We start from the raw sequence: 144,179 nt of genomic DNA on the forward strand, positions 1-144,179 counted from the left end.
GAAAATTTACACTAGTCATTTTCGTGTACTCTATATTTCAAGTTTTTATTTTTATTAAAGTTAACGAATTATAAGTTATGTTTATGTTGGATTTATCTAGATTAAAATTTAATTATTAATTAAATACATTTTAAACCAGTTTCAGGCTTAACACTTATACACTAAAACTTACTATTTACTACTTCTTTATGTTATGCTACTATTTTGGTACTTTTTAGATTTTAAATACTAAAACCTTCAATTATTCTTTTAGATTTTAATAAAATCAGGCTTTGCACTCTTCTACTAAAACCAACTATTTACTACTTTTTTTTACGTTATGTTACTATTTGGCTACTTTTTTTAGATCTCAGCGACTAAAAGCTACTATTTCTGTTTTTTAAGAATTTTCACTACTTTTTTCGCTAATGCTAGAAATCAAAAAACTATTCTCCAAAATTATAATCAAATAATTTAAAACGATTCAATTATTTTCCAAAAAATATTCAAGATTCATCAATATCTAGTATTTTCATAAAATTTCACAAAAGAATTCAATTACTTTAAGAAAATTCAATTATTTCCATAAACAATAAAATTTCCACGGTAATTTAATTAATTTAGAATAGCATTTTCAAAAAAATTTCGAATAAATCAATTATTTAACAAAATTTTTATACAATCACAATAATTCAATTACTTTCACTAATAATTACATTTTTCATGGAAATTCAATTTTTTTAAAAAATTTTATAAATACTAAGCAAGAATTCAATTATTTTCATAAATACTAAAACTCATCGAAGAATTTTAATTATTTGTAATACTATTTTAAATTAATTAATCAATAAATTCAATTATTTTCACAAATAAAGTTTTCCACAAGAATTCAATTATTTAAAATAAAATTTTTATAATACTTATTATATTTCGAAAAAATTAATAGTTTAAAACAATGTATATAAAATTCTTATAAAGAATTCAATTCTTTACAAAAATAACAAAATTTTTCACAAAAATTCAACTCTTTTTAAACATTTTAATTAAATCATGCGCAAGAATTCAATTACTTTAAAAAATAACAAAACTTTTTACAGACATTTTCATAAATAATAATATTTTTCTCAAGAATTCAATTTTTTTTTAAAATTGTAATAAAATTTTTTGCAACTACTAAATTATTTTCATAAATAATAAAATTCTTCTCAGGAATTCAATAATTAGGAAAATTTAAGTACAATTTTACAGAAATTGCTCAAAAAATGTAACTATTCTTGAAAATTTAATTTCAATTTCTAGAAGAAATAAATTATTTATTTCCAAACAGAATTCAATAATTTAAAAATTTTTTTCTAAAAATCTTCGTTAAAATTTAATTTTTTCACAAATAATAAAAATTTCTCAGGAATTTAATTATTTATATTAGTGTTTGCATAAAATTAGTCGAAAGAAATCAATTATTTGAAAATTTTTCTAAAATACTTTGTAAGATTTAAATTATTTTTCTAAATATTTAAATTGTTTCATGAATAATAAAATTCGTTGCAGGAATTCAATTTATTAGCAGGACAAGAAAGAAGTTAATATTTTTCATAAAAATTAGGAAAAAGTCAGGAAAATAAAATATTGAATTTGGTCGTCAAGTTTAATTTTTCGATATCTACTTTTTTACTACATGTGTTTTAAGTTTGAAAGCTACTTTTTGCTACTTTTTAAAAATTAATTATCGAGTGCGAAGTCTACAGTTTTCATTGAATATTTTGGATGAACGAAGACTTGAACAACAATTATTTGTGATAAAAATTAATTTATTTGTTTTAACTATAAGAAATAAAAACATAACCTAACATTTTTTGCATAGATATTGTTCGACTTTAGAGATTAATTTATTGATTTAAAATTACTTGATTATACAACAATAAAAACTTAAGGAACAAACTCTTCAAATCTTAATAAGTCCAATTTTTACTAATGTAATTATTAAATTTTTAATTGATCAAAAAATTAGTAAATTAATGTGTTCTGGCTAATTAAATTAATAGTCCGTGATTAATATTTAATTTGTATGTAGTTTAAAGTACCTACTAAGATTGAATAAGCGATAACGTTGTCTTTTACCTATATACTATTTCATATTTTAGGAAAAATGGTTTCTCTACAAAGCAGACTTTTCCTTGATAAGCAGAAGATAGTAACTGAAAGGAGAAATGGAGTACAGTGCTCCAAATTGATAAATCGTGGTTTAAAATCTCAAATAATGAGAGCGTGGAATAATTTGGAGGCAAGGAGATTGTCACTTGAAGATTTTTTGACCAACGCCTCATACATCGCCGTCGAAAGCAATGTCGAGTTTTTGGAGGCCGACTATCAGAATGATGACCTCATTGAACTTATTGTTCCAGATGAAGATGGTAATATAATAATAATATATAATAATATAATTGGTCAGGGAAAAGTCAAAGAGTTTTATTGAAAGTACTATAAAAAATTTAATTTTTATAATTTATAAGAAAATTTTGAATTTTAGTGTCTTTTTTGATTGACTTATAAGCCATTAATTAAATTTTAAAAGAGGTACTTTTACAATTGTGAAAAATACATAAATAAAATTAAAAAGGTTTCAATTTGAAATTTTTTTTTTGAAAAATTTTAGTAAATTAAATTCGCCTGAAATTCGTTAAATTTTTTAATATATATTTAATTAATTTTTAAAAATCAAGGATTTATAGGAGAATTTTAGTTTAAAACACTACAAAAAGTTAAATTTCGGCAAAATTTTACAAGAATTCAATTATTGACATTTCTTTAAAATTTCTTCGTAATAATTCCACAATTTTTTTAATAAATAAAATTTTTCACAGAGATTTTTTTTTCGTAAATAATAAAATTATGTTTAGAAATTCAACTATCTTTGTAAATAATAAAACTCATTGAAGAATTTCGATTATTCAATAAATTATTTATTTTTGTATTTAAATAATTGAATTCTCCTAGAATGTTTTAATGAAAAATTATTTAAAATTTAATTTGAGTTTAAATTTAAGATGATAATTGGTTTTTGAAAGCATTATAGCGAGTATTTTTAGAAATAATCGAATATTAAAAAGTTTACAAATTATTGACTTTGAAAATATGAATTTTTAATACTTTTAATTAACAATTCTGTCAAACTAATTTTTTAAGATATTTTAATTTTAATTATTTTGAAATTAGTAGACGTTTTTAATTTATATTTATATATTCATTATTTTAATACTTAAAATAATTGGTTTACAGGAGAATTCGAGTTATTTTCAAAAATTTTCATCAATTTTATGATTTTCAATATCTACTACTTTTATACAATATTCCAAAAGAATTTAATTATTTAAATAGATTAAAATAAAATTCTACAAAAAAATGTAAGCTGTTTCCTAAATAATAAAAATTTAACAGAATTTTATTTTTTTTACAAATTTTTTATAAATCTCTTCAAAATAATTGAAGGGCTCCATGAAATAAAGGGAGTAACGCGTTATTCAAAGGAGTCAGGTAGCAATGAGCTGCTCAAAGCTTGTCACTTCTACCCAACTGGTAATATCCCTTCCAATTATTTTGAAAAATAATAAAATTCTTTTTAGGAATTCAAATATTTTTATAAATAATGAATCTAATCACAAAATTTCAATTATTTTTTATACAATTTTAATTCAATTCCATCGATAAATGTAATTATTCTTCAACTTTTATTATAATTCGCCAAGAGAGTTGAATTAAAAGAAACTTAATATTATTCAATAAATTAATTATTTCTTATTTAAATAATTTTATTCTTATAGTTTTCTTATAAAAATTAATTTTAAAATTAATTGCAGTTAAAATTTTGGATAGTTACTTGAATATTAAAAGCATTTTAGCGTGGATTTTTAAAAATAATTAAATTTTGAAAAGGTTTAATTAAATTCTGAATTTGTTAGACTTTTAACTAACGATTCTGTAGAATTAATTTTTTTTTTTGAAAAAGTTTAAGATCATCCAGGAAAAAATAGAGGTTTCGTAGAATACACTATATTCAAAAAGAAAAGCATATTTCGGGTTGTAATTTTTTGGAAATAATAGAGAACGGGGCCCTGCAGGGGAACATGTCGGTATTTTGCATAATTATTATAAATAATTGTTAAAACATTCGGTTTTGAGTTCCTGGATTTAAAGAAGAATTTTATTTAAAAATTCTAGAAAATAATAAATGAATTGAAGTGATGAAAATAATTTTTGAGAAGTTATAGTTACAATATTTTTATAATATAAAATAATGATATTATCACTCGATCATCTTTAATTATTACAAAACATAAAGAAATTCCTTTATGTTTTGTAATATTCTTATAAGTTATTAAATTTCAAAAGCTTTGAATTTTAAAATTTAGAGTGAATCTAATTCTTTAAGGTGAGGGGAAATATCAAAATGTTGTCCGAAAATCATAGAAAAGTCAGGGAAAAACTGAATTAAATTTTTGTGGCAACCCTAATTCTTTTAATTAATTTTCTAATTATAAATTTTTTAAACTAAAGGTAATGATAATGCGAACATGCATGAAGATGCAGCAATTATTATTGACATCGCGGCAGATGACGAAATTGATGCTAATAATCGTATTGAAGAAGAAGAAGCAGGGGATAATAATAGAGGTAATTCAATTTTTTATTACATTATATTTACAATATAAATACTACTTAATGCTAAAAATAATATACGAATAGAAAAAAAAAGATTTTTCAAATTATAACGGATGATTTGAAATATCTTACATTCTTCTAATTTTTTAATTGTTTTAATACTTCAATTTCACTTTGATTAATTACACCCCATGAAATATTTTTTCCAAAATATACTTGTAGAATTTTTTTAACTATTAGTGGTCAAAAGTTTACTATAGAATACACTAACATACCTAAAGTATATTCGCCATTATACATTTTTTCACTATTGAAAAAACACAGAGATAAAGAGTTAACAAAAACAGCTAATGATTACCTAACTTAGCTAAGTCTAATTCCTGTTATATAAATATCAATTACTAACAGGTATTACAGCTAATATGCTTATCTGCGACATCTAAATATCAGCTACACTGAGAGAAATTTCTGCATAAAATAGTATGAACTATAGCCATACTTTTTTCACATCTATATGACATACGCCATTGGTGAAAACATCATACTCATTTCGTAGAGATAACGCTTTTTTGGTATGATTGCTGAGCGAGTTCAGTATGTTTTCATAACAAAAACTCACGACAGAAGGGTATGTGAAGCGCGTTGAGTATTTCAATACTATTTTTTGCAGAAATTTTTCTCAGTGTACCTGCAGCTAAAAATTATCTATGCATATAATAACAAATATGCTTTTCTAAGTGCTAAAATTTTCTCTTAGGGATCATACACAAACTACGTAAGACTTTAAGGGGGCAGAGGGGGGGGTCAAGTTAAATCTTACAAACAGCAGAAAAAATGGCGCTAATGTATAGAAAATGTCTTACGATGGGGGAGGGGGGGGGTCAAAATTTCTGATAATATGCCTTAAGTAGTTTGTGTACGGCCCCTTATACAACTGTATTAAAAATTAAAAATATTTTAAAAATTTCGACATTCTTTCAGAAATCATTGACAATGAGCCCAATCTTGTTAAAGAAGGGAATAATGGAGGTAATTTCTTTGATATAAATCTTTATATTTTAAAAAATTTCTAAATCTATTTTAAGAAATTCGATTTTTTTCCAGAAATAATTGCCAATCAACCCAATCTTCCTATTGAAGAGGAACGTAATAATGGAGGTAAATAAATTATTTTTAAAATTTAATATTTTTAATACAAAATTTTTTACTAATAATTTCTTTCAGAAATCATTGACAATGAGCCCAATCTTGTTGAAGAAGGGAATAATGGAGGTAATTTCTTTGATATAAATATTTATAACTTAAAAAAATTTTTAATCTATTTTAAAAAATTCGTTTTTTTCAGAAATCATTGCCAATCAACCCAATCTTCCTATTGAAGAGGAACGTAATAATGAAGGTAAATAAATTATTTTTGAAATGTAATATTTATAATAAAAAAATATTTACTAATATTTTTCAAAATTATATATTCTTCCAGAAATGATTGTCGTGAATGAAGCTCCCCAAAACAACATCATCAATGCAGGTAATTAAATAATCTTATAATAATATATTTTTATAATAAATATTGAGTAGAGTTGACTAGGGCATTTTACTGTTCATCTAAGGATTTCTTAGTTTGTAAATTTTGTTTGAAAGATATCGAAAAATAGTAGATACGTAACGAATATAATATTTATTGCTTCAATTAAATTAAATTATTTACTTTTAGGTGTTAATGTAACTAATAACAAATTTATTTTCTGTTTTCATGCAGATTAAAATTGCAGCAAATGCGTAATTTGCTACGAAAACATACCAAATTATGTTATTGTAAACTGTGGGCATATTTGTCTTTGCGAGGAGTGTGCCAACAACGATCATTTTACCAGTCCACCTAACAAAGAATGTCCGATTTGCCGGAGTGAAATATTAATGATAATCAGGACATACACTTTGTAAAAAAGACAGGTGAGTTTAAATAATTTTTCAATAACATCCAAAAATGACCCTAATTTAATGAATTTATGTATGTTAGTATATGTATCCTGGAAAATTGTTGCTTTCTAAAGTTATTGTGTTTATTCTTAAAATCTAATTTCACTTAAATATTTCAAAATTAAGTCAATTTTAAAAGAATTGTGTTTACAATTTTCATAAGTAGATGAACTTCAAAAGATTTTGATATAAAACTGTAAGATTTCCATTTTAAATTAATTGTAATAAAAAATATAAAAAAACTTAGATTTAAAAAAAAAATTTTAAACTTAAATTCTTCTAAAATTAGTTAAATTTTTTTAAATATATATATTTATGTAGTTTTATTAAAAATAATGGATTTATAAAAGAATTTTAGTTAAAAACACTGAAACAAATTGAATTTTGAAGCAATTACAAATTATTGCAAAGAGTTTAATTATTTTCAAAAACATTCCTCAATTCAGTGATTCTTAATATATACTACTTTAATAAAAACTCCTAAAAGAATTCAATTAGTAAAAAAAATGTTAATAAAATTCTACGCAAACATTTAATTATTTTCATAAATAATAAAAATTTCAAAGGAATTCAATTATTTACATATTATTTTCATATATTATTCAATTATTTTCATAAATAATAATAATTTTTACAGGGATTCAATTATTTTCATAAAAATCAAACTCAATGCTGAATTTCAATTATTTTTAATACAATTTAAATAAAATTGCTCGAAAAAAGTTATTCTTAAAAATTTTATTAAAATTTATCAAAGAAATTTAATTATTTTAATAACCTTTGCTAGAATATATTTATTAGAATTTAAGTATTTTTTTAAATAAATTTTTAATTAAATTTCTTTAAAAAATAAAATTATTTTCAATAATTTTAATGCAAATATTTGCGTAACAATTCAATTTTTTTGAAAAATAATTTTAATAAAATTCTTCACAGAAATCAAATTCAATTGTTTAATAATTGAAATTCTTCGCAAAAGAAATATTATTCTGCATAAAATTTAATAAAATTTTTGTCAAGGATTTAATCCTAATCTTTATAAATAATAAAATTCAAAAGTATAAAAATTTCTTTACCAGAATTCAATTACCTCCATAAATATTGAAATTATTCCCAAAAAATGTTAATAAAAATCTTGGCAAGAATGTAATTATTTTTAATAATTAATCAAATTCTTCACAAAAAACTTCAAATATTTTCAAAAATATTAAAAAAGTATTTCAACATGATTAAATTATTTTGAAGAATAATAAAAATTTTCTCAAAAATCTTAATTTAATTTCTCTAATAAATTCAATTATTTTCAATACAATTTCAATTAAATTTGTCTATAAAATTTGCAATAATTCAATTATTATTTTTTATTTTTCCCAAAATTCATATTTTATAATAAATAATCACATTCTTCAGAGAAGTTCAATTATTTTCAAAACTTTTAATAAAATTTTTCCTTAAAAATTTAATTAGTTTCGAAAATTTTAATTAAAATCTTTACATAATTTAACTACCTTTATTTTATATATTTTAAGAACTAAATTATTTATGTTTATATTTAAATAATTGAATATTGGTAGAATTTATAATAAAAATTTACTTAAAAATTAATTTCAGTTAAAATTTTAGATACTAATTGAAAAATAATTAATTTAAAAGCATTATCGCGTCAATTTTTAGAAATAATTAAATTTTAATAAGGTTTCAAATTAAAATTTTTGAAATTTTGAATTTTTCATACTTTTGATTAAGTATTCTATAGAATTAATTTTTCTCAATAAGTTTAATAGAATTTTTTTTTAATTATTTGAAGTTTTTAATTTCTAATATATTTAATTGAAGAATATCAGAATAATTGAAATTTCGTAAAATTAACTTGTAAACAAAAGAACTTGAAAATTCACAAAGAACTTTTTCAAAATTATTTTAAAGAAATTGAAGAATTTTAGTTGAAAATTCTAGAAATGAATAATCGTAATGAGGAAAATAATTTTTGATAAAGTTAGAGTAACAAAGTAGCAATTTTAATTATTATAATATATAAAATATGAAGAAAGCGATCTCTCCGAGTCGAAGACTCGGAAATATCGATATCTGCATGTTTTATAATAATATTCTTATATGTTATTGAATTTCAAATTTTTGAAGATCTTAATTTCTATAAAAAAAATAATGATTAAATATTTATTTAAAAATGAAGTTATTGATGTTTTCGAATAATTTTCGTTATAAACACCTGGGAAAATTCCTTTTTTTAACCTGGAAAAGTCAGGGAATTTGAAACAGCAAAAGCGTGGCAACCCGGATTCAATTTTAATTAAAAATATGGACTAAAATTGCAATTAAATTTAAAATATAACAATTTCAATTTTGGATTGCAATCAATATAACATTTTTATTAAATTGTAATTTACAGGTTCCTCGGATAATCAACAAATGTAATCAGAAAGCAGTAATAACGATGAGTGGAGTACAACAACATCTGCTTCTTTTAAATGCAGATGCTTCTAATCGGTCAAATAGACATGTGATGTTTCGATTCAACGTCTAAGAGACGAAAAAGAGCTTTAATAATGTTTTAAACAGTATTTTTACTATGAGACTGAATATTTTAGTAACTGTACATAAAATATATGCAGGCTGTTCAGGCTAATTTTGCGAATCGATAAGTAATATCGAATTATGTTCTTTGGGACGAGATGGGTTTCCCTCTTTTTCTCATGTGAGATAAGTATATTTGAAATTCTGTTCGAGTGTTACATTTTTTTGTTTTCCAAATACTGTTCTATGTTGTTGGTAATTTCAATTCTTGTATTCGGCACTACGATTTAAACTATGAGACTGATTTTTTTAGAAAAACAAATCTAAGCGGATTAATAACAGATATTTATATTTGATAATATTTGATAATAATATTTTATTTATTAAAACTATTGTTTAAACTACACATAAAATATATGCAGCCTGTTCAGGGTAATTTTGCGAATCGATAAGTAATATCGAATTATGTTCTTTGGGACGAGATGGGTTTCCCTCTTTTTTTCATGTGAGATAAGTATATTTGAAATTCTGTTCGAGTGTTACATTTTTTTGTTTTCCAAATACTGTTCTATGTTGTTGGTAATTTCAATTCTTGTATTCGGCACTACGATTTAAACTATGAGACTGATTTTTTTAGAAAAACAAATCTAAGCGGATTAATAACAGATATTTATATTTGATAATATTTGATAATAATATTTTATTTATTAAAACTATTGTTTAAACTACACATAAAATATATGCAGGCTGTTCAGGGTAATTTTGCGAATCGATAAGTAATATCGAATTATATCCCTTGGGACGAGATGGTTTTCTCTCTATTCTGTTCGAGTGAAACATTTTTTTTGTTTTTCAAATACTGTTCTGTTTTAAACATTTCCAATTCTTGTATTTAATTAATAAACAATGTTCGAGAATTAAAAAATAAAAAATTATTCGCAATGTTTTTTAATACCTTAATTGATTATTATCGTCAGTGCGCTGAAAAAACTGTTTTCGAAATTTTTGGAAAAATAGTATGCCAGTTTTATTTCACAATGGTTACAAAATTTTTTGAACTAATAATGTTGAATAATTTCGAAACTTTGTTTTAAAATTTAGAAAAATTTTAAAGCTAATAGCGATTTTTTTCTCTATAAGTAATAGTAAATGCACTTATTTAATTAATGCTGCTCCAATAAACAAATAAAAATTACAAGCTGGTGAAAAATAGAAATAAAACGAGTTAATCATATGTATATATTTATTAAGTCTTTCTTTTATTTTAAATTACTAATTTAAATAAATAAAATAATAGTGTAAAATACATTAATTTAATTTATTAATAAATAAGACTGGTAATTCTAATATACAATTAAATCATAATTATTTAACATAATTTTTTTTAATTATTCAAATATTCAACATACATATATAAAGATAAGTTAAGTTCTTCTCAAATAAAATTTTTCGAATCTTTCTATTTTTTAAGTAGTTATGTTGCAACCAAATACACATATTTGTTTTATAAATCTAATTTTTTATTTATTTACTTACTTATTTTAATAAAAAAAAACTTAATATTCCCGTTAATAATTCTTTTCAAACAAATATATATAATTAAAAAAATGTTCAAATTTATAAAGCGTAAATACTTACCGTTTTTAATTGCATAAAGCTGGATAATAAAACTCACGGTATGCACTGAAAAAAAAACTTGTTACATATTCTTATGTAACTGATTTAAACATTCAGTATCTAGTGACGCCATCTGGTAACGTAATTTGAATAAATGCCGTCGTATTTAGTAGATTCAGAAATACAGAGATGAGAAACTCTTATTAAAATTGTAACGTTGGTAGCATTAGGTCAAATGCGATTTCTATCATGTGGAAATTATGGAATTTGCCAATTCTGATTTTTGGTAATTCTATAAAACGACAATTCGAATAAAAGAACAATATGTCACATACAAATGAGGTAGAAATAGATTTATGTTAAACAATTAATATAACAATTTTAAATTAGGTGAAATAAAGTTTCGGCAAAACAAAAATTATGTTAAATAATCTTTCTGCTAAATAAACATTCGGCTGAATGCTACTTCGAGTTAAGTGAATTTCTGTTAAATAAACATTAGAGCAAATAGGATATAGTTTATATGACAATTCTGTAAAAAATAAATACTGGTAAATAATTATTCGAGACAATGGTAATTATAACGAATGACATTTCGATTAAATGAAATTTATAACTCATCACATTTAGATTAATTGATAATTAGGTTAAAAAACATTTCGATTAAAAAAAAAATGTTAATTAATTATTTTGAAAAATAGGAATTATGACAAATGATATATCGGAAAATCGGAAATTAGTCCAAACAATTAATTGGACAAATGAAAATTATGTCAAATGTTTTTTCGGACTAACGAAATCTCTGTTACTTAATATATCTGCAAAATAAAAATTAGAGTAAATGAATCATCGAGAAAATGAAAATTAGATTAAATAATAATTCTAATAATATAGCTTATGGCAAATGGTGATTCGGTCAAGTGAATTTCGGTTACTTGTTATTATGTCAAATGAGATTTGTGGAACATTGATGCGTCCCTTTAAATTCAACAATTTTACCCTCTGTGCCATCGGCTGTTTCATTGTTGGTTTATACACTTTCCGCGGACGCAGTCGCATGTGTATTGTAAAATACCAATTATCTTTTAACTATTAATATATATTGGGGTCGAACATTACTTTTTATTAATTGTCTATTAATATTGATTAAAGAAAAAATTTAAAAAATTAAATTTTTAGATTATAAGTTTTACATAGGGACAAAGTTCTAAGTTCAAACATTATCTATTAACTTGATGATTTTCTCCTTATGTAAATTGTAGAGTTTAAAAATTAAGTGTTAAAAATTTTTTTTCTACTCTATATTAATAGACAATTAATAAAAAGTTATGCTTTACCCCAATATATATAATTGATTAAAAGTTATTTAATATTTTATAACCTCGACGACTATTATCGTAGAATGGATTATCAATGCTATTTTAAATATTGAACTCATTCCGTGGAAACGCTCGCATTTATTATAAAAATTCATTAAAATTTGAAATAATAATAAAAGATAAATGAACTTTTATTCTTACAATGTATACAAGTTTTATAGATTTTATTGAAAGACATCTAATTTAAAAAAAATACAAAGAGTGCTCACAAGTCTGATAAGTTTGCACTTGTCCAATATGTGTAAAAAGAATTTTAAAAATTCAAATTTTCGAATAAGTAATAAAAGTTTATTCGTTTAATGAATAATATTATTATTATTATTATTATTATTATTATTATTTATTTATTTTTTTTTGTCTCCCTTTATCCTAGGTATTATATAGAAATCAATAAATAAATAAATAAATAAATAAATAAATTTACATGTATATAATAACACACTCCGCGGACACAGTTACATGTATTGTAAAATATCACTTATATATATATATATATATAAAAACTACTCCGTGGACACAGTCACACACATATATATATATATAAAATAACACATTCCGCGGACGCAGTCGCATGTGTATTATAAAATACCAATTTTATATATATATATATATATATATAACCCACTCCACGGACGCAGTCACATGAATTATAAAAAATCAAAAAATTAAAAAAAACACGGAGAGAGATTCTGTTTTAATATTTCGTATTATTATATTAGTATTTAGTAAAACCGATTGCAATTTGGGGAAATCATGTACATTTATGAATTAATATTACCATTTTTAAGAAAGTTTATAATCAAATTATTACCTTGTATTATTCTGAAGTAATAGAAATTGAAATAGTCAATAAGAAATTATATTATTATAAGTAAGAAAGTATGCAATAGTAAAAAGTATTACCAGATGATTATACTAAATACTATCAAAGAATTACATAAGTTGTTAATTTAGTAATGAATAGTATTATCGACTATAATAAAAATTATGACCAGCCTAGTAGCATGCTATAGCAGGCTATGGGCTGACGTCAGGCTGACGTAGAGCGGTTACGAAGTTGTCCGAGATTAGCCGAATATTTCAGTCGAGCAGTTCCGAAATTACCCGAGTCAAACCTCGTGGCAACATGTGCACGTTGTGTTTACCCCAAAACGTTTTAATTTGATGTGTCAAATTTACAGTGAAAAAGTTAATTTGCGTAAGTATTATATTTCAATAATGTTTAAAATTAAAAGTTTTTTCATAAACTTAACATGTTATAAAAATTAAAATCTTTAACATAGAAAATGAGTGTCTACGATTCTAATTTGCTGTGTTTAGAAGAGAATTCCGAGGACAAACTCTTTGCAGATATAAATATTGAAGGAATTTTTGGACCTTCGCCTCCAAAACAAATACGAAAAATTTTATCCCCAAACGTGAGTAATATTTCACATTATATTTTCACATTGTCAATATTAACTACAATTTTTCTTAAACATTATTCCAATATAAAATTATAATTTATTTTCAAATATGAAAATTTATACGAAATGAGTACAATACTTTGATGAAGCAAGTTTTTGACCTTGCTAGTATTTCATTGTGTGTTTTTACATTACAATCAAATCTGTTTTCAACTTAAAAGGACACGATAATTGAAGATCTGGATAGCGGAGAAATCAACGTTCATTCGTCTTCAAAACAAACGCTACAAATTTTATCGACATATGTGAGTAAACTAATTTTATTAATTTTAGTAATAACTGAAAACTTATAAATATAATTAGAATTCTAGGTTGTTGATAATACTTTCAAAAACTAAATTTTTGTTAAATCATTAAATTCAAATTACAAAAGTAAATATTTACAATATCAAATATTAAATATCGTGTATTAAAATACTTCACAAATTTACAATAATAATTTAATTTTCATTTCATTTTAAATATTATTTGAATCAAAATTTAAAATATACTCTGAATATAATCAAAATTAAATACCTTTTTAATATGTTTATGTCACGTTATACTAAAAACTTATATTATTACTTAATAATATTGATGGCTTTATCGAACACTCCGAGTCATTAAAAAAAATTTAAAAAATATTCTTTATATGTTTCAACGGCATCTATAAAGCCATTAATATTATTAAATACTTAATATTATTAAATATTTGATAAATTCAAATAAATATTATATTATTTCTTATTGTAAACATATTCCTAATTTTTAATTGATTTTACATATATCTCATAGGTAAATCCAAAGATAATTGATGTTCAACCCACAAACAATAATTTTAACATAAACGACGAAAAGGAAAACACTCCACTTAGCGAATTTGAGACGGTAAGTCTTTGCCTTGGCGGGCTGTTTTTATTTCCTTATTTGCATTAATTACAAATCTTTTATGTGTACATCTGTAAAATTAATATAAACATACAAAAATTAATGTTTCAGAAAGTTCTTGCTTTTCTTAAACAAGATCCTACAGCAAAATTAGTTTTTTCTCACTATAAGAGCCACAATGTACTAAACAAAGCTACAAGGAGTCTTTTAACTAGGTGTATCATAAGTAAACTGAAAAATGATGCTATAGAACCACTTGCAATTGGCGAGAAACTGGAAAAATTTCAGTAAGAAAAATAAATAACATTTCCATACATTTAAATTTTTAATTTAACAATTTGTATATTAAATTTTTTTTTCTCAATAGCATACCTCGCTCAGTTTTTATTTTACTAGCTAACTTAATTGAGAAAACTTTTCCTGGAGAAGAAGCTAGTACTTACTATAGTCCTTATAGGTCAGAAAATGGTATATCTTTTCAAACGTGTGGAACTCTGTGGGCTAATTACAATTATGTAATTGAAACCTTGAGAAAAAACAATATTTTGAAAGTCGCAAATACTAAAGGCAAAAACTGCAATTCTGAAAGGTCGCTTAGCTGTACTTCTCTCGGTAAGTTCTAAAAATTTGCTTTTCACTATTATTAAGTATCAATTTTAAATTTACATTTAATTAAATTTTGAAAATCTTTCAGATGAAGAAGCATTAAGCACAGCTTTAAATAATGTGGAGACATCATTAGATTCGCCTTCTCTTTCTCAAGATTGGGATACAACATACAACTACAGAAGTACTTTATTATTAAACGACAAAATTTCAATCTCCGAATATATAAACAAATTTCCTGCTTTGAAAACGCAAGTTGCTAAACAGTTGGTATGTATTAACATGTTAAATTTTTTATACAATAATTTTTAACAATCAGAAAAAACAATTAATACAAATTCATTTCCTAATTATTATTTGTTATCTGTTTCATGCTTGCAATTACTATACGTATTGCTTAAATGTGTATTTTAATTATAGTTTCAACAAGATTTTGAGAGAATTCATCCCGGACGTGTTGAATCTTTACGAATTAAGTGGACATGTATTAAAGACGTTTTAATTACACAGTTACAAGCTCTGGAAAAAAATGTGAATAGAAAGAACAAATTATTTGTTGATGATATACTTTTTATTAGAAATCTTCCTAAATTAGGAGCAGGTAACATATCAAACCGTGTTACGATTACTAAATAAAATTTATTACAATATATTTATTAAAATTATTTTTTTAGAAAAGCAAGATGTTGTGATTCTCCGTCTTCTGCAATTATTGATAAACGATGGGAATGTAGGACGAAAAAGAAAAATTGATACTTCAGAACCAGTTAAAAAATATAATTTTGAAGAGATACGCGATTCGTTTATATCTAGAGTAAAGGTAAAATGAATTATTTATGTAGTATAAATTATATACACAATTATTAGATTTCGTATTAAAATTGTAATTTTACATTATATTAAAAATAATTTTTCAGTACATGAACAGAAGAAATAAAAGTTGCTAAAACTTTTATTAAAAATTATTATTATTATTATTATTATTATTACGTTTTAACAATATTAAGTAGTTTTTAAAATAAAAATATGAATTGTAATTTCAGCAAATTAGTGATCTTGAATCAAGGATAGAGCAACTGAGAAATATTGTATCGAGCAGAAAAGAAACATTGCAACCTTTTATTATTGCTGTTGGAGAAGAATGGGACACTGTTACAACGTTTTACGTTGTTCTCGATAATCAGAAATACAAATTTAGTACTTGCATTGATGCTGTAGATTTGACATTCAAAATCTTTTACGCTTTAGATTGTTCGTATCCAAAGCCTTCATTTCGATTGTGGCAATTTATTCAATTAGGAGGTTATGACATACCTTTATCTCAAACAACAATCAAGTCAATCAAAGAATTATTGGGTCTTATAAAAAGGGCGACGGAAAATTGTAGATCAGACGAAAATTTTAATTATCAATCATGATTGTTTGCAATTTCTGTCAGGAAACATTTATTAACAATAATACGTTTATAAAACATGTTCGTTTAACACATGTTGAATTAAAGATGTTCACTTGTAGTGAATCTTACTGCAGTAAAACATTTACGAAATTCGATTCTTTCTTAAGACATAGAAATATTAAACATAATGAGGAAACAACAGAATTTCCTACTTCACATGATAATTTGGAAAGCATCAACTTAAATGAGGATTTAAACTTTACTCTGGAAGGAAGTGTTTTAAACACACAGTATTTTGAATACTCTTCGGATTCGAGTGACTCTGACTTAGATTGGACTTTAAAAGAGGATAATATGGTTTGGAATGATAATACTTCAAAATCTTCAACAAATATTCTGGATGAGATGTCCGATACTACAAAAGTCATAAATGATAAGGCTTTGAAATTTGTGGGAAAATTGTATCAGTTTCCAGATTTGCCTAGAAAAAGAGTTGATTCAATTTTAAGTGATGTCTCTGAGTTGTTTGAATCATCTTTAAACTCTTTTAAAAGCGAAATATTTAATCGTCTTCAAAATGTGAAATTATCGGAAAACAATGTTTCAGAAATCGATAACGTGATTGAACAATTTGCTAAACCTTTTCGAAATATAGATACAGAGAATAAAAGATTTTCCCAATTTAAACATTGCAATACATTTATTATGCCTGAAACTTACAAGATAGGAGAGAGAGTAGAATTTAAAACAAGACCTACTGGAATTACACGAGAAAACGTTAAAGTTACTGCTCAATTTATTCCTATAAGATATGTACTTAAAAAGTTTTTAGAATTACCAGACGTTTTTACAAAAACTATGGAACATGTTAATAGTTTAAATTGTAGTCATAAAATTATTTCAAATTTGATTCAAGGTTCCCATTGGAAATCTAAACTTGCAAGTCATGAATCTAAAAAAATAGTTTTCCCTCTAATAATGTATTATGATGACTACGAAAATAATAATCCATTAGGCAGCCATAAAGGTATCTCAAAATGCGGAGCTGTTTATTTAAGTATTGCTTGCTTACCTAAAGATTTTCAATCTAAAATAGAAAATATTTTCTTGTTTATACTTTTCAATACTTTGGATAGAACAGCTTTTAAAAACTCTATAATTTTTGAAAAAGTCATACAAGAAATAAAATTTTTACGCGAGGAAGGAATTGAATTAAATCTACCCACTGGTAAAGAAATCGTTTACTTTGACTTAGCTTTAATTATTGGCGATAATTTGGGGCTTAATTCAATATTTGGATTTGTTGAAAGCTTTCGTGCTTCTAAATTTTGCCGTTTTTGCTTGACAGATTTTAAAGATATAAATATAATTTTAAAAGAAAAAAATTGCATTCTCCGTAATAAAGAAAATTATAATTCTTTACCTATTAATTCAGCTAATGTATCTTCCACAGGTGTAAAGGAAACTTGTGTTTTTAACAAAATTCCAGAATTCCATGTAACAAACAATCCTGCGGTAGATATAATGCATGATGTTCTAGAAGGTATTTGTAGATACGATATCGCATTCATTCTACATTACTTCATTTATATTAAAAAATACTTTTCATTAGAACAACTTAATATTAAATTGCAGGCTTTTTATTATGGCCCTAACGGAAATATTAACAAACCTCCAGAAATTTTAGAACAACATTTAACAAAAAAACGAAAATGTATTATTCTATCTTCTGCAGAAATGTTTAATTTAACAAAAAATTTAAATCTAATAATCGGATCATATGTTACTGAGAACGATGAATATTGGCAGTTATTACTATTGTTACAAGAAATTTTACAAATATTATTCAGTCAAAAAATAACCTTTGAAACTCCAGATATTCTAGACTCTAAAGTTTCAGAATATTTAGAGTTACTGACTGTAAATTTGAAATATAACTTAAAACCGAAACATCATAATTTAATCCACTATTCATCCATCATGCGAAAAGTTGGTCCTCTCTGTTATATTTCCTGTATGCGCTTTGAGAGCAAGCATCAGGAGGCTAAAAAATATTCTCATGTTTCTATTTGCAGAGTTAACGTATGTAAGAGTATTGCTATCCGACATCAATTAAAATTAAATTACAGATTAATGTGTAATACTTTAAGTTATCCAACGTATGTAACTGGCAAGAAAAAAAAAGTACCGTTAAAATGTTTAAGAGATATATCGAGTTATGTTCAATTGTTACCAAATGGAATTCCTAATAGTTTGTTAACCACTAATAAGATAGAATACACTGGGAACACTATTAGACCAGACACAGTAATTGTAATGTTCTCGGAATTGGGTGAACAATTTTATTTTGTTCATTCAATAATTTTAATCGACAATGAAGATTTCCTAATTGTAGTAAAAAGTATAGTCCATTGTCTTTTAAATGAGCATTTGAGAGCATTAAAAATTTACGAAGATGAATTAGAACATTGGCAGGTATTTAAAAAAAATGATTTAAGAAATGCTGCATTTTCTTATGCCAATAAATTAAATGATGGGTTTTTTTATATAACGAAAAATTGGATATAATTTCAATATAAATCAGTTTCCAGAAACAAACAATTTTAAAAACAGTAATATGATAAACATTTCTGAATAAAATTTTGACCCAGCATACAAAAGTATGTATTTATAATGTAAAATAAATTAAGAACCTTTTTTAAACAAAATATTGAGAAAATATCACTTTCTCACAAGTTCAGAAAATTTCTCGAGTTTAGTATATAAGGAAGTTGAGAACTGTATCTCCCAATGTACAGCGTGCGTGCGTTATTGCGTTTATTTGGATTTAAGTTAAGTTTATATGTATGCGTTTATAGGTTTTAACATAGATCTCCGAAATTGTATATAGTTTGTGTTTGTATAGTATGATGTATAGTATGATGATTTAAAAGTGAATTTCAAAATATAATCTTTGAAAATTTAAACTTTTCATATTTTTAATTAAGAATTCTATAGAACTAATTTTTCTTAATTTGTTTAATAGAATTTTTTTGAATTATTTATCGTTTTTAGTTTCTAATATATTTAATTGAAGAATTTTCGAATAATCAAAATTTCTTAAAATTGAATTTTAAAGCAAATATGTATTTAAAAATTCTCAAAGAACTTTTTCATAAGTTATTAAAAATTGTTGATTTAGACAAAAGTTTTAGTTAAAAATTCTAAAAAATTATAATTGATTTCAAATGCTAGAAATAATTTTTAAGAAGTTACAGTAACAATATTCTTAACATAAAATAATAATACTTTTATAAGCGTTGTTTAATTTCAAAAAAGTTTGAATTTGACATTTTAAAAAATCTTAATTCCTGTGGAAAAATAATAATAATTAAATATTTAAAAAAGAAATGATTGTTTTTGAATAATTTTACAATTAAAGAAATTCGTAAAGAAATGTAACAGAACATTTTTTTAAGTAAAATGTTTTCCTTCATTTATAAAAATAAAAAAATTTGCAATTGACAAATAGAATTTGTAAGTATTTTTAAAAAAATTTAAATTTTATTAAAGCAATTGTAATTCAAATTGTTTTCTTATGAAAATTTATATTGGATACATCTCCTATTTCTTAATGATAATTTTTTAACAATTTTCTTATATTTTTTATAGATAAAAATACAAAAAATTTGCATAATTCAGATCATTCAAACAAAATTTGTTATAAAAATCGTACAAAAAACAACATTTATTTGTTAATCATAATTTTTTAAAATTTCCCAATTTAAAATATTATTTTATTATAAATCATGAAAAATACATCCGTATTTTCTAAACAAGAAAACAAAAAAAAACAAAAGTCAAACTTTAGATGTGGACAAAAAGAATTTATTTCACGGATAATAATGTAAATATAATAGGTTATGTTTACATGTCAAGTTCAAAAAAAAACTTTTAATAATTCTAATAAATAAGTGAAAAATGCACGAGGCAGATGCAAAAAAATAGACATGTATTTTTCTCTGCATATGAATTGATGATAATTTATATTCAATTTACTAATTTAAAGAAACTTATAATCAGATTGTGCAATTATTTTGTATCAAACAAAATAAATGCATTTGCAGGTTATTGTAGAAACACCTTTTTAACTAGCTGTGAACTGGATTTCAACAGAAAAGTGTGATTGCACCTTTAAACATACAAATATTCACGGCTTCCGGTTCATAGAAAAACTAATGTTACTAGATTTCTCACTAGAAAATACACATTTTATAAGAAATTATTTTTCTTAAATAAATAACAATTAACAATACAAGGTAAAATAAACGTATAATAATTTAAACATTCCTTTATGTATTTCAAACACTTTTTTTATATTATAAGCATTTATTCACCAAGAAAAAAAAGAAATGGCATGCACTGTTTGACTCACTCTCAAACATTACACACTTCAATTATTAATAATTAATTAGTTTCAACATTATTTATCATAAATGTTTTTTTTATTTACTCTAAACATGTTTATTTATTCACTGAAAATGTTTATTTCAACATTTTTCATCAATTTTATCCAATATTTTCATATTAAAAAAATGTGCACCCAATGTGCACTTTATAAGTGCACATTCAGTCAACACCCTCCGTCAGGGCTTACTCGAACCATCCATTTCAGACAATGAGACAACCGCAGCTCCATCTGCAATATGCACTTTTGCTCATGTTCTCTTCGATATTTTCGATATTCGACTCTCGTGCATCTCGTCCGCGAAGGAGTTTTGAGGTAATTTACGCGCCCAACCCTGCTGAATTCCAATGACATTAAACAATGCGACTGTGCTTCCATCTCTTTAGTACATGTGAGTACTTAAGGTACTATATTTCATCTGGCAATGTGACTTTAACGTTCTTTTACATTTTACATTGTCAATGCTCATTACATATTTTGATATATTCCATCCATGGAGATCCATGGATCCGCGTCAAACGTGGCCGCATTTTTCATAACAGTGATTCCTCTAGCCTCACTTACATCGATAGAAGAGCCTCTCGCGGAGGAGAAGACCATTATATTTAAAAACAAAATAAGACATGACATAACCTCTAATTTTGTTTATAAGAGTGATTGTTAGTTCAATGAAGCATGTAAAAAATAAATTGTGAGTGAAAATGCCTGCTACTGTCTGTGTAGTGAAAAATTGCAATTCTTCTCTCTTAATTATAGAGGGAATTTTAGTAACAATTAAGTTATGCATATAAACAATATTAATCGCAACAATTCTCACATATGCTTACTTATTTATCTCATTTCACTTCCAACCGAGCACTTTCAAAATTAATATTGAATAAATAATAATATATTATAATTATAAGATAATTATTAATGATAATTGTCAACTATTTCCAAACAACACTAACCTATAAAAATACCAACTGCACTGTACAATAACAATTAGCAGACGATTATTAGTGACATTTTTCCCCGTTGGGGGCGTTTCTATCGATGTAAGTGAGCCCAGAGGAAACACGGTATTGACCGATGTTTACTGTTTTATAAATGTGTTTAAAAGCTTAGTAAAATAATGAGTTCTAATGTTGGTAGAAAACCATTTGTCTCTAACGAAGATTTAAAGCGTGTAATTTTGGAACGACGAAATGAAATTTTTCTTAGCGAAAACAAATTAAAATCGAAGAAAGATAATGTCTGGCTTAAATTGTCGGAAGATGTACAAGGAAAATTAAGTGCAGCAACTTTTTATTCTAAACTTTGTAATCCACAGTTCAGAAATGAAATCTTTAATCAACAAAATCGAAAGAGGATTAGTTCACAACTTCAGGATTCCGCAGAAATTTCTAACCTCCAAAACGACACTACAGTTTCTGAAAGTAACGAGTTATTGGACATTGTTGTCTTCGCAAACAAAGCCGAGTATGAAAAATTGTTAATAAGCAAGGAGATGAATACTAAAAAGCGAATCAAATATTGCTATCGGTTGGAACCTGGAAGATGGCAAGATTGGATTAGCAATAAAATTTGGGATGTATCTAAAATTTTATGCGGCTTCAATTTTCATAATCATTATATAAGCGACGATGCTTCTATTGGTTCAATGAAAGGTAAATATAAGTTTAATATTCAAAATGTATACTTCAAGGAAGATCCGTCTTAAAAGTAAAAAAAATTCTTCTTTTAAGACATCAAATATGCATTGAAATATTAAGTTTTGTATTTTCTAAAAAATTCTAAAAAATTTCTAAAAAAAACTTTTCTAAAAAACCTGACATGATGCGCAATTTTGGGACACGAGGTCTTGTCAGGCAGACAAAACTATACATAAGAAACCACTGCGATATTAAAATTAAAAATAAATAATAAAAATCGAATTTTGCAGGCCTGTGTATTTAAAGTCGTTAACGGAAACAGTTGAAAAATGAATACTTTTGAACAAATCCACATTCAGACTAGATGTCTGAACGAACTATTTAATTCAAAAAGGAATATTATAAAATTCATATAAAATTCAACTGTGTACAAAATTTGAAAAAAAAATTTGTAAAAATCCCAGTTATGTTTATAAATAACAAAAAAATTCTTGTCTTGATATCAATTATTTTCAAAAAATTTTCTAATTTCAATGATTTTAATATCTATACTATTTTAATAAAATTTCCGAAAATAAATTCAATAATGAAAAAAAATTTTAATAAAATTGTATGCAAACATTTAATTATTTTCATAAATAATAAAAATTTCACAGGAATTCAATTCAAATCCTGTTCCAAAAATAAGATCAAAAAAATAGGAATTTTGCAAATATTTTTCTTCTTGTTCTAAAACAAAATAATAATTTTGTTAAAAAAATTGTGATTCATTAACAAAAATAATGCAAAATAAATTGCATTATTATTAACTTTTTTATAATTTTTCCTTTCAAATATTTTCAATTTAAAAACTATAATATATTGAAAACCATCGAAATGTTGCAAAGAATTTTATCAAAAAATGTAATGATAATAGAATTCCTTCAAAGAGTTTTATAATTTTGGAAAATAACTGAATTCTCCCAAAGAATTTTATTAAAATTTTTTAAAATTTCGCTAGAATTTAAAAAAATTTTAAGAAATAATTAAATTGTTACGAAGAATTTTATAGAAATATTTTAAAGTAATTAAATTTTTCCGAGAAATGCAATTATACACTGGAACTCCCAAGGGAGTCCATCGCGGAGTCTTATGTGACTCTTGGAGAGTGACCTTGACCTTTTGAAAATGTAAACATTAAGGGCCGTAGGGTCTATGAAAACAATATTTGTACGTCCATATGAAAAGGGCCCATTTATTCTATTTATATAAATGAATATAAATTTTTACAATTTTATATTATAAATTAAACAAATATTATCAATGTGAATAGAAATGTATAATGTTTATTTATAATTTATAATTTAAAATCGTTTGATTACAAAAATTAATCATTTTTAGATAAAAAAAAATTGATAGTTCAAAAGTATATTTTATTTCAGTTAAACAAAAATTATGTTTCAGATATTTAGTTTAATTGTATGATACTATTAGATAATATTTAATTTAGAAACAAATTTTATGTTTAAATAAAGTATATTATTTGCATTAATTAAATAAACAGTTTTCTCAAAAATATTAAATAAATACCAAATTTGATCAAAGTATTACTAAAAATTTGGATCAAATAATTTAAAAAATGTTTTGTATCAATTCATTGCAATTTGATCAATTTTATTTAACAGTGAAAAAAAAGTTTGAAACAAAAAAATCTTAAAAAATAGGTTTTAAATATGTAAATAACCAGGGCCTCAAAGGAACACTTAAAATTTACACTCCTGCTTTTCCTTAGTTGATTTTGACCCCGCTTATCTGTACCCCTCTGACGTCTCTAAACGCCGCGACCACAGCTGGTGACTCTCTTGGGTCGGACTCTCTTGGGAGTTCCAGTGTAGTTGTTACGAAAATAATGAAATTTCTTTAAAGAATTTTATAAAAATTATGTATATTCAAATAATTAAATCCATCACAAGAATTTTATTATTTTTTGAAAATAATTGAATTCTTTCAATTTTTTGACGAATATATTTAAAAATTGCATTGAAAGTAATTTAATTTTTATATAGAATTTTTTGAAAATATTTTGAGAATAATATTGAATTATTTTTCGGGAATTTTAAATTCTTGTTGAAATTGTATTTTATGGAAATTTTTGAAAATAATTAAATTCTTTCATGTAATTTTATTTAAATTTGATTAAAAATAATTTAATTTTTTTGAAGAATTTATTAAAATTTTAGAAAATATGAACAGTAATAATTAATTTTGTACTTAATAAGTGAATTTTTTAAATTTTGATTATATGAAATTATTGTAAAATAATAAAAATAAAAAATAATAATAAAAATAAAAAATTATTATTAGTATTAAGATGTCAAAAATGCTTAAGGTTATGTTATTCAGTGGTCACGTGCCCCATATACTTTACTGTGGAAAAACTTCACACTGAATAACATGACCTTAAGTAAAATATTAAAATTTTATAAATACATAAAAATTCAAAAATAATTTTAAACCGTTAGCGACTTTAAACTTTTAAGTAAACGTGATCCAAAATATCTAAATTTTACTACTTGCTTTATTTAATTTATTGATACAGTATTTACAAATTTTTATATTGTTAAACTATTGTAGGTTACTGTAAATGTGACACTACGTTGAAATGCAAGATTGATAATGCAACATTTCCTCACGAAGTCCGTATAGACTGTGTCATTAATACTGAAAATAAGAGTGGAAAATGTAAGAAAAGATATTTAAGAGGTGCTGTAAGGCAGGATGTTGCACAAGAATTGACGACGAAAGGTGCGGAAATGTATAGGACAGAACAGGCAAATAAAAAAATGAAACTAGGTGACTGTGAACCAGGATTTTTACCAAAATCATCAACTTTAAGAGTGGCGAAAAATGAATATAAGAATTCAACATATTTAGATAAAAATCCAAGAACAGCAATTGAAATTATGAAGTATACATGTTGGAGCAGTGCTATCCATACTATTGTTCAAAATCCTTTCTGTGTTCATTTCTGGAGTAGCCACCGAATCCGCAGTTACTATCGATATGCTGAATATGAAATAGCTGAAATTTCTGTTGATGCTTCAGGTAAAATGGTAGCGGCCTTTAATCTATTTGAAGATATTACTACTGGACACATATTTTTATATCTGATTGTTGTCAACGGAAAGGCCGGTCAGCATTGTGTGGGCCAAATGCTAAGTTCTTCTCATACAACTGTATCGATTTCTCACTTTTTAAGTGAGTGGATTGGGTCAGGTGCTCCAAGCCCAAAAGTTGTAAATTGTGATGGATCAAAAGCTCTGTTGGCGGCAGTAATAAGAACTTTTACTCAGTATGGAACAATATTAGAGTATTCGGAAGCATGTTTTAATGGCATTCTTCCAAAGTGTTACATTAGAATCGATGTTGCTCATTTTATGAAATTGTATTCAAATTTCTTTAGCAATTTGTCAAATCTCAGGAGAATTAAAATATTTTTCAAAGCTGCAATGGGCCAATTGATATTATCTCGAAATTTAGAGACAGCGAAAAGGATCTTGAAGGCTATTTTAATAATATGTTACGCGGAAACAGATGGTTACCTAATTCAATAAAAAATTAAAACTCAATGTGAAAGCCAAAGAGATTTCTTATACAACTTAATAGATCCCAGAGAATTGAAAGAATCTGACCGAAAAAGATTGTCTTGACCGTCCAGAGGTTGAATCAATTTTTAATGATAATAAAGAAGGACATCGTAATTCTTGGGCAATGTTGTTTGAATGTTTAAATGAGGAAGCTATTGTCCTTTCTTAAAAAAGACATGGAGTGGAAAGGTCGAATGTATCGAAAAGTATTGAAATAAAGAATGGGCAATGAGAATGTAAAATCTTAATAGAAGGGTGTTTTCAAAATTGTTTGGACATGTAAACGTGGCGCTGCAGTCGTATGTTATTTAACCCTTTAAAGCCCGAATTATTTCCACCGATTCGATTTCAACCACACTTGGTATATAATGGTTTTTGGGGTCGCTGATTACGAATCTGAAGTCAAAATTGCAAAATTCAAAATGGCGGATCCAATATGGCGGACGAAAAAATAAAAAATAATGGGATTTATATGAAACTTGTCACTCGGGGGTTTTTGGGGTCGCTGATTACGAATATGAAGTCGAAATTGCAAAATTTAAAATGGCGGATCCAATATGGCGGACAAAAAAATAAAAAATAATGGGATTTATATGAAACTTGTCACTCGGGGGTTTTTTGGGTCGCTGATTGCGAATATGAAGTCAAAATTGCAAAATTCAAAATGGCAAATCCAAAATGGCGGACAAGAATTAAAAATTAAATAGGATTTACTTGAATATTGTTACCAGCTGACTATCATTTATTCTTTTTCATTCAAGTCATGCGCTCCAGGGTTGTCAATTGTTTTTATTGATTGGCCAGCTGATTATCATTTGTTCTTTTTCGTTCGAGTCAAGCGTTCCAGGTTTCCTTTCACAAATGGATTAAATTTCTTACATTTATTAAACATAATTCGCCCTATTAAATCCACCATTATGATTCTTAACATTTTAACCTCAGAAACCCCAAAAACCCAAAGCATCAAATTTAATGTAAATCCCATTAATTTGTTATTTTTTTGTTTTTCATATTGTATCCGCCATTTTGAATTTTGCAATTTTGACTTCATATTCGTAATCAGCGACCCCAAAAACCCCCGAGTGACAAGTTTCATATATCTCCCATTATTTTTTATTTTTTTTGTCCTCCATATTGGATCCGCCATTTTGAATTTTGCAATTTTAACTTCATATTCGTAATCAGCGACCCCGAAAACCCCCGAGTGACAAGTTTCATATAAATCCCATTAATTTTTATTTTTTCGTCCGCCATATTGGATCCGCCATTTTGAATTTTGCAATTTTAACTTCATATTCGTAATCAGCGACCCCAAAAACCCCCGAGTAACAAGTTTTAAACGAATATGATTAATTTTTTAAAATTTTTTCGTCCGTCATAGGAGAAAATGTATCTTGACACTTTTTTTATTTATTATTATTTTTTTACTTTTGTTTTTTTTAATTATCTGCTGGAAGAGTTTTACTAGAGCTAAGAATTTAAAATTTTTAGTAATATGTATTAGTTTCAAAGTTATGATGACTTTAATGCATTTGTGGTACAGCGTATGTACCACTGGGCGTTAAAGGGTTAAAAAGAGCGCGAATATATAAATTTTATTTTTGTTAAGTAAAAGTACTCATAATAAATCTTATTTTGCATTGTTTAAAAATCTTCAACATTTCAAATATAAATAAGCAAATTATTAACTGAAAAAATTTGAATATTATAATTAATATTATTTTTAATGAAATAATGGACTTGGACAATGGACATATAAAAACTAGCACCGTAGACGGCCGCTTGCGGTCGTCGGAGGAGCTAGTTATAGCAAAAAAAGAAATTGGCGATCACGACAATGCATATTACATGCCCAAACTAGTGGACAAAATTAAGAATGATATGGTTTGGTTTCCTTTATGGTCCTGCATCGTAAGAGACAAATTTGGCTTCGGGAGGATTCCTGGTTCATCTGCTCCAGTTGAAAGCCAAATAAAAGACATACGAAAAGATTTATTTTCAACTTCGAGTTCTTTGCTAAGAGCAGACGATTTTATTGACAAATTGTTAAATTATTTTAATGGAAGATCATTGCTAATTGAATCAAAAACTCAAGAAATTGAAAATAATACGAGCGCTGATGAGAGTTTTGCCCCAAACATGAAGGACAGTAAAGAAAATATTAGTATTGAGATTCAGGTTTTCAACGAAAAAGATCTGAAGATTGAGGACAAGAGTCCTAACAAGAGTTCTGTTTCAAATGGAGTTGCCCATCAAGATAGTGTCAATGACATTTCCTTGGAAGATGAGCAAGAAATTAACAATGATTTTCAAGAATTAAATGGTGCGTATTAAGAATTAAGAACACATTTAAAGAAACAGAGCTTTAATTTTTTAATATTAAGGAAAGGGACCGGTCAAATTTCAACTTTTCGATATTTACGTTGTTAAAAAGTGCCAATTTTTTTCCTGACATTATTAAAGATCTAAATTTATTCTATATTGTTAAAAATAAAAAAATTTTGACCATTTATAAACAATGTTTTTTTTAATTTATACCTTTGATTATTTACAATCGCAAAAAGAGATTTTTTAAGAACCAGTAGCAAAATTTTAACCAATTAAAAATGAACATTTTTAAAGGTGTCAAAATTTTTTTCACGCTTTTGCAGTACCTGAAATCATATTACACTATAAAAAATTAATAAAATTGTTATTTAAATTTTCAATTTATATTTTTAACTGATTTGACATTTTTTAAAAAATTCGATTTATTGAAAAAATTAAGATTTTTGAAAATTCATTCGATTGATTGTTCAGAATCATGAAATAAGTGTGTAAAAAAAAGCAATGAAAAGTAATGAAAATTGCAAGAGTATTTCTAATTTTTATTTTTTGAAAATTTTCATATTTATTTTTAAAATTATTAACTAACTAAATTTTGTTTAATTTTTCGAAGCATTTTATAATTTTAAATACCAAAATTTGTCAAAAAAAAACATTGACCATCCAAAAACAACACAAATTTAGATGAGATGAATTTTCACCTGTCCCTCCCCCTTAACCCCTTAACAGTCCATGGCCCATATATGGCCACGAAAAGTCGTGCCACCTTTGCGTCTGTGGCCATATATGGCCATCTCAAAAAAAAAATACTAAACATGATTTGATTTTAGTAGCGAAGTACATAATACTGTTTTTGGGGTCGCTGAATGCGAATCTGAAGTCAGATTTAAAAAATTCAAAATGGCGGACCCAAAATGTCGACTTCAAAAAATAAAAAAATTTCAAATTTGCTTTAAACACGTTACTCGGGGGTTTTCGGGGTCTCTGATTACAAATATGATGTCAGATTTTCAAAATTCAAAATGTCGGACCCAATATGGCGGATAGTTTCAAAATTTATGCGTTTCGATCGAAATTCGGTTCTCGGGGTTTTTTTGGGTCGCTGAATTCGAATTTGATGTTCGTTTTTCTAAATGCTAAATTGTGGATTCAATATGTCGATCAAATTTTTTGAATGTTGACAAATTTGTCTAAAATGTTTACTCAGGGGTTTTTGAGGTAACTTCATATTTTTTTCGCATCAATCTTTAAATCACCCGCCATATTGGATCCGCCATTTTGAATTTTGAAAATCTGACATCATATTTGTAATTAGAGACCCCGAAAACCCCCGAGTAACGAGTTTTAAGCAAATCTGAAAAAAAAATTTTTTGAAGTTGCCATTTTGGGTCCGCCATTTTGAATTTTTTAAATCTGACTTCAGATTTGGATTCAGCGACCTCGAAAACCCCCGAGAAATGAATTTCCCTTAAAACGCTTTAATTTTAAAATTATCCACTATATTTGGTCGCCATATTGGATCCGCCATTTTGAATTTTCAAAAACTAACCTCAAATTCGAATTCAGTGACCCCAAAAACCTTATATATAATGAAATCATATTTTTTTGTAAACTTTTTTTCGGACCGTTTTTGGACCACAAGCGATTTTCAACTGGACTGCGAAGATGTATGTGAAGTTGGCCCCCCACTTTCAAAAAAATTAAATTTTCTTTAGAGTTCTGACATCCTCTACAATAGTTCTACAGTTCCTGATAGTTTTTAGAAATAGTTCCCGCGATTAAATGGTAAAAAAATAGGTTTTTTCACAATGGGGGGCCAACTTCACGCAGCCCCCCACTATTGCAAAATTGAATTTATAATTAGAGTTCTGGGTAGTTTTAAGAGAGTTCTAGAGTTCCCTACAGTTTATTTGAATAGTTCTGATAATCCAAAGTAAAAAAAAAATTGAAAAAACGCGATAATTTTTCGAAAATTCAATTATGTTCCATTAAAAGAGTTCTGATCAGAGTTCTGTAAGCCACCCATCGAGTTCAACAAAAAACTCTTATAACAATTTTTTCAAAACCTAAAAACTACTGAACTACAAAAGACTTTAAAGTTTCAAAAAAAATTTGATTTTTTATATATTGAGAGTTCCATGAGTTCTGATCTGAGTTCTGTTAACCTCTGATAGTATTGGACAAAAAACCTTTATAAAAATTTTTTAAAACACAAAAATTACTGAACTACGAGACTTTGAAGTTAGTCATGTAAAGTTGGCACTACTTTTTTGAAAAATCAAAAATTTAACGAGAGTTCTGGGCAATTTAGCACTTTAGTTCTAGAGTTCTCTAACGATTATTTAAATAGTTCTGATAATTAACAATAAAAAAAGCGACAATGAAAAATCATAGTGCTAACTTTGCATAGCACTATGATTTTTGCAACAAAGAATTTTGACCTAATATTCTGAAAGAGAATAAAGAGTTCTAGAGTTCTCTACCAAAAAAACAAGAGTTCTGCAAAATTTCAAAAGATATTAACAAATTAAAAAAAGTTATGAAACTAATATTTTGCGAGTTCTGAATAGAGTTCTGGCATCGTTGCGATTAGTTCTATAAGTATATCCATCAACATTTTGTTCTAAATCCAAAATCAAAAAAAGTTACGGAACTTTATTATTTTCTAAAATTTTCAAAATTTTAAGATTCAGAGTTCTGAGAGTTCTGAAAAAAGTTCTGGCATCATTGCGAACAGTTCTAGAAGTTATTTTAATGACATTTTTCTCTAAGCCCAAAATCATAAAAATTACAGAACTTTAAAAATTTTAAAAATTAAAAATTTAGAGTTTTGAAAGTTCTGATTAGAGTTCTGGCATCATTGCAAATAGTTCTATAAGTAATGCTCTTGACATTTTTCTCTATACCAAAAATCCAATAAGTCAAAGGACTTTAAATATTACAAAAAAATCTAAAAAGTTATAGGACTTTAAAATTTTCAAAAAATTTTAAAATTTAGAGTTCTTAGAGTTCTGATTAGAGTTCTAGCATCATTGCGAAGAGTTCTAAAGGTATTTCTAATGACATTTTGTTTTAAATCTGAAAAAAAAGTTACGGGACTTTGAAATTCTCTAAAATTATTAAATTCTGAGTTCTGAGAGTTCTAAAAAGAGTTCTGGCATTGTCATAAAGAGTTCTATAAGTATTTCTAATAACATTTTGTTTTAAATCTAAAATAAAAAAGTTACAGGACTTTGAAGTTTTCAAAAAATTTCAAAATTTTATAATTCAGAGTTCTGAGAGTTCTGATTAGAGTTGTGGCATCATTGCGAAGAGGTCTAGAAGTAATTTTTATAATATTTTTCTCTAAGCACAAAATCAAAAAAATTACGGGACTTTGAAATTTCCTTAAATTTTCGAATATTAAAAATTTAGAGTTCTGAGAGTTCTGATTAGAGTTCTGGCATCATTGCGAATAGTTCTAGAGGTAATTCTTATGACATTTTTTCCTAAATCCAAAATCAAAAAAATTACGGGTCTTTGAAATTTTCTAAAATTTTCAAAAATTAGAAATTTAGAGTTCTAAGAGTTCTGGCATCATTGCGAAGAGTTCTAGAAGTAATTTTAATCACATTTTTCTCTAAGCACAAAATCATAAAAATTACAGAACTTTAAAAATTTTAAAAATTAAAAATTTAGAGTTTTGAAAGTTCTGATTAGAGTTCTGGCATCATTGCAAATAGTTCTATAAGTAATGCTCTTGACATTTTTCTCTATACCAAAAATCCAATAAGTCAAAGGACTTTAAATATTACAAAAAAATCTAAAAAGTTATAGGACTTTAAAATTTTCAAAAAATTTTAAAATTTAGAGTTCTTAGAGTTCTGATTAGAGTTCTAGCATCATTGCGAAGAGTTCTAAAGGTATTTCTAATGACATTTTGTTTTAAATCTGAAAAAAAAAGTTACGGGACTTTGAAATTCTCTAAAATTATTAAATTCTGAGTTCTGAGAGTTCTAAAAAGAGTTCTGGCATTGTCATAAAGAGTTCTATAAGTATTTCTAATAACATTTTGTTTTAAATCTAAAATAAAAAAGTTACAGGACTTTGAAGTTTTCAAAAAATTTCAAAATTTTATAATTCAGAGTTCTGAGAGTTCTGATTAGAGTTGTGGCATCATTGCGAAGAGGTCTAGAAGTAATTTTTATAATATTTTTCTCTAAGCACAAAATCAAAAAAATTACGGGACTTTGAAATTTCCTTAAATTTTCGAATATTAAAAATTTAGAGTTCTGAGAGTTCTGATTAGAGTTCTGGCATCATTGCGAATAGTTCTAGAGGTAATTCTTATGACATTTTTTCCTAAATCCAAAATCAAAAAAATTACGGGTCTTTGAAATTTTCTAAAATTTTCAAAAATTAGAAATTTAGAGTTCTAAGAGTTCTGGCATCATTGCGAAGAGTTCTAGAAGTTATTTTAATGACATTTTTCTCTAAGCCCAAAATCATAAAAATTACAGAACTTTAAAAATTTTTAAAATTAAAAATTTAGAGTTTTGAAAGTTCTGATTAGAGTTCTGGCATCATTGCAAATAGTTCTATAAGTAATGCTCTTGACATTTTTCTCTATACCAAAAATCCAATAAGTCAAAGGACTTTAAATATTACAAAAAAATCTAAAAAGTTATAGGACTTTAAAATTTTCAAAATAATTTAAAATTTAGAGTTCTAAGAGTTCTGATTAGAGTTCTGGAATCATTGCAAAGAGTTCCAGAAGTATTTTTAATGACATTTTGTTTTAAATCGAAAATAAAAGAAGTTACGGGACTTTAAAATTCTCTAAAATTTTCAAAATTTAAAAATTCTGAGTTCTGAGAGTTCTGAAAAGAGTTCTGGCATCGTCATAAAGAGTTCTGTAGGTATTTCTAATAATATTTTGTTTTAAATCTAAAATCAAAAAGTTACAGGACTTTGAAGTTTTCAAAAAATTTCAAAATTTTATAATTCAGAGTTCTGAGAGTTCTGATTAGAGTTTTGGCATCATTGCGAAGAATTCTAGAAGTAATTCTAATAACATTTTTCTCTAAGCACAAAATCCAAAAAATTGCAGGATTGGAAAATTAAAAATTAAAAAAAATTTTTAAAATTAAAAATGAAATGAATGAAATGAAAATGAAATGAATGAAAATTAAATTAAAAAATGTAGTTAAATTTTTAACATTTTTTTTGTTTACCCTATATTCGGCTTATCATTTTTTAAGACATATTTAGTCATGTAAAGTTGGCACTACTTTTTTGGAAAATCAAAAATTTTACAAGAGTTCTGGGCACTTTGGCAATAGTTCTAGAGTTCTCTAACGATTATTTAAATAGTTCTGATGATTAACAATAAAAAAAAGCGACAATGAAAAATCATAGTGCTAACTTTGCACAGCACTATGATTTTTGCAAAAAAGAGTTCTGACCTAATATTCTAAAAGAGAATAAAGAGTTCTAGAGTTCTCTACCAAAAAAACAAGAGTTCTGCAAAATTTCAAAAGTTATTAACAAATTAAAAAAAGATATAAAAATAATATTTTGCAAGTTCTGAATAGAGTTCTGGCATCGTTGCGAAGAGTTCTATAAGTATGTCTAATGACATTTTGTTCTAAATCCAAAATCAAAAAAGTAACAGGACATTGAAATTTTCAAAAAATTTCAAAATTTTAAAATTCAGAGTTCTAAGAGTTCTGATTAGAGTTCTGGCATCGTCATAAAGAGTTCTATAAGTATTTCTAATGGCATTTTGTTTTAAATCCAAAATCAAAAAAGTTACAGAACTTTGAAATTTTCATAAATTTTCAAAATTTTAAAATTCAGAGTTCTGAGAGTTCTGAAAAGAGTTCTGGCATCATCATAAAGAGTTCTATAAGTATTCCTAATGACATTTTGTTTAAAATCCAAAGTCAAAAAAGTTACGGGACTTTAAAATTTTCTAAAATTTTAAAATTCAGAGTTCTGAAAGTTCTTATTAGAGTTCTGGCATCATTGCGAAGAGTTCTAGAAGCAATTCTAATGACATTTTTCTCTAAGCCCAAAATCCAAAAAATTACAGGACTTTAACCCCTTAACTGTTTGAGGAAAGTGCAACATGATTGTCCTAAAATTATTAAACATTAAATTCTCAGAATTCTGAATTTTTAATTTTTTAAATTTCTTGAAATCTTCAAAGTTCTCTAACTTTTTGTATTTTGCGTTCAGAGTAAAATATCATTAGAAATACTTATAGAACTCTTTATAATGATGCTACAACTCTTTTCAGAAATCTCAGAACTCTAAATTTTAAAATTTTGAAATTTTTTTGTAATTTTTAAAGTCCTGTAACAATTGGATTTTTTGTATAGAGAAAAATGTCATTAGAAATACGTGTAAAACTCTTTATGACGATGCCAGATCTCTAATCAAAATTCTCAGAACTCTGAATTTTAAAATTTTTATATTTTCTGAAAATTTCAATGTCCTGTAACTATTTTGATTTTGGATTTAAAACAAAATGTCATTAGGAATACTTATAGAACTCTTTATGATGATGCCAGAACTCTTTTCAGAACTCTCAGAACTCCGAATTTTAAAATTTTGAAAATTTATGAAAATTTCAAAGTTCTTTAACTTTTTTGATTTTGGATTTAAAACAAAATGCCAGTAGAAATACTTATAAAACTCTTTATGACGATGCCAGAACTCTTTTCAGAACTCTCAGAACTCCGAATTTTAAAATTTTGAAAATTTATGGAAATTTCAAAGTTCTGTAACTTTTTTGATTTTGGATTTAAAACAAAATGTCATTAGACATACTTATAGAACTCTTCGCAACGATGCCAGAACTCTATTCAGAACTTGCAAAATATTATTTTTATATCTTTTTTTAATTTGTTAATAACTTTTGAAATTTTGCAGAACTCTTGTTTTTTTTGGTAGAGAACTCTAGAACTCTTTATTCTCTTTTAGAATATTAGGTCAGAACTCTTTTTTGCAAAAATCATAGTGCTGTGCAAAGTTAGCACTATGATTTTTCATTATCGCTTTTTTTATTGTTAATCATCAGAACTATTTAAATAATCGTCAGAGAACTCTAGAACTATTGCCAAAGTGCCCAGAACTCTTGTAAAATTTTTGATTTTCCAAAAAAGTAGTGCCAACTTTACATGACTCATATTTATAAAAAATATTGTTCACATTAACAAATCAAAATCCAATTTGTAGTTATTTTAATTTAATTAAATTATATTTGTGAAGAAAGAATAGTTTCTTTAAAATTTTTAAATTCTCGGGATGGATTTTTTGAGATTAATTGGCAATCGATAAATTGTGTAACATTTATTATTTAGCATTCGTCACAATCATTACAAAAATCGATTATTTTACACGCATTCGTTCATTCATTCATTCATTCATCGATTTTATAATTCAAAAAAAAATAAACAGTGTAAAGTTTCGATCTAGGGACACAGCTGTTTTTCTCCTTTTCTCTTTTTACAATATAACAAAAAAAACAAAATTATTATGAAACATAAGATGAGAATCGCGGAACAATTGGAACTACTTAGCTGATTTCTTTGTCGGATTTTTCTGGAGTTGTCTCAGCGCACCGCTAGCGTAATTGAGGTTGTCGTCAAATTTTCGTCTTCAATCACCTCGTGATCGAATTAATGTCTAACAATGAAATTAATCAGCCTGATCACGCCACGCGTTGTCGATCCACTCGAACTTATGAATACACAAAGACGCCGCTCCAGAAGCCGATCCTATGAGATTGTTCACCAATCGTCACAAACGTGCTCGGGCCAAAATCACACCTCTCCCACAAAGCAACGAGAAAGAAAAGAGGTTGCGATAGACCCGAATATGCCGCTGATAATTATTGTTTCCGTTCCCAAAAGAAAAACCCGCTAACGGGTAAACCAAGCTCGTCGCAGCGCGACTTCCGCGATTCTGACGCGATACAGCGATTTTGGGCATAACTTGCCGTCGCCTCGTGACATTTCGGTTTTTCGTCGATTTTACGCGATTTACATCCAACGACGTGACAAGATTTCTTCGCCCCACACATGACAATTCGTTACAAATTATACTATTAACTAAATAAAATAAGATAAAGAAATAATTTTAACGTGAAAAAAAATTATTTATAAATAGTTAACTGAGCTTAGGAATATTAAAGACCAGACAACAACAAAGACATAAAAGATCGACTAAAGGCAATATTTCGAAATTTAAAAAAAATTATAAATACTGTACTTTTTGGCATTTAAGTATCTATTAAAACTTCATTAGGATTATTTAAAGATCTCTTTATGCCAATGTCAGAACCGTAATTAGAACTTTTAGAACACTGAATTTTAAAACCTTGAAAATTTGAGTAGGCTTGTGACTATTTGGATTTTGTGCTTAGAGAAAAATGTGATTAAAATTACTTCTAGAACTCTTCGCAATGATGCCAGAACTCTTAGAACTCTAAATTTCTAATTTTTGAAAATTTTAGAAAATTTCAAAGACCCGTAATTTTTTTGATTTTGGATTTAGGAAAAAATGTCATAAGAATTACCTCTAGAACTATTCGCAATGATGCCAGAACTCTAATCAGAACTCTCAGAACTCTAAATTTTTAATATTCGAAAATTTAAGGAAATTTCAAAGTCCCGTAATTTTTTTGATTTTGTGCTTAGAGAAAAATATTATAAAAATTACTTCTAGACCTCTTCGCAATGATGCCACAACTCTAATCAGAACTCTCAGAACTCTGAATTATAAAATTTTGAAATTTTTTGAAAACTTCAAAGTCCTGTAACTTTTTGATTTTAGATTTAAAACAAAATGTTATTAGAAATACTTATAGAACTCTTTATGACGATGCCAGAACTCTTTTTAGAACTCTCAGAACTCAGAATTTAATAATTTTAGAGAATTTCAAAGTCCCGTAACTTTTTTTATTTCAGATTTAAAACAAAATGTCATTAGAAATACCTTTAGAACTCTTCGCAATGATGCTAGAACTCTAATCAGAACTCTAAGAACTCTAAATTTTAAAATTTTTTGAAAATTTTAAAGTCCTATAACTTTTTAGATTTTTTTGTAATATTTAAAGTCCTTTGACTTATTAGATTTTTGGTATAGAGAAAAATGTCAAGAGCATTACTTATAGAACTATTTGCAATGATGCCAGAACTCTAATCAGAACTTTCAAAACTCTAAATTTTTAATTTTTAAAGTTCTGTAATTTTTATGATTTTGGGCTTAGAGAAAAATGTCATTAAAATAACTTCTAGAACTGTTCGCAATGATGCCAGAACTTTTTTCAGAACTCTCAGAACTCTGAATCTTAAAATTTTGAAAATTTTAGAAAATAATAAAGTTCCGTAACTTTTTTTGATTTTGGATTTAGAACAAAATGTTGATGGATATACTTATAGAACTAATCGCAACGATGCCAGAACTCTATTCAGAACTCGCAAAATATTAGTTTCATAACTTTTTTTAATTTGTTAATATCTTTTGAAATTTTGCAGAACTCTTGTTTTTTTGGTAGAGAACTCTAGAACTCTTTATTCTCTTTCAGAATATTAGGTCAAAATTCTTTGTTGCAAAAATCATAGTGCTATGCAAAGTTAGCACTATGATTTTTCATTGTCGCTTTTTTTATTGTTAATTATCAGAACTATTTAAATAATCGTTAGAGAACTCTAGAACTAAAGTGCTAAAGTGCCCAGAACTCTCGTTAAATTTTTGATTTTTCAAAAAAGTAGTGCCAACTTTACATGACTAACTTCAAAGTCTCGTAGTTCAGTAATTTTTGTGTTTTAAAAAATTGTTATAAAGGTTTTTTGTCCAATACTATCGGAGGTTAACAGAACTCTGATCAGAACTCATGGAACTCTTAATTTATAAAAAATCAAAATTTTTTTTAAACTTTAAAGTTTCGTAGTTCAGTAGTTCTTGGGTTTTGAAAAAATTTTTATAAAGGTTTTTTGTCGAACACTATCGGGGGCTAACAGAACTCTAATCAGAACTCATAGGACTTTCAATATATAAAAAATCAAATTTTTTTTGAAACTTCAAAGTCTTGTAGTTCAGTAGTTTTTGGGTTTTGAAAAACTTGTTATTAAGGTTTTTTGTCGAACACTATCGGAGGCTAACAGAACTCTGAGCAGAACTTTTTTTTCTTAACATTTTAATTTTTTGAAAAAATTCTCGAATTTTCAATTACTTTTGTTTGATTTTGGATTATGAGAACTATTAAAATAAACTGTAGGGAACTCTAGAACTCTCTTATAGCTACTCAGAACTCTAATAATAAATCCATTTTTTCAATAGTGGGGGGCTGCGTGAAGTTAGCCCCCCATTATGAAAAAACCTCTTTTTTACCATTTAATCGCCGGAACTATTTCTAAAAACTATCAGGAACTCTAGAACTATTGTAGAGGAAGTCAGAACTCTAAAGAAAATTTAATTTTTTTGAAAGTGGGGGGCCAACTTCACATACATACTGCGAAGGGGTTAAAAATATGGTAAAGTTCATTGAAATTAAAAATTGTGATCGAATTCCCGATTTTTTCATCATTTTCCCAGACTTTTCCCGGTTTTCCAGATACTTTTGCATTTCTCTGACAATTCTCGGTTTTCCGGGCATGTGCCAATCCAGAATGAATTCACTAGTTAATTATAACCTAATTAATCTAATGTAATGTCACCTATCTAGTTTTTACCACTTTTTTCGGTCATGAAGCTATTTTTTGCTACTCTTTTAAAATTAATTATCAAGTGCGAAGCCCGTTAGAAACAATTTGATATAAAATAAGTTTAAAGAAAAATTGTTAATTATTTGAATAATCTCTAGCATTGATTTTTAATTTTATTTATTTCAGAAATCGGAGATCCTGTTGTAGATCAAGAAGAACGTCAAGAAGCGAATTTAGAAATTGGAGCTGCTGATATTGACCCGAATGCAATAAGGCAAAGTTTATTAGATAGACGAAATCATTTTGAAGGATGGCAATTTTACAAGGTACAATGGTCGCAAATTCCCATATCAGACATGCAATTACTCAATGAAGGTGTTAACAATCCAATATTACGCACTAGTGTTGTCAACACAATAATTAATGACATGTGAACTTATAGCAAGAAAATCAACGGGGAAGTATGTAAAACAATTGCCCAACAATTAGTACTACAATTTCCACAAACATTTGAGGATAGAGACGATAGGGGACAGAAAATGGGAGATGGTCTCAGCTCCATTTCGAATAAATTAGAGTCTCGGGCAACTTATTTAGAACGAGCGCAGTCAATGAAACTGATCAATCTATTGAAGAAAAAAAGTGTCAATTAAATTCATTGACTGAAAATATACCAATTAGCGACGAAGATATAGAGACTGTGAATAAATTGATGGAAATCCCTACCATAATTGAAATACGGACAAAGTGGACTTGTCTCTTAACGTGTCAATGTCTTTTTTGGCATTTTGAGAAATTAACCGGCCAGTCAATGAACACACTTGTCACACGTTTTGAAGAAAAAGTTCAGACTCTTCTTACCTATGGGTTTTACAGAAAATTCTGCGGTGATCCTGTTGACATAGTAGAAGGAGTAAAGTACGAAAAGGCCCTCAAAGTTATATGCACTCACTTCGAAGAAGACTTAGGCACATTGTTTATTTCTCTCCCGGTAAGTTTTACCCTTACAAATCCTGAAAACCTTAAATTTCTATTAAATTTATTGAACATCTTGAAAACAGAATTTAAATTTGAAAATTTTGCTTATTTCACAATGTTACGTAACTTTTAACATTTTTAAACAATTACAGATTTCAACTACTGATGACGATTTGAAAGCTCCGATGTCAAATCCGTGCATTCTGATGCGAGGTTAGTATTAGAATTCTTACATACATTAGTAAAGTGTCTACTATCCGCGAGAAAATGGTAGGCCCCTGAAAAATGTTCGAATTTGACTTGAAATATCTCTGTTAAAAAAATTATTTGAAAAAAATGAGAAATATTTTTGGAAAGCGTGGAATCTTATATGTTTGTATACGAAAGGCCAATATTAAAAAAAATTTTTGCACCGTACAGGTGCAGAATTACATCACAGTGTACCCCATTTTTCGACATTTTTAAAAATGGTCGACTTTGGTACAAGATTTTACGCGGAAGCGATTATTCAAAAAATTCGAAAAAAGAACTATTTATTAACTGAATCTGTCCAAACGAATTTGCTTTATAATTATTAAAAAATCTTAATTATTATTGTATTTATTAACAATAATAGGAGACAATGTTATCTCTGGTTCTAATAGTCTAATTGAAATAAATCAAATTGGAAGTTGTAAATAATTAATCTTTTTATTATCTTAGCTGATTAAGAAAAACGAAATTCTTCTATTAATTACATTTTTCAACATTTATTTAGACAGTTTTTTTTTCTTGAGAACAAGTGTAAAACGGTTGCGAAAACCCAATTTTTTCGACAAAATCTTAACCCTGTCATAAATAATACTACGAACTTCTCCAAAATGTGGACTCAGAACAAAGCTTAGAATTTTTTCACATAGGCTATACAGTGCATGCCAGATTTTTATTTATGACAGGGTTAAGATTTTGTCGAAAAAAATTGGGTTTTCGCAACCGTTTTACACTTGTTCTCAAGAAAAAAAAACTGTCTAAATAAATGTTGAAAAATGTAATTAATAGAAGAATTTCGTTTTTCTTAATTAGCTAAGATAATAAAAAGATTAATTATTTACAACTTCCAATTTGATTTATTTCAATTAGACTATTAGAACCAGAGATAACATTGTCTCCTATTATTGTTAATAAATACAATAATAATTAAGATTTTTTAATAATTATAAAGCAAATTCGTTTGGACAGATTCAGTTAATAAATAGTTCTTTTTTCGAATTTTTTGAATAATCGCTTCCGTGTAAAATCTTGTACCGAAGTCGACCATTTTTAAAAATGTCGAAAAATGGGGTACACTGTGATGTAATTCTGCACCTGTACGGTGCAAAAATTTTTTTCCAATATTGGCCTTTCGTATACAAACATATAAGATTCCACGCTTTCCAAAAACATTTCTCATTTTTTTCAAATAATTTTTTTAACAGAGATATTTCAAGTCAAATTCGAACATTTTTCAGGGGCCTATCATTTTCTCGCGGATAGTAAACATATTTTTTTCTTTTTTTAGAGAGAAATATATTCATTTATATTCTCTAAAGAATGAAAAAAATATGTTTTGCCAAATTTGAAAGGTCGACTAAATTCTGGCGTGGAATTTTTTAAATTTAACTAAGCATATTTTTTTATTGTTGATAGAAAAAACCTATGCATTCATATTTTCTAAAGAACTAAAAATTTGTTATATCATATTTTTATAATGTAAAAAGAAAAATTCTGTAAAATATGATTTTATGAAAATATATGGAATTTTTATTGTAATATATGAATTTTACTTTATTTAACATATAAAAATATTAATAAAGTAAATCACCAAGTTGCTGCATATAGACCAGTGGTTGGACTTGAATAATTCTAAGAAAATATATAAATTATTTCAAGTTTAACCATTTGGTATATATTCCAGCCACTGGGTCATTTATATTATACCTACAACCATAGATTTTTAAAAATATTTATTTAAATTCACATTTTTATGTAAATTATTTATTTCGAGAGTAAATTCACATTTTTCCATAAATTTAAATTTTTATGTAAATTCACTTATTTCTTAGAAAATTTACACATTTTCTGTGTTTTTACATTCTTCTGTAAATTCACATTGTTTCCAACTTAAATTTAAGAAATTTCTTCCTCTTTGTAATTTTACAATTCGCTTGTGAATTCACATAACCTCAATGTCAAGTTACTGTGTCATGTAAAAATGACACACTCAGCTTAGGTTTTTTTCCTCGCATACGCAGCCAGTAAAATTACAGAAATCAAAATTGCTTGGAAAATTACAATAAAATTTCTCAAAAATTATTATATAATTATTAACAGAAAAGGAAAATTTTCATAACCTGAGAAAATTTGTCAATTTTTCGTTGTTATTTCAGAAACTGAAATTAAAAAGGAAAATACATTTTATAAATTAAGTATTCTCAGCATATTATTAACACAAAAATATCAAACTTGCTGAGACAAAGTTTAAGAGAAATCAGCCAAAAGTTGTAAAATACATTTAACTGGGAAAGAAATAATATTTTCGAGAATTGAAAAAAATAACAACTTTTCATTACCGTTATTTTTCTACATCTAAAACTGAAATTAAAAATGGAAAACTGTTTTGAAAATGGAATATTCAGAGCTTTATTCGCACCAATAAACCTCAAACTTGCTTGAAAAATTGCCAAGGAATCAGAAAAGAAATTGGAAAAACTATAAAAGAAGAATAAAATTTCAGAGAAATGAAAAAATATACATTTTTTTTAATAAATTTATTGTAGAACCGTTTTTTAATAATATTGATATAATTATTTAGAGGCCTTTTACTGCGTAAAAGGCCTCTAAATACTATTATCATATACATTTTTTTCATGCAATCTCTAAAAGTTTAATATTTAAAAGAAAATGCATTATCCAAATAAAAAAAATGCAACTTTATTTATTTAGTAGTAATGAATCAAACTTGCCTGCAATGCTGCTATAGAATCGTCTACAAATTCGGTAATTATTATAATGGAAAAATAAAATTTTATGATAAACGACATTTTTTCGTTTACAATCTTAAAAAAAGCATTTTTAAAAGAGAAAAACTGTTTTTAATAAATTGAATATAAAGCTTTATTCGCCCCTTGTAATCGCAAAAGTACTGTCAAAAGTTAAAATTATACCAAAAGAGAAAAACAACACTTTCAATTTTCACTTTTCAATTTTTTGTCACCATGCACGTGAAAAACTCTTGATTCAAAAACAAAAAAACTTTCGAAAAATTGAATTTACATTTTTGTTCATACAGTGAATGCAAACAATTTTGAAAAAATCGTTCAAAAATGTAATTACTAAAAGAAAAAAAATGATGTAAAAAATTACTAGAATTTGAAAAAATTGTTTGATTACTACTGAAAAAGAAAATCAAAATCCGGAAAGAACATTAATTTAAAAAAATTAAAATGTAGTTATATTTTAACAGTGAATTTTTAAAGTTGCTTGCAAAAAAGTTGAGTAGGTAAAATAGGTAAAAATTTGTAATTACTAAAACAGAATTATAAATTTCTCGGGAAAGAAGAATATACTTACAGGTGCTTATATAGTCTCACTCACACACGAACCGCCATCTCAAATCCCAAATTCCGTTTAAAAAAGTGAAACACACACATTTCGACATAAACACCCGTAAAATATAGTATATTAAGCAACAAGAGGAGAAAGGCAGCCATTTCTTTACGGTGATTTTTGTGACACGAGTGGAGGTCGAGGGCGCCGTAGGCGCCCCGAGACCGGAACGAGTGTCACAAAAATCATCGTAAAGAAATTGGCTGCCTTTATTCTCGTGTTACTTACGATATTTTTTATTCCTAATGCACAAAAGCGGCGATTTCAGATAGCAGACGACAGGGAGTAAAAGTCATTCACTTGTTCGATTTGTATGAAAATGGCGGCCGATTTCTCCCTTGGGCAAGAAAAATGCATGTGAACAGCTAATTTTCTTGCCCTTGGGAGAACACGGCCGCCATTTTCATACGGTCGAAGAAATGAATGACTTTCCTCCCTGTCGGCTGCTATCAGAAAGCGCCGTTTTTGTGCATGTGGGATAAAAAATTAATTATTCACATTTAGATAGTAAAGAAAATAACTACTAACGGAAATTGTTTTCCAAAAAGGCGTTTCGAATTTTAAAATCAGACACTTTCCGATCAAAAACACTCCCGTCAAATTGAAAACACTATTGTTCACTTGAAGCAAAAATGTTTAAAATTGCTAAAAACATAAACCATGTTTGAACTGAAATCACAATACACATAACTGCAATCAACACTCGTATAAAAAAAACTTCAAGCTTAAAAAACACACTTTTAAAAAACGATACTTTTGTACATTATATTCTTTTCAAGAGAATATTTAAAACGCGTTTACGCGACCATTTACGAGCGCGGCTAAAACAAGACTGAACCTGCAAAGTGCAAACGGTGCAAACTCTCTTTCTCTCTCACCACGGGTCTATTGCCGAGTGAGTTGTATGGAAGGAGTGGGGATGAATTCATGTAATGGCGTTGTAAGGAGAGGCGGACCCAAGGCGGGCCAATAAAATTCCCAAGCGTCTCGCTCTCTCTCTCTTGCGCGATTTGAAAAATGGAAACACATAAGTGCATATCACTGGAACATAAAACGATATTACTGAATTGAAAATTCAGTACAAGTTCGTATAGCAGGTTGTCCAAGAATTAGCTGGGCACTGTCTAGGACGCTGACTTAAGAATTTAGTACAAGTTCGTGGAGAAGGTGGCTCTGAGAGTCTACTAAGCTAGCAGACGAAATCAGTTCTTCACGTAGTGCTTGATGAAAAGAAACCAAGATTCTACAATTGTAACTTATCTTGTTGTGAAGATAAAATCAAATTTATAAATCTAGTGAAAAGTTTTCAGTTTTCCATTTTTGAACAGGGACAGTGTACAAGTTTAAATATATTACAGCGAAAAAAAGATTTATTAGAAAAAGGACATGTGATGTCATCATTAATAGTCTAGATTGTTTTTCATATTATAATGTTCATAATAAGTAATAAAACTTTGGTAATTTTAAGTAAATTTTTTGTGATTGCAACAATATAATATACAATTAATTTTATTATCGGTATACAAGTACGAATCTTTATAGTGAATGTGTTTGTGTTCTAAAGAAAAAATCGCATGTAGCAAAATATGTTACAATTAATTTCAAAAATAATTGTAAGAGGAATTGTGATAATAACAAATACTTTTGTATTACTGTTTTGTTTGTTTAAAAGTTAAACAAACAAAAGAGTAAAGTTGAAAAATATTGTTCTATTATTTATAAACCTAACAATTATTTCCAGTATGTAGAAACTGCTTATTTTAATATCCAGGAACTGGCTAGGAATGATTTATTTTACTAGACAAGGACTAGAAATTTTTAAAATTTTGAAACTACTGTAGTTTGCGTAGTTTTCGACGAAAATGGCTGGCTAACGAACTCGACCTGTATTTTAACACTAACTTTGTGCATGCAAAGTTGCAAGTTGATGCAATAAGTTTTTCAAGAGTTATCGTAGGGACACCATTGTGTCTACAGACAGACACGAAGACAGACATATACGGACAGACACTTTTTTAGACCATGTTTTTCGGACTCAGGGGATTCCAATACGTCGAGATTTCATGAAATTAGCGAAAGTCAATTTTCGACCAAAACTAATACTTTCTCATATGATGAGAATGTAAAAATTTAGGCTTTGTATTAAAATTCTTGGTAATTTAAAAATTTTATGTTAATACGTATTTAACAATAATTTGCCACTAATAATTTACATTTCAAAGAAAAATTTCTCAGGAAAAGTATTTTTCTTTTTTTTATTTACATTAATATAATACTTTTGTGAGTTTCTGATATCGATATAGTGGATATTTTGTTCATATAAAAATTTTGACAAAAGAAAGTACTATTAAAAAAATTTTTTGCATATGAACAATAATTACAATTAATTTTTAAAAAATTGTAGTTTTTTAAGACCGCAAAAAAATTTCTCAACGAGAGTCTCGACAATATTTTTTTTAAAATTTTCAACTTTATGTCAATTCACACGAATTTTCTGAAATATAGTGTTTTGAATTTCTTCACTATTAAGTCTTTAAGACTGAAAAAAGTCATCGCTTTAGTCGCATTAATTTACAACAAAAGTCACGAAAAGTCCCATCAAAATTTTAGAAAAAACGACAAAATGAAAACACGAAATTATCAAAATAGAAAAAAATAACATTTCTCGACAACAGATACATTAATATCAAACAATCCGGAATAAAATTTTAAAAAATTTAATAAAATTCATATCAAAATTTTAATTATAGGTATTTTTTACATTTTAAAAAAAAATTTGTTCAAAATTTCAATTGTCTTTGTGAATAATAAAATTCTTCTCTGGAAATACAATTATATTCATCATAAATAAAATTCATCTTGAAAATTTAATTATTTTCAAAAGTTCTGATAAAATTCTTCTGCAAAATTCAATTATTAAACATTTTTAAAAAAATCTGTTCAAAATTTCAATTATCTTTGTTAATAATAAAATTCTTCTCTGGAAATTCAATTATTTTCAAAAGTTCTGTTAAAATTCTTTCCAAAATTCAATTATCTTCAAAAAGTAAGAAAATTTTTGACAAAAATTAAATTATTTTTCAATTTTTTTTTAAATTCTCCTCAAAATTTCAATTATCTTTGTAAATATCAAAATTCTTCTGCAAAATTCAATTACTTACTAATGTTTTATAAATTCGTTCCCAATAATTCATATATTTTCATAAAAAATAATTGAAAATTTTTTTTTATAAAGTCTTATATAATATAAAATATGATTTTATCACTCGGTCATCTTTAATTATTATAAAACATGAAGACATCGATTGCTCCGAGTCGAAGACTCGGAGTGATCGATTTCTTCATGTTTTATAATAATTTTTTATAAGTTGTTTAATTTCAAAAAGGTTTGAATTTGAATTTTTTTGAAAAATTTTAATTCCTATGGAAAAATAATAATTAAATATTTATTTAAAAAAGAAATTATTGATGTTTTCGAGAAATTTGAAAGAAATTTGTAACAGAACATTTTTTTGACTCAAACTTTTTTCTTTAAATTTAAAAAATTGTTTTAAATTTCTGTCGCATTTTACTAAAAAAAAATCTCGAAATAGTCGATTAGTCGCATTTTTTCACAAAAAGTCGAAAAAAGTCACATTCCCTTGGAAAAGTCGAAAAAAGTTGAAAAAGTCGCACAATCCGATCCCTGTAATTGTCGGGTTTCATAATTTAAATAAAAAGAAATATCGAATCGATTTTTGTAATTGTAACTATTCAATATTATCATTTCTTTCACATAATTATTACATTTTTCAAACGTAAACATTTCTTTTATTGACTTATCAAATTACAAACACACGACGAAATATTTAAAAGTTATTTATCTATACAAAATAAAATTACAGTTTCAAAAAAAAAATATAAAGATAATATCAAACTAAACATATGCTTTTAATGCTTTCTCGTTCGATACACCCAGGCGGAAATTTCCAACCGGCGCGGATCCTAGCCCGTACTGACGTTGGTGTAACTGTACTGGCTCGGAACCGCCTGCCAACCGAATGTGAACGGACATTCTACCGAATAGTGACTAGGCCAGGAGCGCGCTGGCAACCGGCTCGGAACTGGCATTCTACCGCCCGCTGACCGGCCGGGAGAAGCCGTTCCGTGTATAATTCAACCGGCTGGGATCTGGCACTCTACCGACCGTGGATTTTTCATTTAATAGCCAGCCGAGCGCTGGCATTCTACCGACTGACAACCGGATCGGATCCAAATGATAATTTCAACAAATATCAATACAAAAAATAATAATTAATTGCAAAAGATAAATACTGATGACAATTCATTGACAGTTTACTTTACACATTTTTTTTATTTTTTTATACACTTAAACGCAATTCTTTCCCAGTGGGCACACTTGTTCAAAAGACGTCCTAAGGATGTCTTTTTGCGGACGTCTTTTGGACTTGTACAAAAAGACGTCTTTAAGACGTCTTAAAGACGTCCTATTCATGTTCTATGTCTTGGCCATTAGATGTCTTTAAAGTGTCTAAAAGACGTCTTTTTCATTCAACATTTGAAAATAGAAAAATTTTTATAAATAGAAAATATTATTTACTAAGTTCAACTTGGACTTAGAAATTTATGAATGTGAAATTCATTGGAATTTTTCTAAGTGAAATTCATTTCATTGACAAGTGAGATCGTTAACTTTGTAGAGGTTCATATCTGTCTTGAACGGCTGAGGTGCTTAAGGCGCAGTGTTTCAAGCCCAAGGTATCCGAGTTCGATCCCAGCTTCGTAGGAATTTTTTCATTATTTCTCCACATTTTAGAAAAAATAAAATTAAACTTAAAATAAATTTAATACAATGTTACTGAATTTCAACTTAGAAAATGTTATAAAAGAAATGTTTATTTAAGATCTGAAGGAATGTAAAAAGGACGTCCAAAAGACGTCTTAAAGACGTCCCTTTTATGTCTTTTAGACGTCCAAAAGACGTCTTTTAGACGTCCAAAAGACGTCTTTTAGACGTACTTTAGACGTCCTTTCTTATGTCTTTTGGACGTCTTTTGGACCAGACATAGAACGTCTTTTAGACGTCTTTTAGTTGTCTTTTTGATGACTCAGAGACATTGCCCTCATTGTCCCCGAATCGTCCGCGGACAAAAAGGGACGTCTTTTAGACGTCCCTGTGCCCACTGGGTTATTACATACACATTTGAAAAATCCTAACGCTTGGGGGTACGAACCTACGCCTAACCGAATATTAACGCACCGAAATCTCGCACGCTAACCACTATGCTACGCTCGCATGGGACTCTTAAATCTTAAATACTCTCAAGTGTCACTAGCTCAAATAAAACTTAAAGAATTACTACGCGTCAATGATACCGCTATATTTTCAATACTTTATTGAATGTATATTTAGGACTATTTCAATATTTCGTTAAAAAAGAAACTTGTTATATTTTTATTATTATATAATACATATATTGAATAATTGTTTTTCAATATAATAATATTGAACGTAATAATATTAATAATTTTAATTAATATCTCAATAATAATAAATTTATTATTATTAGGATATTATTAATTAATTTTATATATTATTAATTAACATTAATATTATTGAGAATTAATAATAAATTATCAATATTAATATTAATTAATAATATATCAATAACCATAAATTTATTATTATTGAGATATTAATTAAAATTATTAATATCATTACCTTCAATATTATTATATTGAGAAACAATTATTTAATTATTATTGAGATATTATTAATTAATAATATATAATATTAATTAATAACGAATTTTTCTAATTATTTAATTTTTAAAAAAGTCTCAATAAATGATTACTTAATATATTGATTAGATTCATTTATTAATAATTATTTTCTAAAATAATGCAATTACTTGTAATAATTATTTAATTTATAATGTGACAATAAATGACGAGATCCGCAGTCGGATCCGCCCCAGTACCGAGCCAGTACAGACTCAACATATCCGTCATTCTTCCGACGCCGCAGAAGAATAAGATCCGCCGGCGGAAGAAATCCAGTACCGAGCCAGTACTGACAATAGTAGGAAGACGGTTCCGACAGTCGGAGCATAATCTGTACCGCGCCGGTTGCTTTTTCAGATCCGAATCGGTACAGACCGTCGGTACTTGCGGTCTGTACGGGCGCGGATCCCAGCCGGCTGTAAACTCCGACGTTCGTCCGACTTTTCCGCCTGGGTTAAAGCGCATTTAAAAAAAATAATGAAGCTTGAGGTCACATCGTCGGGTTAGCGCAATATCAGACTTATTCGACAAACAAAGCAAGAACATACTTATTCAGAAAAAAGGCAAGAACATGCTTATTCAAAATATAAAGTAAAAACAAACGAATTCGCAAATTAACCTTTTTAGTCAGATTTTAAATTTTACTTTTGTACAATTGTTTTACGAATAATAACTTTTATTTAGTTCCATTGAGAATAATTTTTTTAATATTTTGTTTTTCTAATATGAAAAGTATTATTGAAATAAAATTATAATATTCTTGATAATTTAAAGTCTGACTAAAAAGGTTAATTTGCGAATTCGATTGTTTTTACTTTATATTTTGAATAAGCATGTTCTTGCCTCTTTTCTGAATAAGTATGTTCTTGCCTTGTTTATTGAATAAGTATGATATTGCGCTAACCCGACGACATATAAGTTTAAAAAAATTTCCTAATATTACAAAGTTTTAATTACTCTTTTTAAGTTAACACTAACTTTGTTTAGAATTAATAAATTAAATTACAAACTATAAGTACACGTTTAGATATTTTTTACAGGAATTAAAATATTTCAAATAATTTCGAATGCAATTTTTTTTTAAATTATGTAATTGTTTTTTTTTTATAATTTTTAAGCTTATCGTATTCAATAATCAATTTAAAAAATCAGCTTTTGAACTGAAAAAGTAGTAAAAAATATAGCTATCGAAAAAATAAAATTTGACTAAATAAGATGCTGTGGTCGATTCACAAAATTTTAATTCAGTAAGTTCAACATTTCTTTCTAATTTATATCAAAAATATTCATTTTTGTTTAATTCCAGTAATAATTTTGATTATTGTTATTATTATTATTATTATTATTATTATTATTTTTATTATTATTATTGATTAAGTAATTCATTATTTCCAAAAATTGTATTCTTACAAGCATTTTGTTTGCAGTATTGAAAAATAATTTAATTCTTGTAAAAAATTTTTTGAATATAAATGAATTTCTGCGAAAAATTTTATTACTTTTGAAAACTAATGTTCTCATACCTTCAGCTTAAAGTTCCACCTGATGCATTTGGTTAATATTCAGATCATCTTGATTATTAACCACTACTCCCTCTTCGTGTTCCTTGGGAACATCAACTGCAGCAATATTTATATCTTCTAGAATTTCCTCTTCGTATTCCTCGAAAAAATTATCTTCTTCAATATTTATTTCATTTTCTTGAATTTCACCTTCGTGTTCCTCGAGAAAATCATCTTCTAGGGTATTCATTTCATCTTCGTATTCGTCAACAATATCATCTTCTAGAAATTCCTCTTCATCTTCCTCGAAAAAATCATCTTCTGAAATGTCCTCTTCGTATTCTTCAAGAAAATCATCGTCTAGAATTTCCTCTACGTGTTCCTCGAAAAAATCACCTTCAACATCTATTTGTTCCTGAAGTTCCTCGGCGTTTGGCTGCTCAACAGCGTTTGCTGTTGGAAAAAACATATTGAAAAATTGTTATTAAAAAAATTTGTCAGTTTGGAAAAATATTTAATCAGCTTGATTTGAAGAGTGTAATTTTGTATACCCAGGCGCGAAGTGACGCCGAGTTCAGGCTTTATAAAGATTGGCCGAGCATTGGTCAACATTGATTGAGCATGAGTGAATCAGCGAGAGCAGGAATGATCGAAGCTTTAATGTAACACCGATTCCAGACTGCAGCGCGAGCCTTGATTCAGCATTGGACATCAATGCTCAATCAATGCTGCGGACGCCTAACGCAGGACTGAAACAAGACTGCTTCCACTGTTCCCAAATTTACTCGTTTCTCACGTTTATTCAATATAATGTGAATATATGAATTATTAATAATAATAATAAATATTATTGTTATTATTTTAATTCATGTATGTGTGTATATATACATTTAATGACAATAAGTTATTATTTGTAATAATTATATTATTTTCCTATAAATAAGAATATATTACTAACAATAAATATCATTTGAAATAGTAATACTAAAAAAATAATTTTAGTAAAAAAAGACAATTTTTCTGTTAATCGTTACATTTTTTTCTTGATTTTTAACAGACTTTTAACATTATTTATAAACATGTTCACATTTTTTATTCACGACACAACACACAATTTTATTTTTTTATATAAACGCTTATAACAAAGAATGAAAAATATTCGCTCGCATGTGAGATCGAAACTCACGCACCCCGTCCCCCTAACGCATACCGGAAGTTCTCAACGCACGCATTTAAACCGCTCGGCCACAGAAGGCTGGAAGGCTTCTCGCCTAATCTACTATATCAATGCCAGTGTCGTCACTCAATATTGGTTCAGCATGGGACACCAATGTTCGTCCCATGCTCGATTCAAGACTCGGTCAATCTTGTTACAATATTCAGTTCCTTTATTGCCGTGTGCACTGTACAATATTAAATATAAATATTTATAAATTATTTAATATTAAAATATTTTTTCTGATAATTTTATAAGTTAAATTATATATTATTTTTTTTCTCGCACAGTGTCAAATTATTATTTTCAAAGTTCAAGAGTTTCGTTTATCTGTAAAATTTTCAGTGAAAAAAATGTTCATTAAGTAGTAGTAAATATTTATGCCTAGTAGTTTTACACTAGGATTAACTGTTTACTGAATATTATCAAAAATATATTTTTCGTCAAACGCGCGCGACTAAACACAAATAACCTTTAGACTTTACAGCGTGACGTTGCGATTGTCGTGCTCCCACCATCCCATCTACTCAATACACTCCCCGCCTGTGACGTCATGAGGGGAAAGCATTGAGTAGATGGGATGGTGGGAGCACGACAATCGCAACGTTGCGCTGTAAAGTCTCAAGGTTGTTTGTGTTTAGTCGCGCGCGTTTGACGAAAAATATATTTTTGATAATATTCAGTAAACAAATAAACCTAGTGTAAAACTACTAGGCATAAATATTTATTACTACCTAATGAGCATTTTTTTCACTGAAAATTTTTCAGATAAACGAAACTCTTGAACTTTGAAAATAATAATTTGACACTGTGCAAGAAAAAAAATAATATATAATAATTTAACATTATTGATATGAATCTTATGTAATTAATATAAATATTATACACTAAATAAATATTAGGGTAGAGTGGGGTAAAAAAGCCATGGTGTAAAAAAGCCATTTGAGTTTTATTTAAAAACTATTAAGCCGATTTATCAGCTGTTTAGAATATAAATACTATTAGGTAATACGCAACTTTTGAATCTAGTTTGAATGTTGTACCTAGATTAATATTGTTTTTATTGTAATTTTAATTTTTTGTTGCTTTTTTGAAAACATTTGGTGAACTTTGCAAACATATTACAATCTGATTAAGTGAACGAATAATAAAAATAAATGTTTGTACATAAGGAGAAAAGTATACCGAAAACGTATACAATGTTAATTTTTGTAAATTGAACTGAATTAACAATTTATTTTTGCTTTTCTAATAACTGGTCTTGGGTGTAAAAAAGCCAGGGCAAAAAATCCATTGAATATTTTGTGAAATTCACTTGTTTTCTATTTAAACTAACCTTCTTATTTTACAAAATTTCTCGTGTATTAAACACGACGAAAAAGTAGTTCAAAGTGCGCATTAAAAAAATAAACAATGAATAAACGGTTGCAACGAAATATGTTATCTGTGGTAAAAATTAAAGAGAATTTCTAAAAAAGGTACGAAAAATTGGCAGTGCAAATCGAAAACAGGTAAACTTAATATAATTTTCAATTTTGCTTGCTAAAAACTCTTTCATATTTATTAAAATATTTTTCAAATAAGACTATTTGTCATATAAATAAAGGAAAACTATAAAAATACCTAAATTGATAACATGTTTTGCTAAAATCGTAGGGTGGCTTTTTCACCCCACCAGGTGGTGCAAAAAAGCCACTTGCAGTGCTTTCGTAAAACTCTTATAACTTAGTCCTTTCATGAGATAAAAAATATTTCAGTCAAGAATTTTCAAGCTTAATAACTAAACTTTCAATAACAATTGGAAATTTGAGAAAAAAATTTTAAATACAGATTTTACAGCATCAAAAGTAAAAATGTGGCTTTTTTACCCCACTCTTCCCTAATATTTATTTACCAATTGATATCTTAATAACAATAATAATAATACTTATTATATTATTTAATAATAATTAATAACAATAATTTTTAAATAGTATAAAAAATTACTAAAAATTATCAGAAATAATATTTTAATATTAAATAATTTATAAATATTTATATCTAATATTGTTAAGTGCACACGGTATAATAAATAAACTATCAAGATTGATTCAAGCTTGAATAAAGACTGGATGTTGAAGCTCCACTCACGAAGATTGACCGAGTGTTAAATCGAGCATGGGACGAACATTGGTGTCCCATGCTGAACCAATATTGAGTGACAATGATATAAAGACTGCTTCAACTCTGGGTTACCCACGCTGGGCGTTCAAGACTCAGTCAAGTTTCAACCCATCGTCAGCACTGGTCTTTCGCGCCTGGGTATGCTTTACTTTGATTCGAATACTCCAAGTGACCCAGGCGCGAAAGACCAATGCTGACGATGGATTGAAGCTTGATTCAGTCTTGAACGCCCAGCGTGGGTAACCCAGTGTTGAAGCAGTCTTTATATCACTGTCACTCAATATTGATTCAGCATTGGACACCAATGTTCGTCCCATGCTCGATTCAAGGCTCGGTCAATCTTCGTGAGTGAAGCTTGAATATCTAATCTTAATTCAATTCTGAATCAATCTTGACAGTTTATTTATTGACGTGTGCATTTAAAAATATCAAATATAAATATTTATAAATTATTTAATATTAAAATATTTTTTATGGTATAATTTTATATACTATTTAAAAATTATTATTATTAAGATATCAATTGGTAAATAAATATTAATATTTATTTAGTATATAATATTTATATTAATTAATAATAATAATAATTATATATTATTATTATAATAAGAATAATAATAATTATTATTACTATATTATTTATTATTATTATTAATTATATAAGATTCATATAAATAAAGTTAAATTATATATTATTATTTTTTTCTTGCTCAGTGTCAAATTATTGTTTTCAAAGTCCAAGAGTTTCGTTTGTCTGAAAAATTTTTAGTGAAAAAAATGTTCATTAGGGTGTAATAAATATTTATGCCTAGTAGTTTTACACTAGGATTAACTGTTTAGTAAATATGTATTATCAAAAAACTATTTTTTGTCAAACGCGTGCGATTAAACACAAATAACCTTGAGACTTTAACATTGCCAACTCAAGAGTTTAACGTATGTGTTGAGTTGGTAATGCTGGAGTTTCAAGGTTATTTGTGTTTAGCTGCGCGTGTTTGCCAAAAAATAGTTTTTTGATAATATTTACTAAACAGTTAATCCTAGTGTAAAATTACTAAGCATAAATATTTATCACTACCTAATGAACATTTTTTTCACTAATAATTTTTCAGATAAACGAAACTCTTAATCTTTGAAAATAATAATTTGACACTGTACCTACAAGAAAAAAAAATATATATAATTTAACTTATAAAATTATCATAAAAAATATTTGAATATTAAATAATTTATAAATATTTATATTTAATATTGTTCAGTGCACACGGTAATAAAGAAAGTGAATATTGTATCAAGATTGACCGAGTCTTTAATCGAGCACGGGACGAACATTGGTGTCCCATGCTGAACAAATATTGAGTGACGCGCCGTATATACAGAATATACGGCGCTGGCATTGAAATAGTAGATTAGGCGAGGTGCCTTCCAGCCTTCTGTGGCCGAGCGGTTTAAATGCGTGCGTTTAGGACTTCCGGTATGCGTTAGGGGCGGGGTGCGTGAGTTCGATCCGACATGCGAGCGAATATTTTTCATTCTTTGTTTTAAGCGTTATATCTAATAATAAAATTGTGTGTTGTGTTGTGAATAAAAAATGTGAATATGTTTGTAAATAATATTAAAAAGTCTGCTGAAAAATCGAGAAAAAAATGTACCGATTAACAGAAAAATTGTCTTTTTTTACTAAAATTTTTTTTTTAATATTACTATTTCAAATGACATTTATTGTTAGTAATATATTATTTATATGATAATAATATAATTATTATAATAGTAACTTAATGCCATTAAATTAACAAACGCATATAATATGAATAAAAATAATAACAATAATATTCATTACTATTATAATTATAATTATTACTATTATTATTATAATTATTACTATTATTATTATTATTATTATTATTATTATTATTATTAGTATTATTATTATTATTATTATTATTATTATTATTATTATTATATACATTTCATATATCCATATTATATTGAATGAGCGCGAGAGACGCGTAAATTTGGGAACAGTGGAAGCAGCCTTGTTTCAGTCCTGCATTAGCACAGTTTTCTGGAAAGTATCATTTTATTTGGCAACGTTTTGATACTGTATAATGTATCAAGTTGATACGAATATAACTATCTTTTTTAAGAATGATAGTCAATACAGTATCATTTTTTGATACGTGTATTTGTATCAAAATAATACTGTTATGGCCGGTTCGCATTAACTGAAAATTTAAATCATCAATTTATTTACTTTTATTTACTCTTAAGTATTAAAAATTGTTTTATTTTACATATTAACTGTGAGAAATGTGAGAATTATATAAAATGAGCACATTATGTAAAAAAAACTTGTATTAAAACTGAATTGAAATACACTAACCTCCATTCACGTTGTTATGACATTTCGATTAAAGGTAACTTTACAATTTCTAGTGATTTTTGGCTCTAGGTATAGTGAAATATTTAAGGGTGCGTTCATTCCGTTTTTAAGAGTAAGTATTTAATAAAAATGAATTTCCTGTATATTTCACATTTCAGGTGTGATGAAAGTGAACTTTTATATTAAGGATTGTCCATTTCGTGGTAAGGGATAAGGGAGCATTTACACCTTCGGTAAAAATTTCCCGAACGGAAAATTTTTCATTGGAGTAAGAGAGACAGACTGTGTATCTGACTCTCTTACTCCAATGCAAATTTTCCTTTCTGGACAATTTTTACAGAAGGTGTAAACGCTCCATAAGGGACTCCCATGTAGAATCTTGCATGTTTACAACCTCAAAAAAAATTTCAGTTTTATAATTGTAAACAAAAAACTTATATATATTTATTTTATTGAAAGAAGAAAACATTCAAAAAGATGTAAAAATTAATGATAAATTTGTTTCAATACTTATATATTGAAAAATGTATTTAATTAATTTTCTGAAATTGTTTTTAAAAAATCATGACAATACATACTCGACATATGGTTGGAATGACTGCAAGTGTACAGATCAAATTTGTATTTTTTTAAGGTTAGGTTTTGTTGTGATGTTGCCCTATTTTCATGTGTTTTTGTGTTTGATACTTATAAAATTATTACTGTTCTGAAAACTAAAACTAAAAATAATTATTTATTCATTAAATCTGGGTAAACTTTCTCTAACCTCTTCCAGTTTTAACTTTTTAATATTGTCTATCTATACATAAAGTCACAGATTTTTCTCATTTCCTTCACACTTTATTTATAATATTTATCTGAGCTCCCATAAGAGCCTATGTTAAATTGTTAATTTATTTTATTTTTTTAAGAAAAAACAACGTAATAAAAACTTTTATAAAAATTAAATGTTTCGAAAATAATCTAAAGAACAAACTGTCAAATTTTCATATAAAAGTTTCTCTCATTTCCTTAAATTACCGGTGACAATCCTTGAAAAAATACTTTAATTATTTATTTTATTTATTATAATTACAAAAAAACTTGTATTATAAATAAAGTGGTATATTCTAATCATTATTCACTTTGTAATAACAATAACTTATTTTTAAATAAAGTGTAACACACAATTTTTCATTTATGTGGTTATTTCAAATTGATTAAAAGTAAGTTTACAATTCTTTATAATTTCACAAGTGGTTAATAAAAAGTAAAAACGATAAGGCTGTCTATTTATATTTATTTTAAAATTTTACATAAATTTTTAAACATAAACAACAACAAAATTAAAGAAATAATTATTATTTTTACCAAAGGATTATTAAAAATCAGATAGTTCAAGTTAGACCAGGTACAGCAAGACACAGTTTTTTTAAATGACTCTCATCAAACGCCATTTAAAGCAGGTCAAAATAAAACAATTTCTCAACAAGCGAATTATATTTTTAGTGCCAGTAGGTTTGAAATTAAGAAAATAATTACATAAAAGCAAAATAATTTCAGAATTCGCATTTCAATAATTATATAATATTGTATATTAATTATTAGTTTTGATGGATGCATCTGACGTGTTCGGTTGATAGTAATTTTATGTTATGATAGCTTAAAATTACTTTATACAAAATGTTCTGAATAAGTTCACATTCTATCAAAATGTTAAACTTTTGTAAAACTGAAAATTTTATAATCCTGCTTTTGTAATTATATTATTGACACTAATTGACTCGATGCCATGAGGCCCTAAAATTTTTTCAGCGTCTTCGCCAAACGTTATAACGCTTAGAAGTGTCAGTTGATTCTTAAAATGTTTGTCAAAATGGATGTCAAACACCCAGTAAGTGGCCAACAGCAGAAGAATTGCATCCAATGGAGCTTCAATGAAAAGTGGTTCCGCATCGACGAAACACTTAACGTTTTTATCACAGTCACCCTGGATGATCAAATAGGGAGCTCTATCCGTTTTTGGAACCTCGTCATCCTTATCATTATTATCCTGAAACAAAAATCGATTTTAGAATATTTTTATAAATACAAAACATAAATTCTTTAGTTTATTTACCAAAATTTTTATAAAAAATAATTTTTTCCATATTTAAAATGTGATGAAATTATAAATTCTTTAGTTTATTTACCAAAATTTGTATGAAAAATAATTTTTTCCATATTTAAAATGTGTGATGAAATTATGAAAGCAATCTTAAAAATATAATCTGATTTAAATTAAATCATAATCATAAAAGTTTGAGAAGTTAGAACTTTTAAAATTCACTTTAAAAAATTCTAAATATTTACCTCGATTATTAACACAAGTTTACGATTTTCACGACCTCGCTTTTTGTCATTTTTGAAAAGAGAATCAATTTTTTTCAAAAAAAAAAGTTCAATTTTTGTTTCATTATTTTCATCTGTTATTATAGAAATTAATTTCGGTATAGCCGTTTGTAAATTTTTTCTCATGGTTCTGACTGGCATTTCAACTATTTCTCCAAACTCCCATAGAAGCTACACATAAATGAATTATCAAATTAAATGAATTATCAAATTAAATTACTTAGAATAGAATAACATTTACTGTTTTCTTATCAATTATCAATAAAAAAAACCAATAAATTATTTAGTTAAAGGAAAAGTTCATTTCACAAAATTCAGTAACTTTTAAGTATGAATTATTGATTAACTTTTAACCGGAGTTAGTAAAAGTGGACCTTAAAGTTTAAATTTTTATAATGTTGAATTAACATAAATTAAATTATATACTGAATATTTATATGTACTGAATATAAAATTTTAAATAAAGTTTAATTTTTAAAAACAAAATTTACCTTTATAAATAAAAACCATTTTAATTCAATTTTATTTAAAAAAGAAGTAATCAAAATGAAATTTCGATCCTATACAAAATTGGAAATGGGGATTACATTTGCTAAAATTATGGATTTTTATTCATAGCGCATTAAAATTTAAAAATACTTACAAATTGAGTTTCTTGCAGTACAGGATATTTGTGTAACATTTCTGAGGCAGGTAAAGTTCTCACGTCTATTTGACGTTGTTTTCTAGAGATTCTGAGATATTTCTTTACTGCTGCTGTTTTGCCTTTTGCATTACCTGATTTGGCTATTTGTGACTGTAATTCCTCTTCACAAACATCGACATCATTACAATCCTCAGTCCCATTGATGTTTTTTTGCTTATTGTTACCTTTTCCCCTTTGTTTTTTGTTTTTCAAACATTGCTGAAGGCGAATCTCCATTCTTCTCTTAAATTATGAATATAAAATTAGTAATTCACAATGCTATCACTAAATTACCACCAAAAATGTTTACATATTGGATTTTATTTTAAAAAACTATGCAGGGCTCGAACGAGTGAAAGTATGTAAAATTACGGACTTAAGGGACCAAAAATAAAAAATTACAGACAAAACCATAACCTGTTCAAGTCAAATAACAGAACATTTTATTTAAAACAATAAATGAAATTTTTTCATAACTATAAAACATAAGAAAATCCATCACCCGAGTCTTCGACTCCGAGTAATCGATATCTTCATGTTTTATAAATAAATTAAAGATGAATTACCTATTCATTTATAATTTAAGAATATTGTTACTGCCACTTCTTCAAAATTATTTTCATCATTTCAATTCAATTATTATTTTCTAAATCAATTATTTTTAATAATTTTCGAAAAAGTTCTTTTTGACAATTTTCAAATCCATTTCTTTAAAATACTATTATACGTGTCGATTATTCAGAAATACTTCAATTAAATATATATTGTAGAAAATAAAAAATTCAATTAAACTTTTTCAAACAGAATTATATCTACAGCATTGTTAGTTAAAAGTATAAAAAATTTAAATTTCGCTAAAATTGTAATTGGCAAACTTTTAAAAATTAAATTATTGCTATAAATGCATGCGATAATGCTTTTAATATTGTAATGAATGTTATGAAAATTCTTTAAATAATTCAATTCCTACTATGAATTTTGTTCTTTATAAAAAATTGAATTCTTACCAAGAAATTTGATATTTTTGAAAAGATAATTGAATTCTTTCCAACAACTTTATTTGAAAGTTTAAAAAATAATTTAATTTCTGCAAAGAATTTTATGAAATTTTTAAAAATAATTTAATTTATGCTAAAAATTTTGTTATTTTTGAAGATAATTGAATTTCTGCGAAAAATTTTGTTACTTATAATGAAAATTGAATTCTTGTTAAGAATTATATTACATTTTTCAATAACTGAATATCTGTGAAAAAAATTATTAAAAGTTTTGAAAATATTAGAATTTTTGTGAAGAATTTTATTAAAATTTTTAAAAAATTGAATTACGGAGAAGAAATTTATTATTTATATAAAGATAATTAGAAGTTTGATGAGAATTTAAAAATGTTTTTGAATATAATTGAATTTCTGCGAAGAATTTGATTACTTTTGAAAATAATTAAATTTCTGCAATTGTAATTTCTCTAAAATTCTCCAAATTATATTGTACAATTTACGAATTTTTCGTCCTTTTTCAATGAAATTACGGACTTTACGGACCTTTACGAAATTTATGGACCTAGTTCATGCCCTGACTGTGGCATCATTTCCATTGTCATATCAATATCTATAAGAAAAACAAAAATCCTTGATGGGATCATTCTTTTCTGCTAATTAAAGAATTCAAGTCTTACAATTATACATTTTTTAATTAGAAATATTGATGAAGCAAAATTTTTTGAAAAATTTCAATGAATCACTATAAATAATTTCAAACAAAGAACTAGAATAAAAATTTGTTTTTACTATTAACATAATTTTTTTGTGAGAAATTGATATTAAAATTTTCAGTTAATGATGTACTCTAAATAAAAATTATTTAAGTCGAGTGACAATATTGCAAAAATTTTAATCAAAAGAAAAAGATGTATGAAAATATGTCTCATTAATAATTATATAAATATAATAATCTTTTTTAACTCACATGGATTGCTTCTGTATTTTTTCCTCTTAGAGCAGGAAACCTTTGAGTTGCTATAAAAGCGGTCATTAATACGTAGATTTGATTTGTTTTTTTCGCCTCGATTAACTTCTCCGAAATTATGCGAACAATTTTGCAAAAATGAATTTTTTCGAGCTCGGAGTCCTTAAAAAGTTCGCTCATTATATCAATATGAAATTCTTCGTTAAAATTACGAGGGATAATATCTTCTAATTAAACCTATATTTTGAACAAAGTAATAAATTTACCGAAATTTTATTAAATAAATGCAGAAAACCAATTAAATCATAGATCATTATCTTACCCACTCAGTCTTATACTCTTGCGGAAGATTGGAGATCATGTCCATAGTATTATTTTCTGAAACATATAAAATAAATAAAATTTCAGAATTCTCGGTGTCTACTATTTTCGTTCAACGAAATTCCCGTTTTTTCCCGGCTTTGTCCAAATTTTCCAGTTTTTTTCTCATCAAATTTAAATTTATTTAATTTCGAACATAAATAAATCTACAAATGGCTTTCAAAATGTTTATTAGAATTTTTATGAATAATTAAATTCTTTTAACGAGTTTCTTTAAATTTTTTGAAAACAATGTTTTTGTTTAATTTTAATTAAAAATTTAGAAAATAATTAAATTTCTGCAAAGAATTTTACAATTTATCAAAGTAATTGAATCCTTCCAAAGAATGTTATTATTTATGAAAATAATTAATTGTTTGGGTAGAATTATTTAAAAATTTTTGAAAATAATTGAATTGTGGAGAACAATTTAATTATTTACAAAGATAATTGAAATTTTGAGGAGAATTTAAAAAAATTTTTAACATAATTGAATTTCTGCAAAAAATTTTATTACTTTTGAAAATAATCAAATTGTTTTTTAGAATTTTATGTAAATTTATGAAAATAATTGAATTTTTTTGAAGAATTTTTTTTAAAAATAATATTCAAAAGAATTTAGTAAATCTGAAGAGTTTTGCTATTTATGGAAATAATTGAATTCTTTCGACGAATTTTAATAAATTTTTTAAAAATAATTACATTTTTCCAAAAATTTGATTTTAAAATTGAATTAAAAATAATTGAAATTCTGTCATGAGTTTTACTATTTATGAAAATAATTGAATATATAACGAAGAAATTTTTAAAAATAAAATTACAATTACTGTGACTAACTTCCCCTAATTATTTTTGAAAAATGTAAATAAAATTCTTTAAAAGAATTTAATTATTTTTAATAGAATGTAAAGAAATTTCAATTATTTCAAAAATTTTCAGTTATTTGTTCCTAAAAATTAAATTATCTTGAAACAACAGAATTGAAAAATTTCAAAAAAATTTTTTTCAGAATTTTTAAAAAACTTTTGCGATAATGCAATTTTATTAAAAAATTTATTAATAATCAATTTATCAATTATTAAATTAAAATACTTTGTCAATTCGATATGTTAAAAAGTTTTTCATGAAATTATTTAACAAATTTAATTATTTCTCGTTGAATTTCACAAAATTTCTATTAATTCAATAATTTTTTTAAAAATTTATTTACATACTATATTTTAATCAGTGACTGATTTTCTACTATCAAATTAATTTTTTTTAACTAATTCAAATTTAGAGAACAGTATAAATATATATAAAAATTTGAAATAAAAAGCGTTTTTTTAAAAACAAATTAAAACAATAACATTTTTTTTAATTTGGTGAAAAAATTTCCAGTTTGGCATAAAATCCTGGCATATTCCCAGTCAAATTAAATTCCCGGTTAGAAGACACTCTGGAATTGTTACAGAAATTGAACTTTTCATTAAATTTAACCACATATTAAAAAAATTTATCAATAAAATTTTCAGATATGGAAATCCATTAAATAATATGTGTTATTTTACTTTGTACTGTTTTTACGTTACCATCATAGTTTATTTCAACATTTGAGTCAGTCTCCTCAAAATTTTCTTCTAGTTCTTCACTTTCTTCTGGAACATATTCTACATTCATGGGGGGCTCCCTTTCTTCCGTGACACTATTCGAGTTTCTAGCAGTCATAATCTCATTATCTGTATCTATATTAAAGTATAGTAGTATTAAAAATTGAAATCGTACCAATAATTAAAGTTTATGTCAAATTTAAAATAATAATGAGTATTTCTAATTTATTAGTATTGACAAAATATTTGATATTAAAAAATGTAATAAGCAATTTTATAATATTTACAATGTATTAACATAATCTAGTAAAAGAGTAAAATCAATGGATCGTAATAAACTATGTTAGTGCAAGAAACGTTTTCACAAATTAAAAACTACAAATATTATTGACGATCAATCAGATAAACAATCAGAACAAAAGTTCGTCCAACGTCATAATTTCGGTTTTATAAGATACCCAGTGGGCACACTTGTTCAAAAGACGTCCTAAGGATGTCTTTTTGCGGACGTCTTTTGGACTTGTACAAAAAGACGTCTTTAAGACGTCTTAAAGACGTCCTATTCATGTTCTATGTCTTGGCCATTAGATGTCTTTAAAGTGTCTAAAAGACGTCTTTTTCATTCAACATTTGAAAATAGAAAAATTTTTATAAATAGAAAATATTATTTACTAAGTTCAACTTGGACTTAGAAATTTATGAATGTGAAATTCATTGGAATTTTTCTAAGTGAAATTCATTTCATTGACAAGTGAGATCGTTAACTTTGTAGAGGTTCATATCTGTCTTGAACGGCTGAGGTGCTTAAGGCGCAGTGTTTCAAGCCCAAGGTATCCGAGTTCGATCCCAGCTTCGTAGGAATTTTTTCATTATTTCTCCACATTTTAGAAAAAATAAAATTAAACTTAAAATAAATTTAATACAATGTTACTGAATTTCAACTTAGAAAATGTTATAAAAGAAATGTTTATTTAAGATCTGAAGGAATGTAAAAAGGACGTCCAAAAGACGTCTTTTAGACGTCCCTTTTATGTCTTTTAGACGTCCAAAAGACGTCTTTTAGACGTCCTTTCTTATGTCTTTTGGACTCCTTTTGACCAGACATAGAAAGTCTTTTAGACGTCTTTTAGTTGTCTTTTTGATGACTCAGAGACATTGCCCTCATTGTCCCCGAATCGTCCGCGGACAAAAAGGGACGTCTTTAAGACGTCTTTTAGACGTCCCTGTGCCCACTGGGTAAAAACACTTCAATTTTTAAATTGTATTTGTGAAAGCGTAAATAATTTATTTCTTAATATTTTAACCAATTTGAAGTTACATTTGAATAGAAATTATAATTTTCTGTCAATCAGAAAAGATTAAGGTAGCATAACCTAAAAGTGAACACTTATTGCTTATTGATAAAGAATTGCAATTTTTATTTAAACGCAACTTTTAATTGTTTAAAATGTTGAAAACATAAATACTAACCCTTCCACGAAAATAAATTTAAAATTAAATTAGTCCTTTTTTTGTTTAGACTGTCTGTCAGATTCTTCCTTGAATATGAAATTGCCGTTTACAGATTAAGAATAAATTTTTTCTACCAATAATGTTGAAATACCCCATTAAATATGGTTAACAAAAATTACCCAATTTATCATGTTTTGCAGGAACACAATTGCAATAAGCACATTCTACTTTTTCAGTTCCTAAAAACTCATCACAATCTCCGCACGAACATCTTCCTCGCTTTACACCTCTGCAGTCAAAGTTGGACATTTTCTGTAACATTTATTTTATTTTACATATAATGTATGCATTATATTCAATAATAATAAAAAATGTAAATTTCAAAGTTTGTCTCAATTTTTATAAACTCATGCTTCATACTTAGATAGTTTCTGTTAAGCGCAGAGTTCGATATAACATTAAAATCTTGAATAACAAAAAAAATAATTTTATTTCTTCACTTTCATCTTCGTTTCTTCTATCATTTACCGTGTTTACGGCGTGCTCTTGGATCAAGATCCGAATTACTCAGTGGTACTCAATTGCATGTTTTTCTCATCATTTTTGTAAATTCATTACCACGTTTTAAAGCATTTGAGAACAACTGAGTTTCAACATTTTTTTACATAAAAATTATTTTAATACATTAATACTTACATACCGCTAAACTTCTTTCTATTCAATTTATATAAAATGTCAACTGGTGATCAATAACATATAAATTGCACTAAGAAATCACTTTGTTTATCTATAATGGCGACAGTTTTTAATATAATGTACATAAAGCATAGTTCACAAGTAAACCATCTGCCTCAAGACTTTGGGTGTTTTCGACGTCGTCGGTCGTACCGGTCAGTTGCCACATAAAGGTTCTCAAACTGTTTATTTCAGACTATTTAGTTTAACCTAAATAGTCTCAAATAAGCACTTTTTTGTGGCAACTGACCGGTACGACCGACGACGTCGAAAACACCCATTAGTAAAGCTAATGGCCATGGTAGCGTTCAAGAGTCAGAGAGATAGGAACCCAGTGGGCACAGGGACGTCTTAAAGACGTCCCTTTTTGTCCGCGGACGATTCGGGGACAATGAGGGCAATGTCTCTGAGTCATCAAAAAGACAACTAAAAGACGTCTAAAAGACTTTCTATGTCTGGTCAAAAGGAGTCCAAAAGACATAAGAAAGGACGTCTAAAAGACGTCTTTTGGACGTCTAAAAGACATAAAAGGGACGTCTAAAAGACGTCTTTTGGACGTCCTTTTTACATTCCTTCAGATCTTAAATAAACATTTCTTTTATAACATTTTCTAAGTTGAAATTCAGTAACATTGTATTAAATTTATTTTAAGTTTAATTTTATTTTTTCTAAAATGTGGAGAAATAATGAAAAAATTCCTACGAAGCTGGGATCGAACTCGGATACCTTGGGCTTGAAACACTGCGCCTTAAGCACCTCAGCCGTTCAAGACAGATATGAACCTCTACAAAGTTAACGATCTCACTTGTCAATGAAATGAATTTCACTTAGAAAAATTCCAATGAATTTCACATTCATAAATTTCTAAGTCCAAGTTGAACTTAGTAATAGTTATTTTCGTAACAAGGGCGCAAAATAGGTGATTGCGACGATGGCGAAATGAAGGGACCGAGGGGACACAATTTCGCGCCCGAGGCGAAGCCGAGGGAGCGAAAGTGTCCTCGAGGTCCCGAAATTTCGCCAAAGTCGTAATCACCTTTGCGCCCATGATGCGAACATAATTTTTTGTCCTAACTGCATGGAAAGTATGGCATTGAGGGCACGCACGATTAAACACTCATATTAGTTAAAAATTAAGCTCTATATAAACATTATATCGAATGAAGTCTTATAATGATAGAAGTTTTAAAATAGAAATAAAAAAATAATGTATTCTGGAAACATAGTATTTATTTAGAACGTAGTAATTAATAATTAAACAAAACTGAAACAAGAACTTTTAAAATTGACAATTTTGATAAACGAAATGGGAACAAAACCAAATGTCTCATAAGTTTTTTTAGAGAAAATAAAAAAAACTTGCAAATTTTTAAAGGTAAAATAAAACAAGTTCAAAATATTTGCAGTTCTATAGTCAACTTAAAAAGAAAGTCGAAAATGTCGCATTTTAATGAAGAAAATCGAATAATTAACAAGCGGGCGCAAAATACTTTTCCGCCCGCTCGGTGGTAGGGGAAGCGGGCGGAAAATACTTTACCGCCCGCTGACGTCATACAAGCGGGCGCAAAATACTTTTCCGCCCGCTTCCCCCACTCCCGGGCGTAATGTGTTACTTTGCGCCCGCCTTAAGTGCCCGAAATGACATACTTTCCGTGCAGGTAGGACAAAAATAATATTTTCTATTTATAAAAATTTTTCTATTTTCAAATGTTGAATGAAAAAGACGTCTTTTAGACACTTTAAAGACATCTAATGGCCAAGACATAGAACATGAATAGGACGTCTTTAAGACGTCTTAAAGACGTCTTTTTGTACAAGTCCAAAAGACGTCCGCAAAAAGACATCCTTAGGACGTCTTTTGAACAAGTGTGCCCACTGGGAAATTATTCTATCTCTCTCACTCTTGAATGCTACTATGGCAACCTGCATGCAAAAGTTTTGCATGCGGTGGTCTGAACGCTCCCTTAAGGTACGGTCTCCCGTACCTTAATGGAGCATTTACACCTTTTTTATAAAAATGGTCTAAAATGGAAAATCTATATTGGAGTAAGAGAGACAGACTGTGTATCTTTCTTTTTTACTCCTATGTAAATTTTCCGTTCTGGACAATTTTTACCGAAGCGAAAGTTGCGAAAGTCGTTCGCAAATGAGATACATGAGATAGAAAAGGACACAAATATATCTCCGTCCTTTTCTAACTCATGCTTTACGTTCGCGAAGCAGTTGTGCCTAGCCGTATACTTTCTAGATCCTATTAAAATAATACCGTACTAAGGAAGAATTTAGGCAAGCGCCATTTCGATCAAACTGAGAAAATGAAGAAAAACTGTTTGCATTAGAACATTCAGACTACGTAAAGTATTTTTCTTAAGTTTTTGTCAATTATTCTTTCATTTTCTGAAGTTTCTAAGATTTTAATAACAATTTCTTTTACAACAAATTATTTTTTTAAAATAATTTAAACTATATCTGCCAGATACAGCTTTTTTCAACGAATACATTAATATCAAAAACCCATGTGAGCAGAATACGTCGACCAAAAACAGAAAATCATGAGTGCAAAAGAGATAGGTAGATATTGTTGTTCTTTTCACTCTCATGATTTTCTGCTTTCGATCAACGTATTCTACAAACATGGGATCGCACCCTAAGTTTTTTATTGGGAACGGTGGTCTAGTAACAATCTAGTGACTTTAGACCGATCTCTCCCTCCATTTTGTTTTTTCTACTCTTTCTAACCTGTTAATTAAAGAGAGATAAAGAAACAAAATGGAGGGAGAGATCGGTCTCTCACCAGATGGCGTATTGCAGTTTAGCCGTTCCCAATAGTACGGCAGAATAGGCCTTTAGGGTCGAATTGGAAATTCACCTTTAAATGGCATTATGTCATTTGTAATCTTTTGTTGACACATGATTATTTACGGTATAAAAAATTCTTTTAAGAAATTAATTTTACTTATATGTATCATACATTCGATTGCTCAAAAAATGAAATAAAAAACAGTCTTTTTTACTTTGATTTCAATAATTCTAAATTGTAAAAATGTCTCCAAGCTGTGGTTAACCTTTTTCAGGTTATGGTTTTACGACACATATTAAAAAGGTGCGAATACTGCATATCTAGTTTATAAAATTAAAAAATGTTTTGTAATAGTTTTAAAGATATTTCAAAAGTGTTAATGAGAACTGTAAAAAATATCAGAGTAATTTTACAATGTAAGAATTTCGAAAAAGAAATCTACAAGTCCAACGTTATAAACGAATTTTCATCATACGCGTGCATTGATGCTCTTACTCATGAAAAATTATATTTTATCTTAACTTCCTCTTTTATGTGTTTATTTTTAAATCTACTAATTCAAAATCAGTTCACTAACAGATTTTGCATTTATTTGACACCCAAAGTAATTTCATAAAAAATTTATTAAGCACGTGGAATATGTCAAAAATGCACTCGAGTGTACACTATAAAACTTTTTTGACTAAGTGCACCGATAATGTCATTTATGAAGTAAGAAACATGAGGTACAGTTTCTGCAACTATAAACAAAAGTATATTCAATTGAACAGTTCAGTAGTGAATTTACATTCTGAAATTTGACGTTATATTCTGTTTACATATAATTTTTTTCTTTAATGCAATAAAAAGACGGTTTAATGAATATAAAAAAGTGTGTATGTATTAGATGTTAGGCATATCAATTTTTTGACATCAAAATAAATTTGTTAATTCTATAGCTATAATCTTATTAAAAAAGTAACAATTTCAAGGTTATTAAATAACCTGTGTTTATTATTATTCTGATACGTTGTAACTCTGATAGTTTTGACGGTATTATTTTTTCAGTTTTGATTTCTAGAAAACTTATAAATTCCTTACTAATATAATACAACTAATTGTTTGTTTCTTTATTTACAGAAAATTTTTGTTCTTTCATTTGTGTTTAAAATCAACATTGGAGTTGTATGATTGCTGCGATTATTGTCGCTTAAATACATTGGAAAAATGGACAATCAAGGTTTTATGTGCGGATTCTGTAATCAAAGATTTCTACAACTTCATGATATTCAAGATCATCTTCAAAATTTTCATCATGCAGAGAGAAACGAGGGTCAAAGGTGTGGTATTAACAACTATCCATTAACTTATCGAAATCCCTTTTCTTTAAGAGCACATAGATCCAAAGTGCATCGGCGTGAAGTAATAATTAACGAAGAAATGCCTAACATACAAGAGCAGGAAAACGATGAACAACACGAAAATATCAACCATGCTGATATTCCTGATATACGAAACGAAGATATCTATAGAGAACATGCAAACGAAGAAGTCGATTTTGAACAGAGTTCAAATGACGATGAACATGAACAAAGCACAGATAACGATTATGATGATTATGATGATGACGATGATGATGATTATGATGAGGATGATGTGGATGATGATGATGAGGATGAGGATGATGGTGGTGTAAATAATAATCCGGGAATTAATGATGACAGAAAACGTTCTTTAGGTCGTTTTTTATTAATTCTGAGAGGAAATACTAATATTTCCGAAAAGCAAATAACAGATATACTAATATTGTTGCAAAATGTTGTAAGGACTTACGTAGGCCATTCACTTCATCGAGTTGAAGAAGTTTTAGAAGGAAGAGGAATACATTTTCGAGAATATTTTAATATAGATAATGAAATAGAGTCGACAGATTGCATTTTCGATTTAAACATGAAAGTGAAGCGTGCTGAGTATTTGAATAGTGAATTTAATGTTCTATTGCCAACTAGGCATACACTGGGTAGACGTTTTGTCAAATGTGGAAGTGCCGCTACAGGCAAAAGTCGTCCAACAAAGCGCAAGAAGGATGAAATGATGTTTATTCCTATTAGTAAAACGATTCAAAGATTTGCAGAAAATGATACTTTTCACTCTCTTCTCATCTATCGCGATTCACGAGAAGGCTATTTTTCATCTGTGGAAGATGGAAGTAGATACAAAAACGAAAGTTGGTGGAAAGAAAATGAACAAACGTTGCATATTAAATTATATTCAGATGAAGTGGACATGTGCGATGGTTTGGGGTCTAAATCATCTGGACAGCAAAAGTTAATGATGATTTACGGATCACTTACAGAAATAGATCCAGTATATCAGTCACAATTGCTGTTTAACTTCTTAGTGGCAATAGTAAGAGCCGAAGATGTGAAACGGTATGGTATGAACAAAATTTTAAAGCCTATTGTAGATGATATCAAAGTACTTGAAGAAGAAGTTGATGGTCCAAATAACACGTCTATAAAAGCAGGTTTATTTGCAACTATAGGTGACAATTTATCTCAAAATGGTACGTGTGGTTTAAAAGAGTCTTTTGGAAAAACTCTACATTGTTGCCGGTTTTGCCTTGCTGACCTTTCACAAATTCGAACATTAACTGAAGAAAAATTAGATCTCATTAGAAATCCTGAGGAACATGACAGGCAAGTTTTTGAAATTGAAAATGCTGAAGGAATTGAAAAGGATCAATTATCTACGGCCTATGGCATTAAGTTTAGAAGCATCTTGAATGAACTGAGCGGTTTTCATGTCACAGAAGGAGCACCAGTAGATATCGTTCACGATATTCTCTTATCACTTTTACCAAAAGCGTTACAACATTTCGCTCAAAAGGTTATTTTAAAAAAAATGTCTATTAAATCTTTGAACAAAAAGATACAGAATTTCGATTACGGTTACTCAGAGACAAAATATAAGCCTTCTCCTTTAAAAGCACAACATCTAATTCCAGGAGCAAACATAAAGCAAAATGCCATGCAAATGATGACATTAGGTTATATAATTCCGTTTATCGTTCAAGATATTGTAGAACCAAATTGCCCATATTTTTATAATTATAGAAATCTTTTGGAAATATCGATAATTGTTTTTGGTTACAGTATTAGTAATGAAATGGTAGAGTTTTTAAGTGACAGTATCGCGGAATATCTACAGGATTACGCAACTTTATACGGAGAAGATGGTGTCAATGCGACATTCACACCGAAACACCATTTCTTGACACATTATCCACGTTTGATAACCATTTTTGGACCGTTAAGGAATTTTATGTGCTTACGGTCTGAAGCTAAGCACCAAGAATCGAAACGTAGGGTTCAAGGAATGAGAAATTACAAAAATTTGCCATTGTACGTTGGCTGTAAGACATCAATTATCTCAGACTTTGGAACTTCTTGATCCCCTAACAAAGACTACTGACAGAGGTCCATTGAAAGTTGTAGCTACCGATAAACTACCTTTTTCCAATTTGTTTCCTTTGGAACCACTGCAATGCACGTTAAATTGGATTACATACAAAGGAGTAAAATATGTATCTCAAAAATGTTTAATTGCAACAGGATATGATGATGCTCAGTGTCTTCCTCATTTTGCGGCACTCTATAGCATCTTAATCAGAGGCGAAGACATCATTTTCATCTGCAAAAAAGTTCAAACTGTCGAGCACAATACAGATTTAGTGGCTTACGAAGTAATCATTGATCAAGAATTCATTTCTATCCACCCTGAAAATATTATAAACCATGAAATTTTCCACACACGAAAGTTAAAAAATAAGTTATACGTCACAGTCAAACATGGATTTGGAAATCTGTATTAGTTGTAATTAGAAATTGTTTTTCGTATTCATAATTTATAATCTTAAATTTTTAATAGATAATAAATTTAATTTATCTATAGAAAAATAAATGAAATTATTATTTTTTACTTTGTTATAGGTGCAGATAACATTTACTGTGTAATAAAAACTTAATTAATTAAATGTGTTATTCTTGACTAGTTTTTCTAACCTAATTATTATTATTTAAATCAGTTTTATCAAGAATATTTAAATATTCTTGAAATCTTCATTATTTTCTCACTTTTCATCAATGTTTTCTAAAAATAAAACGCATAACCTATAAGTACACAACAGCTTTCAGATATGTGCCAACTTCACGCCACTGTTCGCGGTCGACTTTTTTGCTTTCTCCTTTTTTTCTATTCAAATTGTTCCTTTTATTTAATATTAAATTGTTTATTGTGACTCATTTGAAATTACCTAAATTTTTATTTAGTTTCTCTAAAGTTAAGTTAATTAAAATAAAAATTGCCACTTCATAATGATATTGAAAAGAGCGACTGTAGCTCCATCTTCTAACTATGTATGAGTTTTTAAGGTACTATATTTCTTTTGATTTGGAAATGTGAGTGTGCCCTTCTATGTTTCATTTTCATTGCTATAACTGCGAGAGTACATTCGATTATTTTCGATTTAAATTCGAGATTTCTCACTCATGTCTTTTTTTCTAAGGGATTTTAGACATTGAAAACGATTGTTGATATGAAATAAGAGAAGAATACGTTTTTAAATTAAATATGTTATGCATTTAATCCAGTTGCATTGATAAATTATCAACATTTTTGATTAAATATAATTTTATAGGTTAGAAATGTTTGTTTACTTACTTGAAATCTTTTACTGCTTTGCTAATTTCCACTTAAAGTGTATGTTTTATAGGTTTTTTAATGAGATGCATACTGAATATAATTTTCACTGATATTTTTTCTAAAAATATCGATCTACACAGTTAAATTTTAAAAAAATTATTCAACATCAAATAACGAAAACCACTATTATTAACTTATTATACATATATAACATAAATTATAATTATTTACCACTCGTTATTAAATAACATCAAATTCATCAACAATAATAATAATCAAATACTTACTCTTAAAAACGGAATGAACGCACCCTTAAATATTTCACTATACCTAGAGCCAAAAATCACTAGAAATTGTAAAGTTACCTTTAATCGAAATGTCATAACAACGTGAATGGAGGTTAGTGTATTTCAATTCAGTTTTAATACAAGTTTTTTCTACATAATGTGCTCATTTTATATAATTCTCACATTTCTCACAGTTAATATGTAAAATAAAACAATTTTTAATACTTAAGAGTAAATAAAAGTAAATAAATTGATGATTTAAATTTTCAGTTAATGCGAACCGGCCATAACAGTATTATTTTGATACAAATACACGTATCAAAAAATGATACTGTATTGACTATCATTCTTAAAAAAGATAGTTATATTCGTATCAACTTGATACATTATAGAGTATCAAAACGTTGCCACAATTTGATCTGAATTATACTATCAATTTGATACTTTCCAGAAAACTGTGAGGGTTCCGCAGCATTGATTGAACATTGAACGCCAATCTTCAACAAGGACTGGAGCGTCAGTCTTAAATAAGTGTTACATTATGGCTAGAAGCAACCTTGCTTCCGCCGTCCCACCGAGGCTTGATCAATGTTGACCAAGCCTCAACGAAGCTTTCGTAAAGCCTGAACCCGGCGTCAGTTCTCACCTGGGGATTCTTGCTAAATTTTTTTTTTGAAATTTCTTGAATTGTTTTTAGGAATTTCATTACAATTTTGGAAAATAATTTTTTTATTTCAATTATTATCGCATTTAAAGCAGTGTAAATTTAATTATAAAAGAAAAAAAAACAGAAAATTACAGAAGTAAAAAAAAAAGTATCCAGATAGTGTCAGATCATATAAAAAGTGTCAAATTGTATAGGTTTTGGTGGATGAGTGCAAAGCCTGTAAATTTTTATTATTTATATTTTTACCTTGCAGTTGATCCTGACCTTCATTTTCAATTAAAGCATGGGGTTCATTCTCATCGTCCGACTGTAAATACATATACTCAAAAATTCCGCCATTGGCTCTCCGCTTTTGTAATATACGTTTGTCATGAATTCTCTTATAGGCGCAGACGTCCTCTATCTAATTTTCTCCAACAAACTTTCATTGCAGGTGCGATTGACCCTTTTTCGAATAATTTTAGGCATTTTACTCCACGTGATTTTCGTTCATTTGTGATTTTCTGATTGTCCAAGTTTATTGAGTCTTGGAATAACCATAGATTTCCTGAAATTTTAAAAATAAAATTTTTTGCTCTGAAACATTCATTTTTGTGTTTAATCAATTTATATATTTATGTAATAACATTTTTTATCGTATTATCTCTATAAAAATTTTTAAACATGATAAACACTTCGCATTCAATAATTATTTATAAAAAAAAGTAGAAGAAAGTAGTTTTAAATCTTAAAAAGTATATAGTAAAAAAATAGCTTATCTCAAAAAATTACATTTGAAGACTAAAAAAACTCTCTTCAGTCAATTTCGAAAAATCACAAAAATTTGATTCTACATTTCCCTAAACATTTCCTGCGGTTTTCCATAAAAACAAATATTCACATTTTTGAAAAAAATAAAAATTTATTTCAATTGAATTTGTAAAAATTTCCAAATAATTGCAAATTTGAATAACTATTTTCAATTTTTAAAGAAAACTTAACTGTATTGAAAAAATTTTAGTTAAAATTTTTAAAAAGACTAATATTGAAAATAATAAAATTTTTACGAAGCATTTGATTATTTATGAAAAAATTCAAATATTAAAAAAGTGTAAAAAAAGTATTAAATTGTACTTGTGAAGTCCCATATTTTGGGCTTTGATTGGATAGCGGCCTCCAGAATATTTCCATATAGTTCGAATAAATTTGTGATTCTCTCACATTCGCCAAAAACAGAAAAAACAGCTGGGGTAATGGTTACTATCCCATCGTTTTCAAATTCCTCGAAAAATCTCGTTAGATTTTCATTTTCTACTGCAGCGTCCTCTTTTATTAAATCAAAGACTTCCTGAATCAAATAGTGTGGAAATAGCGGCAAGCCAAGAATTGTAAGTAGAGCTGTTTTAATTTCGTTAATGCCATTTTCCTCCACAAAGTTGTGCAAATTGTGTAATTTTATCATTTTAAAAATGTCCTGAAATATTAAAAACCATAAAAAGTTTATATATCGTTTAAAGTTAATTGTTGTGAAGTGAATTTTTTTGAAATTTGCTGCATTCAAATGTATATTTAATACCCGAGACGGGTTAGGCCAAGCTATGAGTTTTCTGAAATTTTCATTCATTTACCTAAAAGTTCTGAGAACCCAATCGAATTTGTAATTATGTATTTTTTCGAATTTTTCATTGCAAAATTAAGATCTTGAATATTTTCAAGCTTTATACATTCGAAAATTCGGATTTTTTGCACACCTCTAGCACATATATATATATATCGACGTCCACATAAAAAGGGACCATTTGAGCATTATTGGACTTATCTACATGGGCGTATTCCTTAGAAAATTTAGAAAATTTTGAGTGGTCTTACAACTTTTTTGATAAATTTAAAATTCGCTGAGTTACAGAATTTCAAAGTTTATAATGCAAACTCTATCATTTCGAGAAAAATGGAATTAAATATTGCAATAACAATTAATTGTTATATCTCTGGTTCTTCTGGGAAGTTATTCAGATAAGAATTGTTAACAGTCCTGGGCACCTTATAGAGATGAAAACCCATAGGTCTGAAAATTTTAACCCCCCCCCTCCCCTTTCCTAATTTTGAAAATACGAAAAATATTAATTAATATTTATTAATAAATCATTTTTTTACAAGGTTAATGATAGGGTAAAATTTTATTGTGTCATTTAAAGAAAAAGAATAGAAATTAAACTTGTTTAAAATCTTTTAACAGGGTCCATTATGAATATTTTTGACGAAATATCGAAATGTTTATTTTGACAACTACGAAGACAAAGATTCTAACATTAAAGTATCTCTGGTTTTTCTGAGAAGTTATTCAGATAAGAATAATTGTTTTCAGTCCAGGACATCTTAAAGATAATAAAAAACCAATAGGTTTTAAATTTTGTTTCCCTCTATTTTGAAAATACGGAATACTTTTGCAAAGAAGCGATAAAATGGGCCCTTTTCATTTTTCTGAAGAACCATTGAAATCTGACACTTAAATTAACGATAAATTAATTAAAATCGCATGATTCGACTTGTCAAAACATGTAGATTAATAATAAAAAATAAAAAAAATCAAGGTTTTTCTCCAAAATTACTAAATTGCGATTATCTCGAAAACTAGAACCGACAAAATGGACCCTTTTCATCTGGAGGTCCAAATGTAGTTAAAATAAATATGAATAAATTTTTATAGAAAAACAAAAAGAACAAAGTTAACAAATTAACATTTTCTAAAACTTCAATTCGTTTTTAAAAACAAAAGGTTGCTCAGTGATCACTTATACGTTCACTGACATAGTTCAAGTGTCCCTAATTAATTATTTATATATTTAAGCTCACCTCCTATGGTAATGGTGCAGACGGGCGATTATCAATTTGCTCCCGTGAGGGGAAGGGGCCTTCCCCCACCATGCGGCCTTGTACCTGACTTCGGGGTTCGGGGGCGATTATCAATTTGCTCCCGTGAGGGGAAGGTGCCTTCCCCCACCATGCGGCCTTGTACCTGACTTCGGGGTTCGGAGCGAACGTAGCACAGCGGAGCGCCCGGTCCCTTAATCCCTCATTAAGCCATCCTTCCTTAATGACAGTGTTTAAAAAATATAAATTTCTCAAATATAAACATTTTTCAATTTTTTTTATTCAATTCAGATTCCTTGTTTTATTACGAATCCATACATATGTAGTTTGCCTTAAAAATTTTAGTATTTAAAAAGTTTAAAATTTATTATTAACTGACTGATTGTAATTCTTAAGTTTTTTCAGAATTCAACTGAAGTAAAAAGTAGATTATACAGCCAGAGAAAATATATATTTACTTGAAAGTCAAATTTACTATGAATTTATTTGAGTGTCAGTTCATAATAAATTAAAATTTTTTTTAAATATTAACATTTTTAAGGCAAACAACATATGTATGGATTCGTAATAAAATAAGGGATCTGAATTTAATAAAAAAAACTTTAAAATGTTTATGTTTGAGAAATTTATATTTTTTAAACACTGTCATTAAGGAAGGATGACTTAATGAGGGATTAAGGGACCAGGCGCCCCGCTGTGCTACGTTCGCTCCGAACCCCGAGCTCAGGCCCCTGGCCGCATGGTGGGAGAATGCCACTTCCCCTCACGGGAGCGAATCGATGACTGCCCGTGCAGACTACCGACGATAACTGCTGCTGGAAAAATTCGTCTTGCACTTGATTGCAAAGCACTGTTGTAACTTGAGACTAATTTTCGAACTTCAAAATCAGGCACTACTTCTTTTAAATGTACCAGAACACCTGTTAAATTATCTTCGTCTGTAGAATTTAAAAGTGCCCAAGCGCAAGGGAGTACCTTTGTACGTGAATAAAGAGTAAAAATTATTTCAAATTTCATGTATATAATAATATTATGAGTGAAAATATACGAAGCCTTGATTTTACTTACATAAGTATTTTTGAAACACATGATTGTCATCAGGTGATGACAATTAACATCCTGCGGACTTGATTTGTCCGAAATATGAATGTAAAAATCTCCACTGCCTGTGACTAACGACATGTATTCAGGGTCAACAATTACAACTGCTCCACCGCCGAATATAGGGATGAACCTCAAAGTACCATTTTCGTACCTACACGGAAAGAAAAGGTCTGGAAGAGATATCCATAAAAATATTGTTGAGCAGAATATTGTTGTGTTATCCAATTCAATGGAAGAGACAACTTTTAGAATGGAAGCACATTCCATATTCAATGGATGAGGGAGCCATATTATATTGTTGAATCAAATATGGATGTGACATCCATAAGCATGGTTGGGCTTACAATTCATGCTATGGATTTTCACATATGGCTGCCTCATCCATATAAACTTTGGTTGGGAGATCCATAGTTAGTTCAAAATTTCGATACATGTTGCGCGCAATTCATTATCATGGCATCCATTTAAAAATGGACGTCTCAATTTGTCCTTCGCGTCGGTCTCTTGTCGAGTCTATATAATCGGGTTGTGAGTTTATTGTGTATAAATAGTGTTATAATTGTTTATTATTTATTATCGTTATTGTCTATTAGTGTTTATGTAAATTTATTTTCATGAAATATGTGTAGAGTATATAAGGAATATTATATGCTCAAATATTGTAGTTGCGTGTATAGTGTAGTGGATAGGGTTAGTGTTTAGTATGCGTTAGGTCTAGGGTTCGTGTCTCCCCCATCGGTTAATAATTTATTTCGTAAATATGCGGTTATTCAATAAGTGGTGTGTATTAATTAACAAAAATGTGTATAAAATATCTCAAGTGACATAGAATTTAATTAATTGAGTGATTCTAATTTTTTTGTTTCCCATTTCCATTACTATGGATCACCCAACCATAGATCTTTTGCTACTCCAACAATATACAGCCAGCCATAGAATATGGATGCAGCAACCTTAACTATGGATATCCTGTATTTTTCAATATAATATGGCTGTGATATCCATGTATCTGGATGTGTCAACTATTCCTTTTTCTCCGTGTACGTAGATGAGTCCACCTGTCACTATTTAAAATTGTTGCATACTCCTCTAAGGAGTGTGGTGTCTGTGGGACATTTCTTCTTTCCCAGACATTCATTAAGCTCCGCACTGATTCGAATGGGACCCCAATGCTCGCATTTTCGTGACTATATATTTAAAAGAAAATAAATTTAAAAAATGCATATAATAAATACAATTATAACAATTGTTATATATAGATTAAATCAGAATAGAATATCAAAAATATATTTTTGATAATACGAGGCCTACTTTAGGCCTCGTATATTGATACTTTATTACGTAAAAATGTCGTTTTAAGCGATTAAAATTATACAAAAAGAGTTGAACAAATCATTCATTAAATTCAATTTTTTTTACAAGAACTTTATTATTATTTACCTTTCACTGATTTCTAAATGCAATTATTCAAAACCTCAATAAATTTTTAATTTTTCGGAAATATGTAATTCAAAATATTGAAAATAATAGTAAATTAAAAAAATAATATTAAAAAATTCTAAGAATTAATTTTTTATGAATATTTAAATATAATTTTTAGAAGCTGATTATCAGCAATTTTAATTATAAAATTTACACTTGAGGATTAATCACTACATTTTTTGAGAATTCAACTATACCTATATATTTTAAACATTTACAATTAAAATTCTTTAAAAGTTGATATTTTTTATCAACAGTTAAAATATTAATGGTTTTATACTTAGATAAAATTTTTTGAATAGACTAAAATTTAATATTAGATTAACTTGGACTAATAAAATTAAATTTTGTAACTCAATATATATATTGCAGATTTGCTTCTTTTGAAAAGAACAAATAGGGTCAGATGGGGTAAATAGAAACCAGGGGTAAATCGAAACAGTAGTTATTTCAGTTAAATAAAAAATTTAAAAAATAAATACGGCCTCAAACCTTGAACCTCAGATCACCCCCAACAGGTTTCAAGTACTTTCCTATTTTCTGATTGTCAATTAGCAGCATTATGTAAACAAAAATATTTGCTACTGCACAAAAAATTGAAAATCAAAAAAGAAACCCTTTCACTTTTTTTACTCGTATTTGGAAATAAATAAAATAAAAAGTTATAGTAAAATTTATAATTATCTCTCATTAATACAGGGTTACCACAGGTCAGGGAAATCAGGGAATTCAGGGAAAGTAAAATTGGTCAGGGAAGTCAGGGATTTTTATTTAAGTAACTGGGAAAAATTGAATTTTAAATAAGTTACAAATGAATTGAAGAAATTCAATTATTTTTAAAAGTAATAAAATTCTTCGCAAAAATTCAATTACCTATGTTCAAAAATTTTAAAAAATTCTCATCGAAATTCAATTACTTTTCATGAATAATAAAATTCATCATAGAATTTCAATTATTTTTCATACAATTTTAATTGAATTCCTCGAAAAATTTCATTATTCTTGAAAATTTTATTAAAGTTTCTAGAAAAAATTCAAATTTGTTGATAAAATTCTGTATGATAATTTAGTTTCGAAATACATTCATTTATTTAATAAATTATTTATTTTTGTATTTAAATAATTGAATTATTTTAGAATTTTCCAATAAAAGTTGATTTGAAAATGAATATTAGTTAAAATTTTAGATAATAATTGAATATTAAAAGCATTATAGCATGAATTTTTAAAAGTACATAATTAATTTATGTATTTTTCAAAGAATTTAGGGAAGAGTGGGGTAAAAAAGCCACATTTTTACTTTTGATGCTGTAAAATCTGTATTTAAAATTTTTTTTCTACCACACGCACCGAAAGTACACCATTTCCTACGTGTTTAGCGGGAGAAAAGTGTATGATTCCCTGCGAGCGGGAGGGAATGTACATTCCCTCCCGGCTAGTGACGTCACCGGGAGGGAATGTAACATTCCCTCCCTGTGAGGGAGGAAAAGTAACTTGCTTTCTCGGTAATATTATCAAAGTATGACCATTGATGAATCAGTTACGTGAGTTACGTCAGCTAAGTGACTTACGTAACTTACGCGAGTTACGCAAATGGTGTAGTTACGTAACTTACGTAAATGGTGTAGTTATGTTAGTCTTTCGAGTTACAAATAATAAATGATTTACGTAAGTTACGTAACTTACGTTACTTACGTTACTTACGCTACTTGCGTAAACCTACGCTCTTTGGGTTAGTTTAGTTATTTTAAGCTTTTCACAAACTTTCAGTTACCACAGTTGTAACTATACCGCCCCCAGCTACAACTATACATTCAAAAGTAACAATCAAACTGCCGCGTTTGTACTTTCGGTATACGTGTGTTAGAAAAAATAGTATGTGCAACTCGGGAGGAAAATTGATTTCCACTCGTGTTTTACAGTTCTCGGCTTCGCTCGCAAGCACTCGCCTTCGGCTCGTTTGCTCGCTACGCCTCGAACTGCAAACTACACTCGTCGGAAATCATCCATTTCCCTCCCTTGATGCACAATCTACTATTTCTCAAATTTCCAATTGTTATTGAAAGTTTAGTTATTAAGCTTGAAAATTCTTGACGGAAATATTTTACATTCTCATCATATGAGAAAGTATTAGTTTTGGTCGAAAATTGACTTTCGCTAATTTCATGAAATCTCGACGTTTTGGGGTCCCCTGAACCCAAAAAACATGGTCCGGCGATGGTGTCTGTCTGTTCGTCTGTCTGTCTGTCTGTCTGTCTGTCTGTCTGTCTGTCTGTCTGTATGTCTGTCTGTCTGTAGATCAAAAATTTTGTTCCCACGATAACTCTTGAAAAACTTAGCCGATCGTTTTTAAATTTTACACACTTAAAGTTGGTGCAAAAATGAATGCTAAGTTCGTTAACTAGCTTATTTCTTCAAAAACTACTTTTTTTTTTTTTTTAAGTTTTTGGGTCAGTCAGCTTAACTGTGTTAAAAAAATTTCTATTGATTTTGTAAAATGTTATAACTTTTATAAAAATCCGTAGTTAACAACAAATCAAAAAGCACGTTAAAAGTTTTTTAAAATTTCATGTTTCTGCTAAGAGAGTTATTATAATTAAAAATAACTCCACAATTTTATTCATCAAGACCAAAAATATACATTTAAATTCACTTAATATCGCAATCATCAGCAAAGAAAAACATATGATGAGAATGTTATCCTTAAAGTCGTAGTAACTTTAAGAAAAAAAAATGATTTATGAAACATATAATAGGAAACAAGAACAAGAACACAAATAATACACAACAATTGCAGACTACCGCGAGCGAAGCGAGCCATTTGCGCGCGAAGCGCGCAACAACACACGGAGCGCGAAGCGCGACGTGTGCAATAATCGCCGGAGCGCGAAGCGCGACGATCAATATTTGCGCGCCCCGAGGCGCGCTGAAACTTGCGAGCCCCCGCGCGAAGCGCGGATGAGAATGTGTCCGCGCTTGCGCGGACAGATTTTTTTATCTCATGAAAGGACTAAGTTATAAGAGTTTTACGAAAGCACTGCAAGTGGCTTTTTTGCACCACCTGGTGGGGTGAAAAAGCCACCCTACGATTTTAGCAAAACATGTTATCAATTTAGGTATTTTTATAGTTTTCCTTTATTTATATGACAAATAGTCTTATTTGAAAAATATTTTTAAATTATGAAAGAGTTTTTAGCAAGCAAAATTGAAAATTATATTAAGTTTACCTGTCTTCGATTTGCACTGCCAATTTTTCGTACCTTTTTTAGAAGTTCTCTTTAAGTTTCACCACAGATAACATATTTCGTTGCAACCGTTTATTCATTGTTTATTTTTTTAATGCACTTTGAACTACTTTTTCGTCGTGTTTAATTAATTTTATTAAATAAACACGAGAAATTTTGTAAAATTAGAAGGTTAGTTTAAATAGAAAACAAGTGAATTTCACAAAATATTCAATGGATTTTTTGCCCTGGCTTTTTTACACCCAAGACCAGTTATTAGAAAAGCAAAAATAAATTGTTAATTCAGTTCAATTTCCAAAAATTAACATTGTATACGTTTTCGGTATACTTTTCTCCTTATGTACAAACATTTACTTTTATTATTCGTTCACTTAATCAGATTATATAATAGTTTTTAAATAAAACTCAAATGGCTTTTTTACACCATGGCTTTTTCACCCCACTCTACCCTACTTAAAATTGTATTAAAAATAATTGAAATCATGTGAAGAATTTTATTACTTTATGAAAGTAATTGAATTCTTGCAACGAATTTTTTCAAATTTTTTTTTTAAATAATTTAAATAATGTAAAGAGTCTTATCATTTATGAAAATAATTGAATTCCTGCATTGCATTTTAGTACATTTTTTTAAATAATCGAATTCTTTTGAGAACTTTCATTAAAAAAGTAGATTGTGAAAATATTTGAATTTCAACGAAGAATTTCATTCTTCGTTGGTTCGAATTTTGCATTGCTCTAATTATTTATTATAAATTAATATACTTACAACGGTCTTATCTGATTGTAGATAACTCTGCTATTTGCAGTTTGTGTTATGCGAGCCCTGCGCAATTCTTCTTTAAAAATTTTCTCTTGTTCGAAACGGGCATCCGGCTTATGCGTGTGTTTCGTCGTCACTTTATATAGGCCATTGAAGAAATTGGCACGGCCATTGCATCTTTTTGTTCTATGGAACCTGCAGATGAGATACCTGAAAAAATTCCAATATCATGTTTAAAAATACACAGTTTTCCTTTCCCTGGGATATGGCCCCTACCCTGAGAAAACGAATTATTTGGTTCAAACAAATTTTGTTTAAATCAAACTTAAAATATCTTTGCTATGCAGTCAAACATATTTAAGTTTAATTCAAACATATTTCTTGGTTCATTTAAAGAAACAATATATTTAATTCAAATATAAGTTATGGTTGATTTTAAATTATTTATAACAAAATTTTAAGTTTGAATGAAACATAAAACAGAAACAGAAAATATGTTTGAATTAAACATAATTATTCAAACAAATAATATTTTTAAATAAATATTTTCTATATATTGGAATTAAGCTTACAAACTAATTTCAATTAAACGAAGTCATTTAAAATTATTTTTCTATTTGAATTAAATGTAATGTTTTCCCAATGTATATGTATATGGGGCATTCCAGGCCAAATCGGAAATTATTTTGCTTTTGCATCTCAAATTTTTTTAAAACATTTTTTTTCTTTTACTACACTTTGAAATGAGCTACTTTGATTCTTTTCTATATACAGACTTTTGAAAAATGTCTTTTTTTACGTAAATTTTTTATTAAATGCTTATAACTCGGTCAAAAATTGATCAAATTGGACGTTTTTATAATGAAAAGTTTTGTTTTCACTCGTAGTTTTTAATAAACATATTTTTAAAAAAATTGTAAATAATTTACGATAAGATTTTAAAATTTTTAAAATATAATTTCATTTTTATCAATCTATGTATATCGATCAATTTTTTTCAAAATTTTTTGGAAGAAACTAGCAATAAATTAACAATTTTTAAGCCTTGTCCAATCGTGGGCAAACGAATAAATGATGGGATCTATTTATTTTGAAATTTTTAATTTTTATATGCACAGTTTAAACGGTAGGTCTAACTTGTCATTTGACCAAATCACAATTTTACACAGAACGACAACTCTTACTCTCATGACTCGAGAAACAAAACTAACGAGCACGTTTTTGGCAAAAACGCTTCAGCTCGCGAAACTTCCGTTTTCGAAGGTTCTAGAAGCTTCTTGAAAGAGTTCGTAAATACAACCATTCCGGCTCAAAATAAACACGTAACATTTATACCGGGAAAATATAATTCGAATATTTTAATAGAGAGAGAGAGAGAGAGAGAGAGAGAGAGAGCAATCGATGGGGGAAATTTCCTATTTAAGAAACATCCCTTACCAATGAAATAAATTAGATCATGCGTGGATTTTACTTTGTAATTAATGTAAGTATGGATGTCAACAATATTCATAATATTGAATAAATAATATTGTCAACTAGTTTCAATTTGATACGGTTATTAGAATTTAATAATAAATAAATGAAAAACATTAATTTTTTCGCCTTGATACCTTTTTTAAGTTTGACAGTCCTCATGGTAAATTTGATTATTCTTTTTTTTTCGTGTACAAAATAGTGAATTGACCTTGAATGAAATGTATAATTAATTATTCTCACAGCAATATTTAATAATTTAATGAACTTAACTGCACTGCATAATAGTTGAGAGTAGTAAGAGTAAGTGAAACGGTAAGATAAGTGAACGACCATTAGTGTGAGAGAGAGAGAATAACTTGTGGTTTTCGAGTAGGTATCTACTTTATGTGCACGGCGTTCATTTTTCGAAAGAACTGGACTGAGTATTATTTGTTCAATATTCGCTTCTATTATTGACTTGTGTTTTGTACACTGCCGCGTTCTTTTAACAATTACATGAGAAAGTAATTTCTCATTCCAATTTTTTATACTCTTATTCCCTCTTAGACTATATAAACAGTCTTGTTTAAGCTGATGAATGGGATAACTTGTGTTGAGTCCCAAAGTGTTCAGCTATGAAACTTCTAATACTATAGTGTGTGTACCTGTCACATATTATTCTATAAAGGAGTACTACACTGACTGCATAAATCATTTTTCCATTTTTCTCCCTGTAGTGCTTGTTTCTTACAAAAAATTTTGAAAAAAATTGATCGATACATACATTGTTAAAAATGAAATTTTATTTTTAAAATTTTAAAATCTTGTCGTAAATTATTTCAAAATTATTTAAAAATATTTTTATTAAAAACTACGCGTGAAAACAAAACTTTTTCATTATAAAAACGTTCAATTTGATCAATTTTTGACCGAGTTATAATAAGCATTTAAAAAAAATTTACGTAAAAAACGTAATTTTTCAAAAATCTGTATCTTCTGATCCGTTTTATGAAAAAATTTGAAAAAAATCAAGGTAGCTCTTTTCAAAGAGTACTAAAAGAAAAAAAATTTTGAGATGCAAAAGCAAAATAATTTCCGATTTGGCCTGGAATGCCCCGTATATACTTAAACAGGATTGCCACAAATATTTAATTTTATTTTTCCCTGACTTTTCCTTGATTTCCAAATAAAATTTTCACTTTTTCCCTAACCATAAAGCATATTCTGATTCACTCTAAAAATTATTATATACTTAAAAAAACATTCTATTACATTTACTTAACAATTTCTTAAATTGTAAAATTATTCGCAAACGTCAATAACTAAATTTTTAAATAAATATTTAATTATTTATTTTTCCATAGGAATTCAAATTCTTCAAAACATTTAAAATTAAACATTTTTAAAATTAAACAACTTAAGAATATTATTATAAAACATAAAGATATTAATTACTCCGAGTCTTTGATTCGGAGTGATTGATATCTTCATGTTTTATATAAAAATTTTAATTTCCATAAAATTTAAAAAAAAAAATTAAATTATTTACAAAAATTATAATAAAATTTGTTGCAAGAATTCAATTATATTCATAAATAATACAATTCTTCACATGGTTTCAATTATTTTTAATACAATACCCGTGTAGAAAAATTGTTGGGTTCTAGTGTGGTGCCAGAAAGACAGTCTATTCTCTAACTGGGCGCTGAAAAGTCTGTCTGACCATGGGCTAATCAGACCAGTGACGATCGAACCACGCGTTGGTCCATACTGGACGAGCTAATCAGGGCTAATGAGCAGTGCTAATATTTAAAATTTTAGGTTCGATTTCAATATTTCAGTTTTTTAATTTTAAATAATTTACCCAAATTTACTCGGTTCTCACGTTTTATTCAATGTAATGTGAAAATATGAATTATTAATAATAAATAAATATTATTGTTATTCATATATATGTGTGTATATGTATTTAATGACAATAACTTATTATTATAATAATTATATTATTTTCAAATAAATAATATACTGCACTAGCAGTAAATATTATTTAAAAGAGTAATATTGAAAGATAATTTTAATAAAAAAACAATTTGCGTTAATTGGTACATTTGTTAAATTCATTCTTTAACAGGCCTTTAACATTATTTACAAACATGTTTACAATTTTAATTTATAACACTTATACAGATTAAATACAGTAATTTTATTATTTTATATAACACTTACAATGAAAAATATCCGCTCGCATGTGGCATCGAACTCACGCCCCCCACCCTTGACGACTCGACTCGAAGCATTTAAACCGCACGGCCACTGAAGTCTGGGTGTGAACTCTCCTAATTTACTATATCAATGCCAGTGTCATATATTCTGTTGCTTATAAAGACGAAGTGAAAACTATGACTAAAATTATTACACATAATAATCCGAATTATTTTAATTATTATATATGAATATTTAAATAAATAATTCTTACTACAATTATAATCATTAACCATTTTTTAATGAATTACTTTCAGTTTTATCAAAAATTTTTTAAATAATTGAATTCTTATGGCGAATTTCAATAGAATTCATAAGTATAATTATACACTTTTCGAAGAATTCGATTTATATTCAATTAAAAATAATTAAGAAATTCTGAGATTAACTAAGAAATTTTGAATAATAAAAAAATTTTGAGAATTTTATTATTTATATAAAAATAATTGAATTATTGAGAAGAAACTTATAAAAAATTTGTAAATCCTTATTGAATTTTTGTGAAAGGTTTTTTATTTATGAAAGTAATTAAATTTTTGCTTACATTTTATTTTGCCAAGAATCTTGTTAAAAATTTGGAAAATAATTGAATTTCAGAGAACGATTTTATTATTTATAAAGATAATTGAAATTTTGATGAGAATTTAAACAAATTTTTGAACATAATTAAATTTCTGTGTAGAATTTTGTTACTTTTGAAAATAATTAAATTTCTACAATAATCTGTAACTTCTCCAACACTCAATTGTTTATAGTGTTTTTAACTAAAATTCTTCTACAGATAAATTATTTTTAATAATTAATCAAATACAATATGTTAAAAATTTATCTAATTTCAGGAGAATTTGAATTATTAGGCATTTTTAAAAAATCTAAGATCTTTAGAATTTTTAATTAAACTCATTGAAAATTTTATTTATAATAATTCATATAAACCTACAATATTTATTTTTGAACGATTCTTTAGATACTAAATTATTCCATTGAATTTTGAAGTGACAATCCATGTATAAATTCAAAGAAGACCGACAAATCGGGCACTAAAGTCTTGATTGTACTTATTCCCGGGTAGCAATTGAAGTCTGGATCAGGTTTGTAACTGATCTGGTTAGATCTGGGCCAGATCTGGTAACCAAGTCTGTGCCAAAGCTGGTTTGAAACGCGGAACATGTCTGAAACGTGTATATAACCAGATTTGATTTTCTGTTGTTCGTATGGTAACAAGGCGTTCGACAGTACCTAGCATGGGTTCTTGCTTTTTTCTGGTCATTGCTCGGCTATTTATTATAACAGCTTTGCTTTTTGTAAAATTTGTGTTTTTAGTTGAAAATATATTTAATTTAAATACAATAATAATATTTTTATCTTTTGCTATAGTTCAATTTTTTTTCATTTTAAGCTGGAAGAACTACTTAAATACACACTCCTAAACACAGTATTTCATTTTTTTTATTAAAGTCGTAGCTTATAATTATATTAAGAAAATTCCTAAACGCAGGGATTCGAGCACCTAACTATATATCGCAACGCAGGTTTTGGTGACGTAGGGGACGCAAGATAAAACGCTTTAACCGCTCGACCATCTCGGAGGTCTGAGAATCTGGGCTTAGAGAAAAATTGCATTCAAAAAGCAGAGCAAATAGACTCTCTTTCTCTCTCTCACTTACTGAAACCCGAAAGAAAAGATAGGTAGAACCCCTGCGGTTCAGGGTTACTTTACGCGCTCATGCTACGTTTGGGAAATTCCCAAAAGTTGTTTATATAGTACATTTTCAGATTTCTCGGTTTTTAATTTGTAAGCATAAATTACTTGTGTAGAGTAATAATTATAGAATTTATTGTAAATACAGGGATTTGTTTCCCAGTAAATATTTTTGAATATTAGGTTAAACAATTATAAATCTGAATTCAGTCCAATAGATACATTAAGTAACCAACTGTTTAGTAAAGTAATTTTAAAAAGCATACAATTATATTTTAATTGTGCTCTCTAAATTTGAATCAGTTAAAAATCACTGGGTTAACTAACAATAAATGACTGAAATTTTACTTCTGCAATCAGTTAAAATTAACTTATTTTCAATGACAAAATTAATGGTTATCAGTAAAAAACAACTAAAAATTGGTCAAATTTTATCAATATTTCAGTGTATTACAAATTATTATTTATTTGTAAAATGGAAAATTTGATCCAATGGAAGGTAGATAAAGAACAACAAATAGTGTTATTTCATTTATTTAACGACGTTTCGATGACATGGTTTGTCATCCTCTTCAGGTTAACTTCGTCGACTTCAGGTCGACGATACTATTTTATGTGTACATAGGGATAATATTGACTTAGTTGTTAGTGTTTTTAACTCTTATCATAAGAACTTACAATTCACACATGAAGTTCAAGAAAATAATAAAATAAATTTTCTGGATGTTACTTTAATGATTGATGAGTATGATCAACCAATTAAGTACAATTGGTACAAGAAAGAAATTGCATCTGGTAGACTCATTAATTATTACTCTCATCATCCTATTCAACAAAAAATAAATATTGTATACAATCTAGTAGATAGAGCAATATTACTTTCGCATTCTTTGTTTCACAAGGACAACTTAAATAATGTAAAAAACATTTTAAATGATAATGATTATCCATCTGACTTCATTAATAAATACATAAACATCAGAAAAAATACAATCAAGTGCCATAATATCAATAATACAATTAAAAAAAATTCCCGCGCTCTCATTTATAATAAAATGCATAAAGTTTGTATTCCATTTAATTATCCTGACTTCAATAGTTTATCTTATATTTTGAAATCTTACAATATTCTAACTATCCCAATTGTCAATAAAAATTTGAAATCAATTATTAAATTAGGTAAAGACAAAACTGAAAAATTGGCAGAAACAAATGTAGTTTATAAGTTTAATTGTAAGAATTGCACGGCTTGTTATGTTGGTGAAACGAAACGCACATTAAAAACACGAATTGATGAGCATAAAAATAATAAATCTGTTACATCTGTAGTGAATGCTCATCAATCTGGATCTGGTCATGAGTTTGATTGGTCTAATGTTTCTATTCTTGACCGTGAACCTGATTATAAAAAACGCTGTTTTTCTGAAATGCTACATATAAAAAGTAATAATTTACCAAGTCTGCTTCTGGTTTGGACCATGTAAAATTCCAGATCCGTTCCAGATCTAGAATAACAGGTCTTCATCAGATCTGTACTCTGGTAGCGACTTGGATTTTGCTACCCGGGTTGATTTGTACTTTAAAAATTTTGAATTCTAGTGATGCCAATGAAGTCCCATATAGCATACAGTTAGACAGTCTAAATTAGACCGTCCAGAAAAATCCTATATAGCACACAGTTAGACCGTCCAGATTAGACCGTCCAGATGCGTCTAGTTGGGGCAATCTCTGGACTCCAGACTGCCCCGAAATTTTTCTACACGGGTATTTAAATAAATTTCTTGCAAAAAATGTTTGAAGATAATTATCTTCAAACATTTTTTGCAAGAATTAAATTAGGTACATTTCACAAATAATGAAATTCTTCGCTGAAATTCAAAAATTTTCAAAGTTTACATTTTTAATACAATTTTTCAAAAGAATATAATTATTTAAAAAAAAGGAAAGAAAATTCGTTGCATAAATTCAATTATTTTTACAAGTTATAAAATTTTCCACATGAATTCTATTATTTAAAAAAAATTGATAAAATTCGTTGTAAGAATTCCATTAATTTATTTTAATAAATTATAAAATTTTTCTGAGGATTTCAATTATTTATAATACACTTTAAAGTAAATTCCTAGAAAAATGGAATTATTCTCTTAATTTTTTTGTAAGAATTTAATTACATTTCACGAATTTAATTAATGAAATTCTTCGTTGAAATTCAAATATTTTCACAATCTACTTTTTTTAATAAAAGTTCTCAAAACAATTTAATTATTTAAAAAATGTAATAAAATTCAATGCAGGAATTCAATTATATTCATAAATAATAAGACTCTTAACATTATTTGAATTATTTAAAAAAAATTTGAAAAAATTCATTGCATAAGAATTTAATTACTTTCATAAATTAATAAAATTCTTCACAGGATTTCAATTATTTTTAATTCAATTTTAAGTAAATTCTACGAAAAATGTAACTATTTTCAAAAATTTTGTTAAAATTCTTCGAAAGAATTCAATTATGTATTTTTTAAAATTAATGCTATAATGCTTTTAATATTCATAATTATTATCTAAAGTTTTAAATTAATATTCATTTTTAAATCGATTTTTATTGGAAAATTCTACAAGAATTCAATTATTTAAATACAAAAATAAATTATTTATTGAATAAATGAATGTTTTTCGAAACTAAATTATCGTAATGAATTTTATCAACAAACTGGAATTTATTCGAGAAATTTTAATAAAATTTTCAAGAATAATTAAATTTTTCGAGGAATTCAATTAAAATTGTATTAAAAATAATTGAAATTCTATGATGAATGTTATTATTCCTGAAAATAATTAAATTTTTGTAAAAAATGTTATTATTTATGAAAACAATTGAATTATTGCAAAGTTTGTTTAGAATTTTATCAAAATTTTTTTTTAAATAATTTAATTCTTTTAAAAAATTTTTATTAAAACTGTAGATATTGAAAATCATTATGAATTGAGAAAAATTTTTTGAAAATAATTGAAATTTTGCAAAGAATTTTACTAAAATTTTTGAAAATAATTGAAATTTGGAGAAGAATTTGATTATTTTTAAAGATAATTGAATTTTGACGAGATTTTTTTTAATTTTTGAACATATAGGTATAATTGAATTTATGCGAAGAATTTTATTACTTTTGAAAATAATTGAATTTCTGCAATTCATTTTTTGTAATTTATTTAAAATTCAATTTTTCCCAGTTATTTAAATAAAAATCCCTGACTTCCCTGACCAATTTTACTTTCCCTGACTTTCCCCTGATTTCCCTGACCTGTGACAACCCTGTTAAATGTCTTCTGAATATTGCTTCATTATTAAAAACAAATTATTTTGTTAAATAAATATTTAAATACTTATTTATCCTTTCACAGAAAATGAAGTAATGAAATATAAACTAACATTTTTTTGTTAAAATTTTTAATTAAAATTATTCAAAATTTGTATCCGTTTTTGAGAAAATGATGATAGGCCTAAATAATGAGTTAATACTTTTCAAAAATAAATATTAAAAAATTGTCATATTTTACAGTACTTACAATTTTATAATGTCTCGAACATTCAATTATATCTTCAAAAATTTTAACTGAAATTGTTTTTAAATCAAACTTTTTTGACCTTTTTTAAAATTAATTTCCTAGTAGAAAAATTAATATTTGTTTGTTAAAATAAATTAAATCTTGCAAAAGGTTTTATTCAAATTTTTTAAATGATTTAATTTATTTAAGAAAATCCTATTACCTTGAAAATAATTTAATTTTTGCCAAAAAAAAATGCCAAAAAAAAAAATTCTTTTGTGACATATCATTAATATTGCAGATATTAAAAATATTCAAATTTTTCAAAATCCTTAAAAATAATTGAATCGGTCCAAAAAAAATTGATTACAATGTTTTTAATTGTTTATAAGAATTATATTTACATTTTTTTCTTATTAATGAATTTAAAGTAGTAAAAATATTCTAAAAAGAAAGAAAAAAATAGCTTTTAGTGTCACAAATCAGAAAAAAAACAGTAAATAGTTGGTTATTTTGTAGACAGGTGCAAAACAAGTAATAGCGACTCTTCATATTTTCATTGGATATAAGTGAAAAATTAAAATGGCGTATGCCTTTATTTTATAAGTTAAGGAACTCCTACTGGTTAGGGTCTGAAAATAGATTTGAGGCTATTAGAATAGAGCAGAGAATACGCAATGAATTGAAGGACTATAGAATAAGGGGACGAACGCGTGGTAGAAATAGGATACTACTCGTCAGGTTGCAGTAAGCATTTCAAGGCCGACTGATATTATTCCTTTCAAGCCTCGCGTTCGTCCCCTTTTTCTAGGGAGCCCTTCAATTGTTTCCGCCTTTACCTTCGGAAGGCCGGCTATTAAGAGACATATTTTTTACTTTAGGTAAAAATATAATATTTAGGTAAAATTATATACGCATAAAATAAAAGGTATTTTTGTAAAAAATATACAATAAAACGCTTTAAAAAATTTGTGCGTTTAATAATTTTAAATTTATTGCAATTTTAAATACTCTATCAGAAGTTAATTGTTTACAATTTTTGTTAAGATTTGAAAAAAATGTTATATATGATGAAAGAAATAACAACATAAAAAATCTAAAATGGCACTGTGTGTTCGCGTCTAAGGAAAGGGGGATTTTGAAGATTTTATGTGACTCGGTCACATGTATTTAGAGTCATTTTATAGTTTTCTTCAACCAATTTTTTGTTATTACTGGATAATAATACAAGTATTACTTACACTTTCCCATTTAATATTTTACTCGTTACATAATGATGTCCATTGTGAGTGTACTGATGTTCTTCGTTTCTGTCCTCCATTGTATCTAGACTTCCTGCTTGAAACTAATCCAATTTTAACTGATAAATGGTGCAACGCGTTTCCTCACCGAAAATGCATAAAAGAGAAAGACCTTCATATGTAAATTCCCTCCCTAGAATGGGGATCCCCCCATAGAATGTTCTAGAAATTCTAAAAAACATTTTAATAAAAAAACGATTAATAGATGGTGCCCCGATCGGACTGTTTGGATAAATGTTGTTGCCAATATTATTTATAGTGTTGAACATGAAAAAAAAAGATTGAGATTGTTAGAGATGAATAAATATAATAAACCCATGATTCTGTCATTCAATTTTCCGTTATAGCGTTTATCCTTAACTAATCATACCTTTGATAATAAACATTCTTTTGATTTTGACAATATAAATATTTTACATATTGAAACAAATAATTGAAAAAGAAAAAATTTAGAAATGTTCTATATAAAAAATAATACTAATAGTATTAATTATAGAACAGATATTGATAATTTAGATAAAGTATATTATAATTTAATTACTTCTTATAAAACATAATTTAAAAAGTCCAATAACATAGATTTCTTCTTTACCAACAATACCTGGACCCTACTACATAACCCAACCTCTCTGTCAAAACTCTTTAATCATAGAAACACATTTCTAAAAAAATGTGCTTCTACAAAATTTTGAAAATTTATTAATTACATATTAAAAAAAATCAATATGAATTATAAAAAATTTTTTGAAAAATTTTTTATTATATGCTGATATATTTTTTTTTTCTAAAGGGTAAGAAACTTTATTACTTTCTCTTTTTCGGAAATTAAAATATAACCTTAAAATGCATTACAATTAGATTTGAAACAATTTTTTAATTTTTTCTTTTTCAGATCATTTTATAATTTAATCCTTTTTGAAATCTTTTGTGCTTTGTCTTAATTTTGGATAATGTATTTGTGAAAATTATTCATCCCCTGATGAGGAACCATATATGGTTCGAAACTAGTTGGGATTTCAAAATAAATGTTATCTAAACAAACCGTAAAATAGGCCTTTTCATTATCTTACAAATGAATAAGGTTAGAAGTTTATTGGAAAAAAGAAAAACGTTCTGATTTCTTTTGATTTTTAAATGAAATCCTTTTATGTAAAAAGGATAGTTTCACGTGATTTGACGTTTGTAAACAAATTAAAATATTAAAATAAAAAAAGTTTATTTACTCTTTATATAATGCAAAGGTAATCTGCACAAATAAATTTAATGATTAATAATAATTTATTTATTTATTTATTTGAACATAAACGGGTTTCAGACGAACCCTTTCGTACAAAAGTACTGAATTGTAAATTATATAACAAAAGACCTTAACAACTATATGAAGGTAAGTTATGAGAACGCTAGGCGGAACTATAATGTTAATGGTAGTAGTATAACAATTTTTGCAATGCAGTTGTAAATCTATTCAATGAAGTGTCGAAGAACTCAACCGAATCACTTACAGTATTTGCTTCTCTACTCAACCTTATCATCAATGAATTATTTACATAGTTCGTATTATGATGTTCAATTCTAAACAATGAGCGATATCTAGATGGTCTGAAAGGTACACTTAAATTTATTAGTGACAAGAGTGTTGGACAATTTACAAAAGCATTCAATATTTTGAACATAAAAATAAGGTCTGCATACAGAAATCGAGTTACAATCTTAGGCATTTTTAGACGCTCACGCAAGTTATCATAATTATGTTCATGAAAATTGAATGGTATATATAACTGTCTCGCCGCGAAACGAAGAAAACGATTTTGAACACGCTCCAGTCTAATAAGTAAATACGCATAATAAGGTACCCAAATAACTGATGCATACTGTAGTGTACTTAATACAAAAGTAAAGAATAGTACTTTTAGAGTACGTTCATTTCGAAATAACGAGGCATTTCTCATAACAAAGCCCAGAGATCTAAGAGCTCTACTAATGGTTTCCGAGATGTGAGAATTAAATGATAAGGAACTATCGAGTATAACACCCAAATCACAAACCTGAGTCACCCTTTCAATTTCATCCTGCCCAATTGTATACAAATAGTAAAGAGTACGTTTACTCTTGGAAAAAGAAATGACCGAGCATTTTTTAATGTTAAAAGACATGTTATTTTGAAAACACCAAATTATTAGGTTATTCAAATCAGATTGCAAATCAATATTATCCTGATCATTTCGAATAACTTTGAATAATTTCAAATCATCTGCATACAAAAGGAAAAAAATATGTTTGAAAATTGATTTAATGTCATTTACATACAATATAAACAAAAGAGGACCCAAATTTGATCCCTGGGGAACTCCTGATGTAGATAAGAAAGGTGTAGAGTAATTATTATTGAATTGTACAGATTGATATCTATTTTCTAAATAACTTTTAATAAATTTTGTTAAATTACCAGAAAAACCCAGAGCTTCAAGCTTTGTCACAAGAGTATCATGGTCCACCCTATCAAATGCCTTAGTCCAGTCTGTCTATATTACATCAATTTGTGCACCCTTCCCCATATTCAATAGTAAAAAATTAGTGAAAACACCTAAATTAGTTGTCGTAGACTTACATTTTACAAATCCATGTTGCTCTTCAATGACAATATTAGAAACAGAAGCATAAATTAAATCAAATAATAAGCTTTCAAAGATTTTCGCAATGCATTTAAGGAGCGTAATAGGCCTATAATTTCTAATATTTTCATTATTATTACTTTTATAAACAGGGATCATAATTCCTTTTTTCCATTCATAAGGGAAAACAGAGCAAGAAATAGATTTGTTAAACAATATGTACAGAGGTTCTAAAAATGCATTTGAGCAAGTACGTAGAAGGAGAGGTGACACATTATCAGGCCCAGCTGATTTGTGTATGTCTAATTTATTTAATTTTTCAAGAATGTCTTCCTTATTAATATACATATTTTGAAGATAGATAGTAGAGTTTGAATTAGTATTATAATTAGGAGGTGACATAGTAGGAGGCGTATAAACAGATTCAAAATATTTTGCAAACAAATCACTGATATCACAATCATTATCACAAATTTCATCATCGAGATACATTATGTTAGGATATCGTGGTTTTTTGCGCACAGAATTAACATGTTTCCAAAAAAATTTAGTATTGTTTATGATTGAATTTTCAGTATTACGTAAATAAGATTGATAACATTCTCTAGATAAAAGTTTACATTGTGCCCTTAGTTTAGAGAAAATTAAATAATTATTGTTCGTACTGGATGATTTATAATTATAATGTGCTAACTTTTTTGCCAAAACTAGTTTTTTTATGTCAGTAGTAAACCAGTGTGGATATTGAAAGGAGTACAATGGCTTAAGAGGAACGTATAAATTTAATGCTGTATACAAGTGTTCATAAAAAATCGTTATCGCAGAATCAATGTCTGACACATCAAATACCAAATTCCAATTTATACCATTTAAATAGCAACTGATTGCGTCAAAGTCTGCATTTCTAATGTCATAATTATTTATAACAGGGTGGTCAAGGTTACATCTATTATCAATATTATTTTTTTAGCCATTACATGTAATTGTAAAGGTGGATGATAATCATCAATAGGTAAAACAAAATCATTAGAAAGACTTAAAGCATAATCAATCGAATTACAAAACACCAAATCTAGAATAGAATCATGAACATTAGTAAACTCATTTATTTGCATCAGATTAGCGACATCACATGTGTCAGAAATAATCGACGATATTACTTCATGCTGCATGACAGAAGTATTTTTAGGCAAACAAGGAGGACCGTTTTTACTATTATTCCACTTTAAAAAAGGTAAATTAAAATCTCTAAGGATGGAAATATTCGCATTAGGATAAGAGAATACTATATTTTCAATAATTGAACACATGTCAAAATATATATTAGTTGAAGAATTCGGAGGTACATAAAAACAACCCAAAATATAGAGAGTCGAATTTTTTTATGAATTTTATAAAGATATGTTCAATAGTAATAGAATTAAATTATAAGAGAACATTTTAGAAAATGTTTTGATGCAATCAAAACACCTCCCCCCCTCTTACCCGTATTTGTTGATTCACATCTATCTTACCGGAAAACATCGTAATTATTGAATCCAAATTCTTGGGAGTTAATTCCAGGATGTAGCCATGTTTCGGAGAAAATTATGATATTAAAGGGAGAGAGGGGAATGTTTTGACGCAAAGCATCAATCTTAGTGCGAAGACCTCTCACATTTTGATAGTAGACATTGAATATGACAGAATTATTAGTGTGTGTAGGAGAGGTGTCAGCTTCGTATTCACGGTAAAATACCTCATTAGTTATCAATCGTCCTTGTGAGGGTTCGTTAGAATAGTTAAAGTAGTTTTCATCAACCTCCGATTTTTCACTATGACAGGATTCCCAGACCGAAACACTATTTTCAAATTCTCTTCCCCATCCAATTGACGTGCTTCCAGCTGATTTTTGAGAGCAGAAATCTCGTTCAGTTGCATTCTTGTACGGTCCTGAGAGAGATATATGTTTTTGATTGTGTGTGAGTGACTCACGTCTCGCTTGGCAGCTACAAATATTCGTAGAGCTGCTTGTGCCTTCTCCTCCGTCGCAAACGTAAGTTTGCTTGGGCAGGGCTTCTGCTGAGGAGCCTGCGTAATATTACCAAGTATAGTGGCTTTCATATTCTCGAGAATGTCAGGAGGGACGAACACTTTCAGGAGCTTCAGGACAGCTGATTGCAAATTATTAGAGTTGTTACTGGTTTTTGGAGTATTAGTAACTAGTTCATGCTGCTGAAACCCGAACAAAATTAAATTTTTTTTCCTTCGCCCACGATCCTCCAGTTCATGCATACATTGATTTACAGTTGGAGTTGGGATACTTTGATTGAGATTAGAATTTTCCACAGATAACACCTTGCCTTCTACAATCAACATACGATCAAATAATTCATCTATTTTAATCTCACTTGCGTTTATGCGTTGACTAACATCATCCAATTTAGTGTCAATGTTGTCGAATCTCGAGGAGAAAGAATTTCTCATATCTGCTAATGCTTTCAAAATAGTGTCGTCGTTAGAAGAGTTAGGAGAACGTTGTCTTGGCCTGCAGCACTTAATGTATGAACCATCAACATTAGTACCCGTTTGCATAGCACAACTAGGGTGATAAATAGCATCACAACCTGAGCAAGAGACTGAGTCTTTTACCAGGTTCTTGCCACACTTGTAACACTTGTTAGAAGACATCGTAAATTAATCCAAGTAAATTATAGGTTAGGTGCACGAGAAGCACAAACCAAAGCACAAAAAACTGAGAAAGAATGTCACTTTTTGAGAGAAAGAAGCACACATATCAGATAAAAACTAATAGTTCACGAAAAATGTGAGTGCACAATTAGTCCGAATATCCAAAACACAACAAACAATCAAGAAAAATCAAGAGCGAGACGCGAGCACGTGTTAATGTATAGCCACCTAGGGGCAATTATTTAATTATTTTTTAATTATTTTTAATTTAATAAAAATTAAATTATTATTTTAATAAAATAAACAAAATACAAAATTTAAATAAAATATTGTCAATTTTGGATAATTATAATAATTATTTATTTATTCGAAAACTGTAATTTAATTAATTAAAAAATGTAGTATCTAATTCATAACTTTTTGAAATTTTTAAAATTGATAGAAGGTTATATATTATGGAAATTATAATAAAAGAAATTTAGTTCTTCTTTTTATACTTATGCATATTTAAAAAAAAGTATTAAATTAAATATATATAGTCCAACTATCCAATTTTTTTACTTTAATTATGAAAAAATTAAAATCTCTATTATCCGAACTTTCGATTATCCGAACCTAGCCTTGCCTAGGTTAGTTCGGATAATCGAGGTTTCACTGTAATTAATTTCGTGATGATTATGCAGGACCGATAAATCTAAAAATTTTTGAATTGCATATTTCATCTTCTCTTTAAGTCATTTTAAACTCCTCATGTTTTAATTTACTGGAAATTAAAAATAAAACTTAATGTAGGAAATTATTTGCTGATTAAGAATTTTAATTAAGGAAGATTTCGACTATATCAGCAATTAGTGACATCCATCAGACGTCAATTGAACTCTTTGGTTTAGAGTCAGGTGTTATTCTTAAGATAATTATTCCGATATGGTTGTCGGTAAATAATTATATTTTTGAATTTAATTTTTGATCTGAAAAAATAAGCTGCGTGAACGACTGCACTGTGCATCTGTGAGGACTCGAACCCCAGTTAATAGCTGCCTTTCGCGGGACTAACGCCTACCAATGCACCATGCCAACACAGCATTGGTAGGCGTTAGTCCCGCGAAAGGTTGCTATTAACTGGGGTTCGAGTCCTCACAGATGCACAGTGCAGTCGTTCACGCAGCTTATTTTTTCAGATCAAAAATTAAATTCAAAAATATAATTATTTACCGACAACCATATCGGAATAATTATCTTAAGAATAACACCTGACTCTAAACCAAAGAGTTCAATTGACGTCTGATGGATGTCACTACACGGAAAAAATAAGTTCAGCAGATTTTACGAAACTAATTTCGCACTAGCGGATATTTAAGATTCCTTGACGAAGTTTTTCAAAAACCCAGAAACTTTCACTACTTTAAGCAGAACAATTTTCGAGAAACTGCAACCAGTAATGTAATTTATAAAACAAGCTTGAATGTAGAAATGTTTCGTATTTTCTGGTGAACATTTTATCAGAAAATGGTAAAAATGTTTCGTGCAATCTAAAAACGCTTGGTTTGAGTTTTCACTTCGCTGTCTATCGTTAATTCTCGATCACAGAGTTTCGTAAAATTCTATACGGGGTGTACCAAAAGTCGCGTTATAAATAGATATGTTGAAGCTTGTCTCGTCGCGTCGGTATTAACTTGTCTGCTGTATATAGAGATAATATGCGGAAGGAAAAAGAGAACTGCTTTACCTGCCGGTAACATTTGGATAATTGTTTTCTTTTACGTATTTCACATTTCATTGTTCCAAATTCGTAACATTTTTTATGTGATTTTGTAATCCAAACTTTTAATTATTATTAATTTCTTTTAATTTACATTCCAATAAATTTTATAGTTTATCATAATATTTACCGATGACAATAAATGTACATATATATTAATTTCTCAAAATTTTAATTAATTCTAATTTTTATTAGTTTTAACTGTTATTACTTCAAATTTTAGACAATTTAATATTAAAATTTTTTGAGTTTGAATTTAATTTTGAAATTTTTTTTGCAATTTATTTATAATTTAAAATTAAGAATAAAATAATTTTTTAAAAATTGAAAAATTTTATAGAGATTTTATAACCAATTATAATTAAAAAATGTTATTTTAAAAACTATAAAATATTTTGTATAACTTTTAAAAAATGATTTTTTTAAAAATTAATATTCAGTATATTGACATTTCTCACAAGCGCAGTTTTAATCTTCTCAGTTAGTATATAAAGAAACTCAATTCTTTCATCTACAAGTGCGAGTTATATTGTATGTGCGTTGCGTCAGAATTCGTTTATATGTATGCGTATTTCCGTTAAGTTAGTGTCAGAATAAAATAAGCCAATCCAAGCGAACCATTGCGTTGTAGAGGGCAGTCACATGTGTCGAACCAATCATCTATCTCCTATACAAGACGAGAAAAAATGATCTTGAGAGCTCATTGGTACATTAAGAAATTCTTTTTTCTGCTTTATTCGTTTTTGTCTCCGTGAATATTTTTTTCCGTGGTGCATGCGCTTCAGGCTAAACATTTTACAAAACTCTTGAATCAGAACGTCCAACCGATCATTTGTGAATTCCATAGAATTTTTTTTGAGTTTTCGAGAAACGCAGTCATCATATATTACTATTGATTCTGTTTTATCTTATACTAAACTCCTCTCCGAATCCGCTATTCCAAAATTAGTTTCGTAAAATGTACTAAATTAATTTTTTCCGTGTAATTGCTGATATAGTCGAAATCTTCCTTAATTAAAAATAAAACTTATTTTGAAAATATTGCAGTAATAAAAATAAAAATATGTCTACTCTCAGTCACAACGAATTTTGTAACTTTGTTGATCGCAGAAGGGCAAACTTCTCACCATTATAAATTAATCTCAATGTATGCTATAATAAAATTTTTTAACAAAATTTTCTTAGAATTTATAAATAACATATAAAAAGTTTAATTACATTTCATTTTTGTTAATTATTAAAATAAAAATCTAATTTAAAAATCAAATCGACTTTACGCGAATGGTAGTTTATGGTGAAAAGTTTTCTCACTTTGTATAAAAAATTCCCAGAATATTTAATGTTAAAATTTAATTTCCAAAATAAATGGGTGCATCGTAACTGGGTTAATATTTTGAAAAACAAATTTGTTGAAATTCCTTTTCAAATAAATTGGATATTTTTATTTTCATAGTTCTACTCCTTTTACAACTCTAATAACTTGAAATTTATAAATTTATAATTTATATTATATATTAAACTATCATTATTAATTATTATTTTAAAAATTTGATTTAAAAATATATGGTAAAATATTTTGTCTAGTATTTTTTTTAATTCACTCAAGATATTTAGTACATGTATCTTTATCCATCATTTATGTGTAATTTCAGCAAAAAGAATAATGATTGAAAACAAAACACCACTGTTAAGCAGTACTAATGTTGGTATTGTTTCATATATGGTTATACTGCTGACACCAAGCAGTTCCTTTTGACATTGAGGTTCTCTTGCTGCCCATCTATTTAACTCTCTGTGACGAATTCCCATATCATATAGTTTTGCTAATCTGTAAAAAACGTGCATTTTTTTCAGATTTACTTTTCGAATGTTATTTTTGTTTCTTTTATATTGCGTGATAAACTTGAATTTATTGTAACAGAGCCATACAAAAGTAAATTCAGAAAAGACTTTTCTCTATCAGTAAAAAGTCGCTGATTAACAGAATGCAGCTGAATTAAACATTATACGCTCGAAAATCAGTGCATATACGCTGTTTCATCAGTGTATACACTGAGAGAAGTCAAGTACAGCATCTGAACTCTGACGTACAGCAGCCGCGCGAAATGTGGGACAGATGTGGCCGATGTTGTGCAGAAGGTTAAAGGCCAACGCACAACTGCTTCGCGAACGTCGTTCGCGAATGTAAAGCATGAGTTAGAAAAGGACACAAATGTATCTCTGTCCTTTTCTAACCCATGCATTGCGTTCGCGAACGAAATTCGCAAAGTAGTTGTGCTTAGGCCTTAAGAATCTGAAACATGTGCAATAAGGCCTTTCTCCAATAGGTTCTCAAAACTCTGCGTTGCGTCGGTTGCTATGTCAACATATGCTAAAATCAACGCAACGCAATCATTCGCAGACAAACACAGAGTTTTGAGAACCTATTGGAGACAGGCCTTTACAGAATCGGTGCTAAACTTTTCTTAGTGCGGATATACGCTGATTTAATCAGCAATACATACTCTGGGCTTTGAATCAGCGACTTTTCGCTGATCCAAATTTAGAGAGTTATTTTTTTTAAAGCTTTGAAATTATTTGTAAATGTTAACGTATGTCTAAATTTTTGTCGGAACATTAAAGTAGAACCAAAATTGATATGTAAATGTTATCAGCATTTTTTTCTGACACTAAAAAATACACTAAATACACTAAACAGAAATCCTGAAAAACACTTTTTTAAATAAAAAAATTGGTTCGCTCTAGTTTTACCGAAAAAACAAGAGTTATCGCGCTTTTATTGAATAAAAAGTTCAGTAATAATGATACGACAAAATGCCAATAAACTTTTTGATATTATCAATTACACAGGTTATAATATCTTAGTGTCTTAACGAGCGTACCTCTCCCCTAATATATTTAAAAACCTGCACAGACTTGGTATTTATAATTAATAATTAATAATCTAATGATCTAAACTTATTTAGAAATCATTAGTTTAATATTCAAACCAACTTATTGTGCGGTAAAAATCGTATTAACATTAAATAAAAAAGTTAATATTATAAGTGTTAAAAAAAAGTACGCCTGCGACAAGTTACCCTATCCAAGTGGGTAATACGGCGCACTCTAAACCTTAAGTATTAAAAGAAAGGGATATTAATTATAATGTTAAAAGAAATTAATTTTTATGCAAAAATGTATTTAAATTTATTATTATACATTAAATAATTTATATATTGTATATAATGTAATGTGAATGTAATAATCAATTCTTGAATAATTAAGCATATAAATAGCTAAAATATACTTGTTTTAAACAAAACTTAATTTAAATGAACTCAGTAAATTTTTGTAAACCATTCAACAGGTACGAAGTAAGAAATCCCATAAAAACAATTTAAAAGAAAAATTAAAGCAATTTTTTTACTGTTTTTTCACTGTGATCACAATACACGCAGAACATCGAAAAACTACTTTTCATAAAAAATAATTAATTATTAGTGAAAATAGTCTAGATTTTTTTACATAATTTCAAGGAATACATAAATATTGAAAGTAAAAATATTTTTGTTTCTCTAAAATCCATACATTTTTGTGAATGCGAGTGCGCCGAATTACCCGCCTCTCCTCTAAAGAAATCTTTTTAAATTGTTTTCTTTAGATTATAAATATTCATAATACACAATTTGCATCTATTAAAATATCAAATAATTATTTTATGTTTACCATACCCTATTTTAGCGATTTCTGTAAATGGACTTCCTTTGCTAATATAAAGAGGTAGTAATGTTGGATGGACCATGTGCACAGTTGTAATTTCACAAATTCGTTGATTATCAAACAATTTTTCAATATATGGATATAAAATATCCGTTTCTGAATGATATGCAAAATTTCCTTCATATACTTTTCTTATGCCTTCTTCCGGAAGTAGAAACCTTTCAGATTCTTGTGTTGTAAGCCATTTATTTCTATAAAACTGTTTTGTTTCCCAATCGTCTCTCTGTTGATTAGACAAATCTAAAGCTATAGCTTCTGGCGGCCAAAAATTTAAAGAAATTTAAAACTAAATTTAATATTATTCACTAAAAGTGTAAGATTCTATTTGTTGATATTATTATTAACTGTACTAAATTTCTATTTAACTCGTATTGTCAACAGAAATTTGTTTTTAATTAAAAGATTTATCAACTGCGGCACTCAGGCGGGCTTACCACACAATAACAATTTTTTCCGCTGATATTGAGATGGATGACTTTAATAAATTTACTCAAAAAGTATTTCAATTGTTCCTATATTTTATTTTAAATATGTGAACGTCAGGCTTTTGTGCTTTTATTTATTTCAATTTTAACCATTACTTCTGCTAATATTAAATTACTACCAGTGTGCTGTGTATACTTTTACCAAGATTGGTGTGAATGAGGAATTATTAGTACTGGGTATAATAATTACTAAGAAAGACAATATAAAAATATATTTATTATTTATTTAAGTATTAATCTTTTTTTATTTTACCTTTAGATAAAAGTTTAGGTAAATAAGTGGTTCTGATGCTACTTTCAAATTGCTTTTGGAAAGAGAATATAGAGAATCATTCATTTTTATGATTGGCTCATTTAATCTCGCAGAAACCAAGTAGGCTGAATAAAAATTGAATGTTAAAAGACTAAATATTCCCAGTGTTAAAAATCCTACTCGACCAGATGGATTTTCTGGACAAAATTCTGAACCTGTTTTATAAATTTAAGAAAAACAATAATTTAATAGTACATACATAATATTTTATGACTATCGCATTAAAAGAAAAAATCATAATTTGGAGATAGATTTTAGAATACAAGGCATAAATCCCTATTAAAGTAATCACGTGTATATTTTGACATGTGTGTAATATACGTGTAAATATAATATACACGAGGAAAAATTTTTACAAGTGTAATAATTTTTTCTTTGTCCAACTATACACATGGGCAATGAAAGTTTTAGTTTTCTTTGGACTTTTAAGAAATGTAAACAAAAAATTATTTTTAAAATTTTTTATTAACAAATTTTTGTTTATAAACATATTAATTTTTTTTAACTTTCGGCCGAATTTATTTTTTATTTATTTTAAATTTATTTATACCTTATAAAATTGAACATATTTTCCAAAAAGTACAGGGGCCGTTCACAAACTACGTCACACACCTAGGGGTGGGGGGTGTCAAGCTGTCTGTGACGAAGTGTGGAAAAAATTTTTTTTTGTATGTAAAAAATGTGACGAAGGGGGGAGGGGGTCAAAATTAGTCCGAAAAAGCGTGACGTAGTTTGTGAATGACCCCACAGAAATAGGCCTGATGCGTGTTAAATGAGTTTTAAAACACTCTCAAAAATCACTTGCAAGGACCACAGTGGGATTTTTTTACTATTAACTTTTAAACACTGTCTACAGTGTAAAAGATTTAATTTAAAACAAAGAACACTCAAAAAGATTAAAAATTATTATTCGCTGTAGACAGTTTTAAAAAGTTAATTGTAAAAAAATCCTCCTGTGATGCTTACAAGTGACTTTTGAAATTGTTTTAAAACTCATTTAACACATCAGACCCATTTCGGGACTTTTTGAAAAAACTTCTCTATATTATAAAGTATAAATGAATTTTTAAAAAATAAAAAAAAAATTACGGCACAAAATTAAAAAAAATTTGTTGTTAATAAAAAAATTTTAAAAAATTCTTTTTGTTAACATTTCTTAAACGTCGAAAGAAAACTAAAACTTTCATTGTTTGACAACTTTTTCCTAAACTCAATATTTTCGGACTTGTAAGCTACTGAATATAAATCTACAATTACAATTCAAAAATTTCGAAAATTCATAACTCAAAAATTCGGACAATTAAAAAAAAATAAAAAAATTACTTATGTCTTTTTTTCGATATAGAATAGAAAAAAATATTTTTGGCCGATTTTAAGAGGTCGACTAAAATCTCACGTGGAATTGCCCACATGGACAGGGTTTCAATTTCACCTTTTTCAACTATACAAAAACCGATTGTACATGGCCAGTAATACAAAGCTCAAATCTACACTAAGGTAGAAAAATTACATTGGAAAAATCTGACCTGAGAATTGCCCCATCACGTCAGGTTTTTGAGATATTCTAACCTGAAAGTACCAAAAACACGGGTTTTGTCCTTTTTTGAACTCCTGAACAATCAAGAAATTATTTTTTTAAAGTTATTTACGGCATCTGAAAGTACTATTCTTCTTCTTTAAAAAACCTTTTAAAACTTGAAAAAAAATTTATTTTTTACTGAGATATCGTCATTTAAAGTTTTTGAATGTAGGAAAATTTGTCAATATTCGTATACTGACCAGATTCAAAAACTTCAAATGACGATATCTCAGTAAAAAATAAATATTTTTTCAAGTTTAAAAGGCTTTAGAGGAGGAGAATAGTTCTTTTAGATGCCGCAAATAACTTTTATAAAAAAAAATTTCTCTTGATTGTACAGGAGTTCAAAAACCGTGTTTTTGGCACTTTTAGGCTAGAATATCTCAAAAACCTGATGTGATGGGGCAATTCTGAGGTCAGATTCGGATTCAGCACGTCGAAAACCTTCGAAACAGTATTTTCCGGTTCTTGGTTCTGAGATTCGCCTAAATTTTGTCGGCCTGTGTTATTTATTTATTGTTTGTAGGATCGGTCTGTGTAGAGTCGGTCCGTGGATGATTAAAATTTAAGAAAATTGATTTGTTTGTTATTATGTAGGATCGGTCTGTGGTTAATTAAAAATTAGAAAAATTATTTATTGATTGTAAGTAGGGTCGGTCTGAGTAGAGTCGGTCCGTGGTTGATTACTTAGTGGGCACACTTGTTCAAAAGACGTCTTCAAGACGTCTTAAAGACGTCCTATTCATGTTCTATGTCTTGGCCATTAGATGTCTTTAAAGTGTCTAAAAGACGTCTTTTTAATTCAACATTTGAAAATAGAAAAATTTTTATAAATAGAAAATATTATTTACTAAGTTCAACTTGGACTTAGAAATTTATGAATGTGAAATTCATTGGAATTTTTCTAAGTGAAATTCATTTCATTGACAAGTGAGATCGTTAACTTTGTAGAGGTTCATATCTGTCTTGAACGGCTGAGGTGCTTAAGGCGCAGTGTTTCAAGCCCAAGGTATCCGAGTTCGATCCCAGCTTCGTAGGAATTTTTTCATTATTTCTCCACATTTTAGAAAAAATAAAATTAAACTTAAAATAAATTTAATACAATGTTACTGAATTTCAACTTAGAAAATGTTATAAAAGAAATGTTTATTTAAGATCTGAAGGAATGTAAAAAGGACGTCCAAAAGACGTCTTTTAGACGTCCCTTTTATGTCTTTTAGACGTCCAAAAGACGTCTTTTAGACGTACTTTAGACGTCCTTTCTTATGTCTTTTAGACGTCTTTTGGACGTCTTTTGGACGTCTTTTGGACCAGACATAGAACGTCTTTTAGACGTCTTTTAGTTGTCTTTTTGATGACTCAGAGACATTGCCCTCATTGTCCCCGAATCGTCCGCGGACAAAAAGGGACGTCTTTAAGACGTCTTTTAGACGTCCCTGTGCCCACTGGGAATAGATCAAAACAAATGTTAAATTCCATTCACAAAAAATTTAAAACTGATGTTACATTAGAGACTGAGTATTCGAAGTTTATGTCAGAATATGAAACAAAGGGGCATATGCGTTTGTTAAATTCTTCGCATGTTGATAACAATGAAGAACGTATTTATTACATTCCACATCATGCCGTCTGGCGTTTAGTAGAAATGACAAAAAAGGTTTTAATTGTTTTTAACGGTTCTGATAAATCATTCCTTAATAACTCCCTTAATGAAGCGTTTTATATAGGCCTTAAATTACAAAATGATTTGACAGCTGTAATAATGCGTTGGAGGCTCCTCAAAGTCGCCTTTTGTTGAGACATCGAAATGATGTATCGGCAGATTTTAGTCGATGAACGGGATATTGACCTACAAAGAATTGTTTGGCGAAAACCAGGAAGTCACCATGACAGTCATTACCAATTGCTTACATGAACATATGGGCTAACATGTTCTCCTTTCTTAGCACTTCGAACATTACAACAATTATCGAATGACGAAGCAAAAAATTATCCTGAAGCATCCAAAATCCTTCTTGAAAATACCTATGTCGATGATATAATGTCTGGCGGAGATGACAAAACATCTGCTTTGGAACGTCAGAAACAATACAATATGATATACTACATTCAGCAGGAATGCATCTTAAAAAGTAAACATCAAATTATCCTTCCTTATTAGATCAAATTCCTGAATCCGATCGTTTACGTCCAAATTGGTTAGAATTCCATACGGGCAATCCTGTTCAGGCATTAGGATTATCGTGGGATCCTAAGCTAGATGAATTTAAGTTTAAAGCTGTAACTATCGAAACTGATACGCATCCTACAAAACGGAATATTCTTGCCATAATCGCAAAACTTTTTGATCCAATTGGTTGACTCAGTCCTATTAATATTCTAGCAAAGATCTTAATGCAAGATCTTTGGAAAGGTAAAGTTGACTGGGATGCTCCCATTCCTAAAATACTATTGAACCGATGGTTAAAATTTCAATCTAATTTGGTCGACATCAACATTATTCGTTGCCCACGGTAGGTTCACTATCACTCAGGAGATATTGTGGAAATTCATGGTTTTGGTGACGCCAGTCAACATGCCCTCGCTGCTGCAACTTATATCCGCTTTTATTCATCAAATGGCTCTTATAAGGTACAAATTTTAATATCAAAAACACGTGTAGCCCCCCTTCAAACGATATCAATTCCCAAACTCGAACTTAATGCTGCCTTATTAACTGTCAAATTAGTTAACTATGTAAAAGATAAATTAGGATTCGTTAATGCTCCCTGTCACGTTTGGTCTGACTCAGTTAACGACCTAACTTGGATTCAAACCGACAACCCATCTCGCTGGACAGTCTACGTTGCCAATAGTCTCCGAGATTCAACGAATCTCAAAAGGTCTATTGTGGCATTATGTTCCAAGCAAAGACAACCCCGCTGATCTAGCAACCCGTGGTATAACTCCTCATGCTTTATCAGAGTCAAAATTGTGGTGGCATGGCCCTTCATGGCTTTCGCAATCTGAAAATCACTGGCCAGCATTCCCAATAACGAAAATAGTCGTTTTTCGTCCTTGACTCGGTTAACAAGAGTAATCGCTTACTGTTTACGCTTTAAACTCCTTCCAAAGTCAAATTTACTCCACGCTAACCTCATGTGTCAACCCCTTTCCTCTGATGAAATCCAAAGCGCATACTTCGCTTGCGTTTTTTATAGTCAACATAAAAATTTTGTTACTTATATTAAAATCCTTGAAGAAGGAAAGGAACTTAACAGTCAAAATCACCTTACCAGATTGAATCCCTTTGTTGATCAAAATGGAATCCTAAGAGTGGGAGGCAGACTAGCGAATGCTCCTCTACCCTATAATCAACGCCATCCTGTAATTTTGCACGGTAAGAGTCCACTCGCTAAATTAATAATCAATTGAGCGCATCGAACTGCCCTTTATGGGGGCTTCCAGTTAACATACTCATTCGTAGCACGCCAAGCCTGGCTTATTCGCGGTCGCGTTTAGATAAAGGATCATATCCGCTCTTGTATCACTTGCGCTTCCTATCGAGCACAAAGGTCTGAACAGCTCATGGGCAACCTCCCCGTGAAAAGAATAACTATAACTTATCCATTTGAAAGAATCGGCATAGACTACGCAGGGCCCTTTGCTATCAAACGTGTTCCTGGACGGGGGTCACGCACTGTTAAAGGGTACCTTGCTCTATTCGTTTGTTTAGCATCGAAAGCCGTTCACCTTGAAGCTGTAGGTGACTTAACAACTCAATCATTACTGGTTGCATTAGGATTGGTCGTCGAGGCACTCCTCGTGAGATATGGAGTGATAATGCCACTACATTTTACGGAGCTGACGCTGAACTCCGCTCAATGTTACGCGAAGCTGAGATAGATTGGAAGGCTGTAGGAGACCCTAGCTAATCAAGGGATAAAATGGACCTTTATTCCACCATCCGCCCCCATTACGGTGGATTGTCGGAAGCAAATATCAAATCGGCTAAATCCCATTTAAAAAAAATCATAGGTTCAAGACCCCTTACATATGAAGAGTTTTCTACCGTGCTTGTAGAAATAGATGCATGCATGAACAACCGTCCTATTCTTCCACTCACTGTAGATCCGGATGATGTCAATGCATTAACTCCAGCTCATGCCTTAATTGGCAGAAACTTACACCAACTACCAGAAACTACAAGTACAGACAAACAAATTAACTACGCTACTGATTGGCTCCTCATAAAGGCCATGCGAGATCAATTTTGGAGACGATGGTCACGTGACTATGTCCACACTCTTTAACAGAGAAACAAATGGACAAACAGAAATCGAAATCTGCAGGTTGGTGACCTGGTTCTTATACTCGATCCTTCATTACTTCGACACGGAAGATGGCCTCTGGTTCGTACGATTGAAGTTCATACGGGTTTAGACGGGCCCGTTCGTTCTGCAACAATACGAACATCATTTGGAACATATGACCGTCCAATTGTAAAACTCAGTGTACTACCTCTTTCTCAGTAGTGTGAGTTGTTAATATTTACTGACAAGAACGCTACTGAATTTATATCTTTTATTTTGCAAAACCATACATTTCCTTTTTTTGGCGAGTATCAATCTAATTTCTTCTCTTCAGAATTGAAGTGAGCAGGATGTTTATAATTAATGTTCTTAATGCGTTATTTCATGACATTTTTAAGTTTCTACATTCAAACTGCCCCCTACTCTCGTAGAAAGCTCCGCCCACTTTCCTCACCGACCTAGCGACAAGGGAGAGTAAGAGGGCCAGTTTTGATTAATTCTTTGGCGGTACAAGAACCACGAGTTTTGTATGGGAATACCATAATTACCACATTGTATTAGGCAAATAAGTAAGTTAAAATAAACATGATTAATTGTTGATATGGCGTTACTCATTTAATAATCCTATCCTCTGTATAGTTACAAAAAAAGTAAGATCGTATAAAGATATAAGATCAAATTAAAATGTTCATGGCTATTCGCAAAAATGACATTTCGTAAAAATGTCGATTCGCAAAAGTGACAATTCGTAAAAATGGCGATTCGTAAAAATGACATTTCGCAAAAATGGCTTTTCGCAAAAATGACTATTCGCAAAAAAAAGTACTTTAGACGTCCTTTTTTATGTCTTTTGGACCAGGCATAGAACGTCTTTTAGACGTCTTTTAATTGTCTTTTTGATGTCTTAGAGACATTGCTATTATTGTCCCCGAATCGTCCGCGGACAAAAAGGGACGTCTTTTAGACGTCCCTGTGCCTACTGGGTAAGAATTGTGTGTGATTAAAGTTTTTGATATTTAAATTCAAAGTACAATTATAGTTTGTTGGGTCGGTCTGTTGAATTTTGTTTTTTAATTATTTAACTACATTAATACAGTTATGTTTTATAGAATTGGTCTTTGGTGACTTTACCTTTGTGTAGAATTGAGCTTTGTATTATTGACCATGTACAATCGGTTTTTATATAGTTTGAAAAGTTGGAATTGAAACCACATGTCAAAATCTACACGTGTAAATATAGAGGAGTAATTTATTTACATGCGTGTAATGTACCCACATAGCACAATAGTATGAGGTAAGGTTATGTTGAGTACTAATCGTAAGGCTCATAAGGTTACACGATATTGCTGTGGTAGACCTGAGGTGAACTAAAAACTTCCGCCATGGAGGTAAGGTTACATGTTAGGGTGTGGTGACTATATATGATAAGGCCATGGTAACCTTACACGTTAAGGTTGAGGTAACGTTACATGTTAAGGTTGATGTAAGGTTACATGTTAAGGTTGAGGTAACGTTACATGTTAAGGTTGAGGTAAGGTTACATGTCAAGGCTGAGGTAAGGTAATTATTAAGTTGTAAGGTTGAGGTAAGGTTGTGATAAGTTTACCAGTTATAGAAAATATTGAAAAAATAATTAATAAATAAATATTCAATTAAAATGTTAAGTGTGTTGCTCTTCTCTATTTTGGAAACCTGACATGAAGCAGAAAATTTTGAAAACAAATTTGGGGGGACTGGGATTCGAACCCGGGATCGGCGCGCATAAACCTATCATTCTAACTAACTGAGCTAAGTAGAGAACTGGCAGAAGGAAAATTAATGTTGCCTTTAAGGAGTTAATCATCTTCTTGGTTCACCTTAAAGGCAACATTAATTTTCCTTCTGCCAGTTCTCTACTTAGCTCAGTTAGTTAGAATGATAGGTTTATGCGCGCCGATCCCGGGTTCGAATCCCAGTCCCCCCAAATTTGTTTTCAAAATTTTCTGCTTCATGTCAGGTTTCCAAAATAGAGAAGAGCAACAAACTTAACATTTTAATTGAATATTTATTTATTAATTATTTTTTCAATATTTTCCATAACTGGTAAACTTATCACAACCTTACCTTAACCTTACCTCAACCTTACAACTTAATAATTACCTTACCTCAGCCTTGACATGTAACCTTACCTCAACCTTAACATGTAACGTTACCTCAACCTTAACATGTAACCTTACCTCAACCTTAACATGTAACGTTACCTCAACCTTAACGTGTAAGGTTACCATGGCCTTATCATATATAGTCACCACACCCTAACATGTAACCTCACCTCCATGGCGGAAGTTTTTAGTTCACCTTAGGTCTACCACAGCAATATCGTGTAACCTTATGTGCCTTACGATTAGTATTCAACATAACCTTACCTCATACTATTGTGCTATGTGGGTATATGTTCAAATGGACACGCGTAGTTACACGTTTTTATTTTCACTAGAAAAGATATAATGTTATTAATTTGTATTTTGTATAAATGACGTAGGAAAATGAAACACATTACTTTTAAGAACAAGAATAAAATCCGTCTGTAAATCTTGAGTAATTTATTAATCAATTAACGATAGTTTACATAGTTCCTATAAATTGATATAAATTTATCCGTTACTAACAATTTACAATATTTAATATCAATAATATAATCATGAGGCATTGTAAACGTTAAAAACATGAATTTTAAAAAACAACCCAGTGGGCAAAAAACCATCATTGTTTTAAAAACGTTCTAAAAACGTTTTTAAACACATTACTTTTCAGAACTAAATAATGCTAAATAATGTTCCAAAAACGTTCCATTGCTTTTAAAACGTTTTAGAACCATATAACGTTTTTCGGACGTTATTTAGCAGACATGAAACGTACTAAAAACCGTTTATGGAACGTTTTTACAACAATGATGGTTTTTTGCCCACTGGGACGAATTAAAAGAAATCTATACAAGTTCGTAAAGAAAGCGGCAAAACTTGAATCGATTAAATTTTAATGTCACTCTAGATATAAGAAAAAAGGTTAAAACAATGCTGAATGTTATCAACAAAATAGAAAGTAGTAAAAGCTAAAAGTAAAATTTTTGCTAAGTATCACAGATCCTAAAATTGCAAACAGTTTGAAAAATATTGTAGGAGCTGATTTAAATATTCCGTCGACAAATAAGGAGTTTGATCGAAATAATAATCTAATGTCCTCTTCAGTAAAGGAGTGAGAAAAAACGATACCTTCTGATAAGGTAAAAAGATACGCCGGTCTGTCGCAGGACCGTTTTAAGCAGTAAAACGCCTGTTCCAGTAGTATACAGTACGAAAACCTACCCCGTCAGTCATATCCCATGAGTGGGAGTGAGACAGACTTATGCGATTCCCATACTTTCCTATGACTGACGGATAGCTTTTCTTACTGTATATATTTCAGTGGTTAAAAATAATATGAATAACCATCTCTATGTAAAAAGTTGCCTTTTCTACTTGGAATCAGTTCCACAATCGTTTTTTAATTATAAAGTTTTATTTCGACATGATAAATTTTGAAGCAACTTTTGACTTTATAATAAACAACTAATAATACTTCTCGGAAGTTGCTTGCGAATAACAGAAAACAATTTCCATTTAATTTCAAACTGAACTTACAAATTAAACTTCGTTAGAAAAAGAAATGTTTAGAAATTGAACTTTGTTAGAAAAAAAAATTTATAAATTAAAACTTTGTTAGAAAAAAATATTTTATAACTGTTTATAAAGATATATTCTTACTGTATGTGAAATATTTCTAGATCATACCTTGTTGAAAGATTGTGCCATATGTAGTTAATAATGAAATTTTATAACGCTCATAACAACTGGCAATATTTTCCAATCTCAATGTTATGGAAAACAAAATGTTTAATAAAACTGTCATCATGGCTGTTAAATACCAGCATTCCTTTGAAAATGGCGATAAAAATTGATTTACTTTAATGTTTTTGGATTCAGGATTGCGAAAGACGAAACAAGCTCTATTTGAAAAATAAATTTCATCTTATTATTTTTATTATTATTGTTATGTCTATAAAAATTTAGATTAGACTTTTATTTTTTTAAAGTGATTTGTAACGATTTCTGTCCTACTACCCTCTACATGCTAGACAAAACCGGTTTCTATCCCCTCTAACTTTTGGGACCCTTAAAGGTCCATCGCCAACACCCACATCGAAGTCAGTTGATGTAACTGTGTCTATGCTGCGGCAGACCTGTCATTGTTACTCGTCGAATTAGAATACAAAGTTTATATTATATTTCTAATTACGAATAAAGATTGTGTTTAATATATATTGTTAGAGTTATTTAACGAAACCCGTTACAATTTTGGCGATCCTGCCAGGATCCACAGAACGATTCCGCGGATTCAAACACTGTGCGATCTTTAAAGTGAACCGTGAAGTGACGTTTTACAAGAAAAAATGTGCGCATTCTAAATGTAAAATTATATTACGGAAAAAGGGGTTACTAAAGACCCAGTGTAACAACTTTAAGTGTAGAACTTAAGTGTAAAAGAAATACGTTTCTCTTGCGACACTTAAGTGTAAAGAAAAAAAAATAATTTTTTTTTCTTTGGATTCTGAAAATTTAGAACATACCTACTTTTTTTAAAGAAAATTCGAACTGTGAAATTTAAAGAAAATAAATTAAGTGTTGTTCTAGTGTCAGTATACATACTGAAATTGAAATTGTGACATTTTTTTTTTCTCTCCTTTTTCTTTTTTTCAAAAGAAAGGAAAAGAATAAAATAAATACATTTGATATATTATCACACATTTAATAAATCATAAAATTTTTGTGCGCAAAAACATTTTCGGACAGTAAAATTTCAAAAAAAAAAAGGGAGAAATTTTTTTTTTCCTCTTTCCTTTTCCCGTTCAAAAGAGAAAGCTGTTTTCCAAAGGGACTGTGGAATGCCACGCTACAGTGTCTAGCCACGCAACATTGTCTCATCTCGCCAACGTCACCCTGCCAACGTTGCAGAGCTCCTCGCCTGTAGTTCTCCCGCCACGCAACAGTCTTCAACTTTCCAAAATCACCCTGCCAACGTTGCAGAGCCGCCCGCTCGAAGGACCACCAGCTGTGTTACGACTTCTCTTACACAGAATTTTCATCTATTGTAATCAGCGAAGGTATATGTTTATTTTATTGTCAACGTAGTCGAAAAGGATATATATTTCTGAATTAATCAAGGAATTTTATAAAATTCACGTTAAAATATTACCTATTTTCACGTTAAAAAAAAAAATAAATAAATAAATAAAAATAAATAAATAAAAATAAATAAATAAAATAAATAAATAAAAATAATAATTTTTGTTGTTGTTAGTATACAAGAGAGTTAATTTTATTACATTGTCACTAGAATAATATTAAGCTGGCATTTAAATCATATATCCGTTACCTCCGCCAAACTCCATCCCCTAACACTGACAATACTGAGACAGAATTTTCAACTGACACTACTATAGGCACAAATACCAAGATGACAACACCACCAGAAAACGGAGATGTTACCGTTCTTCAACAAATTCTGGGACAGCTAAAATTAGTAGTGGGGAAAATAGATGTAGTAGAAAAGAACATAGATTTGTTAAACGTCGAAAACACAAAAAGGGCCGATGAAATAAAATCAATAGCTCGAGTAAACGGTCAACTTTTAACGGAAGACGAAGAGGCATCGGGTATAGATAGGAATAATATAACATCAGACTCAGAAGAAGAGGACGACCAGAAAATTAAAAAAACTACCACCTTTACCCAAAATGGAAACCTAGCATCTCTCTCACAGAGAGAAAATCTTACAACCTTACCCGACCACATGACACAACTTTCCCCTGCTAAAGATTTGATCCGGACAATAGAAACCCTCAATGGACGCGACGACATGGGAGTTCAAGATTTCATTAGAAGTATAAAATTAGCCCGTCAAGATTGCTTTGAACCATCACTACTCTTGAGGTTCATCATTGCTGAAAAAATCACAGACAATGCAAAACGAGCAATTAGGTATGCTAAAATTGAAACTTATGAAGAACTATTCGATGCTTTAAAAGCTAATCTAGGTCCCACTAGTTCAATAGAATTGTGTCGGAGTCGTTTAGAGAATTGCCGCCAGGGAAACGACACGGTACAGTCTTACAATCTAAAATACAGACAATTATTAAACGACCTGAATTATGCAATTCAAGGAGAATATTCTAGACGATCGGAAAGGAATTTAGCCATTAAATTAGAAGAAAAGGTTGCCATTAAAAGATACATTATGAACCTACGCGATGAAATAAGCACTCAAGTACAACCGTTAAAACCAAAAACATTCCCTGAAGCTCAGCAACAAGCACTTGAAGCTGAAGCATGGCACCGTGAGAGACTGAGAAATAGAGTCTCTATTAATAACAGATTAGCTCCTAGAACAGCCAATCCAGTTTCACGTCCAAATTCTTCATCTTTAAATCAATCCCCAAATTTTTCATCCCAATCAAATTCCTATTCAGGAGCCCAAACTAGTAGACCGTCAGTGGTCAACAAAGTCCCAAATCACAGCATGCCTCTACAACAAAGGGCTCAGATGACATGTTTTTATTGCAAACAAATCGGACATTTACAAAGTCAGTGCCCTAATAGGTCAACGCAGGATTTTCCAGTGGGACAGTACAACCGACGACCTCCTCAAAGAGTGCACATAATAGAAGAACAAGAAGAAGCGAGCAATCTAAATTGCAATATAACTGGAGGGGATCCGGAGGAAACCAACAACCAGAACGAGTATCCGCTATATCCGGAAGAAGACTACAATCAGCAGTCATCCGAGGAGACAAATTGGGAAACACAAGATTATTGGTCGATTCAGGATCATCAATAAATCTTTTAAAAGTCAACAAAATTCCCGCCGGTTTTACAAAGGTCGAAAAGACTAAAAGATTTTGCATGGGTCATGAAGAACACACTTCATTGCATGAAATAACACTGTGTTATTTAGGAGTTTCACATGTGTTTCACATTGTGGAAGAAAACTTTCCCATACCAGAAGACGGCATAATGGGATTACCTTTCCTTCACCAATATAAATATGTCATAACTAATGACAATTTACGCCTCAATGGCGTTCGCCACCCGCTCATCAATGATGGTATCATAATACCACTCCACACAATACAACTAGTTACTTTCCCTATTCGGTCAACACACAAAACTGCGGTCCTTATAAACAACAAATATGTTCCTGACTCTATTTATACAATAAAGGAACAATTCGATAAAGATACCTATCTCGAACCCAACAAACGAATATAAAACGTTTCAAACTCAAGAATTCGACATTAAAGCCACTGGAATGAAGCTAAACGGCATCCCGATTAAAGAGATTGATAAAAGGAAATGGTTAGAAAGGAGTAAAAAGGTGTTAGAATATTCACGATTAGATCATTTAGAACCAGAAATAAAAGAACACATGACCAAGATAATTAGTGGGTACCACGACATATTTACACTAGAAGGAGATCCTTTACCTTGCACAAATTTGACTACCCATAAAATTATCCTTAAAGAGGATAAAATTATTAACACTAAAGGTTATAGGCCACCTGAACATCACAAGCCAGAGATCCAAAAACAAATTTCAGAACAAAAAATAAAAAATATAATAATCGATTCCAACTCGCCGTTCAACGCTCCCATTTGGGTCGTACCAAAGAAAATGGACGCGTCTGGTAAGAAGAAATGGAGGATAGTTATTGATTTTCGTAACCTCAATCTCTATACTGATCAAGATGCTTATCCCCTGCCTGTCATTGACGAGATTATCTCGAACCTTGGCAACTCTAAATTCTTTTCTGCTCTTGATCTAAGTTCAGGGTTTCACCAAATTCTTATGGATCCGGAGAGCCAAAAATATACCGCTTTTTCCACACCTGACGGACATTTCGAATACCAACGAATGCCATTTGGACTCAAAAACGCACCAGCCACATTTCAACGAATGATCGACAATGCCTTACGCGGCTTGATCGGAAAAATTTGTTTTGCATACCTTGACGATATTATCATTTTTGGATCCACACTACAAGAACATAATACCAACCTTGTTACTGTCTTTGAAAGACTTCGCACGACTGGACTAAAGTTACAACCTGACAAGTGTGAATACATCCGACCAGAACTGGAATATTTGGGACACGTGATAACCTCCGAAGGAGTTAAACCAAACACTGATAAAATTCAAGCGGTAAGAGATTTTAAGCAACCAACTAACATTACTGAAGTTAGGAGTTTCCTGGGGCTCTCAGGCTATTATAGGAAATTTATCCGTAACTATAGTACCATCGCCAAACCCCTGACCGAACTAACAAAAAAGGGTAACCCCTTTCTTTGGACCAAAGGTTGTCAAGAAGCTTTCGAAAATTTAAAACAATTATTGTGTTTGGCACCGGTATTAAAATACCCAGATTTTTCAGGAAATTTTACTCTCACCACAGACGCTTCTAACGTCGGACTAGGGGCAATATTATCTCAAGACGGACATCCTTGTTGTTACATCTCACGAACACTCAATACACCAGAAATGAATTATACAACAACAGAAAAAGAACTCTTAGCCATAGTGTGGGCCGTTAAAAGGCTTAGGCAGTATTTATTGGGAAAGAAATTCAAGATTCTAACTGACCACCAGGCATTAAAATGGTTGTTTAATGTCAAGGATCCTTCATCCAAACTTATGAGATGGAGATTGAGATTAGAAGAATTTGATTACGAGATAGAATATAAAAAGGGTTCAGAAAATCAAGCTGCAGATGCATTATCTCGCGTTTTTCAAATAGAAGAATTATCATCAGTAGACTTAAACAAACAAATCGCTGAACTTGAGGCCGAACTACCTGAGATAGAAGTGCTCGAAAACAATGAAGAACGAGATCTCTCGACACCAGAACCCAACACAGAAGATCCAAGCACGCCATTTACACCATTCTCAAGATTATCATTTTCACCTATACCAGAACCTGAGACCCCTAACAATGAAGATAGGAAAAGCTTGAACAACGAATATTACCGATGGTTCCCTCAACAAACAGAAAGCAGAGAAGTAGAGAAACCCAATGCTGCAGGGAAATTGTGGAGACAGTTAACGAAACGGGAACCAAATTCCACGAGCATCGTTAGCATGGGCAACTATTTGGAAACCCGATGGTTAAATGCCATTAATAAAGTGGCATTACAAACTCTAGAACGAAAATTAGGAATCCTTCGATTACATTTCAATGACCCAACAATCACTAACACGGAGATAATTAAATTGAAAACCTTAGTTTCATTTATCAGTTTTAAATATCCACAACTAAAAATTCACACTTGCTATCGAGCAACCACGGAACTAACAATACAGGAAAGACAGCAAATAATTCAGGAAAGTCATGGATCTATCATATCTCAACATTTTGGAGAAAACAAATCTATTGCAAGAGCTCGAGAATTAGGCACCTGGCCTAATATGGAAGACGACATTATCCAATATGTTAAAACTTGTGAAGTTTGCCAAACTCAAAAATTGACTAGAATTAAAAGGAAAGCGGAGGCAATCATCCCTGATACGCCAACGAATCCTAACGACAAAATAGCAATGGATATTTTCGGACCATTGCCACTGACAAATAAGGGTTATGAATACATCCTATCAATCCAAGATATGCTAACTAAGTATCTTGTTCTAATTCCACTAAAAACCACTACGTCAGAGTCCATTATTGAAAATTTGTTCGACCATTTTATTTACATTTTCGGTGCACCCAAACATATCCTTACAGATCAAGGGCAAAATTTTCTATCAGAGTTGGTTCAATGTTTCGAGAATCTGTTTAGGATAAAACATATAAAAACTACTGCTTTTCACCCACAGTCTAATGGAAGTCTAGAAAGAACACATGCTACGATAAAAGACCTTATCAAAACTGCTATCTCTGATTTACATGTACAATGGGATGATACCCTAAAATTCCTTTGTATGGCTTATAACACAATGATTCACGAAGGGACAGGTTTCAGTCCTTTTCAGCTCACTTTTGGCCGAGACGCTAACGTACCATCAACTCTGGCTACTACACCAAGTCTTAAATATCCCGAGTTAGTGCGAATATGGCAAGAGAGGCATGAACGCTATATGAATCGAGCTAAAGATATAATAGAAAGAAATAAGGAACGCCACAAGCGTTTACAAGACGCACGAATTGCCCTCCCCCAAAGGTTATTCGTCCCTGGAGATTTAGTTTAAGTATTGAACACCAAAGAACACAAACTCAGTCCCGAATGGAAAGGGCCAGCAACCATAGTTAGAGTCTTACCTAATAACAACTACGAAATTTTATTCAACAACGAAAGAACCACTGTTAACGCAAACCGCCTTAAAGAACAATTTTGATTGTTACAGATGACTACCATCCTTGCAATACTATTCATCACCGCTTCTTATGCCAAACTAACAATAGAACCTTTAGGAGAAGTGACTATTTTTGCTGAGAACTTAGGACAAGTACAGTTGTATCACGAAACTTGGAAGGTGATAAATATTGTGGACAGCAAATCATTATATATCCGCCTAACTCATATTTATTCAGGATTGGAATTTGCAAGACAACAGTGTAAAAATAAATGCCCCGAAAAAAGAGAAATAGATTTACTTAAAGGACGATTAGACAGACTAAAAAATCTTCAAACTAACCTCGATCACATTTTGGGACATTCACGACAACGAAGAGGATGGATCAATGGAATAGGTGCAATTTCGAAGACACTATTTGGAACCTTGACAGAAGATGACTTAAATTTGATAAATGACAACATGGACAGACTTTATGAAGATAATTCTAAACTTTCAAGAAGTATAGGGAACCAAACAATTATAATACGTAACTTACTCAATTCTGCCTCTCACGACATAAGTCGTACAAATTCCAAAACAATTGAAAATATTAACAAATTAATAAACATGACGAATGAACACCAGACAAACATACATTTAACGGATCAACTGCTTAGCCTCTCCATCACTATAGCGGAAATTAGCGAAGATATTAACCTTATGATAAATGCAGTAAATGATGGCAAACATGGCATTGTTCACCCACAGTTATTGACACCAAAAGTACTCATGGACGAACTTAAGAAACTAGAAGAAGAAAGAAACCTAAAATACCCAATCAGACTTAAAGAACAAAACTACCAATTTATCATAGATATTTCAGAACTTTCGGTCGCAGTAATTGACAAAAAACTGACGTATACGTTACTTATACCACTACCAGAACCAGACACTCTCCATTGTCTACACCTTATACCTATACCTAAACCACAAGGAAAAACCTTCTTAGCCGCTATCCCGAATCATGAATTTATTCTTCTTAACCAAGATAATAGTTACTATGTGCCCAGCGATAAATACTTGATAGAATCCTGTAAGCAAGTCGAACAAACTAAAATATGTAAAAGGACCCAACCATCTTATTTTTTAAGCGAAATTCACTCCTGCGAGAGCGAACTATTCAGGTCCCGTATAAAAATTTTAGATAGCAAAATTTGCCATGTTTCAATATTTCAAATACAGGAATTAATTTTCATTCCTTTATATGCACAAAACCAATATATTCTAATACCGGAAAATCAAATGGAAATAAGCACCATTTGTGATGGACACCCGGAAACTATAAAATTACAATCAGCCGTCCACATTACTGGAAGTAACTGTATGTTACAAACCCCAAAATCTGTACTTAAATTGTCAAACGTATTCTCTATTACTAACAACATATATTATAAAAAAAATGTATCTCTGCCATTTAACGCAACAGAATTAGACTTATTAAAACATAAACTGCCATTTATACAAGAATCGTTAACTAACGATAAAATTAAAGAATTTAAGGTAACGTTAGATAATATAGAATCTACAATACAAGGTATTAAAACTGACAAGCGAAAACATTCATGGATAGAAACTGGTAACACTATATTAAGCTATTTTGGTTATGTATCTATAGGAATTGTACTACTATATGCAAGTCATAAAATAGGTTTATTTAAATGTCTATCGAAATTAATCCCTAGGAATTTGTGTATAAATCTTCTATGTGTAAAAACGAATGTCAACGCGTCGCCACAAACTTATGTTACACCGACGGCTCCAATTCAAACTGAATATATAGCAATTCCCGAAACAAATAGTATTACAACGCGAAATTTAAAATTAAAAAATTAGAGACTAATTTTACTCTAAGTTGAGGGGTGTAACGATTTCTGTCCTACTACCCTCTACATGCTAGACAAAACCGGTTTCTATCCCCTCTAACTTTTGGGACCCTTAAAGGTCCATCGCCAACACCCACATCGAAGTCAGTTGATGTAACTGTGTCTATGCTGCGGCAGACCTTTCATTGTTACTCGTCGAATTAGCATACAAAGTTTATATTATATTTCTAATTACGAATAAAGATTGTGTTTAATATATATTGTTTGAGTTATTTAACGAAACCCGTTACAGATTTGCTCAAACTTTTTTTTTAAATGGCTACGTGACATCATCGGTAATTTAAGAAGGTAAAAAAAATATTTGTTTACAAGGTTTCAGATAATAATGGTGCGCTTTCCAGCATGTACATTGCACGGCCGTACTCTGCGGAAAGCATGAGTCATCATATCTCTGCCAGTTTTAAATAGTTTAAAATTTTCTTACATTGTTTGTAAAGTTAAATACATGTCGTTCACCCTAAGTACAAAGTACTTATGTTTAAATACCAATTTGGAAGTTACCTATCTTCCACGTCTGTTTTAGGAATCACTTATGTTAGAGGATCGTTTTAGAAACTACGTATCTTTCAGGTTCCGAGCAGAAATTACGTATGAGTGAACGTATTCACCATACAACCCAATCCGAACTTTTCACGATAACTGATTGGATGGATGCAACGCCAATGAGTAAAACGCAGTGTTTCAATACTTTTTTTTAATTGGTACTAGCATTTTCATTACTTTTATTAAACATGTTGACTGACAATATGATGACTGATTCAATTTATTAAAGATGAGCTTGAAAAATTGTTCTAACCAATCACACAACATACATTCAATTTTCAAAAATTTAATAAAATTTATTTAAGTGCAAAATTTAGTCTGAGTGCTAAATACCGCAATGGTAATTACTACTTGAGAATAATTATAAACTTTGTTTTACCCAAACCGCCATGGAGTCGCAGGAGGAAAAACATAATTCAATCTATCTTGTGTCATTGATGCAGGTATTCCTGCTAAATCGATATCTCTTCGACCTAATGCGCTTATCATTGGACCGTTTGTCTCATTAGGCTTCCACTCAGTAAATTCTCCTGCTTCTATTCTACAAAAAATATATGAACCTCCATAAAGCTTACGATTTTGCTTGTTAATGAAATCAACTTTTAGACATCTTAAAGACATCTAATGGCTAAGATATAGAACATTTTTAGGACGTCTTTTGTACAAGTCCAAAAGACGTCTGCAAAAGACATCTTTAGGACGTCCTTGAAACAAGTGTGCCCACTGGGTTTAAATTTACCAACAACATTATGATTGCCCATTTTTTTAAAAAAACATACGGTTCTCCCTATGTAAAAAATTTTATTTTATTTTTCGGAGCTGAGGGTCGATTATGTCAAAAATCAAATATTATGATATTATGAAAATCAAATGCGAAACTCATAGTATACATAAAATTGTTGTTATAATTTTGGTGCTCAATTCATGGATACTTTGCTTCCTCATAGAAATAATAATAAAAGAAATATATGAATAACTTTTTATAAATATGGTAAAATATGGTTTTTTGCAATTTTTTGCAAGTTTGACAGTTTTTATTTTTTTTTAATCATCTCTAATGAAAGCTTGGGACTTCCCCTAAAAGAAGATCTAAGTCTGAAAATGGTCTGAAAAGGTCTAGCATCAGATTTTCAAAATTCAAAATGTCGGATCCAATATGGCGGACCTTTTTCGAAATTTTTTATTTTTAATCTAAATTTTTTTTAATATCCGCCATTTTGGATCAGCCATTTTAAATTTTCAAAAATGGACACCGGATTCGTAATCAGCGACCCCAAAAACTATTGAAGCATGTTAAGATATAGAATTTTCTATGCAGGGTAAATTGAACCATTTTGGTACCGATTTCTGTATTTTAATTAAACCGTAGGAGAGTTAAAATTTCTTATGAAACTTACGTAAAATTAAATATTTCAGAAACGTGTAACCATAAAGCGTATCCAAATTTCCCTATTGTATCTAGTGTTTTAGTAGAGTAATCCTGTAAATAATCAGCTAAATGTTTATCCTTTGGTCTATAATTAATCTGAAACATAAATGATTACTTACTACTTTTCAAAAATATATTTTAAATTAAAGCGACCCAAACAGCGCACGTAATATTATCCTGATATCTCTGTAAAGTTACATTAAATATTTGCTGAATACACTGCAACTCCCATGAAAAGTCACTCGCAGAGTCTTATTATGTGAAACTCCTGAAGAGTAGTAACTCTTGACTTCCTATCTTTAGGCTGCAAAAGTGTATTAATTACAATAAGGGCCGTAGGGTGCATAAAAAGAATATTAATCAGAATTTATCTTTTAAAATAACTTTGGAATAATATATGAATAATTAATTTTAAAACATATATTTTCAAATAAATATTGATTTGAATTGTAACAAATACGTGTTTCCATTAAAGCAGAACGTTATTAAATAATAAGAATTGGGATTCACAAATTAACGACCATTCTAAGTATACACTTACTGAAGTTCAATACTTTTATACAAAACGAGAATGTAATCCCCGGTTTCTAAGAACGTTTTCGAGACGCAAAGTATGCATTTGCCAAAGGCAGCAGATTTACCGTCCTAGGACGAGAAAGTAGTTTTTACCGTAAACACTTCTTTCTCATCCTAGAACGGTAGAACTACTGCTCTTATAGTGCCAACCTAGATTTACACTCTGGTCATGTTTGTTTCAATAACGTTTTTAAAACATTGTAACGATGGCCAATAGTATAGCAAATAGCATGCATTGTACAGTACAGCCATTGCTCTCTTTGTACCGCGACAGAGCGAAACTCTTATATCTCGCAACACGATTTAAACTCCTCAATTCGAAGCCTGACATGCTTCAAGGAGCACCTTGGGAAGGATGGTTACGAACTCGCTTCCTAGCCTTTTACCACTTGGACCTCCCTGCGGGAGCTCTCACGAGAGGACCTCGTGGTGAATATTTTTTATTACCATACTCTGTCCCCCAGGTGTTTATGGGGAAATCTCACGAAATGGGGACTTTTTGTTGTAGAAAAATTTATTTTTCAAATTAGTGGCACATCTTTTTTACCATTAATTATTATTCTTTGACCAAATAGAAGTATATTTTAACCGGCGTAATTCATATTTATTAATTGCTACTTTATTTAAACTATTTTTTTCATATTTATGGTTATAAGTGCAGGTTGTAACGATATCAATATGATAGTAAATAAGAAAATAAATAAGAGTGAGGGATATGGGCGAATGAGAGTTGATAATTATATGTGTGGATCCACAAACAAGTCAAAGGTGGGGATTGTCATAGAGAGTAAATTTGAATGTAATCGGCACTGGCAATCACTTAATATCTTATGACGTACTACAGTTGACTTAAATTGAAAATTGCTATTAATTAAATATAAAATTCGAATTTAAATAATGAGGACAACGCTTTGAAAGCGGAGGTACCAATATAAATCTAGAAAGCCACACCATAAATTGGTAAGCTATATTGTGCAATTGGAAGTGTAATATAAATTATATCGAAACAATGTTATATTTGAAAAATGTGCTTGAAATTGTTACAGTGTGGTTTTCTTTGCGTATCAAAAGTTGCGAGAACACGATTTCCCAATCCCCTCAAATCGTTTTCTTATGCTATCGAGTTGGTTACGAGCAATTGGATACTTAATTCCACCAGATGAAGTGTCGGTGAACGACTCCACGTTGGATTATTGTGTCATCCATATTGCCAGTTAGTAAACCAATCAGGCTGCAATAAGTGAGTTTATGCAAAAATATATTGGAGATTTATTTGGAAAAATTAAATTGACAAAATTATAAATGAAAGTCAACTTTAGTCAAAATTCAAATAATTGTATTGTGGACATTTGTATGTAGTGTGTGTAAAAATAAGTATGAATGGTTTTTAGAGATTAATTTTATGTAATATTTCGCGACGGACACTTATATATATAAATTTATGCTAGATGATTTGAAAGTTAATAAATGTTATATTCATATCAGAATTGAAGTATTTTGATTAGTTATCATTTGTCAATAAAAATCGAAACGTAATTTAATGTTGAAAATAATAATTATAATTGTGGATAAAATCTTCTAAACATTTGCAATAATAAACCATTAGACAATTTTTGACTTGTAACAAGGTAAAACGTATTTATCTTTAAGAATTTATAATATTTTACAACCCTTCAAAAAACATTTTCCTTTATCTACCTAAACTTACATTTATCAAAAATCTACACGCGATATAATAGTTCAAATATATTTTTTCTTAAAATTGCACTATAATTGACTAAGTAACATTATTTCGTACAAAAATTATTCAATATTAACCACAAATATTATTTTTTGGGGTGAGCATATTGCACACATACTTATTAACACTAAACCAAGATATTACACGAAGGTGAATACATTTTTTTAAATGTGATTTCTTGTGCTCGTCATAAAACCATTTTTTGACAACGAGTTACGCACTCGTTGCGCGTTTTCGCAGAACGATTTAAAACATATTTAGAGGGTCAATTCACACTTACTGTATTGATAAAAATTAAAAAATATTTTCCAAGTACCCCTAGGGCGTGTTGGCTAATGCAACACACTATGTATAAAGAGCAACCTACGATTCCGACGAAGTGTACCTTCATTGTAGAAAAAAAGTAAGAGTAATATAGGGACGTTCGTTTTTTAAAAGAAAGCTGAGATACCAGAGTAACTATTCTAGGAGATAAAAACTTAATTAAAACAAAAATGTCCAAGTAAATCAACAAAGAGTGAAAAGTTAGCCATTACGCTCCGGTCTACATTACACAAAAACCTTGATACTAATACTTTAAGAATATTTTATCTGCTTCTGCAAATCATGTTTCTGCTAAGAGAGTTAGTAGAATTAAAAATAACTTCACAATTTTAATCATCAAGACCAAAAATATACATTTAAATCCACTTAATCTCGCAATCAGCAGCAAACAAAAACATGTGATGAGAATGTAATCCTTAAAGTCGTAGTAACTTTAAGAAAAAAAATGTTTTATGAAACATATAATACAAAACAAGAACAAGAACACAATATAATAATGCACAATAATTGCAGATCACCGCGAGCGCGAGCCCCGAGGCGCGCTGAAACTTGCGAGCGAAGCGAGCCCCCGCGCGAAGCGCGGATGAGAATGTGTCCGCGCTTGCGGATTTTTTTTATATCTCATAGTCGCGATATAGTATTAGCAAATGTATAAAAATGTGGGTTAGCAATATGGAAGCTTTTTGTGGCACATATATCTCAGAACCCAATTTGTCCCCATTTTGTGAGATTTCCCCATATAGGAGCTCTTATTACACCTGAGGCTAAGCTACGGAGATGATTTCTTCTCTCAGGGAGCACTCTGGACAAGAAATCGCCGCGCCGTTGAGTTCCTAATTCACAAATCTGTCGCGTCGGGCTACAATATCGGCAGTGTTTCCAGTATTAGAATCTTGTTTCTGCCTTAAGGCTGAGTCCACAACAACTGAAAAGAATCGTCTTGAAGACGATTCTTAGGACGAAACGATGCGCGCGCAACTATTGCCAACTGTGAATAATAAATTCATTTTCCGTGTTCCATGTTTCGCTATTCCTGACAGTTCAACTTGTTTACATTGCATTGTTTAAATTAAAAAAAATACTTCTTTTAAATGAAAATACAAATATGTACACTGAAAAAAAATTATTTAAATCAAATAAATCTAATAAATATTTTTAAATATTTCTTTATTATACTTTTTTGAAAATTAATTAATAATATAAGAAAAATGGACAGTTACAATCATTATAAAAAACTGAATTTTAATATTTAAATGAATTTTATAAGAACTTTTGGAAAATTATTAAAAACAACTGTTTTCGAGAAGAAGTTTGGTTAAAAATTGTAGAAAATAATTGAATTTGAAGTGAATTAAAGTTGTAATTTTAAGAAGTTATTGAATTTCAGAAAGTTTTAAATAGAATTTTTAAAAATGTTATTCTCATATAAAAACAAACAAAAAGTATTTAAATATTTATTTAGCGAAATTATTAATGTTTTAAATAATTAAATTCAGAAATCAGTGAAATATCAGAAAATACAAAATAAAATTTTTATAACGACATTGCGAATTAAATAAACAACTTTTTTAATTAAAGATATTTAATATTCTCTAAAATGTTGAAATTCTTATAGAGTCTAAATATTAAAATTTATTTTTAAATTGAACAACTAATAATTGAGTAATTGTATTTAATTAGAGTAACTTTTAGGAAAGTTTTTATTATTGTTTACTATTAAAGATTTTTTATTTATTTTAAAATGTATGAAGAAACAATTTGGAATCTTAATTGATACAATATTTTTATAAAGATGCAAATTTAAATTGTTATACATAAATTTAGTTAAATTTTAAATTATTGCTTTTGTTATTAGTAAATTGCTTATTGTAATTATTTTATTATACTAAAATTAGCAATTCTTTGGGTTATTTTTAATTTTTTAAATAATAATGTATCTTTATGTTGTTTTAATTATTGTAAAAATTTCTAAATAATTTTAATTACTAAATATTAACGTAGAATATGCTAATATTTTGAATACTGGAATATATAATAATATAAATAGCAGACACAGAGTGCCACGGTTTTGCCGATTTCAAATTCCCAGACTCTTCCACGTTTTCCAGGTTAAAAACGGAATTTTTCCAGGTTTTTAAAACTACGTTTAATATGTTACAAAATTTAATAATTAGTTATAATAATTTCTCAATAGGAATTAAGATTTTCAAATATTTCAAATTCAAACCTTTCTGAAATTAAACAATTTTTCTCGAGTCAAAGACTTTGAGTTATCGATTTCTTCATGTTTTATAATAATTAAAAATGACCGACTGATAAAATCATTATTTTATATTATAAGAATATTGTTACTGTAAATTCTTCAAAACTACTTTCATCATTTTCATTCAGTACTGTTGTCCAAAATTTTTTTACTAAAATTCTTCTTTAAATTAATTCTTCTTAATAATTTTTGAAAATTATCAAATTCTTTTGTTTGCAATTCAATTTTATGAAAATTCATCGATTATTCGGAAATTCATTAATCAAATATATATTAGAAAATAAAAACTTCAAATAACTTAAAAAAAATAAAATTAAACTTTAAAAAAAAAATTAAATTTACACAATTTTCAATTAAAAGTATGCAAAATTTAAACATTTAAACTTTTTGCTTGACTTGACTTTTTGCTTTTGAATTAGTAAATTATGCTAATAAATTTTAGTAGGAACGACTATTTTTATAATTTTATTAGTAAAATCTGCTAATTGAAAAGCAAAGACAGTCACTAATTTAAATTAGAAAAACATTTTTACTAAAATTTTAACTGAAATTCATATTTAAATCAATTTTTATTAGAAAATTCTACGAGAATTCAATTATTTTAATACAAAAATAAATAATTTATTGAAGTACTAAATGTTTTTTTAAATTCAACTCTCATAAAGAGTTTTATTAACCAATTTTTCAAATTCTTTTGGCGAATTTTAATATCATTTTTGAGAATAATTTCATTTTTCGAGAAATTAAATTAAAATTGTATTAAAAATACTAAAAAAAGTTTAAAAGTTTTAACCGTAATTGAATTTCTGCGATGAATTTTATAACATTTTTTGAAAATAATGTAATTTTTGCAAAAAATTTTGTTATTTTGAAGATAATTGAATTCTTGATAAGAATTTTGTTATAACTTTTGCAAACAATTGAATTGTTGGAATAATTTTATTTAAATTTTTAAGAAGAATTAATTTGTTTTGAAGACTTTTATTAAGAACTTTTAAAAATAAATAAATTATTTCAAAAAATTTAATTAAAATTGTATTGAAAATAATTACATTCTTGAGAATAACTTATTTAGAAAACAATTTTCCAGGATTCCGATCAAAATTCCCTGACTTTTCCAGGTTTTTTCAAGGATTTTAAAATTTCCTGACATTTTCAGGTTTTTCAGGTTGCGTGGTAACCCTGAGACAGAACAGTATTGGAATATATGTAATAATAAGTAGACGAACATGTTTCTTTTTTTTTAAACACAATTGTAATGTTCCAAACGAAATGGTGCTTGCGTGTATATAAAACTTTAAAACTAAAAAATATATTTTATAAAGTAGTAGAATAATTTAGAATTACTACAATGTAATTGTAGTGTAGATGAAGTTGAATATAAAATTAAAATTTTAATAATAATAAGAATCGAAGTACAAAAATTAGCACTTAAGTAAAAGCAGAAAAAATTAAACTTAAATACTTATACAAACATACAAAAAGATATATTAGACATAAACCCAACTAGACTTTATATTTGTTTTAAAAAAAATTTATTTGGACCAAATAAAAATTTTATTTATGTTGAATAAAATTATTTTTTAAAACAAATACATAATTTATTAGACTCGGAAACAAATATACTTTTATTTAACTGAAATAAATCTAATGATTTGAGTCAATAAATTTATTCAAAGACTGCGTGTTCCTCGATTATAAGCAGTGCTTTAACAAATACTCGTTCTTGTTCGTACAATGATAATTTTTTAAAATTATTTCCAATTGTCTCAAAAATAATTTCAGACGAATCAACTGGCTTATCATTTCTTTTTTCTTGTATTTGAGTTCGCATGAATTCCGTTTTCATTTTCATATAGTCAATGCATTTAAATTACTTGTGAGTATATGTAACTCATCTGCTGTTTTTACTAAAGCGTTTTCAATTGCGTTATTCGCAGATTCAATTTTTCTTCTCTTTTTGTTTGCGAAATCGTCATCAGGAGGAACTCTATTTACACTATTTTTTTTAAATTTACTGTCACGTTCTTTTTCACGAGAGCGGATTTGAGCAACGCGACAAAATTTACCACTTTCAAAAGATATATTAACTGGATTCGGAGATTGTTTCTTGGCTACATTAAGGGGGAGTTACACCTTTGACTCGAAAAAAAATCGATTTTTTTTTTGCTTAAACGATACTTTATAATGTGTAGAATAGAAATTATATCATGCGAAGTAATTTTGAAGTTATTTTATGTGAAAAAAATCAAAATCTGCAAAAGGTGTCCAAGAGCGCTTCAAGTGCTTTCAAAACATTAAACGCGTTTTTCTCGAAATGACGTTTTTCAAAACGGTGGACAGTCTAGCTCGAACAGTTTTGATCGGATTGACTTCGGCCAAAGTTTTTTTTGTTCGTCATTTACTACCCAGTGGGCACACTTGTTCAAAAGACGTCCTAAGGATGTCTTTTTGCGGACGTCTTTTGGACTTGTACAAAAAGACGTCTTAAAGACGTCCTATTCATGTTCTATGTCTTGGCCATTAGATGTCTTTAAAGTGTCTAAAAGACGTCTTTTTCATTCAACATTTGAAAATAGAAAAATTTTTATAAATAGAAAATATTATTTTCTAAGTTCAACTTGGACTTGGAAATTTATGAATGTGAAATTCATTGGAATTTTTCTAAGTGAAATTCATTTCATTGACAAGTGAGATCGTTAACTTTGTAGAGGTTCATATCTGTCTTGAACGGCTGAGGTGCTTAAGGCGCAGTGTTTCAAGCCCAAGGTATCCGAGTTCGATCCCAGCTTCGTAGGAATTTTTTCATTATTTCTCCACATTTTAGAAAAAATAAAATTAAACTTAAAATAAATTTAATACAATGTTACTGAATTTCAACTTAGAAAATGTTATAAAAGAAATGTTTATTTAAGATCTGAAGGAATGTAAAAAGGACGTCCAAAAGACGTCTTAAAGACGTCTTTTAGACGTCCCTTTTATGTCTTTTAGACGTCCAAAAGACGTCTTTTAGACGTACTTTAGACGTCCTTTCTTATGTCTTTTAGACGTCTTTTGGACGTCTTTTGGACCAGACATAGAACGTCTTTTAGACGTCTTTTAGTTGTCTTTTTGATGACTCAGAGACATTGCCCTCATTGTCCCCGAATCGTCCGCGGACAAAAAGGGACGTCTTTAAGACGTCTTTTAGACGTCCCTGTGCCCACTGGGTAATGCTTTAGAGTACGTAGCGGATTTATTTTTGGTTTGTTTTCTTTTTTTTGGCAATAGATTTTTTGAGAAAATTTAGCCCTAAAAACCGACTTTTTCCTTCAAACAGCTGCCAAATTCACAAAAATTAATATTTTTAAAATATCCTACGTACTCTAAAGCTAAATCTATCACAGATTCAGAAAAACTTTGAATTTTTGTTTTAGATTAAACGGTCTAACCGGAATATTGTCCACCGATTTGCTCTGCAGAGAAACAGGACCAACTTTGGCGCCCTCTATAGGCTACAAATTTAAACTTTTTTTAAGTGTAAATATATTTTTGTAAACTTCAAATCATAACAAATAAAGTCCCTGAAACCAAATTTTGTTTACTTTATTCCTGTGTCTTAAAAAAATTCTTGAAAAACAGGTTCAAAAGAGACCTCAAAGGTGTAACTCCCCCTTAACAGGAAAATTACGAGGAACATTATTTGAAGAAATGGAACGTGACAAATCTGAATTGACTTCTATTTGGTTTTGCACAGGTGACATCTAACGTGCAACTAACGCAAGATCATTTTCATTATTTTCGGACGTCAAATGGTTTTCCTCAGTTAAAAATAAATTCGATTTAGCTTCTCCTATATTAAGATTGGAAATATCTAAAGATCTGTTTTGAATTTCGGTATCGTAACTACCACCGTTTTCGGTAATTTCAGGGAGAGAATTGGAGTCCATATCGTTAGCGCTTCTAAAACCATCCAAGAATCTGCTTCTTTTTATTTCGATATCGTTTCTACTTTGTTCTTGGATTTCATAAAAAATATTAGTGTCTCCATAGCTAGCGTTGCTAACAACATCAAAAGATCTTTTTCGGTTTTCATTCTTGGATCTGTATTTACGCATTTCATGGAGAGAATTAGAGTCCATCTCACTACTACTTCTAAAAACATCTATAGTGCGTCTTCTTATGATTTCAGAATTATCTCTACCACTGCCTCTGGAAGTTTCATTTAAATTCGAAAATTGTGTAGAAGTGTTTTTGTGAATAGCATCGTCAGCAGGTAAATTATCATCGTCCGATAATTCTATAACTTCATCTGGAAATTCAAGCCCTTCATATTCAAGTGTTGGATATTTTTCCTCCCAATCTTCAAACTCAGATGAAATAGTGGGATTATCAGGAGTATGTATGTTTGAAAATGAGGTTTCATTATTTTGTTCTGACCCTAAAAAACATTTTATGTAATGGAATGTGTCGATAAATTCAAATCAAATAAAAATTTAATTATATTAAACAATATTAAAACCTCTTTCTCCATTTTCTATTCCAGACATTTCGATTGGTAATAACGTCAGCGAAGGTGAATGAATTAAAGTCATTGGAATAGATGTCCTAGTAGAGCTGGTCGAAGGAATTTTTCCTAGTTTCAAAGCAAGAGTTGTAAATAAAGTACTTAATTTATAGTCAAATAATAAAATGTACTAATAATCCCAGTGGGCACAGGGACGTCTAAAAGACGTCTTAAAGACGTCTTTTGGACGTCTAAAAGACATAAAAGGGACGTCTAAAAGACGTCTTTAAGACGTCTTTTGGACGTCCTTTTTACATTCCTTCAGATCTTAAATAAACATTTCTTTTATAACATTTTCTAAGTTGAAATTCAGTAACATTGTATTAAATTTATTTTAAGTTTAATTTTATTTTTTCTAAAATGTGGAGAAATAATGAAAAAATTCCTACGAAGCTGGGATCGAACTCGGATACCTTGGGCTTGAAACACTGCGCCTTAAGCACCTCAGCCGTTCAAGACAGATATGAACCTCTACAAAGTTAACGATCTCACTTGTCAATGAAATGAATTTCACTTAGAAAAATTCCAATGAATTTCACATTCATAAATTTCCAAGTCCAAGTTGAACTTAGTAAATAATATTTTCTATTTATAAAAATTTTTCTATTTTCAAATGTTGAATGAAAAAGACGTCTTTTAGACACTTTAAAGACATCTAATGGCCAAGACATAGAACATGAATAGGACGTCTTTAAGACGTCTTAAAGACGTCTTTTTGTACAAGTCCAAAAGACGTCCGCAAAAAGACATCCTTAGGACGTCTTTTGAACAAGTGTGCCCACTGGGTAATACATTAAATTATATGTAATGTAATTAATTTAAAAAATTATTACTTAAAAACTACAATTTATTAAAAAATTAAAATTTTTTGAGTATTGGGTTTACACTTACTTTAAATATAGCGCCAATCTTAACTCAGTTGACAATGGACGACGACGACTTTTTTTCTGCAAACGAGGTCTAACAAGGTTATGGAGTTTTTGAAATGTTCTAACATTCATGCGGCACATTTTATAAAATTCTTCCTCATGACAATTAGCGAAATACAAAAAGAAAGCTTCGTATGCACCATGTGTGTCTCTCATTATATTAGTGATGTGGGGTTTTACATGCCATCGGCGAATAAATTCCTTTTTCTTTAATAATTTATCAAGCAGATAAAGAAGCCGCATCGATTGATAACTTATTAATATTATATTAAAAAGCACCAAGATGTTTATGCAATAAACGGAGAACAAAAAATAAACGGATGGAAACAATAGTTGACACTTAGTGTTTTAGGTTATCTTCTTATTCTTGTTGTTTTATGTCAAACAAGTTGAACTGTCAGGAATAGCGAAACATGGAACACGGAAAATGAATTTATTATTCCCAGTTGGCAATAGTTGCGCGCGCAACGTTTCGTCCTAAGAATCGTCTTCAAGACGATTCTTTTCAGTTGTTGTGGACTCATCCTAACGAAGAGCATGCTCTTCGTTCTTAACTGAATCTGCAGATTCAGTTTCCTTAGAGTGCACGTCTTGGTCGCGTCAGTCACGATAGATTATGGGACGAATTCTAGACAAGTTTCGTGAATTATAAACTCGACAGTATGCGATAGTTTCAGACAAATGGAAAACCTATGTAAAGTAGTATAGAATATTTTATTACTCGCGTTCTCAGTTATTTTTATTGTTAATAATTATTTAATTAGTAAATGTTAATTTACTCGAGTTTCGAAAATATATTGTCATTATTATTTCTCGATCATTATTAGATATATTTTCGTCATACTGGAATTAATAACCATTCTTACACGGAGAAAAATTTATTCGTACTGATTACAATAGTCTATCCCTACTAAAAATCCCTGTATAAGATCTTGTACAAGAAAATGCACACGTTCAGCAGCTGAACTTGTACAAGTTCTGGTAAGAACATGTACAATTTCTTGTACCAGGATTTGGAACAAGTTCTTGTATTAGAACTTGTACAAGAAAATGTATGAGTACTTGTACAAGAAAATGTACAAGATCTTGTACAAGTTCAAGTACAAGTATTTGCACATGAACACGTTCATGTTCTTGCACAAGTATATTTATAAATAATTTTTTTTTAGAAAATTAGATCAAGTAAATTAATAAATAAATTTTTTTTTAAATTGGCATTTTAATAACTTATAAGCATTAAGACTCTCCACTTTAGGCAAGCCAAAAACTATTGCGCAGCTCTAAAAGCTTATAAAAACTACTGCGCAGCCTTTAATGTTTTTAATTTTTACAACTTAAAAATAATGTTTAAAGAAAATGTACAAGTACTTGCACATGAACCCGTACAAGATCTTGTACAAAATCTTGTTTATTTTCTTGTTTATTTTCTTGTACAAGTTTATTTTCTTGTACAAGTACTCGTACATTTTCTTGTACAAGTTCTAATACAAGAACTTGTTCCAAATCCTGGTACAAGAAATTGTACATGTTCTTACCAGAACTTGTACAAGTTCAGCTGCTGAACGTGTGCATTTTCTTGTACAAGATCTTATACAGGGATTTTTAGTAGGGATATTACTGCTCGGATATGTGACCACTTTTTGTTATGATTACTATAGCTGTTGTAAGGAGTACAAACATGAAGGTATCCCTTACAACAGCTATAGTAATCGTTCCTACTAAATTCTTAACACATTACATAGTCTTCGTAATCATTCCAAAAAGTGGTCACATATCCGAGCTGTAATGTAGACTATTGTAATCATTAAAAATAATTTTTCTCCGTGTAAGTTTCTAATAATTGTTATTAGTCATCCGAAAAATTTACTGAAAAAATACAAATGTTTATAATTGAAGGAAAACAAATTTTAAATAGAATTAAAGAAGTATAATTTTTTAGGGGCAAGAGTATCAAAAAATGTAGATAATATAGGATTTTTTAAAAATAAAATTCAGTTCACCAAATGAATATATCAAAAAACTGTTGGATATTAAAATTTAAACTTTTTATTATTATAAAGTTTGAGAAATTTAATTCAAATATAAACTTACCAAATAATAGTGATTTCTTAAAAAATTACATGTATGTACCATTTTAAACTTCAGTAGAAACTAGAGTCACATCTTCATATTAATCAATTTGCTTCAATTTGTAAAAAAAATTTATTTACTCTAGGTATGATTAATTTTGAGTGGTTATCACGTGAACATTTATAACCAAAATCATCTGTCAAAACCTTAATTGCAGAAAAACAAAAAAAGACACTTTCTACCTTAGGATTAATAGCAGGATATCATGTGGATAACCAGGGGATATCCTAGGGATATATTAAGACACCCTAAAGATATATTGGAACATCCTAGGGGTATCTCGAGGATATCCTAGATATATTTTTTGGATGTCCAGAGGTTGTCCTATGGATATCTTTAGATATCCTGAGGATGTCCCTGGGATGTACAAACCGCCACTCTCTAGAATATCTAAATATTATCCGTTGGATATCTATGGGATGTTTTTATAATATCCTGGGATATCTAGTGCTAGGAGGGCGTCTAGTGTTGCCGCGATACGAGACGAGGCGATAATTTCAACTGTCTCGTCTTGTCTCGTTAATATAGGGCAATTTATCGTCTCGTGTTTCGAAAATATTACATATTATCGTCTCGTCTCGTCTCGAGTGTCGAGAATGCTACACATTCTAGTTTTCTCTCGTCTTTTTCAGCTTTTTTATAGAAGTATTGTAAAAAATTTGACGTGTTAATTTTTTTAATGTTAATATTTATCTTAGATATACATATATGTCTGTAAAATTTTGTTCGCACATTACGAAAAAATGACTTGACGATTAAGGTGAGACTTGGTAGCCTCTCAGGTATTAGTCTGGTTTAAAATTTTAGCTATATTGGAATAAAAAATGTTAAGCTGAATAATAGTTACAATTTATTTTCAAATAATCAAAAATGCAAATTTTCTTTTTTTTGCATTAAAAAAATGATTTTGTCTCCAATAACTGATAACTTGTTTTGTTTATTATCAAATAAATTTTATTTGCTTCAAATTCTGAATTCATTGGTTCAAAAATAATTTATTTCAGTAAAATAAAAATTATTTCATTCAAGTTCAAGTGAATATTTTCTTATTTGATTCAAATCAAATAATTTTTAAAAAGATAAATATAAAAGTTGCTAAGTTTTCTAGCTATATATAGAACCCATTTTCACAATAATATTTAAAAATAAGCAAAGAAACTGAATTTATGATCCAAACCCAAATTTTTTTTCACAATTTTTTCAAATTTATTTTTCCGTTAAATATTGCTCATTAAAAAAACACTGAAAAATGAATTAAATTTCAACTTTTAGTTAAAAAAGAATTTATTTACTAAATATTATGTATAAAAAAATATAATTTATATAAAATATTTATAATTTCTTATATTTTATTTAAAAAGACTATTAAATGCAACGTAAACAATAAAAGATTTTAGTATACATATATCTATCATATTTTATATATGTTAACCGTAACTATATATTTTCAGAATAAAACTTTGCAATTTAAAAAAAATTCTCGTCTCTCCTGACACCTCTCTCGTCTTGTATCGTTTTAGCGATAATTAAAAAAATACTGTCTCGTCTCGTCTCGCCTCTCGCCATTATCGCGGCAACACTAAGGGCGTCTGAAATCGTCTATTTGGACGTCTGGTTGGGATTATGGAAAGGACATTTCCAACCGCTAGAGTGGGGATAAGTTACCGTAGGCAGAGGGTTAATGTGTTGACAAAAAATTATATATCCTCTTTTCTGAAGTAACCTGGAACCTGATCAACCAATGATCAGGGCGTGAAGAGTGGCAGTGATAAGTCAATCCTGAGCAGGGCCAAACCCCAAATAGAATTTACTTAAGGCACCCAGTGGGCACACTTGTTCAAAAGACGTCCTAAGGATGTCTTTTTGCGGACGTCTTTTGGACTTGTACAAAAAGACGTCTTTAAGACGTCTTAAAGACGTCCTATTCATGTTCTATGTCTTGGCCATTAGATGTCTTTAAAGTGTCTAAAAGACGTCTTTTTCATTCAACATTTGAAAATAGAAAAATTTTTATAAATAGAAAATATTATTTACTAAGTTCAACTTGGACTTAGAAATTTATGAATGTGAAATTCATTGGAATTTTTCTAAGTGAAATTCATTTCATTGACAAGTGAGATCGTTAACTTTGTAGAGGTTCATATCTGTCTTGAACGGCTGAGGTGCTTAAGGCGCAGTGTTTCAAGCCCAAGGTATCCGAGTTCGATCCCAGCTTCGTAGGAATTTTTTCATTATTTCTCCACATTTTAGAAAAAATAAAATTAAACTTAAAATAAATTTAATACAATGTTACTGAATTTCAACTTAGAAAATGTTATAAAAGAAATGTTTATTTAAGATCTGAAGGAATGTAAAAAGGACGTCCAAAAGACGTCTTAAAGACGTCCCTTTTATGTCTTTTAGACGTCCAAAAGACGTCTTTTAGACGTACTTTAGACGTCCTTTCTTATGACTTTTAGACGTCTTTTGGACGTCTTTTGGACCAGACATAGAACGTCTTTTAGACGTCTTTTAGTTGTCTTTTTGATGACTCAGAGACATTGACATCATTGTCCCCGAATCGTCCGCGGACAAAAAGGGACGTCTTTAAGACGTCTTTTAGACGTCCCTGTGCCCACTGGGCAATTTCTGCACGGGTTGTTAACTGCGATTTTGATCCCATGTTAGCAAGAGTATTACCGCACGCAATTCAAAATTACTTGTATTATATATTATTATAAGGTTACTGAACAAAACAAAAGTTTTACAAGTTTTCATTATATATATGTATTTCATCAAAAATATACAAGTGTACCAAGTTTGTCCTGCTGGTGGTAAGAGGCTCTTAACTACTGCGTGCACAAGGCTCAGGGTTCGATTTTGCACTTGTGAATTTAATTTCCAGAAATATAGAGTCACTTCAATATTAATTCAATTTTAGCGCATGTAATATTACTTTCATATTATACCATGCAGCATATATTTTGAGAACATCTAGATGATATTACGTGCTGCCCGAGAATTATAATATTTTTAAAAACTCTTACGAGCCCTGCCATTTTTAAAATCATTCCATGAAAATTCCATCTTCTTGAAAAAGAGTCTTTTACTATTTGTAAATTTAATCCAACGCTTTTATTCCAATCTCCAACAAAACTAACATTTAAATGTCCTCCACGATATTTGCAATGATTATATATATCATAAAATAAAACTTTTTTATTTTTTTTTAATATTCCAATCATAAAATCTGTGCTAATACTGAAAGTAGTATCATTGATAACTTTAAGAGCTTTAGGTAAACTTTGACTCAAAAGCAGCCATGTATTTAAATTTTTAAATAATTCCTCTTTTGATGCCTAAATCATGACAAAGCAGAAAATATAGTAAAATAACAACTTTAAAATAACAATACGTTGTTAATAATATTAAGGCTATGTCCAAGTTGTAAAATGTAAACAAACCAAAAGGTTACTATACCAGCACTAAAATCGCAATTTTTCGACAGCCAATTCTCCCACAAAAAATAACAATTTTACACTTTCTCTACAAAAATGGAAAATTAGAGTTTCAAAATGTCCAAAAATATCATGTTTGGCTATGAGCAATAAAAAGCAATTAGTAAAATAACTAATTAAAATGACCTGTAAACCAGCATTTTTGACGCGTCGCGAAAAATAAACTGTTTGAGTATATCAACCGCACGGATGATGAAGAACTTCCATGTCAGCGATTGGACCTTCAACATGTGGAAGGGTAAATTTTTCCCTTTCCTCCTTGAAATTACAAGAGAAAGGGTAAAAACTTCTTCATGGTCCGTGCGGTTGATATAGTCAAACAGTTTAATTTTTCGCGACGTGAACTCTGTTGCTCGCTGCGCGTGCGCAGACCGTACCAAGGTCGCAATGACATCACCATGAAAAAAAGGCACATTTTGTTTTTGACTGAAACTCAGTGGATTTCTCATTTTTTTAGTTATTTAAAGTTTAGTAACCAAATTCGATACTTTAGTTCACCATTTCCATAAAGAAAATGTGAATTTATATTTATTTACGCAAATGGGAACCGCGAAAAAATGCTTCACTATTCGGTCTATAATGAAGCATTTTTTCGCGGTTCTCATTTGCGTAAATCAATATGAATTCACATTTTCTTTATGGAAATGGCGAACTAAAGTATCGAATTTGGTTACTAAACTTTAAATAACTAAAAAAATGAGAAATCCACTGAGTTTCAGTCAAAAACAAAATGTGCCTTTTTTTCATGGTGATGTCATTGCGACCTTGGTACGGTCTGCGCACGCGCAGCGAGCAACAGAGTTCACGTCGCGAAAAATTAAACTGTTTGACTATATCAACCGCACGGACCATGAAGAAGTTTTTACCCTTTCTCTTGTAATTTCAAGGAGGAAAGGGAAAAATTTACCCTTCCACATGTTAAAGGTCCAATCGCTGACATGGAAGTTCTTTATCATCCGTGCGGTTGATATACTCAAACAGTTTATTTTTCGCGACGCGTCAAAAATACTGGTTTACAGGTCATTTTAATTAGTTATTTTACTAATTGCTTTTTATTGCTCATAGCCAAACATGATATTTTTGGACATTTTGAAACTCTAATTTTCCATTTTTGTAGAGAAAGTGTAAAATTGTTATTTTTTGTGGGAGAATTGGCTGTCGAAAAATTGCGATTTTAGTGCTGGTATAGTAACCTTTTGGTTTGTTTACATTTCACAACTTGGACATAGCCTGAATATTCTATTTTTGTAAAAAATATATATATATATATATATATATATATAGTCTAAATCCAACCATATAACAACCACTAAGAATTATTATAAGGGTACATTTATATAACGGTCGGCAGAAAAAAAATTGGATTGTAGATACACCTATATTGTTTCATGTGAAGGCTCTTTTGACTTTTTTTGGTAAATTTTTTTTCTGCCGACCGTTGTATAATTGTACCCTAACAACTAGTGTCATCCGTTAGGCTCCTTATACAACAACTTTTTTTTATCGACACGAACGTAAAAACGATGCGCGCGCAACAGTGCATCTTGTTCTTGCCGATAAAAGAAAAGTTGTTATAGAAAGCTCCTTAACCCTTTAACGCCCAAATGTGCTGTTTTTTTACTTTGGTTTCAAGCTTATAATATTAAAAGAAAAAAATTATTAAAAATTCTACAAGGATATGTCCATACGTTTTTGGGGTAGCTCTTTCGAATGGCATGGTCGCAATTTCCAAAAAGTGACGTTTAACCCTTATTTCTTTCAAAAATATTTAAAAAATACAAAAATTTTGGGAAATAATTTTAGATTTGTAATCAGCGACCCTGAAAACCCCCGATTAGATATATCAAGAACTTTTAAAAATTGTATCCAACCTGTGTTAAATTTTGGAAAATTTTTTACTTTCAGGCGCCATTTTGAATAAAAAAATACCAAAAATCTTTAAACGCAAAGCATATTTTCAAACTTAAACTATCGGTAACATGTTTTTTAAACTTTAGATGACTTGGAAAAATCGATATCACAACTAAAATTGGATTGGGACCATTCAAGTATTACGTAAGCATTTAAGGGGAGGGGGGGTCTAGCTATTGCTTATTTCCATTAGAAAAAATGGCGCTAATGCATATAAAAAATCTTACATGGGGGAGGGGGCGTCTAAAAACCTGAAAAATATGCTTACGTAATACTTGAATGGCCCCATTTTGAAAAAAATTACTTCCTAAAATTTT

General features: G+C 28.8%; 5 protein-coding genes across 9 annotated transcripts in view; 1 reads left to right on the top strand and 4 right to left on the bottom strand.

The window, feature by feature from the left end:
- Window positions 1–9,935, top strand: part of LOC122503219 — a 20,158-nt gene extending 10,223 nt beyond the window's left edge. The window contains exons 6-14 of the mRNA XM_043613681.1: window positions 2,121–2,390; window positions 4,531–4,647; window positions 5,617–5,664; window positions 5,740–5,793; window positions 5,860–5,907; window positions 5,981–6,034; window positions 6,116–6,163; window positions 6,395–6,588; window positions 9,026–9,935. Coding sequence (XP_043469616.1) covers window positions 2,121–2,390; window positions 4,531–4,647; window positions 5,617–5,664; window positions 5,740–5,793; window positions 5,860–5,907; window positions 5,981–6,034; window positions 6,116–6,163; window positions 6,395–6,399 — 644 coding nt within the window. The 3' untranslated portion in view covers window positions 6,400–6,588; window positions 9,026–9,935. The remainder of the gene's footprint in view (window positions 1–2,120; window positions 2,391–4,530; window positions 4,648–5,616; window positions 5,665–5,739; window positions 5,794–5,859; window positions 5,908–5,980; window positions 6,035–6,115; window positions 6,164–6,394; window positions 6,589–9,025) is intronic.
- Window positions 9,936–14,402: 4,467 nt separating this feature from the next.
- Window positions 14,403–77,526, bottom strand: LOC122503223 (glutamic acid-rich protein-like). Of its 2 annotated transcripts, XM_043613690.1 has the most exons (5): window positions 77,283–77,526; window positions 75,564–75,903; window positions 74,697–74,997; window positions 51,117–51,548; window positions 14,403–14,550 (listed from the first exon to the last, which is right to left on the bottom strand). In XM_043613690.1, the coding sequence occupies exons 3-4, from the start codon at window positions 74,767–74,769 to the stop codon at window positions 51,124–51,126; spliced, it is 498 nt and encodes a 165-aa protein (XP_043469625.1). In that variant the 5' UTR covers window positions 74,770–74,997; window positions 75,564–75,903; window positions 77,283–77,526; the 3' UTR covers window positions 14,403–14,550; window positions 51,117–51,123. The 2 variants fall into 2 exon arrangements, with proteins under 2 accessions (XP_043469625.1, XP_043469624.1); XM_043613689.1 differs by lacking the exon at window positions 14,403–14,550 and having other exon boundaries at window positions 51,018–51,548.
- Window positions 58,134–63,885, bottom strand: LOC122503222. 4 transcript variants are annotated; one of them, XM_043613684.1, is made up of 6 exons: window positions 63,809–63,885; window positions 62,200–62,255; window positions 61,878–62,114; window positions 59,871–60,155; window positions 59,189–59,398; window positions 58,134–58,889 (listed from the first exon to the last, which is right to left on the bottom strand). In XM_043613684.1, the coding sequence occupies exons 3-6, from the start codon at window positions 62,055–62,057 to the stop codon at window positions 58,578–58,580; spliced, it is 987 nt and encodes a 328-aa protein (XP_043469619.1). In that variant the 5' UTR covers window positions 62,058–62,114; window positions 62,200–62,255; window positions 63,809–63,885; the 3' UTR covers window positions 58,134–58,577. The 4 variants fall into 4 exon arrangements, with proteins under 4 accessions (XP_043469619.1, XP_043469621.1, XP_043469620.1 ...); XM_043613686.1 differs by lacking the exons at window positions 62,200–62,255; window positions 63,809–63,885 and adding an exon at window positions 61,454–61,520 and having other exon boundaries at window positions 59,871–60,150; window positions 61,878–62,017; XM_043613685.1 differs by lacking the exons at window positions 62,200–62,255; window positions 63,809–63,885 and adding an exon at window positions 61,454–61,520 and having other exon boundaries at window positions 61,878–62,017.
- A 389-nt stretch (window positions 77,527–77,915) lies between the features above and the next one.
- On the bottom strand, window positions 77,916–94,190 carry LOC122503226. The gene is made up of 5 exons (XM_043613694.1): window positions 94,101–94,190; window positions 83,901–84,104; window positions 79,463–79,591; window positions 78,369–78,555; window positions 77,916–78,275 (listed from the first exon to the last, which is right to left on the bottom strand). Exons 1-5 carry the CDS (start codon window positions 94,178–94,180, stop codon window positions 78,024–78,026), a joined length of 852 nt encoding a protein of 283 aa, XP_043469629.1. The 5' UTR covers window positions 94,181–94,190; the 3' UTR covers window positions 77,916–78,023.
- An 8,643-nt stretch (window positions 94,191–102,833) lies between these two features.
- On the bottom strand, window positions 102,834–115,600 carry LOC122503220. The gene is made up of 4 exons (XM_043613682.1): window positions 115,442–115,600; window positions 105,702–105,916; window positions 104,915–105,162; window positions 102,834–103,029 (listed from the first exon to the last, which is right to left on the bottom strand). Exons 1-4 carry the CDS (start codon window positions 115,560–115,562, stop codon window positions 102,834–102,836), a joined length of 780 nt encoding a protein of 259 aa, XP_043469617.1. The 5' UTR covers window positions 115,563–115,600.
- Window positions 115,601–144,179: the final 28,579 nt, after the last annotated feature.

This window comes from Leptopilina heterotoma, unplaced genomic scaffold, assembly GCF_015476425.1.
Source record: "Leptopilina heterotoma isolate Lh14 unplaced genomic scaffold, ASM1547642v1 Lhet_248, whole genome shotgun sequence".
NCBI classification, from domain to species: Eukaryota; Metazoa; Arthropoda; class Insecta; order Hymenoptera; family Figitidae; genus Leptopilina; species Leptopilina heterotoma.

Excerpts from the sequence above, each read along its gene's own strand:
- LOC122503223 (XM_043613690.1), bottom strand. The coding sequence starts at position 74,769 with ATGTATTTACAGTCGGACGATGAGAATGAACCCCATGCTTTAATTGAA. Across the intron at positions 51,549-74,696 it reads AGGTCAGGATCAACTGCAAG|CAAACGCTGTTGAGCAGCCA; the intron begins GTAAAAATATAA and ends TTTTTCCAACAG.
- LOC122503226 (XM_043613694.1), bottom strand. The coding sequence starts at position 94,180 with ATGGAGGACAGAAACGAAGAACATCAGTACACTCACAATGGACATCAT. Across the intron at positions 78,556-79,462 it reads ACAATTTTAAATAGTGACAG|GTACGAAAATGGTACTTTGA; the intron begins GTGGACTCATCT and ends CTTTCCGTGTAG. Across the intron at positions 78,276-78,368 it reads TGTGTTTCAAAAATACTTAT|GTACTCCCTTGCGCTTGGGC; the intron begins GTAAGTAAAATC and ends TCACGTACAAAG.
- LOC122503220 (XM_043613682.1), bottom strand. The coding sequence starts at position 115,562 with ATGATGACAGTTTTATTAAACATTTTGTTTTCCATAACATTGAGATTG. Across the intron at positions 105,163-105,701 it reads ACCTAAACTTTTATCTAAAG|TTTTATAGAAATAAATGGCT; the intron begins GTAAAATAAAAA and ends GAAACAAAACAG. Across the intron at positions 103,030-104,914 it reads ACAGAAATCGCTAAAATAGG|ATTAGCAAAACTATATGATA; the intron begins GTATGGTAAACA and ends CGTTTTTTACAG.
- LOC122503222 (XM_043613684.1), bottom strand. The coding sequence starts at position 62,057 with ATGAGCGAACTTTTTAAGGACTCCGAGCTCGAAAAAATTCATTTTTGC. Across the intron at positions 60,156-61,877 it reads AAAATACAGAAGCAATCCAT|AGAAGAATGGAGATTCGCCT; the intron begins GTGAGTTAAAAA and ends TCATAATTTAAG. Across the intron at positions 58,890-59,188 it reads AACTTGTGTTAATAATCGAG|GATAATAATGATAAGGATGA; the intron begins GTAAATATTTAG and ends TTTTTGTTTCAG.